Source organism: Pristiophorus japonicus, chromosome 16 (assembly GCF_044704955.1).
Source record: "Pristiophorus japonicus isolate sPriJap1 chromosome 16, sPriJap1.hap1, whole genome shotgun sequence".
Classification (NCBI taxonomy): Eukaryota; Metazoa; Chordata; class Chondrichthyes; family Pristiophoridae; genus Pristiophorus; species Pristiophorus japonicus.
In genome coordinates this window covers 82,637,422-82,781,600 of record NC_091992.1, presented here as the reverse complement: position 1 = coordinate 82,781,600, position 144,179 = coordinate 82,637,422, and the positions used below count along the sequence as shown (strand labels likewise).

Genomic DNA, 144,179 nt, shown 5'->3' with positions numbered 1-144,179 from the left:
TGCAACTAATAGATAATAGTTTGGCCTTTTACCTTATTTGCTGAAAACTTAATTTTTGTTCCTTGCATAATGCTGAAGTTTTCAAATCTACATGAAGAAAAATATATTTGCAAACCAATAAATAATATTTTTAAATCTCCATTATTGGGACTGAGAAGCAAAAATTAAAACAGTTTATTCAAAAATCTTTTACATCTGTGTTAACCACTGTCTGGTCCCCTTTTCTAAGCTGGAGCCACCTTTGGCAAGTTCAAACGCCTGGAAACAGCTACAGAAGCTGAACCAGGACCTACAAGCTGAGCTGGAGGTTCAACGGCAGAGACAAGAGGTGGCCAATGCACAAGCCCAGAGCCTAAAAAAGAACAACCAGGATGCCAAGGAGCTCTTGAGGCAACAAGAGACAAAAATGCAAAACCTCCAGGCCAGACTGGACATTTCTTTATCAGAGGTAGCCATTAATGAACAGTCATTATCCAAAACCCAAAATGATTTGCGCCTTGAGCGTCAAAAGTATAAAGAGCAAGCGGATGAGTACGAGAGAAAGCTAAGTATGTTTAGCACCAAGTTGCGAGAGAGTGAAGAGAAGCTTAGAGAAGTAGAGGGACTACTTCTGGAAAAGACACAAGCTTTCAGGGATCTAGAAAGACAAGTGGCTCTTCAGGACGACTATCAGCGAGAAGTGAAGCGGCTGCAAGAGCATCTGGAAGAAGCAAGCAATAGGCTGCGTAACAGTGAAAAAGGGGTTATTCAGAGTGAAGAACGTTTTCAGAAACAATACGAGAGCCTGAAAGAAAAATATGAGAAGGAAAAGGAGCTCCTGTCGCACAGTGTACGAGAAGCTGAAGAGAAGGTTAGAGAATATGAAGATCGCCTGCAGACTCTTGAAGCTCAGTTGGAGAGAGTTCAAAAAGAAAAGCTGGCCACTTCTTTCAAAAGCAGTGAGATGGTGAGACAAATGGAAGAGCATGTTGGGATTAGTGAGGGGACAGTGAAGAGACTGACCCATGACATAGATATCTTGTCAGCTGAGAATGAACAACTGAATCAACGTTATCAGGAAATTGTTAATCAGTTGACAGAAGCTGATAGAGAAGTTGAAGGGCTGAACTTAGAATTGGTAAAGGAGCGAGAAGGATATCAAGATCTGAATGAAGATTTTGAAAAGGCTATTCAAGAGGTAAATACACTGAAAAATGAAGTGGAAGAAACCAATTTTAAGATGGTGTCAGTAAAGGAATCCTATGAGAGAGAATTTGAAAAGAAAAATAAGGACTTCAATGAGGCTTTAATCAAGCTGGAAGCTTTGGGCACCAGCTTGGAGGAGACGGAGAAGAAACTTCAGCTTAAGGAGGCTACACTTAAAGGCCTTGGTTGGCAGGTACCAACAGACATTGATTTGCTTATAGAGAAAAAAGAACAACTTAAGATCAAATTAGAAGATGCAGAAGCAAGATTAACTGAACAGGACATAAAGCTGCAAACAACTGAAAACAATTATAAGGAACTTCTTTCCCAAAACAGCAAACTCAAATCAGATCTGGAAGCTTCAGGAAAAAATAACGAACATATAGCAAGAAGAAGCCTCCCAAGTCTTTCAGCAGGTCATTCCGCAACCAGTTGGCCTGAACCAGAGTGGGGCAAAAGCTCAGTGAGTTTCGGTGCACAGCTTTCTGAAGAGTTGATGGCAAGGCTTCAGCATTTGGATGGCCAACTAACAGCACTGACTGGCTCAGTAGTACAAACGTGCGCAGAAAGTTGGTTTTCAGGACTGCCATCCTCTGTGAATACAGAAAGTTCATTTGACACAACAGTAACAGATAGTTACATTACAAACCTGAAAAAGTACCTGGCAATAGTGTACACACTTGAAACTAAACTATTGATAGAACAAAACGTTAAAGGGGAAACTGTTTGTCCTTTAGGTACATCTATAAGTCTGCAATGTGATGCCCAACATCACGGAGGACTATTAGAGACTGGAGTTTATCCAAAAGAGAAGGAAAAAGAAAACCAGTCACTAACCTGTTCCCTCTCGGAGCAGCTTGCTAGTTCAAATATCAAGCATAAGATACTGGTGCAGGCTACCAACTCTGAATTCCAAATATTGCAAACTAAACTACTTCAGTTGCATCATGTTTTAGAAGGTTTACAGCAGAAAGCTGGTCAACTTGCTCAAGGATGGGATGTGGAACAGCATGGACAATTGTCTGAATTAGTACATGCGCTAGGAAGTTCAGTACAATATTTGCAACATTTGGAAGAAGATCTAGCCAGAAAAAATCGAATATTTTTTGGTGGTGAATCTTTAGTGAAAGACTCTTTAACAGAGGAGGAAAAGCTAAAACATTTAGTTGACAAATTGTCACTTGAAGCAGCAGCACTTAACAATATTGCCAATGCTTTGCAAAATTCAGACTCCAGTGTAAAAAATACTTTAGATGAAATTAGAGAACACAGTGAAAGCATTACCATGCCTTTGGTATCCATGGAAGATGTCAGTACTCAAATAGGACATTCTGTTCTTAACAAATTATTAATAGAAGGAGAGTTTTGGGCAAATTTGCCTAAAATTCATGAAAGCAAGACTGCAGATGTCGAAGAGCAATTAAATGAGCCCATAAACAGTTACCTGAATATGATGGCAAACAGTACTTTAATAAAAGGTGAAATTATGTTCTGGGCCCATAATATTTTGGCAGTTTCAGAAGTAAAACTGCAGCAGTTGACAGCAAAGTACATGAAAATACATCACAGAAACCAGAACTGTGAACAGATGCTCAGGAATGTTATAGCTGCTTATGGGACTTGCCGGTTTGATGGGCTGATCGAGGAAATTCGTAGTGAACTGAATAATGCCGAAGATGGCGAATCGCTGCTCTTGTGTCCTAAATCCCTTACACTATCATCAGCTTCTGCTTCTGACCAAGACTTTGACCTTCGTGTAAGGACAGAGTTAGCACAACAAATTAGGAGAAACGCTTGCTTGTTGAAGAAAATGTCACACTCCATTCAGTCGTGTGCAGACGATGATCTGGGCATTTTGGCCAGAAGGCTTGTTCACAGCATGGATTGCATTCCTGCATTAAGCAGACATAGTGATGCAAAAGACATCTGGCCTTTCCTGCTTCAGGATGCAATGGTGCAAGCTGAATTATCATATGTAATCACCAAGATTCAGTTGAAGCATGATCTCGCACAAAGTGGGGATATGCAGCTGCGACTGGAAGCTCTGGAGATGGAGCACGCAAGCTCCATTACTTTGTTGCAGAGCAAGCATGCAGCTGAGCTGAAGAAACAAAAGCAAGAACAGGATTTAGAGTTAAAGAAATTAATAGGAGAGATTACAGAGTTTAAAAAATTGGATATTTCAGGAGCAAGTTTTGGAGCACGAACAACTCATATCCAAATTGAGGGAGAACCAATTGACTCATTGGACAAGGCGATTGAACTGCAGGACATGGCAGCAAGGCATAAGAAAGAGCTACGGGAAGTACGAGAAGCATATGAAGCAGAGGTGGAGAAATTAAAAAGGGACATAGCAAGGGCAGGAGAGACATTGAGACTGAAAACAGAAGAAAATGTGAAGGAAATAGATTCATTGACTGTCTGCATGGAAAATTTGAAGGAAAAACATGTTGAGGAGCTGAAGAGACAAGGGGAAGAATTTAAAATGGAGAAGAGAGAGCTAGAACAAAGGTGTGCTAGGATAAAAGAAGAGCTCACACGAGAAATAGAAAGTTTAAAAGACTATCGAGATCCTAAAGAATTGGACCTTGTAAGCGATCTACAGAGATCCACTGACCCATACAGAAAAGCAGCAAGTGAGCCACATTCAGTGGCCCTGCTCAGAAATCGCATACAAGAGCTGGAGTCCCAGATAGAGGCCACGAAAAATAAGATTGAAGCCAGTCCAACAGCTCTGCGGGAGAAATATGAAAAGGACCTGGAGAATCTCAAGGTGTCCGTGTGTTTAATAATACTGACTAATAACTGCATGTTGGCTTGTAGCATTACACCTTGCTGCCAGCAAATTAGCTTATGGTTGTGTTCTGTTTTGTGTCTTGACCTGCATGGAGGATAGAATTGCATGATGTACTGGTTGGACTGGGCAAAGTCATGGAGTAAACTTTCCAAATTCTGGGGGAATGGTGGAAGGAAACAGATACTACAGATGTAATATTTGCTGAAAATTAAGAAACTAGTTGCATTACAAAGCTATTATATAGCTATCCCAGTTTTGAGCTGGCTTCAAACCCGAGTGCAAATGAATTGTACCTGAAATTTGCCCAGTTCTTCTCTGTTGTGTCTGTCTTTTGAGTTTACTGTGTGCTCGTAAGCAATCCTTTCGAATGCAACAGAACCCATTTATCTGTTAGTCATCTGGATTATGTTTTGTTGAGTTACCAGACAATTGAATGTATGCTACAGTAGTTGAAGGAAGGTGGGGTAAGGTCCAAATAAATTCAATTTAGCATTTTTTTAAAAACCTGTGTATCGCCTGAGATCAAAAGATTAGTTTTGCTAGCAATGAACAATTATAGCTTCTGGTACACTGTTCCTATCTACTCTTTGGCGTTAATAGATCTTATTTATTACACACAAACTCCTTTGATCAGGCCAATCTAAATTTTGACCTTTATTAAAGAGGTTTGTCAAAATGTAAAACCTTTGCAAAGACACATGACCCCTAATTACCCCGTTAAAGGAAAGTTTTCAAACAAAATCTTTTATTAAAAAAATTGCATCCTTATTTTAAAATGATAAATTTCCTGTGTTCACATTTTGTTGATACAAATTGAATTTGAATCGTATGATTCAAATGAATTCAAATCATTTAGTTACATTTTGTTAAATATTTTAGATTTCTAATTGCTGTCAGAACAGTGGGTTCAATTGCATTTGATAGTATCCCTTCGTTCCAGTCTAGCAATGCTTATTAATGTAAATTGGTGGCCACACTACCCTTTGCTGTTAGTCTTGATGCTATGCTACTAATATATGAATCTCCCTTTTTCTTTCTTTCTCTTTCAGCTGGCTACATATCTCTATCGCACCTTTGAGGCACTAATAAACTAACAACTTATTTTGCTTGTCAAGAAATGCTCTTAAAAACTCTTAAGTTTATCATATTTTCTATTTATAGACAGGTCTCATTTCACTCTGTTCAAAAGTTTTTAAGTTGTCCCAAGGGACAAAGTTGCTTGGGTGACTATGACAATAGTCTCAATCATTGCCCTTTTGTGTCTGGAGGCTTGAATTCAAATCCAACCAGGATGTATAAATGAGCATTTTTCTCTCCATGGTAGTGTTACAGGTCACAAATGTCACACAGGCCAAAAATATCCCCGATTCAACTCCTCTTGTGTGCTGAGTAAGGTGGTGCATTGTTATGAACACTGCAGTTAGCTTGGTTTGGGAGAGGGGAAATTCCATGCTGTGTGGATGATCGAATCGGCTGCTGTGATGAAGACTGGCTGCTTGAGGGCGACCAGCACTTGTGAACCTGCGCACTATCGGAATGCCAACGCCTTTGGGGTTGTGGCGGGGGAGGGGGGGGGGGGGAGAGACAGGGGCTAGTGAATACATTTCAGAGAATGCAAAAATAGTAATTATTGCACTTCCTACCCTCATGGAGCACAAAAGGAATCCATTTTGAGATTGCTGTTCATTAGCTACTGATTCACCCAAAGCAAGCCAAAATAAACATGTAAACCCTCATAAAAGGGAGATGTCTAAAGTAAGTATAAATAATGTCTGCCTACATAAAAACAGACAAAAACACAAGTGCTGGAAATCCAAAGTTAAAAACAGAAAATGCTGGAATTGTACAACAGGTCAAGAAAGATAGATAACTGTGTCTGGTGTGATCCTTTATCGGAACTTGGGATAGAGCTTGAGCCCTGATGAAGGGTAAAAAGTTTTGGGTGACCTATCTTTCTGTTTAGATGTTGATCAATGTGATCAGCATTTCCAGCATTTCCTGTTTTTATTTCAGATTTCTTGTATTTTTGATCATTTTTGTCCATAAGATGCTCTGCCTGGTTTTACATCGTGCATTCTCAGTTCAGGTTTGGGTTCATTCACTGATGTAGGTAGTTCCAGGATGGCAATTATGTGGATTCATGTGGCACCTGACGTTGGATTCACTATTATTGCATTTCTGTTAAATTTATGGCACACACTAGAAACTTGGTATGAAAATTGAGACCAGTGCAAGAAGATATTGTCCAAACCCACATCTGTTTCTTAAAGGGGAAGGAAAGTCTGGGGAAAGTAGTTTTGATTAAAGTACTCCTATTGTGTCTATTGGGGGTACTGGTTGACTTTCTTATTTCAAAATGTCAAATTTTGCACCCTGTTAGGCTATTGCATCATGTCTCAGACATGGAAACATCTCGTAGTGACTCCACTGATTGCTGTAAGGTTGTGATTTTGGACTAGCTGAAGAGCTGATCTGGAATACCCTCTGTTGGCTGGGTACACAGCAAAATATCCACACAACAGCAACTTTCCTGAGGTCAGTCAAAATCCCAGACTGTTCCAGAGTCGCAGCCTCCATTATGATGAATGGGTCTGCTTCTGGATGCAGCAGCTCCTCCACATCACACACTGCACCTTATTGGCCAAGCAATGAGGAGATGTGACATGATAAATCTCTGTGGGGTAAAATCAATGCTGATTTCTAAACAGTGAATCATTACTTAAAAAAAAATCAATCTAAAATGAAGAAGTACTTTGAATTGAAAAAAATGCATTTTACCCTTTCAAAGAATTTGCATCCCCTTTAATAAAGTTGTGCTGACACAACGGGCTCTGATGAATATTTGTAGTTCTTGGATGCGCTGCCTCAACAGTGGCATGTCTCACAGGAAGAGATTATTGGCTCGAAATTCGTTTTTTGATGAAAGGCGGTATTCAGGCTTCAATTTGCGCAGTGGTAAAAATCGGCGTTGCACGAGGATTCGTGGCGCAAACCGCAAATTTTCGGCAACTTTACTCCGAGGCCGATACCGCTGCGAAAAGGCCTTGGGAGCAGGGAAAACATCCCAAAAAAATTGCAAAAAATGTTTTAAATCACAACATTCACAAGACACTTAACTAGTGAACCGTTGAAAAAGAATTTAAAAAAATAAAAACTTTAACTTACCTTTTTTGCAGGTCTTCATACCGACCACTGTTCCAAGGGCTGCAACGCAGGTTTTTCCCTGGCGGTTTTTTTCACGCAGAATACGGGTGCGAGCTGAGCCAATTTTTTGGCGAAAGCGCTATTTCAAGTCTTGCACAGCGGCGGTCCTCTCCCCAGCGGTACTTAAAAACCGCCGCCGCAAGACTTCTCTGAATTTCCCTCCGCACCGTTTTTCGCCAAAAACAGCGAAATATCGCCCAAAAAACGGATGCAAGGTTGGCGAATTTTTAGCCAATGTGCCTTTTAACATGCAACGATGCTGCCCTGACGGTGGAATTCAGAATAGGAAATTCTACAGCAGTTTGTCCATTGTTCTAGAGTAGAGTGTAATGTGACAGTTCATAAAGAAGAAATGGAGAATAAAACCCAAACTTTGTGAGGGGAAAGGAATGATCCAGTGGTGCACCAAGTGCACTACACTATAACAAAGTAAGACATATGTTTGTGCAGCCACACATTGAGTTTCAATTACATAGTCTATTCGACTCAACACGCAAGGTGCAAAAATCTGTTCTAACATTACCTGGGAAACAAGGGGGAAGAATCAACAAATTGACAATCATGTTAGCATTGCTGCAGAATGAATTTGCAGCAATTGAATATATCCTACTGACTTTTTACAGGAAACAGAGTTGCCCACATTCTGTTAGGGAATTGTGTTGGGCACGGTGACCTAGAGGAGAAAAAGAAAACTTAAAGGGATGATTTTTACTTGGCGTGTAGTCTGTTCAATAATTCGCAGCCGTTTCCTGTCATCTTTAGTTATCCTACTGCAGCTCTGTTGTCCGTTTCAGTAAATGCAATCCTTGCAACTGCTGATGTTGCCGAAGTAGAAATAAATTACCAGTACAGAATGAAAATACTATCATTCTTATTAATATAGAAAACCATCTAATGGAGTATAAGTTAACTGGGAAGATTTTAACAGCAGTTAAATGAAGAATATTTTTAAAAGAAGATATTCTGAGCACCAGCATGCAGCATATTAGCAGAGGAGAGACAGATATTTGACCCACCTTACACCACTGACTTCCTGGTCATCTCCATGTTACTGTGAGGAAACTCCTGCCCATTACCTCATGGGAAATGTCATGACTAAGCTCCTCTGGAATATACCACTATGGCTGACTCAAAGCATTATTGGGAACCAATATCTACCTGTCCTCTCGTTCATAGGAGCCCCAGTCACTTTTAAACTGAAAAAGCTAGTGGTTTACACTGATCTCCCTTTTTAAGTATCTTTAGATATCGTTATATATTTTATTGTTTGTAGAGTAAGGAGAGAGTGTTGTCAAATCCTAAATTTTATTTGCACACACACTTTTACTGCATTTGATGCACAATAATGTGATTTCATTTATTCTGAACTGTGCACAAAGAATGGGAAAAATAACAAGCTGGCTGCTCTTGAACACTTCCTAGTGGCCAACAAGTTCAGACAGAAGTTGTTGCTAACCCTACCCTTTTAGCTGGTGTGGTGCAGGGAAACTTAATTTAAAAATGGTGGGGGGGGGGGGGGGGAGAGGGGGTTTTAGGAGAAGTGCCTTTATGGCCCAATAGATAAAGGCACCATTTGATATAGCACAAAAGACAGGTTCAATTCCAAGTCAGCAGTGCTGGTTGGTCTGGACCAGGAGCCAACAATTGGAGTGCTCCAATTGATATATTACTGGGCTTTGAAAGAGATAATAAGCTAGTGTTCCTGCTCCAAATAGCTGTCAACTGACCCCTGCTTAAATGTCTATGTATAGACCTTGGGTGAGGGCATAGTCTAGCTTTTCTGTAATGCCCTCCACAGTTGAATAGCATGCCAACATTCTTCATCGGCACTTACATTAGGAATACCAAGGTACCGGAGAGTGGCCAGCCCTTGTGGAATCTCACCCCAGTTATGGTCTGTCCTTTTAGACAAGGGGGAAGAAAATTAGTTAAAAAACAAGCAATGTTGAGATAAAAGCTTTAAAATACAGGGTAGAGGCAAAAAGCAAACAACAAAGTCATACTGTGTACACTCAGAACCTGTCACCAATGGAACATGCAGTTCTGACACAAACTGAACCTCACACATTGTAAGTGTACTGCATCTGCACAATAAATACTACTAGATCATTGCTGTTGTGTTCATACAATAGACCTAGAATGAGTTGTCTCCCAATTATATTTACTGAAGTAAAACTCTCTCCAATAAACATTGAGTAAGCCAGTGATCAGGTGCTCAGCACACAGCCTTTTTGTTCTCCTTTATAGTGCCTGTCAATGGCAGTTTTGTTTAGAGAGCTCATTTCAAATTGGGAACTGGATTAAAATTATTAACTTCAAGTCATTGGTGTCTGACAGAGAAAGCAGATGTTTGGCTCATCTCCTTCATGGCTGGATTTGAACCTAGGTCCCAGCAATGAAAGGGCAGATTTTGAATATACAGTGGGGGAAATATTACACTTGGTGCAATGTGTAACAGCTTCATAAATGCTTTCTTTTTAAGTGTAATTGTAATGTTATTACACATAACTACTCGAGCAGTTCTTTCCCCCTGGTATTATCTAGTCCTCTTTGCTAATATGTACTTTTTAAAAATAACTACCATTTACTTTTTCTAGTTGCAATAATCGGGCAAAATGAATAATTAAAAGTAAATACGAAACCGCACAGTATAAATTTGATTAAAGAAACTTTGAAGAAAACCCTATGAATTTTGGCCAGGGAAACATCAACGTAATAAATCACAACTACCAACGCTTTTTTTTGAAAGAAATTGCTCATGATTATTTTTCCTCCCCTTAATGTTTTAGGCTACGTGTGAGCGTGGGTTTTCGACTATGGAAGAATCACATCAAAAGGTAATCGAAGAACTACACCGACAGCATCAACGAGAGCTGGAGAACCTACAGGAAGATAAAGAGAGGCTGCTAGCTGAAGAGACAGCTGCCACCATCTCTGGTATGTGAGGAATAGACGAGAACAGTAGACAAGGCTGATATCTTAACTGATAAAATTGGGAGGATGTCTGTTATATCCACCTACTAAAAAATCAAAATCCTACTTCAGACACATTCACATGGCCATGTCTGTTCTGTCATTGCTGTGTGCAGTATTCTCTCCACGGATAGGCACAGAATGTTTTCTGCCAATTAAAGTCCCATTAACGTAGAACGGGCACATTTATGTTGGTGCGATTTGCCTGCTATAAGTGGATGGTGAAACTGCATCTTTGCTACTGGTTATTACAGCAACAAATCTCTGGTAACTGGAGGGAGGCACTGAGTGCAGAGTATATTTTGAGAAGCTGGGAGGCTACAGAAGGAAATTGTTACCTGCACAAAGGTTAAGCAGTGCATCCTGTAGCACCTCTTTCACAAATAGTCTGGTGACAGCTCTCCTCCTCCGAGAAGTGTCTGGGCTACGGCAAAGCTTAATCCGCTAAAGGGCTCAAATGGTGTCATATGCAGTAGCATATCATCCGAAACCTTTTATGGGATGATTATTTTGAGACTCGTGGCTCAGGTATGTTATTTGGTGTACTATGTAATATAAAAACTCTGATCAACCCAAAATAGCTGGTGTGTTATAAGTGCCATCTTTGTAATTGACTTCAGTGGAAAAGGTTAACACCATTTGCCCGATATAAGCAGCTGCCTATGATAAGCGTGGATGGTGTAAGTGGTGGAGGAAGTGACAGCCTAGGTTATGTGTTCAAGTCTTGGAAGTGGGGATTGAGCCCACAACCTTCTGACTTCGAGGCAAGTGCTACCACCCAAGCCAAATTGACTGACATATTACATTAAAACTACCTTCACAGGGAGGAGCTCACAGACAATAATATGGCTAGATTGATGATAGAAGAACTAGTCGGAACACTTTTTGAAGGCAATATGGTGATTTCATATGTACATTTAACATACCCTATGGTTTAAAAACTGATCATTGTGCCCTCATTTTGTGTGCCAAATTATGAAATTAATTGGCTGATTTACCAATGCATGGATTTTCCAAATGCTCATTGAAAATCTGATTTATATTTTCAATGCATACAAGCTCATATTCCAACTACTTGCATATCCCTCTAGGTGGTTATAAAGCCTGGAACTTGTAAACTCATTCAGAGGCAGTATAATAAATTGTGTCCAGCCGTGTGGCAATGAGTGGGACAGTTGTAGTTGTGATGGATTTGATAGTATAATTGTCTATACATCTGTGCGTCACAGGTTTCTACATTTGCTCTTTCTAATTATCAAAAATATAAATGATGCATGACTGCAGTAAAAGGCTTTTTAATAAAGCTAGTGATTCAGAGATTGTGGTTAAATGCAGTTAAACATGATTTTTACAGTTCAGTTGCCCTGTGGCACAGGCTTACCTGTGCTGACAACTCTGGCCATGCTGCGCTAAATTTTTTAGACTGGGGTCCCTTTCTATAATTTGAATAGGCTACAAAGAAGGCTTTCCCAGAGAGTTTGGCATGTAACACTTCTGGCTAAGGAGTGCAAAATCTGGTTGCAGCACACCATTCATCATAAGGGAAGATATGATAGTGACGTTATTCACAATGGTACAGCGGAGACATGTGGGAAACACTACTATTTTTTTAGCTGAAAGGTTGGATGTCCTGCTGCAGTCAATGCACCAAAGGGCGATGGCCCCTATTTGGAACTGAAAGTCATCCTCCAATAAAAGTACAGGTATCAACTGCACGGAGCGAGGTCGCTAACTGAGCTGATGCAGTCGTCCAGGTCTCTTGTACCTGACTCCAAATTAAGAAGTTGTTTGTTAGCCTCAGATAAAGGCAATGTAACTCTTCGTTTTCTCACATTTCTTGAGGCCCAGCAACCATGGCACAAATCTAAGCTGGGAGTCTACCACTCGCCCTCTGAAGCATTGTATGCAACCATTGTGCCTTTGAACAGACTTTTCATTGTATCGAAGCGACACAGCGCACTTTACTTGCAGATGGAGGTCGTAGTCAGACTGAGGTGCTTCATGGAGTTAGAACCATGGATGCAAAGATAATCCTCTTCTGCAAACAGCCATACACCCAGTGATCCTTCTCCTTCAAATAATGTACCATGTACTGCCATTCTAACCCTCTAAAATAATTGGCATCCTCACCACTTTGTATAATGCTATTAAAATAGTAGAGGCAGTAACTAAGAATAAATAAGGAAAATATTGTCAAGAAAATGTGCAATAATGGTTGACTACCCAATAAAAGCAACCCAATATATGAAGCAAAATTTGACACATAGCCAAACACAAATAGTTAGGGCCCAAGTTTGCTCGCAGGAGGAGGTGCGGCGACTTTTTAGGACAAAAACCGCGCGTAAAAGTTACCTAGGTATTCTCCCCACTCTGCTGTGTGTCCCGGGTCCTGGCGCGGTGCGCCTTGTGGAGTGGGGGTCGGAGCTACAGGCCTGCGCCGAAAACAGTGCCGGCAGCCGCGCACATGTGCAGTGGAGCGGTCGTGCATGTGCAGTAGCTACTCCCATGATTGTAATGATGATGCCTACAGAACGTGTCCCGCCCCTATCCCAGGCCAAATGGCCTGCTGCACAGGCCGGCCGCTAAGGCTGCAAGAAACAGGTTGGTGCGGGGCGATTGAGTTTTGATCGTGGGGGGGTAACTTTTATGTATAGGAAGAGAAGGAGAAATCACATTAATTTCAAGTGATGAATGAGGAAATTTGAAGTTGCAAGCTTGTGTTTTCTTTGCACCTAAAATTTTAGTAATTAAATCATGTCAATATATGCTTGTATTTTAAAATAGATATTTTAATATTAAGGTAGTTAAAGCAGCTGTATAATAACACTTAAATAATTTGAACAACCTGTCGATTTTTTTCCCCCGCTTTTCTCCTTCCCCCTTTCCCCCACCCCCATCCCAAAGTGGAAAACCTTCAACCGCAGGCCGGTAAGGCAGCCGAATCCGACCCCATTAGACTCCCAGAAACGGGGATTTTGACTCTCCCGGCCTCAACCTTCGGCCCTGGTCGGCTCTGTCTCTCCAGCGACTTCTGGTTAATGATTTATCCAGCCTAGCACTTAGATTCACCAGTGAGACCAAGTCTCGACTTTTGGTTAATGATTTGACCCGCTCCAACCTCCCCCGGGGCTGAACTCAGGAGCGCCAGTCGATTTCTCAACTCCTGTCGGGGCTTAATCGGGTCACACGGTCCCTCATGCGATGAGGGCGTAAGCTCCTGCCTCTGTCAGGTTTCAGGCTGCCGTTTTTAAAGTCTGACCAAAAACCCGAAAAATGGGCAAAAAGGGAAAAAATTCCCGCCCGAAAAGGGTTGAAAGTGGTTGGGACGGCAGCCCTGGTCGGGCTCTGCAGACCTTAGTTTCTGCTGTTCTTTCGTAAGGAAAGAAGAGGGAAAAATGTTTAAACTTATCGCTAACAAATCTCTCAGTTGGTGTTTTAGGTGCCGGGTTCCTTCTATTTTTTACTTGATAATTAATTGCTTATTACTTTTTGTGCTTTGTTTAATGCTTTGTAAGTCTTGGTGCTTTCCTTGTATTTTTTGTTATTGAATGCTTATTTTTGTGCTTTGTTTAGTGCTTAGTGTTTCAAATGTACTTTAATGTTGTTGTGAAGGTGTTTAGTGTTTTGGAAAATCCTCTAACTTTCCTCCCTCTCTTCCCCCCCCCCCCCCCCCCCCCAAATCTCTGGCTACCTGCGCCTGATTTCTTAAGTCTCCGCAAGGTTTTTTTGAGGGTACAACAGTGGACACATACACTGGCCTAAGTTAGTTTGGAGTAACTTTTCGCTGGCTAAACTTGCTTAAAAGGCCAAAACAGGCATAAGTGGCTGGTAACGCTCCCCTTTGGGGGGGGGGAAAAACTGAACTAACTCACTTAAACTGGAGCAAACTAAATGGGGAGAATTGCGATTTTTAAGATACTCCAAAAAAATTAGTTGCTCCAAAAAAATAGGAGCAACTACTGGGGAAATTTGGGGCAATAATAACAACTGTGCAACATTAACCTAACTACATAAAATAGCACTATTTGAATATCCTAAATAGCTTTTATCATTTTTTTTCACCAACATTCATCATTGTCCAGTGGATAATCAAAGGGGAAAAGCAATACCCTAATTTAAGAGTGTCCAAGCTTTTTGACTTCAAGGACCACTTGGATGCGAGTCATGGTGCCTCATTGCTCACTTATGAAGTTTAAATAAATCTTTTCATTAATTTGCATATATCTCTAGTTATTGGTACCAGCAGATTGATGTTCACATATAGGATTTATCTACCAAAGTAGGCAACCGCTCTTTCCAAATCTCCAGGCCCCGCAAAACTCAATCAGGACAAGCCAGCAAGTAGAAAATATACAGACAAAGAAAACAGAATTGCCAGGGCTTCGTGAACCAGATAGATGTGGGTTGCAGGTGCTTTGTGGAGTTGACATTACAAGATAGGAAGACTTTTTTTTAATTAACAGACTACAACTATGGGCCCCAAGTTTCCTCAGGAGTTGCTCCGTTTTTTTTGGAGTAACTTAAAAATCACAATTCTCCCCATTTAAGTTGCTCCAGTGTAAGTGAGTTAGTTAGGTTTTTTTTTGTTCCGTTTTTTTCTTCAAAAGGGGGCATTACCAGCCACTTACGCCTGTTTTGGCCATTTAAGCAAGTTTAACCAGCTAAAACTTACTCCAAACTAAGTTAGGCCAGAGTAAGTAAGTGGCCACTTTTGTACATTCTGAAAAACCCTGCGGTGAATTAAGAGATCAGTGCAGGTAGCCTGCAAATGACAGTGTTATGATAGAAATGCTAGTTTTTTTTTAAATCCCAAGCATTGAGACTGGACTGGGTGTAGGTGCTATCAGCCTGATTAAACTGAGTATATTTTCAGTAAAGATAGCTAGATATTAAAGTACTGGAAAATCTTTGCAGATTCTTTTCTTCCCCCTGCCCACCCCACCCCCCCTCCCCCGCCCCGGATCAAAACTCTTTCTTCACCCCCGCTCCCCCATCAAAACTCTTCCCCTTCAACCCCCCCACCACCACCAACCTGTCTCTTGTAGCCCTCAGCATGGGAAGGTAGCGGCCGGCCTGTGCGGCAGGCCACTCGGTCCAGGATAGGGACAGCGCGCGTCGACCCCTCCCACACAGCCTGTATCTCAGATTCTGGGGGCTAGGAGCTACTGCGTATGCGCACACACTCCAGCGCGCATGTGCAGAGGCCCCGGCACTGTTTTCAGCGCCGGGTCCTGGCTCCACCCCCGAATCGAGTTGCCACGCTACGCCACCATGGAGGAGAGGCTGGGGAGTGGCCAAACTCGGCCCAAAAATTTTTGCCGTCCTTGGAGTTCTACAAAAGCGGCGCACCTCCGGTGAGCGCGCCAGAAATCTGTACAGGCCAAATTTGGGCCCTATAATAGCATCAGCTAACACATTTTTCTAAAAAATGTATATTTTATGCAGCTTATAGCACAGTGATTAGAAGTGCTGATGTGTGCACAAAATAGCAACTTTTTTTTCCTCAAATGGAAACTAGTATTTTAGTGTGGACAAAAGCAAAGTGCCGCTGATCAAATGATTTGTCGACAGAACATTCTAAACATATGTTGTGGAATCTAGCGTTTGTTCTACAAGGGCTGTATGATTACATTTAGAACTTTGGGAGACTGAATGACCTGTGGTTTTTGTTGAGAAGCCTGTGTGTAGTGAGAATTGAGGCAAAACAAAAATCTGTAGAAACTACATTATTCATGTACAATTCCAAAAAAAAAGCGATGTAAAAGTAATATGTGGGGCATTGTTGGTACAAAGTCAGTCGTTAAAAGGGCCATTTCATGGATCCCAGTGGAAGCTTTATCGTAGTGGATGGATGAATCTAGTTCTCGATGAGAAGAATTTTGCTGGTACCCTTGAAATTGTAATGATGAGGTGTAGCTGCAGATGTGGAACTCCGACTTTGTTTTGGAAACGCAGTGCTGAGTTTAGTTCCAATAAAGTTCAACCATTTGGCTTATATTCTGCAACCACATTTCCCTGGTGATCTTTCAGCACAGTAATCTCAATGGGGATGATTTCCTCTCGTCTTCATGTGCACTGACGTAAACGTGGGAAGATTCCTCGTAAAATCATAAATGCATCACATTTGTTTATCCCACTGGTTTTCTGTCTTCTGTGCTTCAGAAATAGGTTTGTAAATAAATGTTAACACTACCCTTTAAATTGCATTTTACAAAATTAAAATTAACAGCCAAATTTTTTTATTGAATAATCTCTGAGAAGTGCTGGTTTTGTTCCCAAGTGAAACTATTCTACATCAGTGTTTAATTTAACCAAAAATATGCTTTTTCACATTGAGGGATCTGTGGGGTCAGATTGAAATCAATCCCATTAAATATGCACGCACTTTACACTAAATGCTCTGTTTTTGGAAATCTTTGCCGCCCTCTGTTTTTACAGCTGGCACGATGATTTGTCCTGTGGAGTGTAGGTATTCAGAAAAAAAGAAAGCCCTCTTCATTCATTGAATGTATTTGTCATCACTCTGCATTTTGTTAACTACTGTGCTAAAACCTTAAAACAGTCTGCTCCTCTTGAAGTTTAAAACAAGTGAGTCCATCCTGTCTGGCCTTCACATGAGACCTGCTATTAGTAAACACTGGGGACACGGGAGAAAAACTAACAAAAGTCCTCTAGATATGGGAAATGGCTAGGAGCACAGATGTTTCTCAAAACTGAATATATTTATATTTTTTCCATTGGGTGTGGAATGTATAGATGATTTTACATTGATTTAGTTTTGTTAACATCAGTACGTACTGCTTCTGCCAACTTCTGTGACACAAAAGGCACCCATAATCCTAGTTTTCAAGGGCATTGTGCATGGATGCCAGAAGCACAGAAAATAAGTGCTCTTTTCTCTGCAACGGGCATTCAACACACTGGTAAACACTAAAAAGATGCTCGGGGATTGCTGGTCTCTTGGAAACCAGACGGCAATGTAATAGTGCGTGGTCACTCACCCCACTTTCAGAATTCTTTTCCAGGACCTGAAAACTGGAATGTCTTCCCTCTCCCTAGTCTTCCCTTCTCCTATAGTCTACAGACTTTCCAAATCCAAGTCTTACCTTGCCTATTTATTACCTTGTCTTTTCTACCTTTTTCAATCTTGTATGTGTCCTATGCTGTGGCACTGGTTCATCACCTACATTACTCAAGATTTTGTTTTAAAGCTGCAGTTGGTGTATGAATTTATATCTTCTAAGCAGAAGGATGGTTATGGAGATCATCAGTGTTAATCAGGCATTTGAAAAATTCAGTGGCTTGGTTTAAGAAACCTTGAATCTTCATTTCTTCAACTCCTACCTACAAATAAGGCGCTCATTCCACTGTGTGAGCAGAGGGATCCCTGTGAGGACACTCTGGGAATACTGGGCTTCATGATGTAGGTTGCTGCCACCTGGTGGGAAAGGCAGTAAAAAGAAAGTTAGGATTATTTGCTGTTTTTTGTACTTTTGATATTTTCTCTCGTATTTTTCTGCTTGTAGTTTTGAAATCCGGTGTTTCTGATTTTTTTTTTAAATAAAAAGCTATTGAAGCGATGAAGAACGCACACCGTGTAGAACTTGACCGTGAACTGGAAAGGATACGGAAATCGCAAAACAGCAACGTAAATGCAGATCTCGATGAAATATGCAAACAGCACGAGTAAGTACATGATAAATAGTTTTGGCTGTGTCAGCCCTAGCTCAGATCTTGCCTGTGCTTTGACTGACTCATTTCCCTGTAGGTTAACCGTCTATTCATTTTCCTTCCAAAAGTACAGTATCGCAGTTAACTTCTGCGAGTAACGCATTAATCTTTTGCCCATTTTTTAAAAACGTGCGTTAATCGCCGGAGTTATATGGAGAAATAACACACTATTTCAAAAATGCCAAGGAGCTCAGATATTTATTACCTGGCTGTTAGTAGCACCCAGTCCAGCAGTGTTCGTGTCCAGCTCCTCCACTGTGAAATGGAAGGCAGTGTAACTAAGTGTACAAGAGCTTACTCCGAGACACATGTTAGAACGAAAGAGGGTTTCCTTTCACCCAGTCTCCCTTTCACCTAGTCCCCTCTAACTGCACAGGCTGCAGTTTACAGAATCTTTGATCCAGTTGCATCGATGTATTACAGTTTGTGATAACACTTGTATCAGTGTATTATTTGACTTTATTGGCTGTTGCTTTGACCAGTGAGGAGAAGGACCTGCCAATATGGAAGGCTTTATTTAGGGTCAGTCAGGAAACCCAGTCTATTAAGTATTCAGGTGCTGCAAACAGGTTTGCTGATTCGGGCGCTTCTAGCTGTGGGGCAGCTGATGAGTATATGCTTTAGCAGTAGCCCTATCTGTTGAGGAGAAGCGTTGTAGTATCAGTGATTTACCTGGTTATATTGGTGATACAAAGTTGTCAATCTGTAGAATCTGACTTTTGAGAGGCTGGTAGCTGTTTTTTTAACCAATGAATACCCTCATGTAAAAAAAAATATTTGATTCTCACCTTCAAAATAGACATTGGAGCAAGGTGCTTAAAGAATAAAGGTAAATGAAAGCTATTTAACTTCAAAAATTGATGGGGAAAGTAGTTAGCTGTAAAGAGAGAGAGAATAGGAGGGAAAAGGGGGCAACGGGTTGTACGCAGGTAAAGTGATCTTTTCTCTTATAAAATTACTTAGTTTTATGTTATAGCAATAAATTTATTTCTTATGTAAAAATGGATTTTTCTTTAAGTGATTTGTTTGTGTCACAGCAAGTGAGCTGAAAACAGACAAAACTGGGCTCCTTCTTGGATGATAGCATCAGGACTAAAACAAACTTGTATTGGAAGCTATAATTGGATCAATGTGATTAAATCAAGGTTAACTGATTAAAATTTTCAATTACAAGATTAATTGCGATTGATATTTTGTTCATCGTTGACGGCGCTAATCCTAATACATTCTTTTTGCCATGGTTTGCACACATACTTTTTTGGTTGTTTCAAGAAATCTCTTTTCTTAAAGGTATTCTTGTCCTTCGGTGGTGAAACTAACACACTGCACCACAAGGTGATTTGACATTGGCTAGGACTCTGCAAACCTCTTCTTGGAGTTATACACCTCATTCATATTGTCATAGGAAGGCACTGGTTTTCACCTACACTGTCATAGGGAGGCACCAGGTGCAGGCCAGGTGATTCCCCACAGGGAGGGAGGGAAAGATAGGCGCCCTAGGTTAGTCTGGCATATCTCCAAGCAGGCAATTTCAGAAAGTCATCACCAGAGGCCTAGGAACAGGTTATCCACCCTTTTGGCTGGTGAGAATGCACTTTTTAATATTGAATTTTTTAAAAACTTTACAACAATATGCATTTATGTAGCGCTTTTAATATCCCAAGACACTTTACAAAAGCACAATCATGCAAACTCACTCATTTCTCTAACAGGGTGACCATGATCCTTCCAGGCTTCTGGCCTGCCTTTTTAAAATCTCATTTTTTTGGTCTAACTTTTCTCTCTCTCCACTCTTTGATGTACCTACTTTATTCCTAGTCAAAATGTAGTTAATCTTATCCATCTCATTTTTAAATATCTCCCACTGCTTTTTCCACTGTTTGGTCTGCCATTTTTTCCACCCAATGAATCTGGGCTAGGTTCCGTTTCATCCCTCTGAAATTGGCTCATTTCCAGACCAGCCTTTATATTGGATTCCTATTTTTCTTTTTTTAATCTGAACCAAATTTAGATTATGATGACTATTACCCAATGTTCTCCTACGTTCAGGACACTAGTCACTCTTCCTTCATTCCTGGAGCCAAATCTGCCACTGCACCCTTGTTGGACATGCAACATAATGTTTTATGGAAACATTCCTGGTTTTGTTTTTGTTTTACTGCATTTTATTTAGGGTAATTAAAAACCCTCTGCTTTACAACTCTGCTGCTACTGTAATCCTTTCTGAGTTGCCTACAAGTCCTTGTGCTTGTCTTCTATCTCACTATTCCTTAGTGTATAATGAACACCAGATATGGCAACAGATCCCAGACAGTCTCTGTCTGACTACTATCAATAAGTTGTCTTTAATTAGTAAGGCCATCTCCTTTTTTTCCCTTTTCTCTCTTGCAAATTTTATACCAGTAATATTTAGTTCAGTCTTGCCTCAGCTGAAGTCAAGTTTCAGTCGAGGCTGCATCATCATTTCCTACCACTCTAATTAGTGCGTCTAGCTCTGTGACTTAATTTCTAATATGTTTTATTAATTACATATTTAAATAAACACCAACTCTGACACGTTGATATTTCGCTTTACCCTTCCAGTTTTTATATTCTTTATTTCACTAACCCTGTTAAGCCCTCTCCTATTTGCCTTGGGCATAGCTCACCCTGAACTTACTTTTTTAGACTGTATTCCCCCTTCACTATAATAATTCTTAACCTCAACCTCTCCCCTATCTTCCAAAAGATGAGCCCCTCCCCTACCCACTGCTCTATTTGCCCCATCTGCAAAAAGAGCTTTATCCTCCACCTGATCTTAACCAGAGCCGCTGGTTTGGACCATCTTGGGGGTTGATCCGATGCAGCCAGAACTTGAAAGAAAGAACTATGCTGAGTACAGGGCTGTCTTTCGCTTTGGTACACTTTGGCCTATTCACATCGGTCCATAAAACTGATTCAGGATGCATGCCAACTGCCTCTAAGCTACATCACTGGAGCGGACTTGAAATGTGAATAATGGGGGAACTATATATATTTCAAACCAAATAACAGAGAGCTTTGCAAATATTTAACACCCAAGCTCCTACCCTATTCTTCCCTCCTTTGATCAATCATTCTGATTTAGATTTTTTTCCCCCTCCCCACAACCAAGTAGCTGTCAAATAAATAAATTACATTAGAATTTTAGCTGAAAGCACCATTTAAAATTGAGTTCTGCAATAAATATTATTGTCTTACGTGTAATGGGCTAGTGAATCACAGAAATGATGGTGCAGAAAGAACTTATCCCATTGTGCCTGCGCCCATGCTAGTTTCTCGATTGAAGTTATCTACTCTATTCCCATTTCCTTGCTCTTTCCCTGTAACCTTTAATATTTTTCTTCAATTATTTATCTAAATTTCTCCTGCATGTTGTGCTTGACTTGGCAGCTATTTACAAATGTATGAAAAAGGAGGTGGGAGCAGACCATCAAGGTGCCCCCCAATCAATACATGGTGCGACAATGTACACGTTTGACCCACCCCATGTTCTGCAACCTGGGAAATTCCTCTTCAACTCCCTAAGGCAATCAAGCTAAGCTCCAGGTGTCTGTCATCCCTATAAAACCTCACAATTACTAGTGGCAAGTGGTCCTCTATAACTGAAATGTCCTCCACAGGGGGACCTGCCAAGTTGTCTTTTAAAGGACAGCAGTGGATCCATACCCACTAATGTTCAAGTACTCTGTTCGAGGTCAATGGCTCCCTGTCCAAAGAAATAATTCCTGCCATATAACCTCACTCTCTTCATGCTCTACCATCCTTCTCCATCTCAAGTAAAATCTCTAACCCAAGTTCAGTCCCTTCATCAATTTAAAAAAAAAAATCTCTGACATTTCCTCTCTAAGTTTTTGTTTCTCAAAAGTATATATTTCCAAATCATGAACCCTCTCCTCATAATTAAGTGCCCTGAGGCTAAGTATCATTCTGGTTGACCTCCCTTGGACTTTCTCCAGAGTCTCTTATGACCTTCAGCATGTGTGGGTGCCACAATGACGTGACAAAGTGCAGATGTACCAAAGCCTTATGCAATCTAAATATAATACTCTCTGTCTTATACTCGATGGTCCTGTCTCTACAACTTCGAAGCTTATTTGCTTTCCATACAGCCAGTTCACACAGTTTCGGTATGCACAGTGAGGGGTGGGGCTGGAGGAGATTACAGAGATAGGGAGGGGCGAGGCCATGGAGGAATTTGAAAACAAGGATGAGAATTTTGAAATAGAGTCATTGCTTAACCGGGAGCCAATGTAGGTCAGTGAGCACGGGGGTGATGGGTGAGTGGGACTTGGTGCAAGTTAGGACACGGGCAGCCGAGTTTTGGATGACCTCAAATTTACGCAGGGTAACTTAAGAACATAAGAAATAGGAGCAGGAGTAGGCCACTTGACTCTTCGAGCCTGCTCTGCCATTAAATAAGATAAAAGCCGCGACCGTGAAGAGGTCAGGCACAGGCAGCGGAAGGAGCGTGCGGCAAATCAGTCCCACCTCCCCTTCCCCTGACTAATATCTGTCCCGCCTGTGACAGGGTCTGTGGCTCTCACATTGGACTGTTCAGCCACCAAAGGACTCACTTTAGGAGTGGAAGCAAGTCTTCCTCGATTCCAAGGGACTGCCTATGATGATGATGATGATGATGGCTGATCTGATCATGGACTCAGCTCCATTTCCCTGCCCACTCCTCATAACCCTGTATTCCCTTAGCGCTCAAAAATCTGTCTATCTCAGCCTTAAATATATTTAAAGACCCAGCCTCCACAGCTCTCTGGGACAGAACATTCCCTAGATTTACAACCCTCAGAGAAGAAATTCCTCCTCATCTCAGTTTTCAATGGGTGGCCCCTTATTCTGAGACTATGACCCCTAGTTTTAGTTTCGTCTGAGTGGAAATATTCTCTCTGCATCCACTTTGTTGAGACTCCTCATTATCTTGTATGTTTCGATAAGATCACCTCTCATTCTTCTGAACTCCAGTGAGTATGGACCCAACCTACTCAACCTATCTTCATAAGACAACTCTCTTATCTCTGGAATCATCCTAGTGAACCTTCTCTGAACAGCCTCCAATGCAAGTATATCCTTCCTTAAATATTGAGACCAAAACTGTACGCAGTACTCCAGGTGTAGCCTCACCAATACCCTATACAGTTGTAGCAGGACTTCTCTGCTTTTATACTCCATCCCCCTTGCAATAAAAGCCAACATTCTATTTGCCTTCCTGATTACTTGCTGTACCTGCATACTAACTTTTTGTGTTTCATTCACAAGGAGCCCCAGGTCCCTCTGTACTGCAGCACTTTGCAATTGTTCTCCATTTAAATTAAATTTGCTTTTCAATTTTTTCTGCCAAAGTGGATAACCTCACATTTTCCCACATTATACTCCATCTGCCAAATCTTTGCCCACTCACTGAGCCTGTCTATATCCCTTTGCAGACTTTTTGTGTCCTCACAATTTGCTTTCCCACCCATCTTTGTATCATCAGCAAACTTGGCTACATTACACTCGGTCCCTTCATCAGTGTAATATAGATTATAAATAGTTGAGGCCCCAGCACCGATCCCTGCGGCACCCCACTAGTTACTGTTGGCCAACCGGAAAATGACCCATTTATCCCGACTCTCTGTTTTCTGTTAGCCAATCCTCTATCCATGCTATAATATATTACCTCCAACCCCGTGAACTTTTATCTTGTGCAGTAACCTTTTATCTGGCACCTTAACGAATGCTTTCTGGAAATCCAAATACACCACATCCACTGGTTCCCCTTTATCCACCCTGCTCGTTACATTCTCAAAGAACGCCAGAAAATTGGTCAAACATGATTTCCCTTTCATGCTGACTCTGCTTGATTGAATTATGCTTTTCCAAATGTCCTACTTCTGCTTCCTTAATAATGGACTCCAGCATTTTCCCAACGACAGATGTTAGGCTAACTGGTCTATAGTTTCTTGCTTTCTGTCTGCCTCCTTTTTTAAATAGGGGCATTACATTTGCGGTTTGCCAATCTGCTTGGACCTCCCCAGAATCCAGGGAATTTTGGTAGATTACAACCAATGCATCCACTATTTCTGCAGCCACTTTTTAAGACCCTAGGATGTAAGCCATCAGGTCCAGGGGACTTATCCACCTTTAGTCCTATTATTTTACCAAGTAGTACTTCTTTAGTGATTGTATTAAGTTCCTCCTTCCCTATAGCTCCTTGATTATCCACTCTTGGAATGTGGGATGTCAGACAGGAGTGCGTTGGAATAGTCAAGTCTAGAGGTAACAAAGACATGGATGAGGGCTTCAGCAGCGGATGAGTTGAGACAAGGGCAGAAACGGGCGATGTTACGGAGATGGAAATAGGTGGTCTTAGTTATGCTGTGAATATGTGGTCGAAAGCTCTTTTCAGGGTCAAATATGCCACCAAGGTTGCGAACAGTGTGGTTCAGCCTCTGACAGAGGTTGGGGCGAGGGATGGGGCCAGTGGCTAGGGAACAGAGTTTGTGACGGGGACCGAAGACAATGGCTTCGATCTTCCCAATATTTAATTTCTACTCATCCAGAACTGGATGTCGGACAAGCAGTCTGACAATTTAGAGACCGTGGAGGGGTCGAGGAAAGTGGTAGTGAGGTAGAGCTGGGTGTCATCAGCGTATATGTGGAAACTGAAACTGTGTTTCCAGATGATGTCACCAAGGGGCGACATGTAGATGAGAAATAGGAGGGGGCTAAGGATAGATCCTTCAAGGACACCAGAGGTAACGATACAGGAGCGGAAAAAGAAGCCATTGCAGGTGTTTCTCTGGCTATGATTAGATAGATAAGAATGGAACCAGATGAGTGCAGTCCCACCCCGCTGGACGACGGTGGAGAGGTGGAGGATGGAGTGGTCAACTGTCTCAAAGGCTGCAGATAAGTCAAGAAGAACGAGGAGGGATAGTTTGCCTTTATCACAGTCACAAAGGATGTCATTCCTCATCCTAATGACCTTTTATGTGTTAAGGAAAATCATTTTCGTGTCTTCCCCCATTGTTACCAATTCAGTGACCGCTGGAAATAATCTTTCACTGAGCTGTTGCAGCCAATCCAAAATGAAGTTTGGGTATTGTCATTGTGACGAGCTACTCCACAGTGCCTTACACCATAGCTTCACATTTAAAATAAGGGGTCATTGGAGCATTGTGAAGAGAAATCTGCTGTCTGCATTGAAATTTAATATCAGGCCAGTATACACAGAAAGCCTGAAAATAATCTCCACACAGAAAAACAAGAGCATCGCGAGGCAATTGAGTTACTATTGCGAATGTTCATGTACTATACATAAGCCACATGTTCCAGAACTAGATATCCATATACTTCCCCGTCCAGCGACCCCCACCACCACCTTTCCGACTACCCCAGCTAACTTTTCTGAGGCTACTAAATAATTTTTCATTGGGATAAGAAGGAAAGACCTCCCGCCTGACCTGAATTGTAGTAATATATTATAAATGTGCTTCATAACGCATGCTGAAACAATGTTACTGAATAACAGTTTAAAGATGGAACGTGTATAATTTAGCAGCATTCAAGAAATTAAACTACTTCAATGTTGTTTGACAGTGAGGAGCTGGCATCATTGCATCGAGAAATCGAAGTCCTGTCAGAGCAGTACTCCCAAAAGTGTCTAGAAAATGCACACTTGGCTCAAGCTTTGGAAGCAGAGCGGCAGGCATTAAGACAATGCCAACGTGAAAACCAAGAACTAAATGCGCATAACCAGGTATGAAATGTCTTCGCCACCATATAATACTGTGAATGTACAAAAAAAAATACCACTGTTTGTTTTTGTTTTGGAATGTAACTGGATTCAGTGTTAAAATCCCACACAAAGTTGCATTGCCAGCTTAGTGGTACTGCCATATAGTATATACAACACTTGCAATTTTCAAATGAAGATGGTGTGCAGGGAATAACTAACCTTAGCTGATCTCTGTTGGGGCAGAACAACTGGTTGGAAAGGGGACAATAAGCCAGCATTCCTACTCTTGCTGGAAAATGCATACTTGTGAATATTGAAAACTGCATCAGACTTGGATGGAAATACCCTGTTCAGATTTACACACAAGGAATAGTCAATTGGGCAAAGCACTCCAGTGTTGTTGATGCTCATGGAATAGTCTGCCTCCAAGAACTAGTGCCTTCAGGAAATTGTTGCAGGGTGGGGTGGTGGCGGAGACTAGTTCTTTCCAGAGTACTGCCAGTAGCTTGTCAATGCTTGGTCCCTTGACTTTCCTTTGCAAGGTTAGCTCTGTTAAATCATGGTCAGCTAAGCAACACTTGAAGTGAGATTCTAAGGTACCTGTTTCTTCACTTACTCTCAAGAATTATAATCGAGCTGTTTCATGCTCCATTGATCTATTGGTGGCTGAATCTATAAATGTTCTCTGATATGCAATACTACATAACATGTTTTTTGGTTCAGTCTTTTCTCTCTCTCTCTTTTTGTTGTAGGATCATATGTTCCTTTTTTGAGTGATAAAATCTTCAAGTGTTGATTCTTTATCCTCCTGTGTTTTACTGGGTTTATTGTTTCCAAAAGGAGCTGAATAATCGTTTGGCTGCAGAAATAACACGGCTGAGAACAATGATGACAAGTGACAACGGAGGGGATGCCACTGGCCTATCACAAGGCAAAGAAGTATATGAACTAGAGGTAAGCCATACATGTGCAGAACAAAACTCTGAACGAAGGTATCAAGGGCATTAAATTATGCTGCTCCCAGGTTTGTTGTGGATTAGGAATTTGATTATACAAGACTGCAGCACTGACTAGCTACCGCTAAGGAGAATCTGATCCCTGTGCTTGCCAGATTAGTTTTGTTGTTTAGAATTACTTGGTGTTATTTTTCTTGAGAGTAGACAGGGTCATGTGAAGGTGCAGTGAATCATAACTGGGAGTGCAGGAAAAGAAGGGAAAATGTCAAGATTTGGAAGAGGAGAAAGGATCATGTAAACAGTGAAATGTTAGTGTCGGTGAGTTGGGGAAACTGTTGCAGGTTGCCAGGCTGTTTAAATTTTTAATAAAAATCCTTCAAAAAATGTGAATGCAGAAAGGGAAAATCAGAACCAGGGTCGAAAAATTGCATTGGTTAAATATGCACTGCAAAAAGCACTCCATCTATATAATGCAGAACAACAAAAAAGCAGTCTGGAGAAACCCAATTTTGAAAACAGTCAAAAATAAGTCTCTAATATAGAATTGCATTCAGATTGTACAATGATAGATGCACTTTCCACAATAAATTAAAGGAGAGACCTTTTGTCTTGCTTCCCCACTGTAGTCTAGAATGAAACAGCAGCTTTTTAAATCTGAACACAAACTTGGAACCATGTCTTCCCGATAGGCAAAACATTCATCGCAGTTTGGTTTATGGGTTACATTGAAATATTCCGATGTTTAATGCAATTATTTATATCCTGTCTAGGTGTTGCTGCGGGTCAAAGAATCGGAAATACAATACTTAAAACAAGAAATTAATTCCCTGAAAGATGAACTACAGACTGCTCAGCGCGTAAGTAGTCTCCTCACTGTGCTAAATCCCTGTTGGTAGCTTTAACTATTTTTTGTTCCAATTGAGAGCTAGTTTTAGCTTATTTTGCCTTAATTTTCCTCCTCTCCTGAAGGTACCAACTCCGGTTGGGGTACCAGCAGCCCTCCACTGTATCTTCATGTGAGAGCCTAGATGGTGAATGCTAGCAGACTATGCAGCTGTGGGGAGCATTGCAGCCTTTACCTGATAACCGCACACTAGCACTTCCAGCAGGGCTCCGTGGATAGCAGTCAGGGATAGGAACCCTGGTTGATTGCCACCCTCAGTCAAGGAGCTCCAACACCAATTGTAGCGCCAGCCTGGTTGAGATTGGCTAACTCAGCACACATTGGGAATAGAATATGCGACCTTCTGGTCTGCATGGCTCATTACCAAACCAGGCAATACAGACATGGGAGCAATGATGGACAGGTAAAGACCCTATGGTTCATCAAGCCTACCCCTCACAAATTACGATATGTTGTGTATATACTCTCCACCCCACCCAAAACTATGTTATCTCCAGGGAGGCGAAAAACCAGATTTTAAAACCCCTGGCAAATTTGGGAGTGGGAAATTCCTCTCCGACCCATCTAGGCGATCAAAACTAGTCCAGGAGATCACTCTGGCCCTGAATTCTCTGCAGTACCTACCTGCTGTGAGAGGTGATCTCCGCTCCAGCCGTAAGCAGGTCCAGCTCTCAGTGTATGAATGTTGAGCATTTGTCCTGCCCACATGCATAAAACTGCACTTATCCAAGTTATACACCATTTGTCAGTCATGAGCCCAATCAAATACCTTTATCGAATAAGCCGTTATGAAAGCTACTGCCATTCTTCACAAAGCATTCTGTGCAGTTACTTTAGAACTATTCGTTGATATTAGTCTTTTGAAGGAGCAGTACAGGTTAATTTTTTTTATAGCATAGATTTTTTACAAGGCTTGATGTGTTGTATGTTTTTATTCAACTGATTTGTCCAGTTGCTATTTTGAGAATTCCCTTTGGAACCCAAGGTTTGTCTTTTCCAAGTATGGGGGAGGGGCTTTGTGGTACAGAGATGATAGCTTGAATGATGTAAAGACCACTGTGCTCGTTTTCCCATGCTGTATTCAGTAATAAGAGCATTACAAGTGCATCACTATCGATCATAGATGAAGTGGGAAGAGCATTGCACCTTCCAGTCTAATTAAGTTTGGACAGAATTTTAACTGTTTTTGGCGCTCATTTACATGCAATACGCACAACAACACAAACAATAAAACTAAGGAATTCCAGCCAATGAGTAAGAGTTTGCAGGGCAGACATGAGCTTTGAGACAGTTTGAGAGTTTTACATCAATATGGACAGGCCCTCCAGGGAGCTCCACCATTCTGCGAATTTCTCCCATCTAAAAATAGGAACAATAATGATTGCAGGCCATTGAATTGTGGGTTTGGTGCCAGAATCAAGAGTGGCAGAGCTTTGGCATTGGTTAAAGTCAGCTTCTTGGTTAACGTGGAAATCTTGCAGTTTTGCTCCTGTTCCCACAAGAATTCCATATTCACTTAAGCTGATTGTAAGTGCCAAATGCACTTGCGCTGCTGCCCCGTCCACTCTTGACTCTGCCATTCATTCCCCCTCATGTCCCTGCAATTTGGGTACCTGGACCTCTTCCACTACTGGCTGGCTGCCCCAGATCTCTGTTCCTTATTTTGCTGCCGCTCTTTGTTCTAGCTTGTGTTCTGTTACTTTTGTCCTTTCTCCTCCATATCCTGTACTGTAACTTTAATTGTCACTCTATACTTGCTCCAATTTTTAATCTAAAAATAGTTGCTGTTACAGTTAGTATTGTAGCACATTTAGTAGTGTACAACGGGAACTGAATAGATCTGTCAGAGTATAAATTCACTTGCTGCAGAATGTAGTTGGACTTGCAACAGAAATTGGCCTGAAGGTCCTGCAGAAGTCTTATTGTTTAGTGCCATCTAGTGTTACTACACAAAACAGCATCCGTGCATATTAATGTGAACAGCATAAATAGAATTACTTTTATACTTAGAAATCCCAGCAATTACCAGTTTTTGTTGTTTGTGATAATTCAAGAATATAATTGGTTCCATCATTGTAACTAACATCAGATGCTTTGTATCTGTTTCAAGATACTATCAAATCCTAGGATTTGAGATCCATTTTAAAAATACTTTTTTTCTTAATCAGTGATGAAATTAGTGTTGATTCTACAGTGTAATATTTCTCCAGAAATGTAATTTCATTTATTTTTCAAAACCATAGGACCAGCTAAATTAAATTCTCAATAAAATAATATTTAACTGTTGCTGTGTGATGGGGTTGGAGGTGAGGATGGAAAGTGCAGGGTTTTAGGTCCGAGGTTGTGGTTACTGTTTAAGGAGTATGGGATTTTCCTCACGAGAATGATGCTGGGGGGTAGTAGGAGGATTTGACCATCAAGTGAGGTGGTGGATGTCCAGGCCAGTGGTGCACTTGAGAGTGCAGAGGTGGAAGCTGTGGAGGTGGGAGATCATTAGTATCTTGAAAGAGACAACTGTGTCAAAGACAGAACTAAGTGACGAGCAGTCTGGGAAACAGAGCTGCCATCACTGGGTTGAGATAACAGTATTCTGCTCATTCAGGATGTAATCTCTTTGTAAATTATTGTGAATTCTGCAACATGCATTTGTTTCTTCAGGATAAAAAATACGCTGCAGACAAGTATAAGGACATCTACACAGAGCTTAGTATAGTCAAGGCTAAATCGGAGCGTGACGTAAACAGACTAAAAGAGCAGCTCCAGCTGGCGCAGGAAGCATTTGGAGATCAACCCATGGATGAAACGGAGCACAGCAGATACGGTACAGCCAACACAGGAGTTGGAAATCATAGCCCATATAATTTTACTAATTTAAATAGACTATACTTTGTTTTAGTGAAGAACCATCTCTTTATTTACTCCTTTATGCAATGGGTGATCTTGGGATCAACTTTCAAGACGGGTGGTTGAGACTAAAACACTGGACTCATTTAAGAGATAGCTGGTTGCTGTAGTGGGAAGACAGAAGGTTTGCTATTTTAGAAGAATGAAGCCATATGGGCTGAAGAGTCTTTATCTGGACCTACCTTGTGATACTGGAGTATGTATTGAGCATGATTTTATTTTAATTGAACCTTCTAGGAGCCCAACTGATTCCACATCTTGAATTGTGCATGATGCCTTTTTGTTTCAAAAAAGTGCAAGCCAGGAATGCTCCACATTTGGTCCCAATTTGTACTGACTGAACGGATTTACTGGAGTGAGGCTGGATGCTCTGTAACTGATCTCGGCGCTCAGAGAGCTAGGGGAAGGGGAAACGTTTCCATGCTTCCTGTTCTCGATTGCTATCCAGTGACCTCTGCTGGCGAGGGCAGGATGTACCTGTGAATCACATAGCCTGTTGCCACTCACAGTCGAGGCTTGAACGTGATGAACGGCTGGGCTTTTGGAGGGCTCCTGTGCCCATGAAACCATAATTCCAACATGCATCACTGCCTTCAGGAAAAGAGGGGTAAAAAGGAGAAAATGCATCTGGAAAGGGGAATTTGGTTACAAGTTTGTTGATAATTACTGCACGTTAGAAAATATTCATTTACTTTTTGAAATTATATACTTAGGAATACTCTAAAAATGCTCCATATTAAAAATATTCCCTCTACAAAAGCTCCTCCATAGAGTTACACTGTTCAGACAGAAGACTTGGTGTCCCTTAAATCTCTATAATGTAGAGGTGTTTCACCTGTGCTAAGGACCATGGAGAAAGTGTTGCCATCATTGTGACTGGTACAGTGAAATTGGTTATAAGCATGTTTTGTCGAGGTGGGGACAATTTGATGTCCTTGAACTTAAGTCCTTGAAATTAAATCTTGGAGCCAACGTGAAGCCAATTTAAAAAAAAAATACATTTTTTCTCAGATATAATGAAATCAAAAAGCAATCCAGATATCCTGAAGATGGCAGCTGCAGCAAAACGAGCAGATCGGACATTGAGATCAAAGGTAAGCTCTAGTTTCTTCGACATTTCCAGTATCCATTCTCTCTACTGCGGTTTAGCCTGAAGCAATACTACTAAGCTCAAGTGCGTCGGTATATTTGCTAATATTATCATTGGTATTCTGTCAAGCATCCTTTCATTTTTCCACATAACAAACCAGTTCTGCAGTTGGTAGTGTAGCAGTTGCTACAATCTAGTATGGACCACTGAGGGTTACACTAAGGCACTCAGTCTCCATTATACAGGTAAGCTCTACAAGAAGAGGAGGAGATCTCTACACATTAATAAATAAACCCATTATGCTTCTTACGGAATTTAATTTCAAATTACTAGAACAGGCCTAGAAAACCAAACTCCCCTTTGTCTATCACCCAATCTAAAAAAAATGTTTTTTATTTAATCCAAGATAGAAATAAACCTGCTGGACATGTAAAATGGAAGGAAACTAGGTATTCTGTGTAGTTCCTGAAAACTTTGATGTGCTCTGTTAAATGAGTTTTATACCGCAGGTGTGGACATGGGGGAGATTGTAACTATTTCACCATTAGGATTGTTTTCAAATCACGTATAAGTACCACCTATAGCAATGAGATATTCAAATATCTGTATATGGCATGCAAACATCTGACCAGTGCAGATGGGAAATGGATACCTCAAATGCAGCCTGCACATATTGTGATCTATGTAGTTCCCAAATTCAGCACGGAACCAAAAACTCCTGTCCTCCTGACACCCCTTTGGCTTAGTATATGAAAGCGGCAGAAAGGCATTGAAATTAGCATCACTGTTCCTGGTGTAGGAATGGTGGGGGAAAAAAAAACAACAAGGATTCCCGATCATGTGGCCTCTGCCAGAAAGTGTGCGCACATAGTAAAATAGCCTGCTGACACTCTGAGTATCAACTCTCGCATTGAAATGGCCACTTGGGTGAGGTACCAAAGAGCTGCATCTATGAAACCACACTCCAACCTCTTTTGGGAGAAGAGGGAAGAAAACTGGGTGGGGTAGAAATAGAGTGCTTCAACCTTTCTGATGGTACGTGAAGACTTCTAGTTCATGCAAATGCACACACACACATCCTACCTGTGGTATAAAACGAATGCATGACTTGACTTGGTGCATAGTTTAAAAACAAATGTACATGAAGCAGCCCTGCATTACTGATTTATCCTGTGGGTTTATGCGTTATGTGTCTTCACATTTTTGGGTACCTTATTGTATGATAAGCCACCAAGTCAGGTTGTGTATCATTTATTTATTTTATTTGTAAACATATGCTTATCATCCTAAACTGTTCCCATGCAAAGCTGATCTTTGAGGTGAGTGTTGAGTTTATATAACAACACTTAAAATAATTTGCCGTTCCAGGCTAATCACAACTGTGACCAAGTACAGTTTTTGGCTAGTACATCCTTAGTGTTAGTTTTATATTATTTGTAGTAATAGTCCAAATGTAGAGAAACTTACTATGATAAAAACCAGCTGAGGGAAACATTTTCTTCTCACTGAAGTCTTTTATTACAACCAATGCCCTATTTGGGAGGGAGGTTTCACAGTCTAAAAATAAAAGTCCCTTTTTTTCCCCACTGTTCTCCTTCCCCCTCTCCTCCTCTACTGAAGGTGTGATTCCCTGGTGACTGCCTTCTGGGGGCTGGTTGCCCTTTGATACTACCACAGCTTTAAAAGTGAAGTGCCATTTTCAAAAAGGTGCCCTATCTAAAATAGCCCCAGTAATAGGCATGATTCCCCAAGTAGGGAATCATTGATCTGGTTCAACAGTCGGCTGCATCACCACAAAAGTGAAGGGAAGTGCATCAGGAATCACCCAAGAGCTAAACCAATGCATCAACTGTAGCCAGTCATAGAGCTGCTTTGGGAAAATGAGGGGAGCAGATTGTCTGTCTTTTGTGTGGGGTTGCACACTAGGCTGGGGGATTTTTTTTTTTTTTAAAAGAGAAAATAACAATAGGAAGTTTTTAAAAAATGAAATTTTTGTAGTGATAGTACACCTTCCAAAGACCCATCAAAGCTAAGTTGGAAATGACATGTTTACCCATTCTGAGGTCAGTACCAAGATTGTATCAATCCCAGCTTAGATGTACACTGTACCATCAGTGATGTGGAGCAGTCTGTGGCTCTGCTAGCCACACTCTTGAAGGTCGAGTGTGAGATCACTGGAAAAGAGTGCGAGCAAAGGAAAAGTTTTTAGATTTTTTTTTAAAGTACAAAAACATATAATTTGAACCATTTTGTTGATGAAGGAAGAAAGTAAAGTCACTCAGATAAGCTTGCATGGAAGGAACCATCATAGACTACTCTGTATCTCAGTACTTTTCGTCGAGCACCCCTTGAAGAGACCCTTTTTAGCGCTGGGAAGAATCCAGCCAGAAATCTTAGTCTATGGTTCATGGGTTAACAGTGATGCATTGCTTTCTAACCTTCCTTATTCTATTTTGCTCCCCTTCGTCGTCCTTTAGTCTGTGAGTAAAGAGCTGGCATGGGACAGCTAGAGCTGCTTGATGATTGACATCTTCCCTTTAGGTAAACCACCATTGGTTATTGTCACTGAGTGAAGGCATGTCACTGTGGGAGTTGGGATGTTTTTAATGTGTGGACATGCAATGGGATCTGTCTAGGTTTGTTTCCTGGACTCTGCTTTGGCCTGTGTGGAATTAAATCTCTCATTGCTGTGTCTCCAAGCACATTTTTACAGAGTAAGGTGAACCCAAGATTCTAAATTTATGTAAAACTTGTTTGATTTCTGCACAACAGCTTTATCATAGTGTCACAGTGGTGTACCAACATCTGTCCCAATAATTGGCATGATTCAAAATATAGATCACTGTAGCTCATGCACTGGGTCGAATACTGGAGAATAATTGTGGGAATCTAAGTAGAAATTTCTTAAATTCTGTGCTTGATTGCAAGCTATTTCAAACAGTAGAGGGAAGTATGGAACTCTCTCCCACAAAAAGCAGTAGATGCTAGCTCAATTACTTATACATCTGATATTGATAGATTTTTGCTAGTCAAAGGTATTAAGAGATATGGGGCTAAGCAGGGTGGATGGAGTTGAGATATAAATCAGCCATGATCTCATTGAATGGCTGAATGGCCTCCTCCTGTTCCTATATTCCAATGTTCCCAAGATAGGTCACAATAGCCAAAGTCATGTGTTGACCCAGCAACAGCATCAGAGGTTTAGTATATTCGCCTGGCCTCTGTTTCTTTTATGTTTCCTGTCTATGTTGCTTATTTCCACTGATTTGGCAAATCAGTGCCACAATTATTGTAAACTATGGGTGTATGAATATTGAAAATTTAGTGTTTGGTTTGTGCATGCTTATTCAAAATTGTGCTGCAGAATTAAGCGTCTTGCACTGTGTTCTTGGCTGATACAGAATGTTCCACTTTGCTGAGCATCAGCTCGTTTATCAATAGAAGATTTCCATTCATGTTGTCTTAACATTTATTGGCTTGAACTGCAAAACTGCAGCTTAAGTAATGGTTAGACTACTGACCAGCCATTCCACACATCAGTAACTTAGACTTCTCGGGACTGGGCTAAATGTGGAAGGGTTGTCGGCTGTGTTTCCTGTGAACAAAGTAACCTCCCCTCCAGCGAGTTAACAAGGACTCTGTCTTCTCGTTGTTATAATTATCCGTAAGTAGCTAGGTCTACTTTTGAAATAATTTGGTTCTACCTTAAAATTAGTGAGGAAGTGAACCTTATAAGCTAAAGTATGCTTGTGGCATCATGATGTCATCAGGATGATAAAGCCATGTACCTGAGACAGCTACAGAGAGCCTGGTTAACACGATTGAGGATTAATGTCTTGTAATAATTGACTGCACCAAGCCATATATATCTTCTGAAATTCAAGCAGATGTTTGTCATACTTGTACTTTGTTGGTAGATGTTAACAGTATTTGTGACATCTGTGTTTTAACAACCCTCCCAATCAAATCAGCCAGAAGATTGGGTAATACAATGGGTTCAAATGTCATTTTGAACATTTGAGACCTGAATTTAGCTTAGATGGAATCTCATCCTCTCCTGCAAGTTGAGCAGTCTCAATCTGAGTGCAAGCCCGTTGGTCATAAATGGGCGATCTCACTCTGAAAGTAGCCACAAAGATTGCTGCTGTGGGAAGTTGAAATGGCGTTCTGATGCAGTGGGAGAAGGTTCAAGGTTCAGAATTGAGGCACATTGGGTCATTATTGAAGAAACTTTATCTTGCATCAAAGCTGCTGTTTATCTTTGTGACATTAGTGTTCTGTTATCATTGTGAACAAAAAGTCCATAATAACCTCTCTTACCCAAGGACACATCACTTTCATAAACATTTTCTTTGATTAACACTGAACTTTCTCCCCGGGTACCATATTACAGATCTGGTAGGACAGTTAGCTTGTGTCCAACCCTGTGGTGTGAAAGTGAATCATGCTAGCTTGGGTAATGTATCCTGCAGAGTAGCTGATAAACTGAACCTTGAGTTTGTATGCGAAATGGGGCATTATCAACCAAAACCATGTTGCTTATTTTGTTGCATTGTGTGGTGCCTATTTTAATTGCAGCTTTTATTGTGTTTGTCCTTGCTGTGCCTGAAAATGTGCATGTATGGTATTCTAACTGACTCTCCACTGAATGCTCAGTCTATTGTTTAATCCACAAAATAATCCTGTTGTATTGTCTGTAGAAGGTGAGTTATATGCACTAATAAACTAGATGAACATGTTGTTTTTCTAGTGTTTCATCAGACATTTACAGTATGTAGACATCTGTCACTTGTGAAATTCAACCATTGTTTTGTGTTACCGATTGTTAGTCATCTTGTTAGCCTATGTGATTTCATAATTCAGGTGAACTAAAACCTCACAATCTGACATTTTATTAAAATTACCAAACCATGAACCTAATATGTTTGCAGCAAGATGTATTAGAGAGTAAACCAACACCATGTTGTTTTGATACTATTGATGCAAATACTTCACATCTTTGAATTGGTCAAAACAGATGTCAGGACTACAATTAGAAACAATGGAGCTGAGAGAGCTAAGGCATTGGTTGATAAAGTTGCATACGTAATTAGAAACAGAGCATTGGCGTGAACAGTTGCAAAGAATTTGTACTTTGTTGGCATTTTATAGCAAATTATAGATTAAACTTTAAACATGTGATTTTTGTCTACCTTGAATCCTGCTGAGTAGTGTCATAGAATGAAAGCATTGATTATCCCAGTTTTATGACTTGGTCTGAGTGCTGCATTGATGGTTGTTTTTCCTGCCTTCCTTTCACAGAGCCTCAAAGAAGGACTGACTGTTCAACAGAGGTTCCACCTATTTGAAAATAAGGAGACGAAAGAATTTTAAGAACTCCTTTGCATGTATGAGACAAGCATCCTGCCCCTGCAGAGAATCGCAGCTCAAAGATGACCTCTGATGTGAGCTTTGGGGTTGCTGCAGCTGTGATATACAGGCTGTATTTAATAAAACACACACACACACACACACAACCCACACACACCTATTTTCCCTTATAGATTATTATTGGAAAGTTATAGCATTTACTTTCCATGCACTGCAGATGCTGCGACTAGACTTATGCGATCTCTTACTGTAAATACTACATAGGGATTAGCTTTTTTGTTTTGTTTCGATGTTTGGGGATTTTGTTGTCCCTCACAAAGTCTGTAAAGCTGATTTATATACACTGCTGTATAAGCTACTGTGTAAACAAATGGGAAATCCTTTTTAGAAAAAAAACGTATGAAAGACACTACTTGTATATAACCACAAGAGAGGGATGCTTGTGTATTTTCATTTTTGTTTATTGGACTGAAAGTTGAAGCTTGATCTGGATGTTGAATACGTGGGAGGAGAAGGTACAAGTTAGAGGCAGTGTCCCATTTTCCTGGTCTGCAAAATGCCCTCTCTTAACCCCATCCCCCCCCCCCCCCCCACACACACACAAAACAAATCTTATTAAAATTGTCACAACCTTCCATAATAATTCTGTTTTGCATTTTTTTTTTGTAAGCCCATTAACTAGGGCTGTAACTAAACTTCGGAACTTTTAAAACTTTTTTTAGACGAGAAAGGTTGGCAGTGGTTTTGAAGCTTTATTCATTTTGATACTGTTATTCGTGCCATTTCTACAGCTGCTAGTGAGGAACCTATATCTGTACTAAAGTGACTCTGTGGACTGTGAAGTTTTAACGGTGCTGCCAGAATATGGCAAAAGTATAAACAAGCAAACAACTTGTACTGTTAAAATCTTTCATTGTCACTAATCTATATTCAGATTTTGAACCAAAAGCCTAACTAATCTAGCTTTTGGTCAACACTTGCTATTTCCTTGTTCTTCTGCCACTGTTGGTCATTCCTGTGCAAATCAAGCACGCCAAGATCTATATTGCATTCTGTGTATTAATCACGTGACTTTGTAAAGTTAAAGTGAAGTATTGACATTGAAAAACAACGGAGGGACCACCAGAACCCAGTGGGCAGGTGAAAACAAGAGTGTAACCTCTCAATTTGTGCTTAGTTACAATTTAATGTTGTAGGAAACAATGGAGCTCTTCAAGTTCACCTTTTAACAACATCTGATGCTTCAAAGAAGAATCCACTGCAGATGTATTGCAAGTAACTGTAGCTGATTTACATGGTACTAATGGTATGTTGTTTGAGTAAATGTGCTTACACTACCTTGAAAACGACAAGCCGGAGTGATGTGAAGGAGCGTGTTTGTGTCGTTTTGATTGATAGTTTCATATTCCAGTCTTGCTGGCCCACCAAAGGGATACTGTTTCTCATAAAATAAAATAAAAATAATAAACTGTAGGATCTGAAGACGTTGGTACGTTTTTTTCCTGTATGTGCAGAAAGAGTGCCATCTTGCTGTATGTATGAGAGCGCGAGGGGGATATTGGGTAGCTTTGTAGCTTCTGCCAGTGGCAGGCCCCTGTATTTATTTAAATGTGCTGAATTTGCTCCCTTTCACTCCCCTTCCCAGTCATAGAAACTGCTGTCTGTGATTGTAAATACACAGTAAATACCACACCACCTAACTTTGCATATGTTAGCAATAAAATATTTTTGCACCACGTCTGAATGTTGTTTGTGAGCATTCATCTGCATTGAAAGAAAAAGTCTGGAATACTGAATTCACTGCACTTCGAAATACAGAATTTCTACCCCCTCAAAAGTTGGAAGGATTGAACATTGTTCAATTGGGGAGATTTGGTGTCATGTTGGGACTGTGCACTGTTCTTTCACCTTTTGGATGCAAGTTTGAATCTAAAATGGGGGGTACATTTATCAGTGCTACTCCTACTTCACTGGAGGGTGTGGGAGAAGTAATGGTACTTGCTGCCCACATATCCCTCAGATAGCATGTACCTTTGGCATTAATTTGCTTTCTGTCAGCTCTGGAATGTTGTTGCAACAGGAATTAGAGAGAATGTGTTCAAGAAACGTTAATAGGGATAGATCTAGCGATCAAACTCTCTAGAGGGGGAGCCTTTTTCTCTGGGAACACAGTTGGATAATCAGCACCAGTGTTGTCTCCTTTTTCTGACCCATGCTACTGTTGAGCTTGCATCTATACTGAGAGCGCAGAATCACCAAATTTGCCCTAATGGAGTTACTTTTATGATATCCCTGTCAGTAGGCCCTTCTCGAGTATGTCGCTGCTAGCGATTGTAGCCCTTGGCACAAGATAGTTATGGATGAGGAAGGCCATCAGTCCTATCCTTCTGCCTCCATCCAGAGCACCCTTATGCTGTTCTCATTGCTGCATCCAGCTCCACCACTCTGCTCGGAGGTTCATGCCAAATGTTGATCACTCCCTACGTGAAGAAGAACTTCCTGATGTCCACCCTAAACATGACCTTTTACCAGTTTGAACCTATGCCCCCTTGTCCTGCTCTCATAGTTTAATTTAAAATTGTTTTCTGGATTAACCTTTTCCGTACCATTTGCTATCATAAACCTCTTTAAGATCACCTCTCGGATGCCTTCCTTCTGGATAAAAAATCCAAGAGTCTCCTTATAATTCTCTCACTTTGACAATCAGGTTCACCCTTTTGACTCTTCTCTACTTTACTTTTTGTGCTTAAGTGTCTTACAGTGGTACGGTTTCATCACGACCTCCTCAACTTGTATTCTACTGTCTTGGTTATGTTTGTTCTGTTGGTTTGGATTACTGTTCTGCATTGGCTTGACGTGTTGAGTCTACTAAGGCTCGGGGTCTCTTTCATTGTCATCCTGAGCTATTTCAACACCATTTATGAATTAGACATGTTGCCTATTTTTCCTTCCTATGTGCAGTACGTTACACTTGTCTGCATTAAATATCATATCATTTTTGACCCATCCACATTTTGTTTGGCTCCTTCAGTAGTTTTTTGGGTTTCCTCCTTCGATTCCACTGCCCTTCCTAGTTTGGTGTCATCTGCAAATTTGGCCAATCGCATTGAGTTTCAGAATCCAAGTCTTTTATGTAAATTAGAAACAGCGCTTACAACACTGACTCATGGCCTTCCCCCTCCTATCTATAAAACCTCCAGTATGTCAGTTGCGGCTCAGTGGGTAGCACACTCACCTGAGTCAGAAGGTTGTGGGTTCAAGTCCCACTCCAGGAACTTGAGCAGAAAAATCTAGGCTGACAGTCCAGTGCAATACTGAGGGAGCGCTGCACTATCAGAGGTGCCGTCTTTCAGAGGAGATGTTAAAACCGAGGCCCTGTCTGCTCTCTCAGATGGACGTAAAAGGTCCCATGGCATTATTTTGAAGAAGAGCAGGGGAGTTATCCCCGGTGTCCTGGCCAATATTTATCCTCAGTCAGCATAACAAAAACAGATTATCTGATCATTATCACATTGCTGTTTGTGGGAGCTTGCTGTGCGCACATTGGCTGCCGCATTTCCCACATTACAACAGTGACTACATTCCAAAAGTACTTCATTGGCTGTAGCAAAGCAAAAGCGCTTTGAGATGCCCGGTGGTTGCGAAAGGCGCTATATAAATTCAAGTCTTTCCAGCACTACAACTCTCACGTTCTCCATCTACTGACCACAATCCTGACTGCCCTGAGCTGTCTAAACCACATACTCTCGAATTCCTTCCTTACATCCTTCTGGCTCTCCAGCTCTCCTTTCTTTTTTAAGATCCACTTCTTTGACTAAGCTTATTGGTCACCCCTCCTAATATTGCTTGGTTTGCCATCCATTTTGTTCCAGCGATAAGGTCATCCTTAGCTTGGTATTCTTTAGGTTCCATGTTATTTTTTTAGTATGTTCACATTCCGTCACATTATCTGGTGACAGATCAACAATAAATTTAAATAATCATTGCCAAATCCTGTTACTTTAGGTTTATGGTTAGCTCCAACCCATATCCCGCTGAGCTATATAAATTAACAATTTTCAGCCACAAAAATGAATCATGCAACGTGTGCCCAAGGACTAGCCACATGCAACATAACTGGGCTTAATGCATTTGCCAAACAATGTCAGACCGTTTCCAGGTTTGTTCTGTTCACTAACGTATCAACCTGGCACAGTAGGCCAGGCTCCACCCAACCTTTGCTTCCATCACATCTTCTCACTTGGGTAACACCACCGGTGCCACTACTGCATGTTTATACAGGAGTCTAACATTAAAGACCTCATGATATGAATCTAAGCTTCCAAACACAAAACCACCAATTGCAGAATTGCCCAGCAATCCAAGGTTCAAGCCCCCTTCCAGGACTTAAGCACATAATCTTGACTGATACTCTAGTGTAGTACTAAAGAGTGCTGCATTGTTGGAGGTGCCATTCTTCAGACGAGATGTCAAATCATGCCCTATTCCGATGGATGTTAAAGATCCCATGGCAGGAAGGAGAGCAGGTGGTTCTCTTGGTGTTTTAGTTAATATCCCTCCCAAAGCTAAAACCATTAAATACAGATTGATAATTTCCTCGTGCTGTTTATGGAATCTGCAGACAAAATAGTTGCTGCATTTGCCTACATAACTGCACTGCAAATTAATCCATTGATTGAAGTGCTTTGAGAGGCTTATAACGTGATTACATTTATATAAATGCAGAAAAAAAATTGAGACGACCACGCAAAAGAGTTCAAGTCTTTTGCATCAACAGAATTATCAGTCGCTGCACTAGATACACTTGTCCTTACATAGTATGGCTTGCTTCAAACTGCTCTTCCTGGACTAGTCTTGTATGGCATTTTTTGTCAGAAATAATAGTTTTAATGTGCTGCTAAGTCCTGGCAGTTGTCTCGCTTTCCCTCACTAGAGGGTGAGGCAGCAGAAGAGAAGGTTATGGATGTGAGTGTGAGTATGGTGAGTAAGTTCAAATCCCACCACAGTAACTGGGGAATTTAAATTCAGTTAATTTAATGAATCTGGAATAAAAAGCTAGTATCTGTAATGGTGACCATGAAAATACCGGATTGTTGTTTTTAAAAAAAAAAAAATGGTTCACAAATGTCTTTTAGGGAAGGAAACCTGTGGTCTGACCTATGTGACTCCAGATGCACAGAAATGTGGTTGACTCTTAACTACCTTCTGAAATGGCCTAGTAGCAAGCCACCACATTCTGGAGGGCAATTAGGGATGGTCAGTGAATGCTGGCCTTGCCAGCGACGTCCATATTTTTTTTTAAATGTGGGGCTTTCACAGCATTAGTGAACGTCTCTTAGTTTAAAATGATAGGGGCGGGCTATGAGGGCTGTGACAATCAGGGCTGCATATAGTGGCATTTTGCTTTTTCTTGTTTTCCTGTGACAGGAAGCCAAGAATAATACTTGCAAATCAAGTGTGAAGAGAAATACAGCGAAAGAAAGGGAGAAGAGAACAATGTCACCGGTCGGTTTGTTTCTTGCAGTACCCGAAACAAAGCATGAGGCTGAACTGAATTTGCCTGTGGTTAATGACTCTGGTTTTAGTTATGTATGCAACCCTAGGCAGCCTGTATCACACCGCCACCAGAAGGCATACCTGTTGGAGTCCCAAGGGATCCTGGCATCCCTTGGGAGCACTGTATATAAGCAGGCTTCCCATACTCTGGAGTTTGAATAAAAGAGCTAAGGTCACACTTACTCATTGTCTACAGTACTCAGTTACATTACTTTATTATGAGCGTAACAGTTTTTGTCTGCATTTAGAGTTGAGGAGGAGTTTGAACTGTGATCTTAGACTCAGGCCCAGCCCCCATACTTGAACTGCCCAGCTTAACTAGGGATGCACAGGACAAGAGATTACATCCCCAAGGTGCCCACCAACATGAAATGCTGTGTCTGTGGAGCTGTGACTTGATGACATGAAGCAACTGGTGGGAGTGGCAGGTGAAAATGTAGTAAAGTATCTGAGTAGACCAGCCCCCAGCCTCCTGTTTGCTGAAAATGAGGTGGTGATATATGAGGTGCTTGCAAGAGTTGACCTCTGTGCCAAGGATAAGGAGATACAACCAAGATTCAGGCCATTGTTGACTGTTACTATCTCTACCTGTGCCAATGCTCTGCTGTATGATGGTTTCAGGTGTCCTTGTAGCAGGTAACGCCATTCAGCATCTGCTTCTCTGTTGACCCAGCTTCTCATAGCCATTGGTTGATGGATTTGCCAGGGCCTGCAGAAATGGTTGGTGGCATTAGGCAACATTGGCTGTTGATTGCTCTGGCATGCTTTTAATGCAGTATCATGCAAACTGCTTATTTTAATTGGGATATGCCCCAAAAATATCTAACTTAACAGCTAGTCAGGCATTCCAATACTGTAATGAGCAACAACTTGCATTTATATAACACCGTTGCCATAGTAAAAATACCTAAGATGCTTCACAGGAGCATTATCAGACAAAATCTGACACCAAGCCACATAAGGAGATATTAAGACGGATGAATGAAAGGTTGGTCAAAGTAGGTTTTAAGGGCCATTTTTGAGGAGGAGAGAGTTGGGGAGGTAGTCCAGAGCTTCAGGCCTAGACAGCTGAAGGCAAGGCCGCCAATGGAGGGCTGAAGGAAATCAGGAATGCTCAAGAGGCCAGATTTGGAGGAATGCAGAATTCTCAGTGTGTTGTAAGGCTGGAGGACGTTACAGAGCTAAGGAGAGGTGAGTCCAGGGGGACTTGAAATTTGAGGCATTGCTGGTCAGGGAGCCAATATAGGTCAGCAAGCACAGGGGTGATGGGATTTGGTGTGAGTCAGAGGAGAGATGGCAGAGTTTGGATGAGCTGAAGTATAGAGAGCTTGGAAGATGGGAGGCCAGCCCGGAGAGCATTTGAATAGTCGCACCAGGAGGTAACAAAAGCTTCGATGAGGGTTTCAGTAACACATGGGCTGAGACAGGGGCGTGCTTGCAATTTATTTTTTTGACAAGAGGAGCCTCCAGCAATACTATCTGCCAATTACAGGTGCAGAAGTGCAGGTGCTGGCAGGTGGACACAGAACACCTCTTAGGCATTGAACTTGCCTGGAATCCCTCTGCAGATCCTCCTCTTCTGTACATCACAGCTCTGAGGATTCCCCTTAGCAAACCCATAGGTGCCAGGAAAGGGAACTGAGGCAAATAATAAATTAACAATTACTGGCACAAAGACTCATAAAAGCCCAGAAGGAAATAAAGGGAAAAAAACAACGAATTGGCCTGGGGCAGTAAATCTGAACCACTCTGAGCTACTTAAAGGCCCTCCTGCCTGAAAGATCCATTCCAAGATTCCCTTTCTGCTGGATTTACTGGGCATGCTCAGGACTTGGCATCCAGTATGTCTGTCAGCTGCAAAATGGAGAGGTGCCCTTTTTGAATATGCTAATGAAACATAAGAATTAGGAGCAGGAGTAGGCCATTTGACCCCTCGAGCCTGCACTGCCATTCAATAAGATCATGGCTGATCTGATACACCACCAAAATACTGTGGAATCTGGAATAAAAACAGAAAATGCTGGAAATCTCCGGGTCAGGCAGCATCTGTGGAGAGGAAGCAGAGTTAACGTTTCGGGTCGATGACCCTTCGTCAGAACTGGAGAGTGTTCGGAAAGAGCAGATTCTTAACGAGCACTGAAAGGGGGAGGGGAAGAAAGAACAAAAGAGAAGGTCTGTGATAGGTTGGAAGGCAGGAGAGATTAGAGAGACAAAAGGGATGATGGCCCAAATTCAAATGATAATGCCAGGAGTTAGAAAAACATTAGTCAAGATCGGGTGTGAATGGTGGGATAATGACCAGCTGCCATTATAGACAAGGGAAAAAAAAAGAAAGAAACAGGCTCTGTGAGGAGGGTGGTGGTGGGGGCGGTTGGAGGGAGCCTAAGATTGGCAGCCGTTACGCTCTGAAATTGTTGAACTCGATGTTGAGTTCAGAAGGCTGTAAACTGCCTAAACGAAAGATGACCTGCTGTTCCTCTAGCTTACATTGAGCTTCCTTGGAACAGTGTAGGAGACCGTGGAGCGGAGAATTAAAGTGACAGGCGACCGGAAGCTCAGGGTCACACTTGCGGACTGAACGGAGGTGCTCTGCAAAGCGGTCACCCAATCGACACTTGGTCTCAATGTAGAGGAGACCATATCGCGAACAGTGAATACAGTAAACTAAATTGAAAGAAGTACAAGTAAATCGCTGTTTCACCAGGAAGGAACACTTGGGGCCCTGGATAGTGGGAAAGGAGGAGGTAAAAGGGCAGGTGTTGCATCTCCTGCGCTTGCACAGGAAGGTGCCAGGGGAAGGGGAGGGGGTGCTGGGGTGACTGCGGACTGGACTAGGGTGTCGCAGAGGGACTTGGGCTCAGCTCCACTACCCATAACTCTTCACTCTTATCGCTCAAAAATCTGTCTATCTCCACCTTAAATATATTCAACGATCCAGTCTCCACAGCTCTCTGGGGCAGAGAATTCCACAGCTTTACAACTCTCTGAGAAGAAATTCGTCATCTCAGTTTTAAATGGTCGACCCCTTATTCTGAAACTATGCCCCCAAGTTCTAGATTCTCCCATGAGAGAAAACATCCTCTCTGCATCTACCCTGTCGAGCCCCCTCAGTATCTTCTTTGTCTCAATAAGATCACCGCTCATTTTTCTGAACTCCAATGAGTATAGGCCTAACCTACTCAACCTTTCTTCATAAGTCAACCCCATCATCTCAGGTCCCAAGTGCTGGGAACGAGTGATTATACTATGATGGAATGTCACATTGAGTTTGAGTGTGACATAGCTAAGTCTGAAACTTGAGTACTACAACAACAACTTGTATTTATTTAGCGCCTTTAATGTAGTAAAGTGTCCCAAGACGCTTCACAGGAGCACAGTATAAAATAAAAAATTGACACTGAGCCACATAAGAAATTAGTTCAAATGACCAAAAGCTTGGTCAAAGAGGTAGGTTTTAAGGAGCGTCTTAAAGGAGGAAAAAGAGGTGGAGAGGTTTAGGGAAGGAGTTCCAGAGCTTAGGGCCCAGGCAACTGATGGCACGGCCACAGATGGTTGAGCGATTATAATCAGGGATGCTGAAGAGGGAAGAATTTGAGGAGTGCAGACATCTCGGTCGGTGGGGGGGTGGGTGGGCGCTGAAGGAGATTACAGAGATTGGGAGGGGCAAGGTCATGGAGGGATTTCAAAACCAGGATGAAAATTTTGAAATCGAGGCATTACTTAACTGGGAGCCAATGTAGATCAGCGAACACAGAGGTGATGGGTGAACGGGACTTGGACACGGCAGCTGAGTTTTGGATGACCTCAAGTTTACATAGGGTAGAATGTGGGAGGCCAGCCAAGAGTGCGTTGGAATAGTCAAGTCTAGAGGTAACAAAGGCATGGAGGAGGGTTTCAGCAGTGGATGAGCTGAGGCGGGGCGGAGACGGGCAATGTTACAGAGGTAGAAGTAGGTGGTCTTAGTTATGCCACGGATATGTGGTCGGAAGCTCATTCCAGGGTCAAATATGACATCAAGGTTGCCAACAGTCTGGTTCAGCCTCAAACAGATGCTAGGGAGAGGGATGGAGTTGATAGCTAGGGAACGAAGTTTGTGGCGGGACTCAAAGACAATGGCTCCGGTCTTCCCAATATGTAATTGGGAATAAATTTAAATAAAGCCAATTACATAGGTATGAGGGGCAAGTTGGCTAAGGTAGATTGGAAAATTAGATTAAAAGATATGACGGTAGATAAGCAATGGCGAACATTTAAATAAATATTTCATAATTCTTTCATTGAGAAATTAAAAACTCCATGGGAAAAGTGATCCATCTGTGGCTAACTAAAGATGTTAAGGATAGTATTAGATTCAAAGAAGAGGCTTATAATGTTGCCAAGAAGAGTAGTAAGCCTGAGATTGGGAGTTTTTAAAACCAGCAAAGGATGACCAAAAAATTGATGAAGAGGCAGAAAATAGAATGAGAGTAAACTAGCAAGAATATGAAAACAGATTGTAAGAGATTCTACGAGTATGTAAAAAGGAAGAGAGTAGCAAAAGTAAGCATTGCTCCCTTAGAGGCTGAGATAGGTGAAATTATAAAGGTGAGTAAGGAAATGGCAGAGACATTAAATAAATAATGTGTATCTGTCTTCACAGGAGAAGACACAGAAATAGTGGGGAACCAATGGTCTAATGAGAATGAGAAACGTAAAGTAATTAATATTGGCAAAGAAGAAGTACTAGAGAAATTAATGGAACCAAAAGGAGACAAATCCCGTGGACCTGATGGGCCCTACATCCTAGGGTTCTAAAAGAAGTGTCTGCAGAGATAGTGAATCATTGATTCTGGAAGGTCCATGTGGATTAGAATGTAACAAATGTAATACCGCTATTCAAGAAAGGAAGGAGAGACAAAACAGGGAACTAAAAAACAGTTAGCCTGACATCCGTAGTAGGGAAGATGCTGGAATCCATTGTAAGTAAGTAGTAACAGGGCACATAGAAAAATTATAAAAAATATGATTAGGCAGAGTCAACATGCTTTTATGAAAGAGAAATTGTGTTTGACAAAGCTATTCAGATATAATTAGCAGGGTAGATAAAGGGGAACCAGTGGATGAATATATTTGGATTTTCAAAAGGCATTCGATAAAAGACCACACGAAAGGTTGTTACACAAAATAAGGGCTCATGGTGTTGGGGGTATATATTACTGTAGACAGAGGATTGGTTAAAGGACAGAAAACAGAGAGTAGAAATAAACGGGTCATTTTCAGGTTGCAGGCTGTTACTAGTGGAATGCCATAAGAATTGGTGCTGGGGCCTCAGCTATTTACAATCCATACTTAGATGAAGGGGCTGAGTGTGATGTATCCAAGTATAATGACGGTACAAAGCTGGGTGGGAAGTAAGCTGTGAGGAGGACACAGTCTGCAAAGGGATATAGACAGGTTAAGTGAGTGGACAAGAAGGTGGCAGATGGAGTATAATGTGGGGAAATGTGAAGTTATTCACTTTGGTAGGAAGAATAGAAAAACAGATTATTTTTTACGTTGTGAGGAACTATTTGTGTTCAGAGGGATTTGGTTGTCCTTGTGCACAAAACACAAAGTTAACATGCAGTTACAGCAAGCAATTAGGAAGGCCTTTATTGCAAGGGGATCGGTGTAAAAGAGTAAGGGAATCTTGCTGCAATTGTACAGGGCTTTGGTGAGATCGCACCTGGAGTACTGTGCACCGTTTTGGTCTCTGTACCTAAGGAAGGATATACTTGCCTGAGAGTGGGTGCAACAGATTCACTAGATTGATTCCTGGGATGAGAGGGCTGTCCTATGAGGAGAAATTAAGTAAAATGGGCCTATACTCTTTGGAGTTTAGAAGAATGAGAGGTGATCTCATTGAAACAAATAAGATTCTGAGAGGGCTTGACAGGGTAACTGCTGAGAGGATAAACATAGAAACATAGAAAATATGTGCAGGAGTAGGCCATTCGGCCCTTCGAGCCTGCACCACCATTCAATAAGATCATGGCTGATCATTCACCTCAGTACCCCTTTCCTGCTTTCTCTCCATACCCCTTGATCCCTTTAACCGTAAGGACCATATCTAACTCCCTCTTGAATATATCCAACAAACTGGCATCAACAACTCTGCGGTAGGGAATTCCACAGGTTAACAACTCTCTGAGCAAAGAAGTTTCTCCTCATCTTAGTCCTAAATGGCTTACGCCTTATCCTTAAACTGTGTCCCCTGGTTCTGGACTTCCCCAACATCGGGAACATTCTTCCTGCATCTAACCTGTCCAGTCCCATCAGAATTTTATATGTTTCTATGAGATTCCCTCTCATCCTTCTAAACTCCAGTGAATACAGGCCCAGTCGATCCAGTCTCTCCTCATATGTCAGTCCTGCCATCCGGGAATCAGTCTGGTGAACCTTCGCTGCACTCCGTCAATAGCAAGAACGTTCTTCCTCAGATTAGAAGGCCAAAACTGAACACAGTATTCCAGGTGAGGCCTCACCAAGGCCCTGTACAACTGCAGTAAGACCTCCCTGCTCCTATACTCAAATCCCCTAGCTATGAAGGCCAACATACCATTTGCCTTCTTCACCGCCTGCTGTACCTGCATGCCAACTTCAATGACTGATGTACCATGACACCCAGGTTTCGTTGCACCTCCCCTTTTCCTAATCTGCTGCCATTCAGATAATAATCTGCCTTCGTGTTTTTACCCCCAAAGTGGATAACCTCACATTTATCCACATTATACTGCATCTGCCATGCATTTGCCCACTCACCTAACCTGTCCAAGTCACCCTGCAGGCTCTTAGCGTCCTCCTCATAGTTCACACTGCCACCCAGCTTAGTGTCATCTGCAAACCTGGAGATATTACACTCAATTCCTTCATCTAAATCATTAATGTATATTGTAAATAGCTGGGGTCCCAGCACTGAACCCTACGGCACCCCACTAGTCACTGCCTGCCATTCTAAAAAGGACCAGTTTATCTCGACTCTCTGCTTCCTGTCTGCCAACCAGTTCTCTATCCACGTCAGTACATTACCCCCAATACCATGTGCTTTAATTTTGCATACCAATCTCTTGTGTGGGACCTTGTCAAAAGCCTTTTGAAAGTCCAAATACACCACATCCACTGGTTCTCCCTTGTCCACTCTACTAGTTACATCCTCAAAAAATTCCAGAAGATTTGTCAAGCATGATTTCCCTTTCATAAATCCAAGCTGACTTGGACTGATCCTGTCACTGCTTTCCAAATGCGCTGCTATTTCATCTTTAATAATTGATTCCAACATTTTCTCCACTACTGATGTCAGGCTAACCGGTCTATAATTACCCGTTTTCTCTCCCTCCTTTTTAAAAAAAATGGTGTTACATTAACTACCCTCCAGTCCATAGGAACTGATCTAGAGTCGATAGACTGTTGGGAAATGATCACCAATGCATCCACTATTTCTAGGGCCACTTCCTTAAGTACTTTGGAATGCAGACTATCAGGCCCCGGGGATTTATCGCCCTTCAATCCCATCAATTTCCCTCACACAATTTCCCGACTAATAAGGATTTCCTTCAGTTCCTCCTTCTCACTAGACTCTCGGTCCCCTAGTATTTCTGGAAGGTTATTTGTGTCTTCCTTCATGAAGACAGAACCAAAGTATTTGTTCAGCTGGTCTGACATTTCTTTGTTCCCCATTATAAATTCACCTGATTCTGACTGCAAGGGACCTTCGTTTGACTTCACTAATCTTTTCCTCTTCACATATCTATAGAAGCTTTTGCATTCAGTTTTTATGTTCCCGACAAGCTTCCTCTCATACTCTCTTTTCCCCCTCCTAATTAAACCCTTTATCCTCCTCTGCTGAATTCTAAATTTCTCCCAGTCCTCAGATTTGCTGCTTTTTCTGGCCAATGTATATGCCTCTTCCTTGGATTTAGCACTATCCTTAATTTCCCTTGTTAGCCATGGTTGAGCCACCTTCCCCATTTTATTTTTACTCCAGACAGGGATGTGCAATTGTTGAAGTTCATCCATGTGATCTTTAAATGTTTGCCATTGCCTATCCAACATCAACCCTTTTTAAGTATCATTTGGTAGTCTATTCTAGCCAAATCACGTCTCATACCATCGAAGTTACCTTTTTTTAAGTTCAGGACCCTAGTCTCTGAATTAACTGTGTCACTCTCCATCTTAATAGAGAATGCTACCATATTATGGTCACTCTTCCCCAAGGGGCCTCGCACAACAAGATTGCTAATTAGTCCTTTCTCATTACACATCACCCAGTCTAGGATGACCAGCCCTCTAGTCGGTTCCTCGACATATTGGTCTAGAAAACCATCCCTAATACACTCCAGGAAATCCTCCTCCACCGTATTGCTACCAGTTTGGTTAGCTCAATCTATATGTAGATTAAAGTCGCCCATGATAACTGCTGTACCTTTATTGCATGCATCCCTAATTTCTTGTTTGATGCTGTCCCCAACCTCAATACTACTGTTTGGTGGTCTGTACACAACTCCTACTAGCATTTTCTGCCCTTTGGTATTCTGCAACTCCACCCATACTGATTCCACATCCTCCAAGCTAATGTCCTTCCTTACTATTGTGTTAATTTCCTCTTTAACCAGCAACACTGCCCCACCTCCTTTTCCTTTCTGTCTATCCTTCCTGAATGTTGAATACCCCTGGATGTTGAGTTCCCAGCCTTGGTCACCCTGGAGCCATGTCTCCGTGATGCCAATTATATCATATTCGTTAATTGCTGTCTGCGCAGTTAATTTGTCCACCTTATTACGAATACTCCTCGCATTGAGGCACAGAGCCTTCAGGCTTGTCTTTTTAACACACTTTGCCCCTTTAGAATTTGGCTGTAATGTGGCCCTTTTTGATTTTTGCCTTCGGTTTCTCTGCCCTCCACTTTTACTTTTCTTCTTTCTATCTTTTGCTTCTGCCCCCATTCTACTTCCCTGCATAGGTTCCCATCCCTCTGCCATATTAGTTTAACCCCTTCCCAACAGCACTAGCAAACACTCCCCCTAGGACATTGGTTCCGGTCCTGCCCAGGTGCACACCGTCTAGTTTGTACTAGTCCCACCTCCCCCAGAACCTGTTCCAATGTCCCAGGAATTTGAATCCCTTCCTTCTGCACCACTCCTCAGGATGTTTCAACCTGGCTGGAAAGTCTAGCACTGGAAGGCATAGTCTCAAGATAAGGAGTTGGCTATTTAGGACTGAGATGAGGAGCAATTTCTTCACTGAGAGGGTTGTGAATCGTTGGAATTTTCTACCCCAGAGGGCTGTGGTGGCTCAGTTGTTGAGTATATTCAAGACTGAGATTGATAGGTTTTTAGACTGTAAGAGAATCGAGGCATGTGGGGATCGGGCAGGGAAGTGGAGTTGAGGTAGAAGATCAGCGGAGCAGGCTCAAGGGGCCGTATGGCCTACTCCTGCTCCTAGTTCTTACGTTCTTAAAATGGAGCTTCCAATACATCAATTTCTCTCCCGCAAACACAAATTGGGAGAGTGAGCCTGAGTATCTTATAACAAAAAGTCAGTACCAGCTAGTTTTGGAAAAGCTAGATTGAAAGTGAGTGTGCCTAGGGCATCAGTAAGGTTGCGTCCTTATTATTTTCATAATACGAGCATCATATGAAGTTGATCGCTGTGAAAACTTGAATTCAATTTTTTCATGTATTCACATGAAACAAACCAGTTTGTTAGTTTTAGTTGTGTCTCATTTTGACAGAGTGCATTTAGTCTGCCTTCTGTAGAGAACACACACAGAAAAAGAAAGCCTTGCATTTATATAGCGCCTTTCATGACCACCAGATGTCCCAAAGTGCTTCACAGCCAATGAAGTACTTTTAGAATTGTAGTCACTGTTGCAATGTAGGAAACGAGGTAGCCAATTTGTGCACAGCGAGTTCCCAAAAACAGCAATATGATAATAGCCATATAATCAGTTTTTTTGTGATATTGATTGAGGGATAAATATTGACCAGGACACTGGGGAGAACTTATGTGCTCTTCTTTGCAATAGTGCCATAGGATCTTTTTACATCCACCTGAGAGAGCAGACATCTCATCCGAAAGATGGTACCTCCGAAAGTGCAACACTCCTGCAGTATTGCACTGGAGTGTCAGCCTAGTTTTTTGTGCTCAAGTCTCTAGAGTGTGACTATTCCAGACCATGTTATCTTTTCCCTAGGTATTGGGCAGTAAAAGGTGCATTCCAGATCATAGGAAATAGAAGACCCACTTAAAGGAGTGGCTGGTGATCATAGAATCATAAAAATTTACAGCACGGAAGGAGACCATTCGGCCCATCGTGTCGATGCCAGCCGACAAAGAGCTACCCAGCCTAATCCCACTTTCCAGCTTTGGATCCGTAGCTCTGTAGGTTACGGCACTTCAAGTGCATATACAAGTACTTTTTAAATGTGGCAAGGGTTTCTGCCTCTACCACCTTTTCAGGCAGTGAGTTCCAGACTCCCACCACCCTCTGCGTGAAAAATGTTATCCTCAAATCCCCTCTAATCCTTCTACCAATTATTTTAAATCATAACCTAGATACAGGTGAGAAAGGCTATTTGGCCCATTTTAGTTCATGCATTCAGACAATCCCTATTGTGGCATCTAGTTGTTTATAAGAACATAAGAAATAGGAGCAGGAGTCGACCATCTGGCCTCTCGAGCCTGCTCCACCATTCAATAAGATCATGGCTGAGCTGATCCTAGCCTCAACTCCACTTCCCTGCCCTCTCCCCATAACCCTTGACTCCCTTGTCCTTCAAAAATCTTTCTATCTCCACCTTTAAATCTATTCAATGACCCATCCTCTCTGGGGTAGAGAATTCCAAAGATTCACGACCCTCTGAGCGAAGAAGTCCTGTATCTAAGACAATAGCACAAAACCTGAACCTGTCAACAGTACGGATGTTGAGCAGGCATTTGATACGATTACACACACAAATGTGTTCGCTAAAATTGAAGTGCATGGAATTAAAAACAATCCAGTTGCATAGGAGTTGAAAAATAATGAAGGCCGTATGAATATTGGGTATCTGTTGACAGCCAAGTAATAAAAAGGGTGAAGAGATCAGTAGATCATAGAGGTTTTATTTTAAAGTATGGGAACTTTAACTATCCAGATGTAGCCTGTGATGACACCAATGATACTGGTCAAAATGAGGAGAGGCTCATTTTTTTCCAACTCAGTTCATTCCTAGTCTAACGATGAAAGGTGTTGTACGAGACCTGGTATTGCTTAACTAACCAGGACATGTTGAGCAACCTGAAAATAGGATAACATTCCGAGACCCATGATCATGCCATAATTTGTTTAACAGGCATAAAAATAAAGGAAGACAGAATTAAAAATGGGGATTACGACTGGAAAAGAGAACATTTTATAAGAATGATTGGGGACCTAGTCCAGATTGACGGAAAGATTTGCAGGTAAAACGGCAGACTAGCAGTCGGAAATATTCAAACATGAGATGGGCAGAGTATAGACTGAAAAGATTCTGACCAGGACAAAGGGAATTAAGGAAAAGGCTAGATTTCTGATAAATAAGGAGATTAGGTCAAAATTATTGAAATTTCGACAACCGAGATCGACAGATTTTTATTAGGTAAGGGATATGGATTCAAAGGCTGTGAAGTGGAGTTCAGATACAGATCAGTCATTATCTAATTGAACAGGCTCGAGGGGCTGCATGGCCAACTCCCCTTGCAGGAGTACAAGAGGAAGACATGGATATATAAATATTGATAAGGAAATAATATTAGGGAGATTAAGGGAACTTAAGGTCAATAAATCATCGGGCCCAGACTATTGCTGCTTCTCCCACTTTCTGGCCAGTTCCCCTCATTCAGGCTCCAACTTGCTCGCTTTCATTTTGAAGCTTTTTGCTCATCTTTTGTCTTTTTTATGCTTTTCCACAGTCTAAGATATTCTTTGTGGATGTATTTATTTGTAACATCAAAAGCTCTGATTGGGTCCCCTTGATCACATACCTGATTGCTGATTGGTCCCCTTGGAGGATAAGACACACCCAGCAGTTTCTCTGGAATGTGTAATTAGAACCGTAATCAGTGACTTTGTAAAGTAAAATTTGAGCCATTCTGACTGCTGACTCCAGACAGAACGGAGCTCACTTGGAACAGACGGCTCACTTTCACAGGTTAAGACCTTCTCCCACCCCCAAATAGGTTCCTGCCCCTATCCCCCAAGTGCCTGACCTTCGGATTCAAGCCCGTGCCAAGCTTCCCCACTCCCCACCCCCTCCCCACCCATCCCCATCTGGCCCAAATTCCTGACCTCCTCCCCTCGCCCCCCCCCCCAGGTTCCTGACCTTCTCCCCATGCCGACGTTCCCCCGCCCCCACGGATTCCTGACTTTGCCCCCTCCCAATAGATGGAGCATTATGTGTGGATTACAGATTGTTAACAGGTTTATTGAGTATGAAGTGAAATCAACCAGATGTAGGGGCAGGAGAGGGAGAACGTGGTGTGGGTGTAAAGGGGTGGGGTTGGACGAACGTGATCCATCCTACCATCTGGCTCACGTTCTCACTCTCAATTCCTCCTTTAGTCCTCGAACACGTACTTACTCCATTCCCACTGTTCTCTCTGTGCTCTTTGCCACTCCCCTCACTCTCCTCCTCTCCCTGAGTGCCCTCTCTCTCTATGCCTCCCCTCACTCTCCCACCCCTTCTCTCTGCCTCCCCTCACTCTCCCACCCCTCTGTCTCTCCCACCCCCTCTCTCTCCCACCCCCCCCTCCACTCCCTTCCATTCCGCTCTCTATCCCACCCCCCCTCTCTGCTCTATCCAACCCCATCTCTCACCCCCTTCTTTCACCCCCTCTCCCTCTCATCCCCTCCCTCTCTCACCCCCTTCTCTCTCACCCCGTCTATCTCACCACGCTCTCTCTCACCCCTGTCTATCTCACAACCCCTCCTCTCTCTCTTCGCCCCTCTCTAACCCCCCTCTCTCTCCCCCTCTAACCCCCATCTCTCTCACCCCCCCATCTCTCACTCCTCCTCTCTCTCACCCCCCTCTCTCACCTCCCTCTCATCCCCCTATCTCTCACTCCTCCTTGCTCTCACCCCCCCCCCCATCTCTCACCACCCTCTCTCTCTCACCGCCCTGACCCCCCCCCCCCTCTCACCCAGCTCTCTCTCTCGCCTCCCTTTCTAAATGTTCAGTAATGCTATCCCTCATTATGGCATCTACAGTTTACCTGTTGCTATTGTGAGGCTAAGGTCTCTGTGGATACCTGGTCTATCCCATTCCTCCTTTTTTTGTAGAAAAGGGAATTCCCTGTGTGATGCCAGAGTGGAATGTCTCCACAGGTATAGGAATTAAATCAGGTGTCTGCTTGTTTTTGACCAATTGTTAACATTGAAGGATTTAACCAGGTGGCATACCAGATCTGACCCGATTTTGCTGGATTGGTGCTCTGCTTTTTTTCCAATATGGTCATTTACTTTTGAACATATTGCCTTCACTTGTTTTCAGGCCTCGGGGGGTGGTTAATGTTACCAGTAGCGGGGCAAAGCTCGTGTTCCACAGCAAGTGAGCACCAATTAAAGAATCTGGTCATGCTCCAGAGGGCTGTTGACAGCAGAAAAAGCAAGCGAACTAGCGAGAGAAGCTGAGGCTGAACTGTTCAGAGAGACGGTCAGGTGGGAGTGAATTGCCCAACTGCTTGTGTAACGATGAAATTAATTGCTGTTTCCTGCATTTAGGATGCCGCAATAATAGATCAAAGGAACCTGTTACAGTGCTAGTATTGGAGGACTATCAATGGAGATTAGCATTGTGGGAAGTAAAACAGTATATTTTATTGATGGGATCAATTTTATTTTTAAAAAACACAAGAAATAGACCAGGATGACAAAAGGCCATTTTACCCATTGAGCTCAACCCTCTAGTACTCCCAACTGCCCCAGCCTACTGTTCAAATGCATTTTGAATGCCCTAATGTCTTTTACTTTACCATCTTCCTTGGGAGATTATACCAAATGTTTCATCACCCATTGCTTTTTCTATTTTAAATGTACGTACACTGGTCCTGCTGCTTGATTTACCTTGAAGTGATGTCAGGGTACACCTCATCTATAACATTTAATCCGCGATATGTCTAAATCAACTCCAACCTCAATCTTCTTTCTTGACATGAAGGTCTGTAAAATATCCTCACAGCTCGTCTCCTTTATCCTTGGGATTATTTTCACTTTTCCCTGCTTACTTTCCAATGCTTGAATGCCTCTTTTCAAGCCCGATGTTCAAACTTGTAGGTAGTGCTCCAGATTAATTCTAACCAATCCATCCTAAAGGCTCGGCATAAGAACATAAGAAATAGGAGCAAGAGTAGGCCATTAGCCCCTCGAGGCTGCTCCACCATTCAATAAGTTCATGGAGGATCTGATCTTGGCCTCAACTCCACTTCCCTCCCTGATCGCCACAACCCTTGACTCCCTTATCATTCAGAAATCTATCTATCTCCACTTTAAATATATTCAATGACCCAGCCTCCACAGCTCTCTGGGGTAGAGAATTCCAAAGATTCACGACCCTCTGAGAGGAGAAATTCTTCCTCATTTCCATTTCGAATGGGACATTCTTAACTGTTCTGGTTATAAGTCCCAACATTCTATTCTTTTGTAAATTGTGCCTTTCAACACTGAAAGTAGTAACAGTGAACTCTTCACTGTCAAAGTCTCCCTATTTTAATTTTATTAATTTCATTGTGTATATATTGTTCATTTATTTGTCTGGTGTAAAATAATTCACAATTATCAATGTTAAATTTAATTTGCTATTTGCTCAATTGCAGAACTGATCCAAATGGTTTTGAAAAATCATTAAAGCAAAGAAACGACTTGCATTTGACATCCTCAGATGTCCCAAAGCACTTCAGAACCAATTAACTTTATTGCTTTGTAAGCAAACTGCTTTAAGTACATCCTTTGTCGGTTACTCCACCTCCGTTAGTGTTGTCACAATATAACAAGCTTGGAATTGGTTTCTGCACCCAGGGCATTTATTACAGGGACCCAAGCACGGATTCCTTCGATATTCCACTCAGTGCCTCCAGTCCCCAATTACACACTCGACCTCTCTCGTGCCATCTCTGTTTCCTATTTTATAAATCCAATCACTTATCCAGTTCCATGTTCTATCCTGGTTTCCCATAGATTTTAAAACTATTAGGAATCTTTCATGTGCATTTCCTTCTGTGTTCTGTCACAATACATCAGAGGTTTAAAAACCAGCTGAACTCACAGAAAAGAGAATGTCCAAATCTTATTTTGATACAACCGGGGGGGGGCGGCGGGGAGGAGGGCTTATCAATTCAAATACAAAAATCTTAATGGGACAGATTTGAAGATGCATTTCTTTTGGACTTTAGGGGGCCAAAACTCGGCAGCCTGAAAAGGCCTCTGACTGTCGGAAAGCGGGAGCCACGCAGCGGTGTTGAATGGCCGCCGACTTCCGGCGAACTGGCCGCCGCTCACTAAATTCTCCTCACGGGTTTTTACGTCAGTGACCGTATCCGCCCCGCTCCCCCCACGTCCGCCCCAATGCTGCCGAACCCTCGTAAGTGTGTCATCAGAGGGCATACCGCCAATGCACTGTCCCGGAAGCGAAATTCAGCGGGAAAAATCTTCCAGCCGCCACACAGTGCCCCCGACAGCTTTTTCTGTCGGTGCACGATCTTTGAAATGGCAGTGCGGCCGCCATTAAAGGGGAGGGAGTACTGCCGTGGCCACCATCTTATTTCTTTATGTCGGCCGACTGCCGGTTGGCCCGACAATTATGCCGCCAGGTTTAGCTGGGTTGTCAATAGGCAGTCTGACACCTGTTATGTTTTTGGTATGACCTCACAAACACACAGGTTTTAAGATGGCTGATAACTTCAGGGACCCAGTCACGTGACTTATTCCCTCTTTATTGTTGTAAACAGCAATGGCTACAATGCCACAGTAGTCCACTGGGTGGAGCTATATATATTACACTTCTCTCTCCTTAATGAAGAAGTAATTATAATAAACAATCATCGTACATAACTTGCATGGTTATACATAACAAAAGATATGGACTTATTTTACAAATCAAGCTTAACCACTTGTTTTCTGTTTTGAAGAGGATACCTTCACTCTTGAACAGAACTTTCCAAACATGGTGTTGAACTTAGCCTCATTCTAGGCTGATCCTGAGGAAAGTTTTCCTCCAAGGTATGCCCTTGATTTACATTTGAACTCTGTACAACTTCAGATTGTTTGTCTGCCTGACTCGGACTCAGACAAATTCTGACTTTCTCTTGGACTTGTTTCCAGTACATTTGAAGTAGGCTGTGCTACTGGTCCTTTACTTGTATCAAAACTATCTGATGAGTCAGAAATAATCGAATCATCTAACCTTCAAATAATCCAATCTTCAACTCCTTCCACAACTGTAGGTAAAATATGATCAATGTAAACAAACCTAACCTGTCCATGATCAAACATCTTGACCAAATATGTGCGAAGACCACATATCTTCACCACACTTCCTGGTAACCACTTTAACCATTTATGGTGATGGTTCTTCACTCTCACCTTCTGATTTAATTTCACACCTCTCTTTTACTCTACCTCGATCATGATTCTCTTTCTGTCTTGATTGTTTCTATTCTATGGACTGTGCCAAGTTTGGTTTTAACAACGAGAATCTGGTTCGTGGCTGTCGTTTGAGAAACAACTCTGCTGGTGTTCTACCAGTAGTTATATGAGGAGTATTTTGATACATAATTAGAAAATTAGCCAATTTGTGGTCCAGTGACAACTGTCATTCCTTTGGATTTGGATTCAACATCTGTTTGATGAGGGCACATTTTACAATTTGTACTGTGCGCTCTACTGCACCATTTGAAGCAAGAAGGTACGGTGGAACATTGGTATGTTTCACACCATTTTTGCTCGTGAACTGTGCAAATTCTTCTGAACAAAATTGTGGTCCATTATCAGAAACAATTTCTTCTGGGAGGCTAAATGAAGAAAATAATCGGGGACTTTGATGATACTATTTGCAGTGAAAAACATTTCTAGTCGCTCCACATATGCTCCGAAACTTACGCGGTCGCATTGAAACTTCCCCAAGCGCCCTATTATTCCCATAGGCATGGCCATCTAGACTCTGGCAGTTCAGCCAAGTGTGCTTTTAATTTATCTTGGATTTGTAGCTGTTAATCAAAACAGAGAAGCTCTCAAAGTCTCCCTGTCGGTTGGCTGAATCATCCAGCAACAAAAATTTCAGCTCGGTTATCCGATTATCCCATCCGCATCGCCAATGTTATGTTTTGGTACGACCTCACAAACACACAGGTTTTAAGATGGCTGATAACTTCAGGGACCCAGTCCCTCTTTATTGTTGTAAACAGCAATGGCTACAATGCAACTGTAGTCCACTGGGTGGCGCTATATATATCACAGCACCCCCTCTTGGGTGCCAGGTCACTGGCCGGGCTGAAATCCTCTCTGGTGGCCCAGTGGCCCTAACTTAAAAACATGCAAAGCTCGCAGTGGCCCTCCCCTTTAAGTGAAGGGAAGAGATGTGATGACGCGCCAGCATGGTGACATCATCAGCGTAACACTAATGACTGACTACGGCGGACACTCCGCCCACTCCCATTATAACAGTATTTCCGTTCCCGCCCCCATTATGACCGACTTCCGCCACGCTCGAAAAAAAACGCCAAAGAGCTGAATTTCGCAAGGTGGGCCACCGCATCCACCATGGCTCATCAAAAATGGTAGGTGGGACCCGTTTCTGGCGGGGCTGAATTTCTACCCCTAGCTGTTTTTATTTACAATTTGCTTGGTCCCAGTTTTTGCAAAGTATTTTTTTGTTTGTCAAATTGAGAAATCAATATGAAGCTTTTGAAGAGCTAATCCAGAGAACCTCCGTGATGGTGAGAACAGGAAAAAAATCCCCACATCAGAATATTATGTAGTTATAGCACCAGTGACTAATTCTTATTTACTTACTCAAGTTAAGCTTAATATCAACAGTATGTCATTGCTACTTATATTTCTACTATTTAGTAAATTTGTTTGGCAGTTGAGGTCTAAGTCAGTCTAGTGTAGTGTTACTCTGCTGCCGAGTGAACTTAAAGAAGATCACATGAGGGCATGTGATAAAACCAGAAAACTGAAATAATGTGGTGTGTGATCTCTGGAAACACAACAAATTTATCTGTTTATCCTGAGACGTGAAAGTGCTTTTTTGTGACAGAGGGAATGAGGGATCTGAATTCCCCCCACCCCCCCAAAAAACATTACTGGGGCTAAAATTTTCTTCAGAATTTTGCTAATTGTTGGGTGTTACTGGGGCAGAAAATGCAGCTAGTGGGAGTGGGGAGGCCAAATCCCCACCCCAAACAACTACTTGAAACCGGGCTGGCTCATGGAGGTGCAACACCAGGCTATTTCCTCAATAAACTGGCTGACGACAAAAATCTAGCCACTGGAATAAAAAAACGTTTTTAAAAACCCACTAAATCAAGGAAGCTCCACTATTTGTAAAGTTCTCACAGAAATCAAAGTTGGTCTCCTTATTTAAGGCGGGATATATTTGCATTGGAGGCAGTTCAGAGAAGGCTCACGAGATTGATTCCTGAGATGAAGGGGTTGTCTTATTGAAGAAAGGTTGAGCAGGTTGGACCTGTACTCATTGGAGTTTAGAAGAATGAGAGGTGATTGTATTGAAACGTATAAAATTCTGAGGGGGCTTGACAGGATAGGTGCAGAGAGGATGTTTCCCCTCGTGGGGGAATCTAGAACTAGGGAGCAGTTTCAGAACAAGGGGTCATCCATTTAAAATGGAAATGAGGAGGAATTTCTTCCCTCAGAGGGTCGTGAATCTTTGGAATTCTCTACCCCAAAGAATTGTGGAGGCTGGGTCATTGAATATATTCAAGGTGGAGATAGACAGATTTTTGAATGATAAGGGAGTCAAGGGTATGGTGAGCAGGCAGGGAAGTGGAGTTGAGGCCAAGATCAGATCAGCCATGATCTGATTGAATGGAGCAGGCTCGAGAGGCCAAGTGGCCTACTCCTACTCCTATTTCTTATATTCTTATGGTCAAACAGAATCTTGTCCTACACTGGATATTTTTAATATCGGGGGTCCTGCAGCCTTCTCCTTGCAGTGGCTTCCATTATTTTACACATTAATATTTAGATTAATGGGCATGTTCTTGCCTGTGACGGATTTGTCCCTCTTTTTAAATATAGATAGAAATTTGTTTACTTCCAATCCTGCGGAATCTCTTCCACATCCATTGACTCTGGCTGTAGTCAACACCCCACAATGTTCCTCTCTAATCCCCCTCAGTGCCCCGCTATACCAGTAATCTGGCCAGTTTATTTACTGTTAATCTATCAGCTACCTCCTGCACACCAATTTCAAAGCCTCTTGAGATACTGATTATTTAATGTCCAAAAATTATAGAATCATTAATTCTACTATTCTTCCTTCTTCAATTACTTTGCCTTTAAAAAAAAAATCTTCAGAGTTCTAACTTTCTACCTAACCACTCTCTTGCTGTAATAAACTCAGCATGGTTTTATGTGGTTAACGTGCCTCACTACGTTCCTCTCTTCCCTTCCATGCTGTTTTTTTAGTTCATTTAACATATTTCTTCTACAAACCTCAAAATTCTACTGCTCCTTTTTAGCTGTAGGCTCTGCCTAAATTGTTTTTTTCCTATTTCCTTTTTAATTGGTCGATTCAGCCATTCATTAAATTGATACAATAATCACATACTTAACTAAAATGATAATTATGTTACGTTAAGAGCAATGAGCTACAAATAAGCTTTAAAATAATGGATTTAACCGCCATTTTCAGCCTCTGGTAATGTTAGGCTTGAACTATCTATCAGAGCAGATGGTGGCTTCTCTTTCCAACTCTCTGGTGGCCCGGAGGGGTGGTGGGGATCTGCGAATATGAAGCCAATGCCTTCTGCTCTAGGCACAGCAGACTGGGGCCACCAATAGCGTTTCTTATCCATATCTGGACGGGCCACAAGGCAACTTATTTTGTAGGTTTCCACATCCTGCCAATGTCATTCCTTCCGATTCAGTAGGGAAAACCATTTCACAGTTGTATCAAGGACCAAGAGGCACAAAAAATACGTAGTTATAGAATGAACAGGATATATTAGAAAATGGTTACAATAAACAAAGTATAAGAAACAAGGGGAAAGAAACCAAAGGACAAAATGTTAATTTGATTGATTCACTTTCTGATTAGTTGATGGAACTCCAGTGCCGCAGTTAGAGCTGCACCATTAACTTTACCATTGACCAAAACCCGATGGCTGCCTCCGCTTCCCCCCACCCCCACTACTGATATTGAGGTGCCGGCCCACACATTCCACCAGTACCTCAACCAAATAGGCATTATTCATGTGTGACCATAGACAGTGCCTGAGAGAGGACGTCACCCAATCCTATCCTCAGCAGATGTCCATAAACAATTTTCCAGCAAGCGTCATTGGAATGGAAAATTGGTGGATTATCCCTTCCCTGACCCAGGGGCTTCTTTTTAGGCAGTGAGTGCTTTATTAGCGCTCAAAATATTTTCCATACAGTTAATTATTTTGAAGTATCGTTACAAGATGAGTGACTAGTTAAGCTGTTTTTGGTGGCATTACTCGAGATAGTAATTTTAGCCAAGACTGCAGCTGCTCTTCGAATCGTTTCATGGGATCTTTGATGTTCCTCTAAACCGCCAAAATAGGCAAATGGGGCATCGGTTTAATGTCTCATCTGAAGTTCATAATTCTGAAATGGGCTTAACTTTTAAATATTGGTACATACAACACAGAAGAAAGTTTTATTTATGAGAAACATCCTTGTTGATACAGTACATGCGCCAGCTCATCAATAAAACAATGCTGTGTGGACAATAGCAAGCACTAAAGCACAGGAAGTGGAGGTTATTGCACTTGTGTAACAAAAAAATTAAGCGTATCAGTTTGTGAGATGCAAGTGTGTACTGTAACCAAAATCCTTTCATTCACAAAACAAAGTGATCATAAGCAGCTCCACAACATGATCCCTCGGCAGGGGGAAACAGAAGATAATACGCCACATGGTGACCCTCAGATCTGAGCGCATGATTTGGCACAACTGCCAAATACTGCTCCACGAAGGAAAGATTCACTGGCTGTATAAAACCACATACGCACACAGTACAGGCGCACTACACACAATGTAAATCCACCCAAGAACTGATTATTTCCAAAACTTGTTCATCTTTATTTATGGAAAGAAATGTACAGAAATGACATGAGATACCACTCGAATTTAAGGCTGAATTTAAAAATAAAATACAACAAGCACATAAAACTCTTGCAGCCTAATTTAAAAGAAAGGTTATTTGTATATATATATATATAAAATCTCAGTTCAGTGGGAAACCAGTGGCCGGTACAAAGAAACACAAATAATGAAAAAGCAGTAAATCGCAGCCCACAAGCAGAGCACTTTTCACCGAGCTTCTGTACAACTGGTTGCACCAACCGTGGGGTAACACATCCGTACAATTTGAAGTGAACACTGGTATTGGGAGAGCAACCCCCAGCGTGAAGTTCTTGGGTGTTCATTTGTGCCTCAGCCTGCTGAGCTCAGACTGAAGATGTGCAGCTCCTTTTGCCCTGTCTGGTCACGGTGCAACGATATCCAGTTTCATCACATAAAGGCTCATGGCTGATACTACAGGAGTGCTTGCAGAATCAGTAGAGTTCATTGCTATTTGTGGTTTTACCCAACTCCATCAATACAGTAACGTGTCCATACTTAGCTGGGAATAGGCTTCAATAAAGCATCCAACAACCTTGCAAAGAACCCGCCCCCAACCGATAAACATGGCAGAGTAATTGCAATATAGGCAGCATAAGAGTAATCTGAAGCAAGCATCTGTATTGTTACAGTAATGGGCCAACACGTCTCGAAATTTTAAAACTGGTAACGAATGGAGGGAGGGGACAGAAAGGACATGGACAGTTTTAGATTCAGCCTCACTTTGGGGGAATGTGACAGATAAGGAGGTACAAATTGCCCCACGCTTGAAACGGGGCGCTCCCACCTCCTTTCGATGTTTTTTACCGTAAGCTGCGGTACAGGTCGACTCTTGGGAAATTGCACTTTTTTTTTTGTTTTCATCCGGAAGTCGATCATAATAGGGGCGGTGACTACACCAGAGGGGCAAAAACTCAGCGGTGACAGCAACCGAGGGGCGGTATACTTTCACCACCGCGATGACGCCATCACGGCGCCGCGTCACCACGGATCTCCACTTAAAGGGAGAGTCTCTGCGCCTTTTAAACTTCGGTCCACAGGGCCACCAGGGAGGGTTTCGGCCGGGCCAGCAGCCTGGCACCCAAGAGCGGTTGCCAGGCTGCCTCCGACCGAACCTGGGGGGCATAATTGTGGGCCGACCTGGCAGTCAGCCGACAAAAAAAACCATGGTGGCCATGGCAGTGTATCCTCCCATTTAAGGGAAGCCGCACAGCCGTTGCAGAAGGCCTTAGCCTCAATGGACCACCGGGGAAAAGGTTGTTTCCACACCGCGCGGCGGGCTGAAGGTTTTTGATGGAGATTGTCGCCATCGGGGGGCTAGATCAACGATGTGCACAGTGATGATGTGCTTAACACGGATCGACAGCAGAGGAGTGATGTGGGGGGTGGGGAAATTGGTCTAGCAGCAGCCAGTACCCCAAAAGTCGGCGGCCACTCCACTCTGCACCGATTTGTGGTGGTAACGGGCCTTAAGGAAAGGAGCAATTTTGGCCCAAGCACTTTCTGCGTTATCTTCTAGTCGGAGAGCGAAATGGGAAAAACAGTGAATAAACAATCTGCTGCCGTAGCGATTTGGTTGTACCCTGTAGGTTGGCTGCTAGCTACAACCCCACCGCGGTGACGATGGATAAAGACAGAGGAGAAACATTTAAAGATTCTGTCAGAATGAAAAAGGTTCAAAACTGAAATCTGCAACTGGCCTCTAAAGAACTGTTCTAAAACACATTTGTTTTTGCATCGTGTACAGGATTGTTTCAAGCCTATTTAAAAAGTGCTGCTGGTCAGTTTTGGAGTTAGGTTTGCTAGAAAATAAAGACTGCAGGAAGTGGCTCAAACTACAGCTGCCTCGATAGCCATTAAAATAAAACATTTGTCCAAGATCTATTCTTGCAGGGCTATCCCAGTCTTTTATCGCTGAAATTAAGAAATGTGGTCTGTTATTTGCATAGCTAACATTTGCCAGAATGCAGTGTGCAAGGAGTGAATGCTACATTTCCTGGTTGGGCCGGTCTCATTTCTGCCCCAATTCAATACTCTACTTCCACACTTGACTTACACAGGTTATTGTGAAGTAGGAGAGGCCCTTATTCTCTAAGGTACGCATTGTTCTGTTACTAATCATGCAGCCCCAAATATGAGAATTATAAAAATGGGACAGCCAGTGGCGTGGTAAGGTTTATCCGGTGAGAAACTGAGCCAGACTACAATTGGTGCTGTGCCAGTTGATCTCAGCAGGGGAGAGCAATCAGCTCCCCTCGAGTTGGGGAAAGAGGAAAAATGGACAGGTTTCTTACTCCTGATCACTGTCCAGACACCCCTGCTGAAAAGTGTGGTGGTGGGATGAGATGAGAAGAGGATCAGGCTCAAGTGAGAATTAGAATGGTCCCTGCAACATGTCATCCACTGCAGATCATTCAAAGCATAAACTTACCGCCTGCTAATAATTATGCCACACCAGGGCCAAGAAGGTGGAAGCTTTAAGCAAACGAACATGCAACACTATCTGTTGCATAATTTGACACGAGTTTTAAATGGTTTTGCCATTCAGATCCTCGGACAAGATGCTGCATTTTACCTTGCAGGTAACCAATTTGAAAATAGGGAAGAATCAAAGCAACGGTGTGGCAGGGATTTAACAGCGCACTGGAGCACAGAAAATTCCAAATTCTTCCACCTTAATATTCCTCACAGAAATATTAGTGAGTCGCCTCACAGTGGGTGGGAAAGAAGAGAAAATTATAAAAATACCAGGCAAAAATGGTACCACTGTAAAAATATTTACACTGGGGGTGTGTCATGAAACAGGAGGATAAAGAGTGACAGCTGGAATTCGTAACATGGTGCAGCACCATGTTGGGTGGTGCCAAGTAAAGGGCAGGCATCTCCCACCCCCCCCGCTGCCAATTCATACAGCAGCATTGGCAGAGGATCCGGAGCAGAACAGAGACCAGAGCAAGGGAGAACAGCAATGTATGCCTTTATAAAAATACAAAATAAAAATGTAAGAACTAAATTGGATTGTCCTTTTTAATTTTTGTCCTTTACATTTATTGGTTGCTTAGGAACAACTAAATGACATCAGCTAGCTTCTGATGTTCAACCTTCTCAATACTTAACCATCAAAGATATAATTCTAACAAAGCTACAGACAGTAAGATAACCATAATCATCTTTTCAGTTGACCAATGAAACTTACAAACCACGGTCTTTCACAATAATCCAACCTGTCGCAATAATCTAATGTGCTGGAAGTACATTTAACCAAAGAAAATGGCAGACTCCTTGTACATGCAGACACATCAATGATTATACTGCTGCTGTGTACTTCCAAGCTTTTGCAGAAAAGCTGTTAAAAGTTTACCATTAGGTATGTGTTCTCCTCTCAGTTTTCTCATTACACACTATTGAGCATAAATGCTTTTGCCTAGCTGTCCAATTAGGCCTTGATATATTTCACCTTTCCCTCCCAGCAAAATTCTCACCTACTGTACATAGTGGCCTGGCCCATAATTTGCCAAGCTCATTGTGTGACTGGCAACAAACATTGGTGAAAACTGGGAATCAAACCCATAAGCAGGGAATCGAGTGTTGTAATCACTGCCCTACCAAAGCTGCCCTTTTATTTCTCCCCATCTCTTACATTGCATCTTCCTTTTGTTCCCGAAGTGACCAATGTTGTACGACTTGCCCTCTGGTACCACACTCAGCAGACATTCGTTATGTGAGCGCTTTGGCACTGAACGCCTGCAGGCTAATGGACAACTGAGTATGACACGGTCAGCAGTCCATGTGCACATTTCCAACTGGGCAGTAATCAGGAGTGAGAACCATGATTGATTCATTCCCCCTCCTTAGCCTGGGGCCACAGAGTGTCTGACCAATGCCTCAGCTCAGATCAACCAACTCAGCATAAAACGGGGAACCAACCAGGGACTTTCCCGTTCTGACGGAAGGTCATCGACCTGAAACGTTAACTCTGTTTCTCTTTCCACAGATGCTGCCTGACCTGCTGAGTGTTTCCAGCATATTTATTTTGTTGCAGACAGATTGAGGAGGAGAAAAAAAATAGAAATGTATTTTAGGTAAACTAAAACTCTGCAGCAGACAGAAATAATCAAACAGTTCAACAATACCTGCCCTTGTTCCATCAGGTTCTATTTTTGGGGACAGTATGAACATTGAGAGTTGAGCAATGTACACAGCAGGGGTAGCTCTTCCAAACTTACCTCAACTCTGCTTTCCACAACCCTGCGTTCTACGAAAAGCAAGCAGAACTGTGGCTTATCAAGTAACACGTGAATTTAATGGGATGTTTTAGAAGAGGAAGCTGAAATTTGACAGTGACCTTTCGGGCAACAATGTAAAGATTAGCGGACTGCTCACTTGCTTTCAAAACAAAAACACCATCGGATAAGATAGGAAAATGTAGGCACCCTACATGACCATCATTACTTGGCAAGATATGGGGAGTGTCCTTTAACCCAAAGCACCTGTCACTGCATTTGTGACGATTTTATGGCTGCCTAGTTTAACCAGCACACCAAGGGTTTCTAAACTATCGATCGTCGGTGACCTGGCTGGTTTCATGGATCTGAATTGTGGATTTTTGAGAAGGAAGGCAGCAGTAATAACTGCTGCAAGATGACTCTCACTATTGAGCCACATTTGTGCAGTATAAGTCACTGAATGATGCATAAGGAGAGTACATGGAACTTAAGGGAGTTAAAAAAATTCTTAGTACAGTTAATTTTAAAAATAAATATATTTATATATATATATATATATGATAAAAGTGGTATTTGCACTGTAGTATCCCTCTTGGCTGGCCTATACCTTTTTTATAAAAAAAAACAAACAAGGCTACATAACAACTCTCCTCTAACCTAGAGCCATTAAATGTAACAAAACCTGGCTCACACTGTTCCTACAGGGTCCAGCTAAACTAGGCATTCACAGCAAGTGAGCAAAACTGGAAGTTTGCTGTCATAAGTCGAGCCACAGCGATGGCTTTAAATTGTACTTTTTACTGTTTTGAGACTGTTATGTCCATCCTTAGCCAGAGTCAGGCCCACGGAACCATTTACAGCGCAATGGGATAAAGTGGCGGTTTAAACCAGCGACAACCTTGTTTTTTTTTTAAAAAAAGAACGCAGAACAATTATATGTTTTAAAAGAACCGTAGCTTCGTGAATGATTATCAAAGCCAATCGATTCAAAAAGTATTGAAACAATCTGGATATGAAAAATAGAACCATAGAACATATCTCACCCTTTACAAAAGGAGAGAATAGCGAGGCTGTCATTTACAGCAGGTTCTCAAAAATACTGCAAACCAAGTAAGTGCAGGAGTGATGCGGCAATTCTGTCTGCTTTAATATTTGAGCCTATAACACTATTAACTTATGTGGCAAATGCCAAGCTGAAACCCATGAATAGCCCATTTTATGGCAGCCATCTGTAAGTACAGAGCGAGAGGATCACAGTAAGCAAATCAATTCTGACCCCTTTTCATTCGACCGGTGCAAAATAGGATCTTCTGTGTTTCCACTCAGCATTTAAGGTGAGGCTGCAGTTTGCTTGTGTCCTGGCTGCACTGGGTCCAGCAACATTCCCCTGATGTGCGCACCCAACTGAAAACTGGCTGTTTCAGCAGGAGGACAGTGCTACTATACTATGAGGATAATCACAGCTTTCAAAGGGCCTAAAGAAATTCAGGGGCTGCAGGTTAGAGTTAAGTGCAGTCCACTACAGCATCACCATGCATGTTTGAGAATGACATTACAATGCACAAAATGTGCACAGATCTAATGACTAGAAGCAGGTCCACTGGTGTTTTTAAATCCTGCCAATGCACATGGAAGAACCATCTAGATAATTATGGCATCATACCGGGTGTCTAGATCGTGTTCAGTTCTTGTGCCTGCTCTGAATGCACAACCCAATCATCGCTAGGAATACGAGGTCTGCCTTTGCCATATGTACACAAACCTGTCACAGCTCATTCTGAAAAATGTAGTGGATGTATTGAACTCTGGTGTAAAGTTTACAGACAATGCAGAGAAACGCCCCTCCCACCACCCCAGAACAGCCTTGTTAACATTCGGGGGAAATAATCTTCTTAATAATGATGCATCGCCTTGGAAGTACCATGAACATTATTGCAGCTGTTGGTTAAGTAGAATGAGTTAAAGGGCAGGGGAGACCACACTGCTTTCTTTCAGTATCTTCAGTCTGCTTTATTGTGAAGGCAACAAGTAGCAGCTGAAGTGAAGCCTGAATCTCTCACAAAACAGCATGTCCATCTCCAGGCAATCTGTGAAGAGGAATCCAAGTGTATGTTAATACAAAATGTTACAAGGGCAAATAGTGACAACTGTAGCAAGTTTCTTTTAACTTTATACCTACATTACAACAATTACACTTCAAAAGTACTTCATTGGCTGTAAAGCGCTTTGGGACGTCCTGAGGTTATGAAAGGCGCTATATAAATGTGAGTCTTTCTTTCTTACCTCTCGTCCACCCCTTTCCTTCTAAGCCACATAAATTGAAATCCTTTTACAGACCCCATCGCCACCAGGGCCATACCCAGAAACGAAGGGTCACCTGCGACAGCAAAGGGGACCGGGACCAGCCAGGATCCCAAACCAAACAATGCCCAGACCAGCGAGTCAGCAGTTCCCTGTGCACTGCTAGACGACAGTTCCTCGGGGAGCAGCAACAACCCAGGGCGCAAAGAAAGGACAGGGAGGTCATAGGCATCTGTGAACCGGCCCGACGCTAGGAATCACGGCAACAGCCCCAAGAGCAGGCAACTTGAGCCAACTGGGTTCCCACTGCCAGCACTGGGCACTGCGCCGCCATCAGACTGTAGGGACACCATCCAGCAGTTCTGGAACTAGTTTGTCCTTACGCATCGGTCACCGCATTGATAAGGTATCTCACCAGTTTAACGTACTTGTCTCACAACGGAACCAGAAATGTAAATGTATTGCAACCTTGTTTTTCTGAACTTGAATGTATATGAATGCAATGAGCCTCTGGCATAATCTATATGTGGGGGGGGGGGGGGGGAATGGCGTGGTCAGGGATGCATACAAACAGCAACCACCAGCACTCTACTGCACCAACCACTCACCCAAGATCGAAACAACCTGCCAAGGGTCAATCAGATAGAGCTAAGCCCAGAGCACAGTCAATGCAGAGGCGATTTGCACGAAAGGCTTAGGGGAGAGTGATATCATGTATCCTACATGGCTAGTGTTGGTACTATCACAAGATGTGCCACCACAGGGCACAGCAGTGGGAGACTTGTAGGTTACCTGTACATGTGTGCCTGGCCTAGTATAAAAGGCACGCCAGCAGGTGTGATTCTTACTCTGGAGTTAACAAATAAAGGACTACGGTCACTACAGTTCAAGCACAAAACATTGCCTCGTGGAGTTAATATTAGACCATCCAAGGACACAACAATAACCAGGGTGGTGCAGTGTTTGTACATGCACATTGCTATTTATTTAAAATGAGAGATGCCACTGAACTAGAAATGGACTGAAACAATTTGTAACACAGAAAAGGGAGTCAAGGGTTATGGGGAGCAGGCAGTGAAGAGGAGTTGAGGCCAAGATCAGATCAGCCATGATCTTATTGAATGGCGGAGCAGGCTCAAGGGGCCAAGTGGCCTACTCCTATTTCTTATCTTCTTAAAACTTTAATGCAGTTGGCAATTCAGTGGCACAGGGACTGGATCAGTTTCCCCCCCCCCGCTCAACTGCACTGTCTCACAGCACGCCCTTTTCTATAAGCTATGAATTATATAAAATATAACCACTATTTACTGACAGCGTTTTGGATCATGAGCCACAAACCATCTGCTATCTATAAGCAAGATGGGGTTGTGGGTATCTACAGGTTTTGAGAAATGAGAACATGACAGCATTTTTATTTATGGGATAGTAACATACTGTGTATATGAATATGACTAATCCACCAAACTGGTAAGGTTTTCTATCACACCCAACATGTTTATTTAATTGCAGCATGCACACAAGATTCGATGCCGAATTAATGCTGTTTAGTGCAGCTTGACAATAGAATTAATATTCATTAGTTATCCAAGTCAAACATATATCTCAACGGCTCAGCTAAATAATGTCACGGGGATTGATGGCTTTACCCCTCACTCACTTTCTTTCTCTGTGTTGTGCACAATCCTGAACCTGTAGAATAGGGAGGTGATCAGCTCCCAGGCCATTGTCAAAAGCTGCTGTTATAGTAGCAACTTTTTAATTTGGATTCCCAAAGAATGGCTTCTTTCAGTCTTTAAGTTCCCAATCCTGGCTCCCTTAGCCTAGCAGCAGACAAACAACCATCTTTTAGAATCCGAATTACAACAGCACCAATGCAAAAACAGCTTTGTTTCATCTATAAGCTCGGACACCGAGGGGGGACAAGAATTGCTCAAAGTCCCTCTTACTTGCTCGCTGACCTACACTGGCTCCCAGTCTTGTAACGATAAGGTTTTACTATGTTAAAGGTGCTATATAACTACAAGTATGGGAACGGTAGCATAGTGATTATGTCACTGGACTAGTAATCCAGAGGCCTAGACTAATGATCCAGAGACATGAGTTCAAATCCCACCACGGCAGCTGGGGAATTCAGTTAATTAAGTAAAATCTGGAATAAAAAGCGAGTATCAGTAATGGTGACCATGGGCTAGAATTTCCATTGAGATCGCTGCCGTCCGATTCTTAGCGGTATTCCGGCGGTTGCGTCTTTTGAACCGACGGAATACCGCTGCTGCGCTCTCCCGCGATTTTCGATGGTCGATTCCCGGCGGCGGCGGTGTGTAGCGGTAGCGGACTGGAGTCGGTGATCTGTTTTCTCCCGTGATTTCGGGGTCAAAGGTGACCCTGCGCATGCGCAGAGAAGACAGAGTGTCTGACATTTTGAGAGTGCAGAGGTGGGGATCAATTGAGAGAGAGGGGAGTTATTTAAGATCTGTATATAAAAGGATTTGGAAGATTATTAATTGATAATATAACTTTTAATAATAGTACATCCTAAAAAATATTTAAATATAAAAATCAGTATAAATAAGTTGGAAGTGGAGGGGGGAGGTAGATGGCAGTAGGAGGGCCGTTCATTTCTCCGAAGAAGCCCAGGAATTGTTGGTCCACGAAGTGAAGGCCCGCTGGGATCAATTAACACAGGGGGTGGGCGAGGAAAACCGGCACCAAATGTGTATCAGAGGTTATGGCGAGAGATTGCTGAGGCGGTGTTGTCCGTCACGCCCGTGATGCGGGGCCGAACCAGTGCCGCAAACGGTGGAATGACATCGTTGGGTCTGCGAGAGCAAGTAATAACTTTTATCATGCACTGACTAATTACTTTTAGGTAGTGCCACATTTTATTATGTTGTAAAGCTTGATGACATTTTTATTTCCCATCAGTGATCTCATTGTGTTAGTCCTCTGCATTTTCATGGGTTCGTTCTCTGTATTTTCATGTGTTCGTCATGCAACACTTGCGTGCTAACAGAACTTAAACGGTGCACTCGTTGACGAAAAGGACTGGGGACGGCTAATTGGGGATGTCTACCTATATATGTATATGTGTATGTGTGTGGGTCCGGTATTAATAGCTGTGAAATTAGTTTACACATATTTTTGTCACCTTTGCAGAAAAAAATTAGCCGGCAATAGGGCGGAGCTCCGCAAAACGGGCGGAGGTCCGCCAAAATTCTTGAATTAACAGATCAAGAAGAACGCGCTGCAGACCTGACTGGAGCATATGATCGCACCGCCTCATGTGTTGGTGCCGAACCAGTTCTCATGGAGGGTAAGTCTGCATAATCCCTGGGCTGTACTGCGGTCATGTAATTCAATGTTATGTCAATATAATGTAGAATATAATGTAATACTGGGAGCACGAAATGTTGTTAGTTCTGACATGAATTTTTGGTTGATCACACACTACCACTTGGAAAGCAACAAACTGGGACTCGAGCTTTGTTATGTCATGTAGTTTCTGTCTACTTTGCTTATGATAGTCTCATGTAATGATTCTCGATAATATGTTTGTTCTCCACATCAGCCTGCGCAAAATGAATTGCTCTCATGTTACCTCTGACCCCCCCTCCCCTCCCGTCACCAACCATTAATGTTATGTTTTTACAGTTGCACAGGAGGAGCCGCCTGCCCCTCCCAGAGAGGAGTCATTGGAGGAAATGAGGATGGAAGAGACGGTGCTGGAACAGATGGTTGAGGAGCAGGAGGAGAACACTCCTCAAAACTTTGTCACGGTAGTGGTGCAGGAGGAGGGAGGGGTGGCGGGACTTGAAGGGTCCTTTTTACCTGCGGCCACCAGATCCTCGTTGGAATCCAACTTTCTTGGATTCCGGTCCGAGGAAACGGGACCAAGCGGCATGCAACGGCGCACACCGACCCCGATGATGAACCCGCGGCGGCTGATCCAGCAAGGTGGGAATGCTGCGAGACAGGCAGATGCAAACCTGGACATGGTGGGACTGTCTAGGATGAGCATCGACTTAAGTCAAGAGCTCCTCCAGGCCATTGCTGGGCTGTCTGCAAACATCGCCGCTTTAGCAGCCCGTCAACTGGAGGACATGGCGGAGCTGATTGCAGTGGTGAGGGAGAATACCCAGACCGCCAATCCAAATGCTATGCGGCAATTAACGGTCGTGGGATATGGGACACCATCAATGGTGACAGCACCTGATCGTTGGGAAGAACTAGTTTCTTTCGACTTTGAAAATGGGTCCTCAGCACCCCCAGCTTCTCCAGATCCCCCACACATAGCACATCCCCCACCCCCCTCAGCAGTCACGCTCGAAGTGCTCTGTTGCACGACATACTGGTCCCGACGTGGCCAGGGCCAAGTTCAGGGGGAGATTGGGGAGGAAAGGTGTTGGGAAAGGTGGCCACATGTAGAAACGTGGAACCCTCCACGTTTGAGTGTTGTTTTTACTGTTGTTAATGTTTTATTTTGTAAAATTTTCATTCCGAAGAATTATTTTATTTTATTACATTGTTAAAGTTTAATAGAAATTACAACTTTTATTAAAAAAATGCATTCAACTAAACCATTCTTGGACTGTGTCTCACTCACGTCTGGGAAATAATGAGTAACAATCATTGTAAGGGTCAGCAATATTGGCATTGAAACTACAGGCCCCATTTGTTTTAAAGCAATTATCCACAATATATTCAAAACTACTCCAGAAATTATTCAAAATGAATGAAAATCACTAAAAAAAATACATTGCCTGCAAACTAATTGAATCTCTTAACTGTAGTGACCCATAGTTGTCTTATAATTTAAATTTTCCTGATATATAGATATAATCTAAACATAGGCATTTCCTAGGGGAAAATATGTCCCATATGACAAATTTTAGCTAACACAACTTTAAATGGGTGATTGTCGGTGTCCCTGGTAATTGTACTCTTGGGTTTTACTGTTTGCCACATCTTAAGTTTTTAATGCATTTATTAGAAACCAACCCACGACCAGTGGGGTGAAAAATTCCAAAATACAACAGAAAATGTGGGAAAAACGCAAGAGTCAGTGAAAATTTGCAAAGATAGTTTATTGTGCTTTGGATGTGTGCTTGTCACTGGAACTGAAAAATAAGTTTAAACATTTTTCTTTTTTTCCATAAGGTCTAGTATTTTCTGGCAACTATCTGCAGATTGACATTTGTCAAGGCTTCAACTCGTGTCCAGTAACTCCTCTCCACCCACCAATGCTCAAATAGCCTGTCAACACTGACTATCGAGGCTTAGACATGAGAATGTCCTCTTGGCTGAGGCAGTAGACGGTTCACTGTACCCCCGGGGCCATACTCCAGCAAGATCCAACATTTTCAGAACAGAAAAAGTGGGGGGGGGGGGGGGGGAAAGAGGGGGGGGGTGCAGTTGCATGGTAGTAACTTATCTTTATTCAGGAAATATTTTGAAGCAATAGAATTTTACTGAACGAGACACTCGTGGGAAAAGTTCTAAAGATACTATCTGAAAATTGTGAAACTGATGGAAAGGTATTGACGTTGCAATTGTTTCGGAGCCCTTGTTTTATGTGGAGCGTTGCCATAAATTAGACAGTTTCGCCAATTGTTTTCATGCACTATTCGAAAAACACCTCCCAAATTGGACCTTTCTTGTTATCTGTGGAGGAGGGGATCTTGGATCATTTGCTTATTTGTTGAATGTTATATTTTCTGAGGCCTCGTGATTGCTGGGCCGACTGATTATAGTTTGTTTCTGATCAAATGCCCCTGTTTCTTCTTGTCCTCGTTCAAATACATTGGGAGTGAAAGATAAACTAAAAATGCAGCCTTTTCCCCCCCCCACAGAGAAAAAAAACCAAAATGGAGGCATAACGCTGGGACAAAGCAAGGCAAGTACCTAAAAAGTGGGCGGTGCCAATCCTGAGTGATAGCGGCGGCAAAAACAACATGTTTAGGAAAATTAGCGCTGCAGAGGAATTTTCAACGATTTTTGGGCGAGAAACGTGGGCTGGCGATGTTAATCGTAGGGCGAAATTAACACCGCCGATAATCGGAAGTAAAACCGGCGTCAAACAGGCAGTTAATTCGCCTTTTTGGTAAAAACAGGCGGTAACTGGGCGGTAATCCGGCGATCCCAGTGGAAATTCTAGCCCCATGAAATTACCGGATTGTCGTAAAAATCCATCTGGTTCACTAATGTCCTTTAGGGAAGGAAATCTGCCGTCCTTACCCGATCTGGCCTATACGTGACTCCAGACCCACAGCAATGTGGTTGACATTTAACTGCCCTCTGAAATGACCTAGAAAGGCACTCAGTTGTCAAGAAGACAGCTCACCACCACCATTTGAAGGACAATTAGGGATGGGCAATAAATGCTAGCCCACATCCCATGAACAAATTTTTAAAAGTTGTTGTTGTACTCTCTGTGCAACACAAATATGGATGTGAACTCAAACCCTCGTCCCATCTTTCGACACCTGGGGTTTTTAAGCGGATCTATTTCCTCCTGAAATGAAGGAGCTCGGTGCAGTGAGCACCTCCAAAACCGTATAGCTCCAATCTGTTAACTGGGATGGCGGAGCAGAAAGTAAAGTACCAGGAGTTCCATTTATCATATCTTCGCTGCTGACCAAAGCCACCACTGCCTAAAACTCTATTCATTAAGTGACCTTCTGACTTTCAGATTTCATTTTTCCTGAGTTAAAGTAAAAAACAACAAAAATTGGGTGAAATCAGCAGTGAGCAAATCACTTTGTGCAGGTAAAAAAATTAAACCGAATGTTTGCACTCAGAATTAGGCTTATTTCTGCAACAAATAAAAACTTGCATTTATATAGTGCCATTCACAACCGCAAGACCTCCCAAAGTGCTTTACAGCCAACTTTTGAAATGTAGTCATGTTGTAATGTAGGAAACCCGGCAGCCAATTTGCGCACAGCATGCTCCCACAAACAGCAATGGAATAAATGACCAGATAATCTGTTGTAGTGATGTTGGTTGAGGGATAAATATTGGTCTGGATACTGAGGATAACCCCCCCAGCTCTTTTTCAAATAGCTCCATGGGATCTTTCCTGTTCACCTGAGAGGGTAGACAGGGCCTTGGTTTAACGTCTCATCCGACAGTGCAGCACTCCGTCAGTACTGCACTGAAGTGTCAGTCACGATTGTGTGCTTAAGTCTTTGGAGTAGAACTTGAACCCATGACTTTCTGACTCGGAGATGAGTGTGCTTCCACTGAGCCACAGCTGATGCACAAATTTGGAAGAAATAAATAAAAGACATTAAGTAAATAATAAAATCTACCAGCTATCTTCCTAAAAGACAGTGTCAAAGCACACTGGCTGCATCATTAGCACCTCCTCTCCCATGGAACTCCGCCCACCTTCCTGTATGTGACCCAGGTGACTGAAGAGGCCTTCTATTTCGATGAGGTACTCCCTGTGCTACACACAGGAAGAGGTGCATGCACCTCTCCAGAACTACTGCAGGCTGATGTCTCCAGGTTTTGCCCTAGATTTAGGATTCATCTTTAGGGGGTTCATTATCATGTTAATTGCAGAAATCAGTAGGTTTATTGGCAAGAGTCTGAGAAAATAACAGCTTCATTAACTTCCAACACCGTGCCACACAAATAGATTGGCTGCGTGAAACGTAACAGACAAGCATGGGTTACAAGCCACAAATGCTGCATTTCCAGGTCGGCATTGCTGCTACATTAAAAGAAACATCATGTTGTGCAAAATTAATTATTTAGATAGACTGAATCTACTTACAGTTCAGCAGACTTGAGCCTCAGTTTCACTGTCACCTGCTGTCCCCTTTTACTGAAACTTTCAGAGCTTTGTCCTAGTAAGTGAGCAAACAAAATAGTAAGAGGAGATATGACAGCAGGCAAGGCAAACACAGCTCATATAACCTTCTCCCAAAAGAATACTCTCTTCAGACTCGGATATTGATCTCAGTTTAATTACAGAAGCCATCGTTTCCCGATAGGCAGAATCGGGATGTTCCCAGAATAAACTCATTTCACAGCAATAAGTTAGAAGGCAATAGCTTCACCAATTTTCAAAACAAATTACTTTTGTTTGAGAGTTTTGTGATATTACTGGGGAATGGAATATTCTGGGCATACAGTATACCATGGTCAGACGCAGAATAAAATGCCCTCTACTCTGCCCCAAGTATAGTCCTCAGTCCCCTCAGAAAAGCATAATTTACTTTTCATCCGTCAGTGTGTGAATCATCTCTAACTGGAAAATATATATATATATATATAATATATATTATAACATATATGGTTCAAGATGTAAGAGTAGAGAAGTCCAGCTACAACTATACAAGGTATTGTTGAGGCCACACCTGGAGTACTGTGTACAGTTTTGGTCTCCGTATTTAAGGAAGGATATACTTGCATTGGAGGCTGTTCAGAGAAGATTCACTAGATTGATTCCCGAGATGAAGGGGTTGACTTATGAAGAAAGGCTGAGCAGGTTGGGCCTATACTCATTGGAGTTTAGAAGAATGAGAGGTGATCTTATTGAGACATACACGATACTGAGGGGGCTCTACAAGGTAGATGCAGAGAGGATGTTTCCACTCGTAGGAAATCTAGAACTAGGGGATATAGTTTCAGAATAAGGGGTTGCCCATTTAAAACTGAGATGAGGAAGAATTTCTTCTCTGAGGGTGGGAAATCTGTAGAATTCTCTGCCCCAGAGAGCTGTGGAGCCTGGGCCATTGAATATATTAAAGGCAGAGGTAGACAGATTTTTGAGCGATAAGGGAGTGAAGGGTTATGGGGAGCGGGCAGGGAAGTGGAACTGAGCCCAAGATCAGATCAGCCATGATCATATTGAATGGCGGAGCAGGCTCGAGGGGCCAAATGGTCAACTCCTGCTCCTATTTCTTATGTTCTTATGCAAGATATAATGACAATGGCAGGTAGCTATGGAATGATGAGTTTGTTGGAGACCAGTGCAATTTATTTTTTTTAATTGATTCATTCTCGAGATATGGGCATCACTGGCAAGGCATTTATTGCCCATCCTAGTTGCCAGAGACGGTGGTGGTGAGCCGCCTTCTTGAACTGTTGCAGTCCGTGTGGTGAAAGTACTCCCAGAGCTGTTAGGGAGGATTTTGACCCAGCAACGATGAATCATAATTTATCACATGTGCCGTCTGTTGCTTCTGAGTGAGATTGTCAATTAGTCCTAAAGTAGAGATGGTTGTGTGCTGTGGGCTCATCCGCACCAGGAACGAGAGACTGCCCAAAGGCATTCCATATCGGACCCTTGCAATCAGTAAGCACAGGAGACTTTCATCCCATCAGTTTATGCTGGATTCGATCACAGGGCCCAGAGTTATAGGCCACTGCACCAACCAGTCCCCTGAATAGTCCATTAATAGAAATTATAATGCATTGTCAACTGTACATTTCCTGAGTTTTCATTACTCTTGGCTATCTGAAATCCTTACACATGTGATGGCATAGTGTTCTTTTATGAGGCACCAGTAATCCAACAGAACAATGGTCCTTTGGAGTAATTTCGACACAGTATATCTTATAAACTGCAATATTGGAGGAGTAGAGGATTCTCACTGATCACACCTTCTTGCGACGTTAACGGTTATATTTCTGTAATATTTAGTTTCAGTAAGTCACAGAGCAAAAAACTGACAAATGATCAAAATATCTTCAGAGCTGCAAGTACAGATTGTGAAGACTGAGGAGCTGCACAATAGGAAAATAATGACACCACCCACACCTCAATGCCACTCATGCTCTCAATCTCTCTCCAGCAGCAACGAATCATTATCTTGGAGCCGTCCTGGCCCGCAATTCCATTTCATCCTTCATCTCATCTGGCGCTTCAACAAAAAACTTTTTCCCTTCCTTTCAGGTGGAAAGGATCGTAACCTTCAACAACTCTTGGACACCAATGCCCCTCTGGAACCTTCTTCCCCTTCACTCCCCTCTCATCCCATCCCTTCTTCCAATCTCACCCCCTGCTGTGTTTTCACGATCCCCTCTCTGACCCCAAATGATCAGTCCTCATCCTCTTATGCCCCCACCTCAATTTCAAGCTTGGCACGATGCTTTTGTCTCCGTGCCCACTTCTTCGGCCAGGACTCTCCCCTCCTCCCCTTCCCCCCTCCCCCTCCCACTCCCCCTGACCTCCACCTCCCCCCCACCCCCTGACCTCCACCCCACCCCCTGACCTCCCCCTCCCCCCCACCGCTACCTTGGTCCACTCCTCAATCATCCCAGCACCTCCTCTCTTCCCACTGTCCAGGGCCCCAAACACCTGTACTTCTTTCAATTTAGTATACTGTAGTCACTGCTCACGATGTGGTCGCCTCTACATTGGGGAGACCAAATGCAGATTGAGTGACCGCTTTGCAGAACATCTCTGTTTAGTCCATAAGCATGACCCCGAACTTCCAGTCGCCTGCCCGTTTAATTCTCCGTTACACTCCCACTCTGATCTCCGTCCACGGTCTCCTACACTGTTACATAGAAACAGAGAAAATAGGTGCAGGAGTAGGCCGTTCGGCCCTTCGAGCCTGCACCACCATTCAATAAGATCATAGCTGATCATTCCCTTAGTACCCCTTTCCTGCTTTCTCTCCATACCCCTTGATCCCCTTAGCCGTAAGGGCCATATCTAACTCCCTCTTGAATATATCCAATGAACTGATATCAATAACTCTCTGCGGCAGGGAATTCCACAGGTTAACAACTCTGAGTGAAGAAGTTTCTCCTCATCTCAGTCCTAAATGGCTTACCCCTTATCCTAAGACTGTGTCCCCTGGTTCTGGACTTCCCCAACATCGGGAACATTCTACCCGCATCCAACCTGTCCCGTCCCGTCAGAATCTTATATGTTTCTATGAGATCCCCTCTCATCCTTCTAAACTCCAATGTATAAAGGCCCAGTTGATCCAGTCTCTCCTCATATGTCAGTCCTGCCATCCCAGAAATCAGTCTGGTGAACCTTCGCTACACTCCCTCAATAGCAAGAACGTCCTTCCTCAGATTAGGAGACCAAAACTGAACACAATATTCCAGGTGAGGCCTCACCAAGGCCCTGTACAACTGCAGTAAGACCTCCCTGCTCCTATACGCAAATCCCCTAACTATGAAGGCCAACATACCATTTGCCTTCTTCACCGCCTGCTGTACCTGTAAGCCAACTTTCAAAGTTGGCATACAGGTACAGCAAAGATGAACCATGACACCCAGGTCTCGTTGCACCTCCCCTTTTCCTAATCTGCCGCCATTCAGATAATAGTCTGTCTTCGCGTTTTTGCCCCCAAAGTGGATAACCTCACATTTATCCACATTATACTGCATCTGCCATGCATTTGCCCACTCACCTAACCTGTCCAAGTCACCCTGCAGTCTCCTAGCGTTCCCCTCACAGCTCACACCGCCACCCAGTTTAGTGTCATCTGCAAACTTGGAGATATTACACTCAATTCCTTCATCCAAATCACTGATGTATATTGTAAAGAGCTGGGGTCCCAGCACTGAGCCCTGCAGCACTCCACTAGTTACTGCCTGCCATTCTGAAAAGGACCCGTTTATCCCGACTCTGCTTCCTGTCTGCCAACCAGTTCTCTATCCACGCCAGTACATTACCCCCAATACCATGTGCTTTGATTTTGCACACCAATCTCTTGTGTGGGACCTTGTCAAGCCTTTTGAAAGTCGAAATACACCACATCCACTGGTTCTCCCTTGTCCACTCTACTAGTTATATCAAAAAATTCCAGAAGATTTGTCAAGCATGATTTTCCCTTCATAAATCCATGCTGACTTGGACCGATTCTGTCAATGCTTTCCAAATGCACTGCTATTTCATCCTTAATAATTGATTCCAACATTTTCCCCACTACTGATGTCAGGCTAATCGGTCTATAATTACCCGTTTTCTCTCTCCCTCCCTTTAAAAAAAAAAGTGGTGTTACATTAGCTACCCTCCAGTCCATAAGAACTGATCCAGAGTTGATAGACTGTTGGAAAATGATCACCAATGCACCATTATTTCTAGGGTCACTCCCTTAAGTACTCTGGGATGCAGATCATCAGGCCCTAGGGATTTATCGGTATTCAATCCCATCATTTTCCTGCCTAATAAGGATATCCTTCAGTTCCTCCTTCGCACTAGACCCTCGGTCCTCTAGTACTTCCAGAAGGTTATTTGTGTCTTTCTTTGTGAAGACAGAACCAAAGTATTTGTTCAACTGGTCTGCCATTTCTTTGTTCCCCATTATAAATTCACTTGAATCTGACTGCAAGGGGTCTACGTTTGTCTTCACTAATCCTTTACTCTTCACGTATCTATTGAAACTTTTGCAGTCAGTTTTTATGTTCCCGGCAAGCTTCCTCTCATACTCTATTTCCCCCTCTTAATTAAACCCTTTGCCCTCCTCTGCTGAATTCTAAATTTTTTCCTGTCCTCAGGTTTGTTGTTTTTTCTGGCCAATTTATATGCCTCTTCCTTGGATTTAACACTATCCCTAATTTCCCTTGTTAGCCACGGTTAAGCCACCTTCCCCGTTTTATTTTTTACTCCAGACAGGGATGTACAGTTGTTGAAGTTCATCCATGTGATCTTTAAATTTTGCCATTGCCTATCCACCATCAACCCTTTAAGTATCATTTGCCAGTCTATTCTAGCCAATTCACGCCTCAAACCATTGAAGTTACCTTTCCTTAAGTTCAGGACCCTAGTTTCTGAATTAACTGTGTCACCCAATGAAGCTCACCGTAAGCTCGAGGATCAGCGTCTCATCCTTTCGTTTACCACTTTACAGCCTTCTGGATTCAACATCGAGTTCAACAATTTCAGATCGTAACCCCTGCACCTAGTTTTTTTCTCTTTCCCATGGCAAGATGATTCTGCCATTTCCATCCTATTTGGAATCATCTTTTGTTTCTTAACTTGTCCCATTACCATCTCCTTTTGCCTTGCACCATCATCCCTTTTGTTTCTTAATCTCTTCTGCCTTCCATCCTGTCACAGACCTTCCCTTTTGTTCTTTCCTCCTCTCCTGCATCCTGCTATTTGAGGAGACCTGAAAACTACAGGACATGGGATGGGATCCTTTCATTGTCACTTCCAACTTGCTAGACCACTCCCATTAAAAAGCAGTAAGGAAGGATCACAAAAACTCTCTCTAACGTAGAGTTCTGTTCAGAGAAGTACTGAACACTGTAAAGCACAAGATTGTGTTTTTGGAGGGAGATGTCCAGAGGTGCTGAAACTAAATTTTCTAAATGAATTTTTTCTTAAAATCATTGGACCTACAAAGTGAATTGAAATGATACAGTACTTATCTACTACTAGAAAAACCTTTGTCTACACAAATCACTAGAAGCCTCTCATAACAAGAACATAGTATTGCAGAAATGCGTAAGATTATGAGGGGGCTTGACAAGGTGGATGCAGAGAGGATGTTTCCACTGATAGGGGAGACTAGAACTAGAGGGCATGATCTTAGAAGAACTGAGAAGAGGAGAAATTTCTTCTGAGGGTTGTAAATCTGTGGAATTCGCTGCCTCAGAGAGCTGTGGAAGCTGGGTCATTGAATAAATTTAAGACAGAAATAGATAGTTTCTTAAATGATAGGGGGATAAGGGGTTTTGGGGAGCGGGCAGGGAAGTGGAGCCGAGTCCATGATTGGATCAGTCATGATCGTATTAAATGGCGGAGCAGGCTCGAGGGGCTGTATGACCTACTCCTGCTCCTATTTCTTATGTTCTTATTACAGGACTTAAAGAACCTTTTGAAAGAAAGGCCAATTTTCCGTGAATGTTTTGACACCATGTCCGTGGACTATCCAATCCATTAAAAAAAAAATCGCAAATTATGAAATTATGACTGCAATTTTTTTAAACAATTATAAAACAAAATTATAAACATGGTGTTTTTAAAGGCAAACACTAACCCCTCTCACTGCTCCACAAATTGCTGCGTGTGTCTGGGACATTAGCTGCAGGGAGTATTTGTATAAAAATCAGTACAATAACTTATTGTGCAATATCACAACAAATGTCTCATGGTGATAGAAAGAAGATGCAGATAAATAACACCCTTCATGCCCTCAGGACATCCCAAAGCACTTTACTTTTGAAGTGCAGCCCCTGTTGTTCGATAGGCAACAGCCACACAGCAAGCTCCCGTAAACAACAAATAAATGAATCACTGGACAATCTGATTTTGGTGTTGTTACTTGAGGGAGGAATGTTGGCCATGATAATGGGAGAACTCGTTGCTCTGGTCGATCGTTTATGTCCACCCATGAATGGCAGGTCAAGGCATGCACCTTCAACAGTGAGAGACGGCACCCTCAACAGTGTCGCATTCCTGCACTGAAGTGTCAGCCTATCATTTGGGATAATAGCATGGAGAGGATTGGCTAACTAACAGAAAACAGAGTCAGGATAAATGGGTCATTTTCCGGTTGGCAAACAGTAACTATTGGGGTGCCACAGGGATGCGCGCTGGGGCATCAACTATTTACAATCTATATTAATGACTTGGATGAAGGGACCGAGTGTAATGTAGCCAAGTCTGCTGATGATACAAAGATGGGGAAAGGTGGGAAAGCAAGTTGTGTGGAGGACGCAAATAATCTGCAACGGGATATCGATAGGCTAAGTGAGTGGGCAAACATTTGGCAGATTAGAGTATAATGTGAGGTTATCCACTTTGGCAGGAAAAATAAAAAAGCAAATTATTATTTAAATGGAGAGAGATTACAAAATTCTGCTGTACAGAAGGATCTGGGAGTCCTTGTGCATGAAATGCAGAAAGTTGGTATGCAGGTACAGCAGGTAATTTGGAAGGAAATGGAATGTTGGCCTTTATTGCAAGAGCATGGAGTACAAAAGCAGGGAAGTCCTGCTACAACTGTACAGGGTATTGGTAGAGTACTGCGTACAGTTTTGGTCTCCTTAGTTAAGGAAGGATATACTTGTATTGGAGGCAGTTCAGAGAAGGTTCACTAGATTGATTCTGATTCCTGAGATGAAGGGGTTGACTTATGAAGAAAGGTTGAGCAGGTTGGGCCTGTACTCATTGGAGTTTAGAAGAATGAGAGGTGATCTTAGTGAAACATAAAATACTGAGGGGGCTCGAAAAGGTAGATGCAGAGAGGATGTTTCCACTCGTGGGGGAATCTAGAACTAGGGGGCATAGTTTAAGAATAAGGGGTCACCCGTTTAGAACTGAGATGAGGAGGATGGGTCATTGAATAAATTTAAGTTGGAGATAGACAGATTTTTGAACGATAAGGAAGTGAAGGGTTATGGGGAGCAGGCAGGGAAGTGGAGCTGAGTCCAAGATCAGATCAGCTATGATCTTATTGAATGGTAGAGCAGGCTTGAGGGGCCAAATAGCCTACTCCTGCTCCTATTTCTTATATTCTTAAAATTGTGACAGGTCAACAGGTCTTCATGGAGGCAAATCAGTTACTTTTCCCAGAAATGGGAGAATTCATTGTCACATTAACCTTAAAATTGTGGCAACTCGATCCCACTATGGAAGCATTTCTGCATCCACTGCCCATGCAATAGTTTGAATTGGTTTGTGAAGTGATTTTTCCAGTTTTAAAAATTGTAACCAGTACATTTTGTGCCAAGTTTCCCCTTTAACAAAGATTAAATGTAATTTGTTGGGGGAAACATTAGGGTAACAACTTTTATTTATATAGCGCCTTTAACGTAGTGAAACGTCCCAAGGCACTTCACAGGAGTATTATGCAATAAAAATTTGACACCAAGCCGCATAAGTAGAAATTAGCGCAGGTTGGTCAAAGAGGTATGTTTTAAGGTGCGTCTTGAAGAAGGAAAGAGAAGTAGAGAGGCGGAGAGATTTAGGTAGGGAATTCCAAAACTTGGGGCTTAGGCAACAGAAGGCACAGCCAAAAATGGTTGAGCAATTACAAATCAGGGATGCTCAGGAGGGCAGAATTAGAGGAACACAGATATCTCGGGGGGGGGAAAGAGGCGGGGTTGTTGGGCTGGAGGAGATTACAGAGATAGGGAGGGGCGAGGCCATGGAGGGATCTGAATTGAAAATAAGGATGAGAATTTTGACATCGAGGCGTTGCTTAACTGGAAGCCAATGTTGGTGGTCGAGCGGGACTTGGTGTGAGTTAGGACACAGGCAGCCGAGTTTTGGATCATCTCCAGTTTACGTAGGGTAGAATGTGGGAGGCCAGCCAGGAGTGCATTGGAATAGTCAAGTCTAGAGGTAACAAAGGCATGGATGAGGGCTTCAGCAGCGGATGAGCTGAGGCAAGGTTGGAGACGGGCGATGTTACAGAGGTGAAAATAGGCAGTCTTAGTTATGTTGCAGATATGTGGTCGAAAGCTCCTTTGAGGGTCAAATATGACACCAAGTTTGCGAACAGTCTGGTTCAGCCTCAGATAGGAGTTGGGGAGAGGGATGGAGTCAGTGGCTAGTGAACAGGGATGTGGCAGAGGCAAAAAACAATGGCTGCAGCCTTCCCAATATTCAATTGAAGAAAATTTCTGCTCATCCAGAACTGGATGTCGGACAAACAGCCTGATAATTTAGAGACCGTGGAGGGGTCGAGAGAAGTGGTACTGAGGTAGAGCTGGGTGTCATCAGCGTACATGTGGAAATTGACTGTGTGTTCGATGTCGCCAAGGGGCAACATGTAGATGAGAAGTAGGAGGAGGCCAAAGATAGATCTTTGGAGGTCACCCGAGGTAACGATGCGGGGGTGAGAAGAGGAGCTGTTGCAGGTGTTTCTCTGGCTACGATTAGATAGATAAGAATGGAACCAGGCGAGTGCAATCCCACTCCGCTGAATGACAGTGGAGAGGTGTTGGAGAAGGATAGAGTGGTCAACCATGTCAAAGGCTGCAGATGGGTCAAGAAGGACAAGGAGGGATTGTTTGCCTTTGTCACAGTCACAAAGGATAACCATTGAAACAAAGTTAAAAATTTAAGGGAGTGGCAGAAAATTGTTTGCGTGCTAAACAAAAGTAGCAAGTACAGATTTCTCTCCTCTCCCTACAAAACAAAATTCAACAAGGCCAGGGAAGTATACCCCAGCACATGCGCAGACATGATTTGCAGCCAGATTGTATATGATGTTTAAAACTATGTTTGTTTCCCAGCAACAATTCAGCAAGTCGCTGACTGGATAAAGATATCCGCAGACATGGAATTCCAATTAAAACTGAGGTCACACTGCTGCTGATTTTAAAACTTATCTAAATAATCACCACCAATTGCATGCCATCAGTTAGACGGACTTTCCGACGACTAGATGTTCAATGTTTCTGTGTCACATAAAAATTAGCAAACAATAATGCTGGGAGGTGTTACTATCGTAGGTAGAAAATAACAATGGATCACAGAGAAACCATCTCAGTAAGTGGTTCAAAGGTCATCGTAAACCAACAAGAGCAATTTATCATCTGAATCAGGAGATGAGATCTTCACTAAGCATTTCTAACCATTTAATTGTTTTTAATATTTATATAGCCGTGTTACTTATTAAAAATATAATTAAACCTGGCATACAGTATATTGGGCATAACTTTTACATATATTTTCCATGAGCGGGAACCCGTGAATGTGACAGCAAATCAGAACGATAAGGATATCTGACAGTGATTGTTACCGCACACAATCTGTCTACATACTGGTTGACAAAAAAAATTAACAAATGTGTGAAAAGCATTAAGATTTGATCTCTGAAAATTGATCAAATGAATGCACAACTTGTACATGGTAAAAGATTTCGGAAATATAAAGATGTACTATTGCTGTACCTTGTGTTTTGTACATTTCATTGAGAAATTATCTTCATTTAGGAAACATTCTGGAATAAAGAGCAAATGCAGGTCAACCAGGATTCCTCACTTTTAATTACACATTCAGACAGCAGAAATCAATTTAAACCCAATTAACAAAGACTCAAAACATAGACTGCGAGACCCCTAGCAGTGGATAACAATCACCGCTCCACCATTGGATGTGCAAGCACTGTTAACTCAGACTCTGGTAATGCAAACACAACATCCAACCGCATACTTATTTTTGAATAGTAATTTGCCAGCTTCATTCCCATATTCTTTAATCAATACCCAAGAATTGGGACTAATTGGACAGCTCTTTCAAAGAGCCGGCACTGGCACGACGGGCCAAGAGGCCTCCTTCTGTGCTGTAAGATTCTATAACCTGGAACCAATAGCAAGTGACAATGGTTATAATAATGAGCATTGTGTCATAATTCCATTTAAAGAGGAACGACAACCCAGGAACAAGCACACTTGCCCACATAAATGTCCTATCACTGTTGGCTTTGGTGCTGCCATTTAATTTGGTGACACCATAGTTATGGTGATGTTTATTACGGGAAGGCAACTCAAGTTTTCCTCCCTAAACTGCTGGCAATCATCTGTCTGTGCTGCTGGTTATAACGGATGATTTTTAGTGCATTAATGTGATGATGTGCTCGGCTGCTATACTTTCCTTCCCCTTTTAAGAGGGAAAAAAAGCAATGACACCACAGTTTTTCGTAACATGAGAAGTCTTCAGTACATAAAGGTCAATAGCAGGATAATGGATCCATCAGCCAATGCATCAAACACTATCGGCTGACAGATCCCATTAACCATTCACCAGCCTACTGGGACAATGCAGAGCCTTTCAGTACAGGACCAAGCTCTCTCGCTGTGCTTTAATTGCTTTTTCCTGTGTGTCACTGAAGAAAATTCCACCGCCCGCCTCCTTTGCCCTTTCTATTCTTCTCCTAACCCATACACTCCCCAAAAAATGATTAATTCATCTAGGGAATTGAATATACATCTTATCAGCATTGTCAGAGATTTCAGCACAGTGCAATGGGAATATGAAATTATCATACGAGGTTCACCATAGCCAGCCATACAACTGCAAGTCTTGTTTGTCTAAATTGGGGCGGTGTCTGGAGAGAACATTTTTGAGCTGTCGAACACTAGGATGAAGTACTGACTTGTCTTTGCTGATGGGGCAATGGTGAGAACAAAGAGGTGATGAATTAACAGTATCACACAAGAACATATCGCACACCATGAAAGTACATTGGCGTAAGTACAATTCTGCCTGAAGCATATTAGTACCCATATACTAAACAAGGCAGCAACGACCCAGTACTTCAAACTAGTGTTAAGCAGCTCGATGGGCTTCAGCAAATACTGACTCCGCTTTGCACTACTTCCACAGTTACATCAAATTGAACCTGAACATTATTTAAAATGATGGAATAAATTATACACAGCCCATTCCTGTTAATTTGAATAATTCGATTTATGCTAAAGGCCATTCTAATACAATTGCTTCATTTGAATTTCTAGATAATTCAAATTTGTGGGGGTGCAAAATAAATGACTTTGAATTATCAGGGGAGTGTGGTCCCAGAATAAAATTGGGTAATTACTTTTACTGGCTCACATGGCACTAGTGTTCATCAATTTAAATCACCAGTGTCCTTTCCAATGCAGAAAGCATTACCACAGCGAGATCATTATTTGCAGGGAACAAAATGGTTGTATTCAGCTCTTCATATTTAATTATGTAACAATCAAAAAGCTACTTCATCGTAAAGCAAAGGTCTGTACACAACTCCACAAACATTTTACCTTCTTGATCATAACCAAAAATAACTGAAGAGATACTCACTACTATCTACAGCACAGGCATAGTGGTACTTAAGAGGGCAGCCTTTAATGTAGCAGCCTAGAGTGGCACCAGTTCTCTGACACATGGAACAGAGCTGTAGAAACAAGGTCAACGTCAGAAAGACTTTTGCAAAACAAAACGGCATTTCACAGAAATAAAAGTACAAGTTAGGTAAAATCTTACAGGACAGCACAACCAGATTTCACAATTCTTCCACTGTACTGATTCTCTGAAACCTCAAGGGAAGGCACAGCGGGGCTTGTTCCAATACACGAGTCACTTGCTGCCATACCTGATGCTGAGAGGCAAAAAAAAAACAGCTGTGCTGGGAGGACCTCTAAAGTCTCCCTGGATAGAATGTATTTTTAAAAATGTGACTTTCGCTGTTATTTCACCTGATTGAGGGACTTCAAACAATGCAAGTTACATGACCTGTTGAACCTCCCATCCGGGCTCCCTTATCTGGCACCACCCCTCTTCCGGACCATTCCCGGCCACCGGGTGGCGCATGCACAGAACTCCGGCTTGAACAAATTGAAGTCCTTCCTCGTTGCCGACTCCCGCAATCACTGGCCTGACCCCGCGATCCACCGCCTCACCCCCACCCCCCACAACCTCCCTGACGCACTCCCAGCCCCAATATCCCCCTGCCCAGTCCCTGTACTATCCAATTTAACGTGCCCCCCCCCCCCCGGCAAAATCCCTTATCTGGCACAGGCCAGGTCCCAAGGGTGCCGGATAAGAGAGGTTTAACCTGTACAACTCTTTTCAAACTACCCCCCCACCTCAACAAAAAGATACTTCATCCCGAGGCACTACTGAAAGGGGTGTATAAATCAGGATAGAAATTTGCAGGGAGTAAACAGCTGCACTGTTAACTCTTCTCATTTAAGGAGAAGATAGACAGATTTTGGAACAATAAGGGAGTGAAGGGTTATGGGGAGTGGGTAGAGAAGTGGAGCCCAAGTTCAGATCAACCATGATCTTATTGAATGACTGAACAGGCTTGAGGGGCCAATGGCCTACTCCTGCTCCTATTTTCTACAATCATCTGATTTTGTTTTGTGACACATTAGCAGCACATCACATTGCAGCAATCCAACAAAGCTGCCAAGACATCAATCATCGCATCAACCCAATGGGCATGTAATGTGTTCAGTGACATACTCACCAAAAGAAAACCTATGTCCCATGTTTAGAACGTAGAAATCAATTAATTAAATTGAATTCTTAAAAATCACATTAAAATTTGGTTTCCCTTCCATTTCCCTTTATTTATCGGTTTCTCAGACACAAGATAGTCTTCCAGTTCATGTGTTGGCAGTTTGGCTTGACAGGTCTAACAAGTTGAGACATCAGTTCTCTGCTAATTGTTAGAGCATCAAGGCAGCTGCACTACCACAAGCCGATCTAACTTGGTAAACGAGAGGAATATACATGAACCTGTTCAACATGTTTTATTAAAAGACTTGGGATCATTGGTGAAAAATAAAGGATATGGCTGCAGGTTTGCAAAAAATAAACATTCTAGCCAAGTTTCCATGCATTTAAAAAACATAATCCAATGTTACAAATACAGCTTTCTGTCAGCTTGCTAACTTGTTTGCCCCCAGAAATTGTTTTTTTGGTGTTTACAAATATTTTGCATTGTTTCTACAGTTTGGAGAATGCAGAACAGTAAGTATTGCGAAAGTTATCCCCGTTTCTGTGGGACAAAGTACTGATGGAAAATATCATTACAGTGAACATAAGCCACTGATTTTCTCAGTTTGGAGTCTGCTTCAGCTTAGTGAATGATGCCCTTAGAATAACAGCACAGAAGGCGACCATTTGTCCCCATGGATCAGTACCAACTCTTTGCTACATCAATCCAAACCAATTCCACCGCCCTGCTCCTTTCCCACCGCCCTGCTCCTTTCCCACCGCCCTTTAACTTCCTCTGCTTCAAATATTTGTCTACTTTAAAAAAAAAGATGCAATGGTCTCCGTCTCAACCACTCAGGATGAATGAAAACTTTACTCAAGCTAGAATATATTCTAATAAATCAGACTAGTATTTTGTGTTTATAGAGCAGAAGAAGAATGAGATCCAGTAACTGGTTGTAAAGAGGCATCTCATTGAACAGAACACAAGTTGTACTCTGCCCTTCCTTCAGGTGGATAGACTATTTACACCACTCACAGTAGCAGAATGCCTTTCTCTTGCCCCCTTTAAGAGTGTCAGGGGCACTAGACTTGCAAACCCTTTAGCACCAATTTTCTTCTGGCCATCAGGTCACTGAGAGGAGCACCTAGAACAGACCCCGGAATACAAGACCTTCGATCAAGGGAAGTATCCTACAGGCCAACTCCATATGCAGATGACCTATCATTTTCACAGAAGGCAGAAACGTCAACCCTCCGTGAGCAAGACTTTTGGGAGTAAGAAAAATAGCAGGATACAGGGTTAGGGGGCCAAACCGGAGGTTGTGGGTTTATGCGACTGGCGATATGAAGAGACGCAAACCTTCACCCCCTCCCCTGTTTAAATGGAGAGGAAGGAGCAGACATACAACATGGTAATGTCAGCCTCAATGCATTGCACATTGGAGTACAAGTTTCTCCTTTGGACTTCTAGGATCAAGACAAGTATGGAAAAGTTACCTCTCTTTCAATGGTACGACCCCATGTTCACACCCATGTTCAGCTATTGGTTCTCTTGTATCCTGTAGAATAGATTTATCATAAAAAACTAGAGGGGGTTGGTTTTACTAGAAGGTAGTTGGGAAAGAGAGCTAAAGATTGAGGGGTCAGCTAAAGGGTCAATGAAAGGGAGCAGATTGTTTGCCAAATTCTGGAACCCAGTCTGGCATTCAATTTGCACCATTTAACTTGGTAAATATTTCCTCCTACCGCAGGAGAAGGGTCCACAGCCAGATAGGGAATGGAAGACCAGCAGGAAGAGTAGTGCAAGGAAGGTAGTGCAGGGGTCCCCTGTGGTCATCCCCCTGCAAAACAGATACACCGCTTTGAGTACTGTTGGGGGGGGATGATTCATCAGGGGAAGGCAGCAGCAGCCAAGTTCATGGCACCGTGGCTGGCTCTGCTGCACAGGAGGGCAGGAAAAAGAGTGGGAGAGCGATAGTGATGGGGATTCAATGGTGAGGGGAATAGATAGGCGCTTCTGCGGCCGCAACCGAGACTCCAGGATGGTATGTTGCCTCCCTGGTGCAAGGGTCAAGGATGTCTCGGAGCGGGTGCAGGACATTCTGAAAAGGGAGGGAGAACAGCCAGTTGTCGTGGTGCACATTGGTACCAACGACATAGGTTAAAAAAAGGGATGACGTCCTACGAAACGAATTTAAGGAACTAGGAGCTAAATTAAAAAGTAGGACCTCAAAAGTAGTAATCTTGGGATTGCTACCAGTGCCACGTGCTAGTCAGAGTAGGAATCGCAGGATAGCGCAGATGAATACGTGGCTTGAGCAGTGGTGCAGCAGGGAGGGATTCAAATTCCTGGGGCATTGGAACCAGTTCTGGGGGAGGTGGGACCAGTACAAACCAGACGGTCTGCACCTGGGCAGGACCGGAACCAATGTCCTAGGGGAAGTGTTTGCTAGTGCTGTTGGGGAGGAGTTAAACTAATATGGCAGGGGGATGGGAACCAATGCAGGGAGACAGAGGGAGACAAAAAGGAGGCAAAAGCAAAAGACAGAAAGGAGATGAGGAAAAGTGGAGGGCAGAGAAACCCAAGGCAAAGAACAAAAAGGGCCACTGTACAGCAAAATTCTAAAAGGACAAAGGGTGTTAAAAAAAAACAAGCCTGAAAACTGTGTGTCTTAATGCAAGGAGTATCCGCAATAAGGTGGATGAATTAACTGTGCAAATAGATGTTAACAAATATGATGTGATTGGGATTACAGAGACGTGGCTCCAGGATGATCAGGGCTGGGAACTCAACATCCAGGGGTATTCAACATTCAGGGGTATTCAACATTCAGGAAAGATAGAATAAAAGGAAAAGGAGGTGGGGTAGCATTGCTGATTAAAGAGGAGATTAATGCAATAGTTAGGAAAGACATTAGCTTGGATGATGTGGAATCTATATGGGTAGAGCTGCAGAACACCAAAGGGCAAAAAACGTTAGTGGGAGTTATGTACAGACCTCCAAACAGTAGTAGTGATGTTGGGGAGGGCATCAAGCAGGAAATTAGGGGTGCATGCAATAAAGGTGCAGCAGTTATAATGGGTGACTTTAATATGCACATAGATTGGGCTAGCCAAACTGGAAGCAATACGGTAGAGGAGGATTTCCTGGAGTGCATAAGGGATGGTTTTCTAGACCAATATGTCGAGGAACCAACTAGGGGGGAGGCCATCTTAGACTGGGTGTTGTGTAATGAGAGAGGATTAATTAGCAATCTCATTGTGCGAGGCCCCTTGGGGAAGAGTGACCATAATATGGTGGAATTCTGCATTAGGATGGAGAATGAAACAGTTAATTCAGAGACCATGGTCCAGAACTTAAAGAAGGGTAACTTTGAAGGTATGAGGCGTGAATTGGCTAGGGTAGAGTGGCGAATGATACTTAAGGGGTTGACTGTGGATGGGCAATGGCAGACATTTAGAGACCGCATGGATGAACTACAACAATTGTACATTCCTGTCTGACGTAAAAATAAAAAGCGAAGGTGGCTCAACCGTGGCTATCCAGGCAAATCAGGGATAGTATTAAAGCCAAGGAAGTGGCATACAAATTGGCCAGAAATAGCAGCGAACCCGGGGACTGGGAGAAATTTAGAACTCAGCAGAGGAGGACAAAGGGTTTGATTAGGGCAGAGAAAATGGAGTACGAGAAGCTGCTTGCAGGGAACATTAAGGCGGATTGCAAAAGTTTCTATAGGTATATAAAGAGAAAAAGGTTAGTAAAGACAAACATAGGTCCCCTGCAGTCAGAATCAGGGGAAGTCATAACGGGGAACAAAGAAATGGCAGACCAATTGAACAAGTACTTTGGTTCGGTATTCACCAAGGAGGACACAAACAACCTTCCGGATATAAAAGGGGTCAGAGGGTCTAGTAAGGAGGAGGAACTGAGGGAAATCTTTATTAGTCGGGAAATTGTGTTGGGGAAATTGATGGGATTGAAGGCCGATAAATCCCCAGGGCCTGATGGACTGCATCCCAGAGTACTTAAGGAGGTGGCCTTGGAAATAGCGGATGCATTGACAGTCATTTTCCAACATTCCATTGACTCTGGATCAGTTCCTATCGAGTGGAGGGTAGCCAATGTAACCCCACTTTTTAAAAAAGAAGGGAGAGAGAAAATAGGGAATTATAGACCGGTCAGCCTGACCTCAGTAGTGGGTAAAATGATGGAATCAATTATTAAGGATGTCATAGCAGCGCATTTGGAAAATGGTGACACGATAGGTCCAAGTCAGCATGGATTTGTGAAAGGGAAATCATGCTTGACAAATCTTCTGGAATTTTTTGAGGATGTTTCCAGTAAAGTGGACAAAGGAGAACCAGTTGATGTGGTATATTTGGACATTCAGAAGGCTTTCGACAAGGTCCCACACAAGAGATTAATGTGCAAAGTTAAAGCACATGGGATTGGGGGTAGTGTGCTGACGTGGATTGAGAACTGGTTGTCAGACAGGAAGCAAAGAATAGGAGTAAATGGGTACTTTTCAGAATGGCAGGCAGTGACTAGTGGGGTACCGCAAGGTTCTGTGCTGGTGCCCCAGCTGTTTACATTGTACATTAATGATTTAGACGAGGGGATTAAATGTAGTCTCTCCAAATTTGCAGATGACACTAAGTTGGGTGGCAGTGTGAGCTGCGAGGAGGATGCTATGAGGCTGCAGAGTGACTTGGATAGGTTAGGTGAGTGGGCAAATGCATGGCAGATGAAGTATAATGTGGATAAATGTGAGGTTATCCACTTTGGTGGTAAAAACAGAGAGACAGACTATTATCTGAATGGTGACAGATTAGGAAAAGGGGAGGTGCAACGAGACCTGGGTGTCATGGTACATCAGTCATTGAAGGTTGGCATGCAGGTACAGCAGGTGGTTAAGAAAGCAAATGGCATGTTGGCCTTCATAGCGAGGGGATTTGAGTACAGGGGCAGGGAGGTGTTGCTACAGTTGTACAGGGCCTTGGTGAGGCCACACCTGGAGTATTGTGTACAGTTTTGGTCTCCTAACTTGAGGAAGGACATTCTTGCTATTGAGGGAGTGCAGCGAAGATTCACCAGACTGATTCCCGGGATGGTGGGACTGACCTATCAAGAAAGACTGGATCAACTGGGCTTGTATTCACTGGAGTTCAGAAGAATGAGAGGGGACCTCATAGAAACATTTAAAATTCTGACGGGTTTAGACAGGTTAGATGGAGGAAGAATGTTCCCAATGTTGGGGAAGTCCAGAACCGGGGGTCACAGTCTAAGGATAAGGGGTAAGCCATTTAGGACCCAGATGAGGAGAAACTTCTTCACCCAGAGAGTGGTGAACCTGTGGAATTCTCTACCACAGAAAGTAGTTGAGGCCAATTCACTAAATATATTCAAAAGGGAGTTAGATGAAGTCCTTACAACTCGGGGGATCAAAGGGTATGGCGAGAAAGCAGGAAGGGGGTACTGAAGTTTCATGTTCAGCCATTAACTCATTGAGTGGCGGTGCAGGCTAGAAGGGCTGAATGGCCTGCTCCTGCACCTATTTTCTATGTTTCTATTTAACACCCAATATGGTTTGGAGGGAGTAAAGTAATTGCCATTAGTCTGCTTGTATAATCTAATTACATTGATGTCCTACCATTATCTACCTTAGATTCAGAAAATGGAGTCAAATGGATCTGATTATCACTGAATCTTATATTTTGGGATAATCCATGAATGATTCAAAAAGATAAACACACTTATGGCTGGAAAACAAGCAGCAATGCTGGGATATAAAAACATTAGAGATTTGCACCCAATTCCATTTTGTGTACTGGTAAATGATACCCACACTGAGTGAGTACACAGTTAAATTGGGGGACTGCTTTGTAAGGAAGAATTCGATGAGCAGAAAGCTTCTTTCCTCCTTCCACAGGTGACTTTTCCACTTTGACTGCTGCCAACCTTTTCAAATACCTCCTCTATTTTTATCCTATCCAATTTCCTTACTCCCTTCTGTGATATTGGCAGCGTCCTCTTCTTTTGTGAAGGTGCTCATTTAGTACCTCAGCTATGCCCTCTGCCTCCACAAGACCATATCCTTTTTGGTCTCTAATCAGCCCCACCCCCTTTTGACTATGTTACCCGCCTATACACTGTTATCCCCTCTTAATTCCCTTTTCAGTCCTCGACACTTTCTGTATTCTGCTCGATTTTCTACCATATTGTGAACCTCATAAGCCTCCTTTTTCAGTTTCATTTTAATCTCAATGGGAGAACATGCGTCATGTTTGGTGGATTTTTAAAAATTTGTTCACGGGATATGGGCGTCACTAGCAAGCCAGCATTTATTGCCCATCCCTAATCACCCTTGCGAAGATGGCGGTAAGCCACTTTCTTGAACCGCTGCAGTCCATGTGGTGAAGATACTCCCACGGCACTGTTAGGGAGGGAGTGCCACGATTTTGACCACGCGACGATGAAGGAACGGTGATATAATTCCAAATCAGGATGGTGTGTGACTTGGAAGGAAACGTGGAGGTAGCGGTGTTCCCATGCGTCTGCTGCTCTAGGTAGTAGAGGTAGACTATCCAATATGAATTACTTCACTCTCAGCAGCAGCCCCAAGGGCATTTCAACTGAAAATTCTGCATCATTCTTGTACAAAAACACAACAGTTCAATCACATGGGACTGCAAATGTCACGTGGCCACTCGCAATGTGGGACAGGAGATAACTGGGCCCCCCTCGCATGGGACTGACCAAATATTGAGAAAAATTTGACTTGAAAAGTAAAATAAACCAAAGACTAGGTGGACGGAAATTGCAAACATTTCTGTACTGGGAAATGCAAGTGTGGAGGGGGGAGGATGGATAGGACAAATGTTACTTTTTTTTTAAAAAAAACACCAAATTGGCATCATCAAGGAATAAATGAGTGAATATTTGCAGCTGACTATCAGATTCAGTCTCAAGACACTGATGAATAGATCATATTGGAGGATACAACAAATATTTCCTACTGTTGTCAGGGATAAGCCAATGGTTTCAGACAAATGGGGGAAAGTTTGTGTATTTCCTTATCGCCAAGGGGTGAAATATATTGACTTCTCTTTCACACCTAATCCCCTAAAGATACAAGGGAGAAACCATAAAAATCTGCAGTCAAATTGAGCAAGGGACACATGTACAGGGAGATGAAACGAATGTTAGTGTCTACGGGCAGTGTGTGGTTTACAGCGTTTTGTTTCATGGGCTGCTTAGGCGCATGGAGTCTCAAAGTTTCAAACAATGTTCCTATTAATTCGCATTATCTCAAGTCAGAGATATTGACAATTGATATTCTGATTTAGGATTTCTCCAACAATGGTGCAACCTTTTTCAAACCTGGAAGCACATAAAATTCAAACAGCTAACCAGCAAGTAACAAAATTGAAGCACAAATAGAACGGAGTTGCTTGGGCTATGTGGGACAGATTGCCGGGGCACATGGCCTCGTAGTCTATTCATTGGAATGATCCTGGCAGCAGTATAATGCTACACTGGTTGACTGGAGTTCCTGTCAATCACACCATTTCAGTAGAGGACACTCTCATTAGGTTTGTTCTCAGAATGTTAGATAATAGTTAAGTTACCAACAGCAAGAGGGCCTAAGGAAGAAGGGCACATATATGGCTTTTAAAGCCACTCTTGTCTGAGGATTTATAGGATGCTCTTTATTTAGAGTGAGTAAAGGAGCAGTTTCTTCTTTCAAGTCTTCACTACCAACGCTGCCAGTTCAGAAGGCTTAATAGGAAGCATGCAAACAGGACAGTGGTAAAAGCAAAGGAGTGAGAAGATGGAAGAGAATAGAGAAAAGAAACAAGGCCCTCTACCTAAAATCGTTTACAAGCATTTGTTTTCGCAACATTGATATAAAAATTTACCAAGATCTGCAATTCCCACTTTAAGAATTAATAACCTCCTGTGGCATTGGTCACTGGGGCTCAAGGATCTGGAGCACAGGTGTGTTTAGCCTGGCCGGCTTCATTAAGTCCACTGCTCAAGTACTCCGTGTGAGGAACTGGTATAAAAAGGCAAACCCTAAATATTGTAGTTCCTTGTAAACTCAGATCAATTCGTGGGCAATTGTAGCCGCTTGTACATTTCAGGCTCCAGGTCAGTAGGTCCTACTGTGAAATGATTTGCTTGCTTATATATATATATATATATATATCTTTTAAAAAGATTGCTGTAATGAAAAAATGTTTTTTAATTTATTATAATTTAAATGGCCTATGTAAACTTCCCGTTTATAATTAACCCCCCGCCCCCCCCCCCCCCTTTGTTGGCTGTGCCGAAGTACGGTACTACCACTGGAGGATGGGTGTAATTACAGAATGAATAGCTTACATTGGCAGTTGCCATTTTAAACGTGGATAGCAGAATGGAAATACAAATATAAGAATGGCATGTAGAACTTCAAAATGGGATTCCAAAGTGGGGACTGAATAGGGTCTGTACGTCCTGCCCCAATTATCGCCCATGCACTAACCAATGTTCCCCCGAAGGCGCATGGCCACGCATCAATCGCGAGGTCCTGCGCAGGGCTGCTCAGCAGCTACTGCTGTTGGAAGGGATACCGGACAGCAAATTTAAAGGGCCCGTGCAGGAAAACAAATTGGAGGGACTAGTGCCTCCAACTCCACTGCAACTTAATAGTACACTCAGTCTTACCTGCCAGTGGAGACTGACTAGTCTTATATGGCACAAGCATGCATACATCTAGTACTCATAATTAGAGGAAGAATGTTGTGTTCATTGTTGTGTAAATTGTGAGACTTGGAGGGGAACGTGGAGGATACACAAATGGTTAACAGTGGAATACCCAACTCACAACCAGAGACGTCAAGACCGAAAAGAATAGGAAGGAAACCGAGGTAAATCACAAAGTAGTGATTAGGTGATCCCCAAGCTAGAGTTTTAAAAGCCTGCAGATTATAAGATGGGAGAAGTATGGAATACAACCTCTCCATCCAGGAAAATCCACAAACTATGAAAGGTTTCCCTTGCGACCTATCAAATGCACCCAGATCAACAACTTGCATTTATATAGCGCCTTTACGGAGCAAAACGTCCCAAAGCACTTCACAGGAGTGTTAACAAGACAAAAAAGATTTGACACCAAGTCACATTAGAAGTAATTATGGCAGTGACCAGCCGCTTGGTCAAAGAGGTAGGTTTTAAGAAGCTTCTTGAGGAGGAAAGAAGAGGTAGCGAGGCGGAGAGGTTTAGGCAGGGAGTTCCAGAGCTTCGGTCCCAAACAGCTGAAGGCACGGCCACCGATGGTTGAGCGATTATAATCAGGGATGCTCAAAAGGGCAGAATTTGAGGAGCACAGATACCTCGGGGGGTTGTGAGGCTGAAGTAGATTACAGAGCTAGGGAGGGGCGAGGCCGTGGAAGGATTTGTAAACAAGGATGAGAATTTTGAAATCAAGACATTGTTTAACCAGGAGCAATGTAGGTTAGTGAGTACAGGGGTGATGGGTGAACGGGACTTGGTGCGAGTTAGGACACGGGCGGTCGAGTTTTGGATGGCCTCAAGTTTACATAGGGTAGAATGTGGGAGGCCAGCCAGGAGTGCATTGGAGAAGTCAAGTCTAGAGGTAACAAAGACATGGATGAGGGTTTCAGCAGCAGATGAGCTGAGGCAAGGGGCGGAGACCCGCGATGTTACGGAGGTGGAAATCGGCGATTTTAGTTATGCAGCGGATAAGTGGCCGGAAGCTCATTTCAGGGTCAAATATGACACCTAGGTTGCGAACAATCTGGTTCAGCCTCAGACAGATGCTAAGGAGAGGGATAGAGTCAGTGGCCAGGGAATGCAGTTTGCGGCAGGGACCAAAGACAATGGCTCGGTCTTCCCAATATTTAATTGGAGAAAATTTCTGCTCATCCAGTGCTGGATGTCAGACAAGCATTCTGACAATTTACAGACCGTGGAGGGGTGGAGAGAAGTGGTGGTGAAGTAGAGCTGGGTGTCGTCAGAGTACATGTGGAAACTGACGCTGTGTTTTCGGATGATGTCGCCAAGAGGCAGCATTTAGATGAAAAATAAGAGGGGGCCAAGGATAGATCCTTGGGGACTCCAGAGGTAACGATGCGAGAGTGGGAAGAGAAGCCCTTGCAGGTTTATTTTCTGGCTATTAGAAAGTTAAGAATGGAACCAGACGAGTGCAGTCTGACACCCAGCTGGACAATGGTGGAGAGGAGTTGGAAGAGGATGGAGTGGTCAACCGTGTCAAAGGCTGCAGACAGGTTGAAAACGGTGAATGGCTAAACCAGTTGTCCTCCACATCCATCCAAGTCTGCGCCCCTTGGACTTGAGGGAGCGAAGATGAGGCCCATACCAGGGGGAATGGCCAGGATGAGAGATAGTAATGGTTTTAATAGGGACTAGGGCATCAAAAGTGGTGGTGAGGGTGTCCTGGAGAAGTAGGTGGCTGTAGAAATGTCATGGTGAATGGAATGGAGGGCCAAAGGCTGGACAGGTTGGAGTTGATAAGTGCAGTTGTAAGAGAGTTTGGAGAGTTTTTTTTCCAGGGGCGGACGCAGAAGGAAGTAGGGTCGGGTGGGGGGAGGGGGATGTGGGTGGAGAGCGGGATGTGGGTGGAGAGCGATACAAGGAAATGGTCAGGGATAGCCTTATCTGCAAGTGACACGGTAGGAATAGCGAGGTCAAGAGAGATGGCAAAGTCAAGGGGGTGGCTGTGAATATGGGTTGGGGAGTTCAAATGGAGGGAGAGATTAGAGATTATGGGAGGATAGGAGGGTAGTGAGCTCAGATGAGAGAGAGCATGATGAATTGAGATGGAGATTGAAATCACCGAGGATGAAAAGTCGCTCAGAGCAGAGGCCAAGGGAGAAAAGCAGTGAAGATATCACGGTGCTAAAATTTTTATCATACTTCGGTGAGCAGCAGAGAACAAGAATTTTAAATGTGAGGGGTGAAATAAGGCGAGATGTTCAAAGGAGCAGAAAATGCCGGAGGAGTAGGAGTACAGACCAAGGTATGATTTGGTGATGAGAGCCACACTGCCATCTCAGTGTGGTGGAAGGTACAGCCAGGCAGGGAGACATTGTTTAAAGGTAAGGCGTCATCGTCCCTCAGCTAAGTTTCCGTCTAGGCCATGATGTCGATGCAATCATCCACGATAAGTTCATGGATGACAAGGGCCATGTTCGCAAGCAATGAACATTCTGCAAGGGGATGCGGAGAGAATTGGTGATGGCTAAGCAGGTACATTGCAAGGTCGATGCAGAGTAAAAGTCTGCTGCATTCCCCACAAATGCACTGTAACACAAAATATTCAAACCAAAAACAAAGGGGGAGAAATTCGGGCTGATTGCGCCTCCCGTAACTAGTTGTAAACTACTTTTCACCGGGATGCAGCACTGTTACCGACTCCAGCAAAACTCCATGCGACTTTAGCAGCGGCAATCAGTAGCGCCCTGCTCTGCGGCAATGGCATCATCACCGTGCGCAGCGACCCATTGTCACCCCGGAGCAAAAATTCAGTCGCGTCACCTGAAGCCGCAACAGCTTCAGGGGGTCATGTCTATATCCCCTTGAAGCCTAGGCTGTAGGTTGCTCACAGGCGATAATTAAAGGGGAGGTTGGGAAAGTAAAGGAAAAATTGGCCGACTTACCAGTCGCGGCCTTCTTTGTCCTTGATTGCTGGGTCCATGCCACAACCTTGCAGTCATGGCACCCCACTCCGTGGTGATCCAGTGATGGCCCCGTTTCCCGCCCGCAGAGTCAGCAGCTTGGCCTTCCCCTTTAATGAAGATGGGGGGGGGCCCTGCACATGCGGCAGCATTACCCGTCCCACCGCAAAACGCTGCGCCCTTCGCGGTGTCTTTCTGCCCCACTCCCTCCCCACTGAGCAAGTGGAGCGCGATATTTTGTGCTCCACTTGCTCTCTGGAGCGGTAACCTGAATTTGGGTCGCGGGGCAGGACTTTCGCAGCTGGCACAGGAACTCGCGGCTGGTACCGCTCCGGTGCGCAATTTCGGGGCCTAGGACTTTAATTTAAAAAAACACACAGTAAACAATCCTAGATGTTATCCTATTTTGAGTCAAGGGGACATTAAAGTGGCATGTTAAACTAAATTTTCCTGTTAAATTACTTGGAATATTTGGTTGTCAAGAACAAGGCATACAGGAAACAGAGATAAGTGGTCTATTTTGCTTAGTTGAGTAAGAAACAGAGAATCTCTCTCACCCAGCCAGCTCTGTGCATCAAATGAAGTCACCGCATTTATATTTAAAACGAAGATTGAGTTTTTAAAAATTTGGTGAAGTCAGTGGAAAATACACACGACATAGAATGTGCTTTATGTACAACAGCAGAAGCTGCAATGTAAAAAAATTCAATTCAGATAAACATAGCAGGGGAGAAGAAAGAAGTGAGATCACAAAAGAATGATGAATGAATGCTAGAAAGCATTGGGAAGTGGCAGTCAGCAATGTGGCAGCAGGTCTGATATGAAGACTACTCATGTTTATGAATTATGTTTAGTCTGCAAACTTAAAGGGGCACCACCTTCAAGCAAAAGTGCTCGACAAACAGTTTTGTTTCCCAACCCACATGACATTGAATTAATCACTTCACAAAAACATCAGGTCAATTACACATGACACCACTGCAGTGGAATAAGCACACTTTGGTCAAAGAAATGCTCAGGACGGTGGCATTTCATCTTTTTGTAGGAATATTTAAATATGTCTCTGTAGGTGAAATATTCTAAGATTTGAGATCAAGAAATCATAATTGTGGCTCAATGTTCCAACGCACTATGCCACGGATTGATAACAGGCAGTTTTAAATCCACAATTCCTAAAACAATGAGCTTTGCCGCATTGTCATTGATAGGCATTGAACAAAGGCCAGAATTCTCCAGGGGAGGGAAGGCACCACACATAAAGGAGGGGGGGGGGGGGGAAATCACTCCAGACAGCTTTCACAAAACGCCTGGCAGCAACTAAAAACATCTTCGACAGAGGCCCACAGCAGGTCGAGTGCCCAGGCAGTCGACTGGGAGAACCATGCATACTAAAGTGAAGTGAGAAAAAAATATTAGTATCTTTGTGAAGATTTAAAGTAACAAGGAATAAATGTAGCTATTGTCTAAACTGGAATATTACTGTTGGGGTAAATCTATCTACAGGAGCAATACCCTCCCGGGTAGCTTAATTTGCTTTTAAATCAATTGCTCTCTAAATAATTCAACTGGCTTCAGACCCTGTACAGTTTCGATGCTAGTGCAGACAACATGGGAATAATGTAATCTCCTTGAAGTGCAGCCACGTTGGCGTCAATGTTCATTTTCAGGTTCATTTCGAAATTCAAAATGAAAACATAAATTTGCCAAAAAAGTAAATCAAAAGCTCCAGGCTATTTCAAGTCAGCCTTTTTCAGAGACTAAAATGTTTAATTACAACGTCCCTAAATATAAACATGTAATATGCTGGTTTTTTTTTTAAAAAGCAGCAATTCCAGGAGGCAGCTAGGTGACGCGAAGCAATTGAAGGCCTGCCACAACAAGCTCCCGGGCTACGACTGCAGTAGTTAATTCTGCTGATGGTTTGGAGCACTGCGTACAGCAATACTCTTTGCTGGGCTGTTGGGGCTGTTTGCTATAAACCACATCGTGTTTCTGATAAAGATGCAAGAGTTAAACACACTGTGGTTGGGCTCTTTTGTCTCTCTGAAGGTTTTACCCTCTGGGTCCTTCCTACGGAGAAGGAAACATTTTCTTGTCAGATCCATTTCGGGTTTACCTTTAATCCTGCATTAGGATCAAAAACAACTCTTTCAGGGACCAAAATGATTACGCAATTGCAACTGAAAAAGGTTGCTGGTCCTTAACGAAAACTGATAGAAAATATAATCCAAATCTTTAAAATGCTGGGAGGAATGAATAATGTAGATGTAGGTAGGCTATTTAACGTTGACATGGGTACAAAATTAACAAGCCTCAAGCAAGATTTAGGATCAGGAAGAATTATTTTCCCTATCCCAGAGTAACAGATATGTGGAATGGAACAGCAGCTAAAACAGTTTAGAGGATTAGCACCTTAGAGGAATCAAAAAAAAAGGTTGGTTGACTATCTGGTTAGGAGTGGGATTGAGAGTTAGAACAATGCGATCAAATGCTACATGGAGCATGATAGCTCCTGGGTTGCTGGAAAGGTAGGAAAGTGGCCAAGGATTAAATAACGTAGGATGGAAGTTGAGACTGATATTCTGAAGTACTGTTCAACTGCCTTTGGGCAGGGGAAACAAGAACCCAAAGAGCATTTTTACAGGACATTCAGCAGATTTGAGTATATTGCACGTGAGCTGTGCAACAGCCTCAGTATACTAAATGGCATGTGCTTCCTTGCATACCTCCACACTCCTGATTCACAAGCACTCAGTCATTCATCCTGACGGCTTACGTAGTTAGCACAGTAAACACTGAGCCATTCAGATTATGAAGGAGCCAGGCTCATTCCTTTGTCCGTGCTGCGTTATCTGATCTCAGATGGGATAGTGGTAGTAGGCACACCATAGTTCAGGTTTCAGGACCAAGATTTAGGGAGGACGAAAAGAAAAAAAAACTGGCTAGGGTTCCTGGTCATGGTTATCCAGTGTCGCCTTTGGGATGTGCAGATCTTGGGTAACAATAGGATCAAACTCAGATGTGAAGCCCTCCACATTTCAATAGCCTGCTGATGCTCATTGAAGTACCGAGGCTCACATAGGCAGAATGACCATGTGGACTAGTCACCCGACGGCTACCAGAATCCATAAGAGCCCTGCCTCAGCAAGAGTCACTGCCTTCAGGTCAGCAGAGGTCAGAGAGAGAAAACTGGTAGGAAAAGGAGGGGCTAAAATGTCTCTATCAGTCCACATGAGATTGCAGTGATAAAGCTTGGCTGTGTTCACTTTGATTTCACTCAACTGGTTTACTCTTCATCTTACGTTATAGCTACATGCTACATTAGAATTATTAGCCATATAGATTTTAAATAGAAATAAAACTTGAATTTATATTGTGCCTTTAATGTAAAAAGAACATTTCAAAGCACTTCACAGAGGCTCAAGGAAAAAACATCTATAAAATTGTATTTTAATCCATTTGGTTTTGCTTTCTATTTGAATTAATATGACAAACTGCTTCAGAGTTTGAGGAGAAGAGGCCATTTTGCCAAAACAAAATCACCAAAATTCAATGTAACCTGTTACCAAGATGGCTTCAATGATGGATGTGCTGTGACAGGGCAGCGAATACATCTTGAATTATGTGATGCATAAAAATTAATTACTGTACATTTAAATTGAGAAGAGCAAACATACATCACCATCAGAAACTAAAAGGCGGCTCTGCGGAGAAAGTGAAAAAGCTCAGCTCTGCAGCAAGGGGCTGGGGGGGGTTGCGGAAGAGCTGAGAAGCAAGCGATTGTAAAAACATGCAGAGAGAAATTGGAAAGAGCAAAAGGGGCAGCAGAGAAGAGGAGTGTGGAATGTGCAGAGACCAAATCAAGATGCAGAGGTGACCAACTGTAGAGGCTGTGACTCACCATACACTGGAGCGAATCTTTGGCTCAGTGGGCCCCCCTCGCATATGGGACGTGGGACCCCATAGAGCCCTCCCTGCATTTAGGACTAACCACTCTATGGACCGGTATAAAGATGGCTACCACCGTGACAGGAGCACTCACGTGCTGGGCTGTTAAGAATGTGAAGATATGAAAATAACCCCACACTGAAAAGGAAATATTAAGAGCATATACTGATATAACACGAGGGAATAAAACATCAGAGATATCCAAGGGCAGATCAGTGAAACAGCATTTTGGAAGGCAGGTTAGAGCTATATGCACAAAATACATTTTGCTACTGGTCTATTAGGGTGATCAGTCACAAGCCTGATGTACTGCCCTCATCATATGTGGGTCATAGACCTTAGAAATCAAACTCTTTGTTGCCCATATGAAATGCAAGTCCTCAGAATGATGAATAGGAAATTCTGCAATCCAAATGAAAGGATGGCAAGAGTCACAGGATTTCTTTTGTTAACTAATCAAAAATGCAAGTGTTAAAAAAATGTATCTAACTTAACCTCTGGACTGCTGAAAATGCACTTCAGTAATCCTATAATGGAGATAAATTTGATCTAGTGGCTGTGTTTAATTACAATGACACAGAAGTGAATACAGTCAAGCCTCATTACAACAACCTTGTGGGACTGCCAAAGTCTAATCACGTGTCCCGCGTATCGGGTTCTGAGCTCCTGTACTAACTATAATCAAATTCTTACTAGAACCAGGAGCAACTGTTATAACTAAATCTTAAAATAAGGTTTGTAACAATATGGTTACACTCTATTAAACTAAAAGCTGCATTGCAAAATTGTACAATGTGATGCAAGATAAGCTTCGTCCTAAAACGCAGCGCCTATATGCACCTCTTGGGCAATAATCTCACCTTAAATGAGCATTCAGTTTTGCGTATTTCAGCAGTACCAAACACTGTCCATTTTAGGCTTTCACAGAATAAATGTATTCATTTTAAGTTAATATTTAGTGCTAATATTAGTCACCTGCAGTAGATTGAAACAGGATGGCACAAATTTAGACAACGTCAGATCTGTCAAGGAGTAATGGGCAGGCATGTGGAAGTGAGAATCACCCAGCTTGTTCTTGCGTATTACCATGCAGCAAGTTATGGGGGAGATGGCTGGAATCAGCTGGGCATGGGACGGAATATGGGAGAAATTATAGGAAGAAACAAATGGAGGCGGACTGGGTAATGCAATGGGTCAGCATGGGTCTCGGCATTCAGAATCAGGAACAGCAAGAAATCGGAGTGTAAAACAAACGTACAAAGCCTGTCCCAAGACAATGCGCAGCCAGGGGTCAGGGTGTGAGGAACTGGGAACATGCAGCTGCACCTTGTTTAATTTGCTCTAGTAGAATGGGCAAAGAGATTTCAAAAAGGAAGTTTCCCCGCCCCAAACTGAAACCACGGTTTTCTTAAAATTCTCATTTAAGTACCGACACACTACGCTACCGTGTTGTTGAAAGTGGGTTAGCCAATTTTAGTGTACAAGTGAAACTTATATGTTATCCACAGGTTCGTCTTCTTTTCCTTTCCCAAGCTCCCTTACTGGAAATTGCAAACCAAGCTATGTAAGTTTACTGGACCTCTGCAGCACACCTCCTTCGATCTTATGACACAAGGTGATTAACGGTTCGGAGATCTGGGATCGCTCTACTTTTTAATCAAACCCAACTTTAAAAGAAAAAATACCCTTATTTCCACCTGCACTGTTGAAATTATTAAAGTGAAAATAAGAGATTGTTAACATGTAATTTTCCTCTCCTTGCTCATTTCTGAAAGTCTGAAATCCTAACAAATGACCATTTATTCACCCTCACTAAAGATCAAAAGCTCAGGATTTATAAGGTTTACATGTTCCGCAATGAAAATGTGATTAATGCCTGTACAATACACTACAATTCCTCGTCTTACTTACCGTCTCCTGTGCAACATTGATAGCCTCCAGCAAACCATATAGCTTTCCTCTTACAAGAAATACACCAGCACACCACGTCACACAGTCTTCATGCATCCAGTATTCATTAGTGTCCATTGGGACCAATGGGGGTTGGTACCACTCTTCTAAAGATGGCTCACTCCTCGGCTTCTTATTATCGGAATATTTCGTGGCCTCTTCAACACCGTCCAAACTTCTGCGCTTCTGGCCACGGGTTGTTGCCCCTTCCCTCGTTCTCAATTCCTGATTTTGTCCTGGAGTTTTATTTACTGCATTCCTAATGGAAGTACAATTAGGGCTGGAGACAACGGTGCTAGCTTGCTCGATCTTGGCCTCTTTTGACCGGGCAGTTTGGTTACTTGAAGGTGTATATCCTCCAGGATAGAAAGGTCCAAAAAGATCACCTTGCTCCATAGCATTTGCAGACTGGCCGCAAAGACAGCAGACTAGAAAGCTTTTGTGAGTGGCCTCATTAATTGTAGGGCCCAATGTCAAGCAAGATGATTTTGGAACGGCACCATGTGACTGCCGCTGGGAATGTTTCTTTCGCTTGAGATTGTTATTATCCTCTTCAGAATAGTTTACTACAGTACACATTGAATAACCCTTTGCCTCTACCCGAACGTATGGTGTAAAACTATCGTATCTATCTCGTCGGTCCTCGGCCTTAAGAGTCAATGCTCTTAGTTTTATCTCTGGCTCTTCGGGTGCAAAGAATGACGAGGCCTGTCCCCGCTGTGTCTGCCGCTTTTTACCCGCCGGTTTCCGTATTTTCTTCCTGGCCGTGCCCCCCCTCCTCGGCTGCGTGGCATTCTTAGTATTTGCTGCCTGCTTCCTTCTGTTCCCGTTTAGACATTTGAGGCCAGGGTCGCTGAACGTTTGCTTACTGCCCGAAGTATGCACCTCCCGGGAGATCTCGACCAACTGCTTTGAAGACGAAGAGGTGCCGCAGAAAGACTTGGCAGGGGAAACAGGAGTGCTCAGTTTTGTTGCATGTTCATGGCAAGAGCCTGAAATTGAGGTAGATTTATTTGTGTTCGGTTTCTCTGCAGCTATTGTGCCTGCTTCTTTCTGTTCTTGCATTTTACATTCCGAAGTCATTGTTTTTTGTGAGGAATCCCGGACATAAGGAGAGAGCCCAGTACTGCCCTTGGACTTCTGTTCTGCAACAGAGCTGGATGATTTGCGCCTTGGTGGTTGAAACCTGGTGGGAGTAGGAGTTGGTGTATCCTTGCTTCTTCTCAGTCTCTCACTGAGTCCGCTCGGAGTTCTTGACTTGGGCTGTGCTACCATATTTTGCACGATCTGCTCCAGCCTCATTCCCCTTTGCCTTGGCGGAAGAATCTTCCTTTCAAAATGCTTGGGCTTAGTGCTGCTGTCATTTTGGAGCGGTCTATCTTCAAACTTCTTCTGATTCGCGTGTTGATGACATGGCGTCCTCCGTTTCTTATTCTCCTGAGCTGGAGCTCGGTCCTGGTGCACATCAGTTTTTGCAACCGGACAGCTAACAATCTCCTCGTCAGAGATGCAGACTACCTCACTGTCTTCGTACTTGGCCACCAAGGTCTGCTTTCTCCGGTTAGGGATTTGTGGCCCTGCCTGGACAGACAAAACTTTGCATACATTGTCACTACTGGGGCTCTGGTCATCATTTCCATCACAGTTCTCACCAGGCTCTGCCTCCTCTCCATGATCAACGCTTTTGCCAGACTTGGCTAGAGAGAGACTCATAGAAATGCTGCAAGACATCGATGCAACATTATTTCTTTTCAGGTCTAACACATATCCTCGAACGTCACATTTCCCCTCCGTTTCAAGAACGTTTAGTTTATGCAATTCAAGAGAGCAAGGCTTTATCCTGGGATGGTTACTCTCTGTAGCTGATGGCTTCTGCAAGGAAGGAAACGTTTGATTGCTGAATGAAGCTGAACCTCTGCTGTTTTCACACACATCGTTAACTACCTGCACCGAGTCAGGGATCTCCTTCAAATTCGGTCTGGTTGCATCACGAGTAGAAATTTGTTTTCGGGCTTCCCTGCAGCTATTTTCATTACTCAGAGACTGTTCGGTTACTTGGATATTTGGTGTCAGATCTCCACTGCATGGAAAAACCATACTACAGGTATCTTCTGACTTGCAACTGACCTTCACTGAACTGTTATTTTGGGTGCCTTTAGCATCCCACCCTGAACAATGCATTTTCTCGTTCTTTAGGACAGATGTTAAAGCTACTTCTGGGTCATGTGACCACTCTTCAGTTTCTGTACCCTGCAGTGATAATATATCAGTTTTTTGCATATGCTGAAGGACTGCAATGTTACTTGGAGTGCGTCTCCCTTCTGAATCCTGCAGCAGGTCACATGCATTGGGGGCTACTTTGTAACTTGATGACATGTTGGTCCCGACACTTTCCGTGTATGCCCCCTGGTAACCATCTGGATTTATTAAACTTTGTGACGGTTGTATGGAATTTGTAGATGCTCTACTTCTATCACAAGCTGGTGAAACATTATGCTCCCCTTCTGTTAAGTCTTTTGGACATGTTTGTCCAAAAGTGTCCTCACTCAGGCTTTCCTCAGATTCAGCTGGTACTGCTGCCTCTAAAAAGTCAATGGTATTTTCTGTTTTTATTGTCATTGTGGCCTGGTCTTTGTAATTCCTGTTTAAGTCACACACAGACTGAAGCTTCCTCTCCGTATACTGGCTACTTAAGCTTTTAGTGAAGACACCAGTACCATTTTGTGTTTCACAGTGGTCCATCCTGCCCAGCAGGTTTTTGCTTTCACACTGTTCCTTGTTGTTTGGTCTGCTCTCTGGCGATGAAGACCCAGTCAGTTTTATTACAAGCACTTCAGAGTTTTGAACTACAGTTTCAGCAGGACTTACAATATCACTCCACTCACTTTCCTGATGCATTACTTCAGAAAACTGGCACACAGAGTCATGCATTTCCACATCAAATGAAGCACTAGATATTTCATATAAGGTTTCCTCTGCAGTGTCTAATGTCGGTTCGAGTGGCCTAACACATGATCCAGGTTCATGGACAGGAGAAGCAACTATTGGTAAATCTAAGTCCAGCACCTGCAATCTGTGCTGGCTCACAATGCTACAGTCAATTCCATTTTCAAGGCCTCTTCTAATAGAGTCCAAATCACCAGGCTGTGCCAACACGGAGTTCTCAAATGATGAGTCAACAAAATCAGCAGGTATGGATGAATCAAATGAGGCTGGCAACATCTGCTGTGACTGCATACAAACAGATGGAATAAAGAGCGATGGCAATGGTTGCTCATGCAAGGAATGCTGCAATATCCGTTGGGAAGAGAACAGGTGAGGCCGATTGACATAAGAGACAGTGACTGTGGTACTTGAGATGGCATCGTCCAGGTGCACCAGGTCAGTCTGAGGTACAGTCGGCCCAGTGTTGGTCTCCAGGTCACCAGCTGCGTTTTTAGTACACAAGCTGTACTGGGTATCCATGGTCCCACTATGCAATAGTTCTAAAGGGTCGTTTTCCTGTAGCTCTTCTCTTTCATTTCTTGTGCAATCAACGGAATAATCCACAGGGATGCTGAAATTAATTAAGTCATCCTTTCTGTTATGTAACCCATCCGCCTGGTCCTGTCCTGACTCCATTACAGGACTTTCTTTGCTTCACTCTGCTTCTTGAGAGAAAGAAAACAAGCAGTTTATAACTATTTAATAGTATCAATAAATATGCATCAACATTGTGCTTGCATATAAAGTTAGAAAATCTATTTCACAAAAATATGCAGTCTTACATAAAGAGATGTCCCTACAAAACAATTTGTAAAAGTACATTCATAACACATCATCGTGTCTCAGAAACACCTAAAAGCACTACACATACAATTAATTATTTTGAAATACAGTTATTAAGTAGGCAAATTCTGCAGCTATTTAGTGTGTAGCAGGATCCCATAAACAGTAATGAGACAAAAGACAAGTTAATCTATTTTTTTCATGGTGTTGCTGGAGAGGAATGTTGGCCAGGACACTGTTTTGAAAAGTGTTATGATATTGTTTAATATCCACCTGAATTTTCAAACAGGCAAACAGAGCCTCTAAAGTACAGGAGTAATTTTGACAATGCAACACTCCCTCAATACTGGCCTGGATTGTCAACCAACTGTATGTACTCGAGCAGGGCTTCAAATAAATATTTTGCTCAGAAGAAATTGAGCCAAGCTACCACTTTCCTTGAGGGTCAAGAACTTTTCTGTGGCCTTGCACCAAGTGTGGAATATGATTTTTTTTAAAGTGAGGGCGATCTAGATGGTCTGACTCCATTCATTGTATCTAAATACCATTATTAACCAGTCATACATTCCATTTATGTGCAATGCAACCGTTTACTATCTCCCATTTTCTTTTTGATTTTCTTCTATTACCTCTCCTCTCAAGACAGACCTTATACTGAGATAATTTCATAGGCAATTATTAAACCATCAGTATCATGCCATATTTTGAGTTTTTAAACACAAGAGTGAACCAATAACTTCTATCAAATACCAGCTTGCTGTCTGTTAGCCCCTTATTTCAAGCCTCATCATAAAACTGTCCTTGCAGAAACAATCATTTGCATGTTAGGAGTGTCCCATAACATACAACAAAATGCATCATTAAATGTCTGGAGCTAAGATTCAGTGGACTTGTAAAAATGCACCTCAAGATTTCAAAAGAAAAAAATCCACATTTTATAAAAATGTGTTTTTAAAAACGGTGACACATGGAAGTTGTAAATTGATTTTTAAGCAACACAAATATTCTGCAAGATTATTGCAAACATTCATCTACAGTTTACCAACTATTCATCTTTCAAAACATAAATTTATTTAGAAATATACATTAAAAACTACCTGCTTACTTTAATTTTGGAAAATACTCCAAATAGATACATGCTCTTACTGGAAATATAATCAGTAAAAATGAATAAAAGTCAATGAAAAATTCCCTGCCCCAACTGCAGATCCCCAATAACCTTTACACGAACAACACTTGATGGAAGCTAACATTATTCAGTGTTACACACCACATTATACTCCAGCAATACCGAAAGCATAACATAATACCAGACAAAGACAGAACGTCAAAAAATAGTCATCAGCACAGTTAAGACTCAAACTTTAACACCCGATTTTTGGTGTATATATATATATATATATATATAAAGATTACTAGTGTTTAAATAGCAGGACTGTGAAACAAAAACACACCGCTTAGCCGTTATCCTTTGTCTTTAGGAGGAGCTTCATAAGACACAAAGACCGTCGCTTCAGTTAGGGCTGCATGCAGAGTCTCATTCATTTCTACTAATTACCATAGCACACTGAAGAGCCGCAGCCTAAGTGGATGGAACAAGGCAGCACACGTGATCTCACAGCAGACAAGAAGTACATGTGCGACATAGAGCAGGAAATGAAATTGCATCTGGAGATAAGGGAGTTGGGCTGGGGTGAGGTAGAAGGGGATTTCTCACTTTTTGACCCAATTTATATTTTAACTTGGCTAGCAGAAAGTTTTATTAAATGCGCTATTGCAATAAATAGGATGGGGGGGAACCAAAATATAATTGTAAAACTTATAATGAAGCTGATTTCTTGGACAATCAAAATAAACCTATTCAATTCCTCTTGTAACTTATAACAGTCTTTAACTAATTTATTATTGAATTATTGTTGGTGAAATTATAACTGCTAATCTGCTTCATACCAAAGTACATAGTGACAATAGTGAATCAGCAATTTAGTTATAAACTCTGAGCCTGAATCCTTTGGTGTTGTCCCTTTATATATAAATCTCACAGTAATACATGTGGTGCTATAGTCCAGCTGATATGATGTGATTATTTTATTGTTTTATTACTGTAGCCGTGATGCAGTCAAAGCTATCTTAATTTTCTTTAAAAAAAGGTATTTCAGCTCTGAAATCAGATACACAAGTAAGAGTTCGAATCGAAACAAATCACATCGTACAAGCCTGCGGGATGGTCGACATAAATGCAAGATTATGACAAAATGCACAAGTCACCACTTCGCAGCCCAGCACACACAGCAATCCAGTTTGAAAGCAGGGGGCCGTGATCTAGAACAAAGAGTTTGTGATTTGAACAGAAGTAGTTAGAGAGCTACATTATATTTTCGCGTTTATATTATATCCGCAGAGATAACCACACGTTTTTAAAATCCTTGTATGCAAAGAACCAAAGTGCAAAAAAAAATCATCAAAACATTACCTCTCACCAAGGCTCATCAATGAAGGCTGGAGGAGGATCAGACTTTTACTTCCAAGGGTGGAAGAAATGTGAGCATTGCCCCGCGGCCTAGGTCGGGGTGGATCAGCGAGGGCACGGCTCTGCCTGGCCCCCTCTGAACGTCTGGCTGCGGTGGTTTAAAATCAACATCGCGCTACAATGGCCAGTCCACATGGAGAAAGGGGTTTGTTCCAAACAAAGGGAAGCGCCGCCCGTCACAAGCCAACCCTGGCTCCCGGCCGCCTGTAAAACTCCCGCTTCACACACTCGCCACAAACACAGCGTTTAATAAAAAATAAATCTCTCCCTCCCCTCCCTTAACACACACAACCACACCAAGGCGGAGCCACACACGCTCGCTGACTCACTCACTCCAGTCCCAGGCTGTGTAGGCCGCCGCTAGGCCTCGCGGTGTTTGGGAACAAAGGACGGGAAGTGCCGAGCGGGGAGGCAGGGCCCGGCTCGGCCGACGTTCCCTTCCCTTCACTATTGGGCAAAGGTTTTTTTTTGGGGGGGGGAGTCTTTTCCCCCCCCACCCACACACACTCTTTTACCTGAAGCCACCCTGCTTTAGCGCTGTGTAAGCCGGGCGGTGCGGCTGTCACTCAGGCCGGCGGTCTCCCCGGCAACGGCGAGGGCGGCTGTCAATCAGGCGGCGGTCGCCATGGCAGCGACAGGCTCGGCCTGCTGTTCCTGCTTTGCTGGTGTTGCTGCTGGTGGTGACAATGATTGGCGTGCAGTGAGAAATGCAGAGTTTCAAACTTCTAACACAATCAGCCGCTCCATTGCACACTATTTCTGACTGTGCTTCATATCCAACTGGGTCATTTTCCGGTTGGCAAACGGTAACTAGTGGGGTCCCGCAGGGATCGGTGCCGGGGCCTCAACTATTTACAGTCTATATTAGTGACTTGGATGAAGGGACCGAGTGTAATGTAGCCAAGTTTGCTGATGATACAGAGATGGGTGGGAAAGAAAATTGTGAGGAGGACACAAACAATCTGCATAGGGATATAGACAGGCTAAGTGAGTGGACAAAAATTTGGCAGATAGAAAAATAGAAAATAGGTGCAGGAGCAGGCCATTTGGCCCTTCGAGCCTGCACCACCATTCAATATGATCATGGCTGATCATGCAACTTCAGATGGACTATAATGTGGGAAAATGTGAGGTTATCCACGTTGGTAGGAGAAATAAAAAAGCAAATTATTATTTAAATGGGGAGCAATTTCAAAATGCAAGAGTACAGAGGGACCTGGGTGTTCTTGTATATGAAATACAAAAAGTTAGCATGCAGGTACAGCAAGACATCAGGAAGGCAAATGAAATGTTGGCCTTTATTGCAGTGGGAATGGAGTATAAAACTAAGGAAGTCCTGCTACAACCGTACAGGGTATTTGTGAGGCCACACCTAGAGTACTGTGTGCAGTTTTGGTCTCCTTATTTAAGGGGGGATATACTTGCATTGGAGGCAATTCAGAGAATGTTCACATTGATCCCTGAGATGAAGGGGTTGACTTATGAAGCAAGGTTGAGCAGGTTGCGCCTATATGCATTGGAGTTTAGAAGAGTGAGAGGTGATCTTATTGAAACATATAAGATACTGAGGGGGCTCAACAAGGTAGATGTAGAGAGGATGTTTCCACTCGTGGGGGAATCTAAAACTAGCGGGCAGAGTTTAAGAATAAGGAGCCACCCATTTAGAACTGAGACGAGGAGAAATTTCTTCTCTCAGAGGGTCGTAAATCTGTGGAATTCTCTGCCCGAGAGAGCTGTGGAGGCTGGGTCGTTGAATATATTTAAGGTGGAAATAGACAGATTTTTGAATGATAAGCAAGTGAAGGGTTATGGAGAGTGGGCAGGGAAGTGGAGCTGAGCCCAAGATTAGATCAGCCATGATCTTATTAAATGGCGGAGCAGGCTCGAGGGGAAAAATGGCCCACTCCTGCTCCTATTTCTTATGTTCTTACGTTCTTAAATGAAAAGCTTGTGAAAAAACCAGACCCACCTAATTTCAGTCAGACTCCATCCTCAAATGTTCCACCTGTTACATATTTTACAAATGAAAGGGAGATGGGTGCATCAAATAGGACAAAGTGGACATCCCAACACTGGTATGGAACAAGGTGGAACTGACAACCCTGCAAAAAAAAAGTTCAATATTACAGTTGGCATGCTCTGTTTAGTGTTACAGGTACAGCATCCGCAATCCAAAGTTCCAAAAACCAGAATGTTCCAAAAACCAGACACCGTGCAGCTCGCACAAGTCGACGTCCGGAATCCAGAAATCTGTTCCGAAAACCGGATATTTTTTTCACAATAATGATCTAAATGGTATAAAATGAAAGTGGTAAAATTTCAGAAATGGATATTTGGTATTCTGATCAGTATTCTGTAAATAATACCCCCCCCCCCCCCCACACGCACAGACACACACCAAAACAAAATTGCAAAAAACAAAAAATAAATGATCACAAAACATTCACGAGACACTTATTTATCTAATCGCTGTAAAAGAATTAAAAAATAAAAACTTTAACTTACCTTTTTTGCAGGTCTTCATACCTACTGCTGTTCCAAGGAATGCAAAGCAGGTTTTTCCTGGCCGTTTTTTTTCTTCCTAACTACGGGTGCGCTGTGAGCTAAATTTTTGGTGACATCATGGCGGTCCGCTCCCTAGCGGTACTTAAAAACCGCTGGCGCAAGATTTATCCGAATCAATAGTAATCCAAAACAAGGTTAAGCATAATAAAATGATTTTTTTTAAATCACCCCTGCAGCCGCTGTCCTTGCCCTTATCTGATTTTGAATCACCCACAGCCACTGTCCCTGTCTCCGAAATCCAGAAATAGCCGAAACTCGGCTCAGGAGTTTCCGGATTCGGGACTTCGGATTTCGTCTCCGAAATCCGAAAAAAACCAAAAACCGAATGGCCTCGGTCCCGAGGATTCCGGATTTCAAAAGTTGTACTTGTATAAAACATTTCTTCCAACAGCATGAGTTAGATTAATGATAAATCTTGATTAAAACATGATTTTAAACATATGAAGCTACGGGTATTTTTTTTTAAGGAGTGACCTGATCAAAATACAATTGTATTTTAAACTGAAATATGTGTCACACCGAATAAGGAAACTAGATTCAAGGACGAAGAAGCCTGCTGATTGCAGATACTCTATTACCTTCACAGTTCTTTATTGAGATAGGTGAAGGGCCAAGATCAGTGCTGCAGAACACTACCAAGGTCTGCTTTTGCTGTTTTTATGCAAACAGTGTATCATTTGAGGATTCAAAAATTACTATCTGACTTGGGATGCTTTCAGTTAAATTATAAAAAGACCCCCAAAAAATCAGTGACTTACTGCCTGACTGTGCCAAATTAATAATTATTAACAATGTTGTTAATCTAATGCTTATGTCTTGCAAGAAGTAACTGTTCCAATACAAATAAAATTATTTATCCATCATCAAATTATTTTTATGGGTCAACTTAATAAAGTATTCTGAATTTTCAAATAAGTTGTGAATTTTCAAGAACGTCAAATTAAAATTTGTCAAACAAAATCATTTCAACAAATTAAAAGTGAAATAAAGAGAAAAATTTACCTTCACAGATCCTGCGGGGAGAAAGGGGAAGTTGATCACTGGGATAAATATAAGAAAATACAGAAAGTTGTTAAAAGTGTGAGCAGAGGGGCAAACAGGGACCTAGAAAAAATATAGTGACAATAATCATTTTAAAAATCTTTCAGTACCACAACAGTAAAAGGGCAGTCAGACAAGAGATGAACACCTTAAAATATGTAAAACAGGCTTGAAAATGAAGATGAGTGCAAAATAGTAAATAGTTTGAATAATTACTTCCTCCAAGTATTTATATGAGCAACATAGCACTCCCAAATGGAGTTAACCTAAGCAAAATCAAGTTTTTAATATTAATGAGATAGAAGTCCCAGGCAGGTTAAAAAGGGCTCAAAACAAATAAATCTCCAAAAATATATGACATTTATTCCAGAGTGCTAAGGGAGACTAAGCTGGAGCGAGCAGAGAAGTGGAAGGGAAGCAGGGAAGCCACGATCTTATTAAATGGCGGAGCAGGCTCGAGGTGTCAAATGGCCTACTCCTGCTCTTATTTCTTGTGTTCTTGAAGCACTGACAATTATTATGAGGGAGTGAATGGACACTGGGGAAGTATCGGTAGACTGGAAACATGCCAAGGACAAAACTGAAAGAGACACAGAAGTCTCTTTTAGGAGGCTCAACACTCAACATATCCAGCTGATGCAGATCAGCAATTAACAAAGCCAACAGAATACTGAATTGTGTAGCCAAAACAATGGAATACAAGTCAGAAGAACTCATGTCCAAATTATACAGGCCACTGACTCCACAGCTACCTGGACTACACTTCCTCCCACCCCGCATCCGGTAAGGATTCCATTCCATTCTCCCAGTTTCTCCGTCTCCGTCGCATCTGCTCTGACGACGCCACCTTCCACAGTAATGCCTCTGATATGTCTTTCTTTTTCCTCAACCGAGGTTTCCCCTCCGCCGTGGTTAACATGGCCCTCGACCGTGTCCGTTCTATTTCTCGCACCTCTGCTCTCACCCCTTCCCCTCCCTCTCAGAACCATGACAGGGTTCCCCTTGTCCCCACTTTTCACCCACCAGCCTCCACGTTCAACGGATCATCCTCTGCCATTTCTGCCACATCCAGCATGATCCCACCACCAATCACATCTTCCCCTCCCCTCTCAGCATTCCGAAGGGACCGCTCCCTCCGCAACACCCTGGTTCATTCTGCAGTTACCCCCAGCACGGCACCTTCCCGTGCAAGTGCAGGAGATGCATCACCTGCCCTTTTACTTCCTCCCATCCCACTGTCCAGGTGAAATAGCGATTTACTTGTACATCTTTCAATTTAGTATATGATGTGGTCTCCTCTACATTGGAGAGATCAAGTGTAAATTGGGTGACCGCTTTGCGGAGCACCTCCGTTCAGTCCGTAAGCATGACCCCGAGCTTCTGGTTGCCTGTCACTTTAATTCCCCGCTCCACTGCCATTCCGCAATCTCCGTCCTTGGCCTCCTACATTGTATCAATGAAGCTCAACACAAGCTCGAGGAACAGCACCTCAGCATTCAGGCACTTTACGGCCTTCTGGACTCAACATCGAGTACAACAATTTCAGACTATAACCTCTGACCATATTTAGCTCCCCTTCGTACTTTTTTAAACTGCCCCCTCCCAATATTATGTAAAAAAAATGATCTTTATCTCCCATGGCAGCTGGTAGTTATTCCACCATTCACACCCTATCTAAACTAACCTTTTTCTAACTTCTGCCATTACCATCTCAAGTCGGCCCATCATCCCTTTTGTCTCTATAATCTCTCCTGTCTTCCAGCGTATCACATACCTTCCCTTTTGTTTTTTCCTCCCCTCCCCCTTTCAGTGCTCCTTAAGAATCTGTTCATTTCAAACATTCGCCAGTTCTGACGAAGGGTCATCGACCTGAAACGTTAACTCTGTTTTTCTCTTCACAGATGCTGCTTGACCCTCTGAGATTACCAGCATTTTCTGTTTTTATTTCAGGTTCCAGCATCCACAGTATTTTATTTTTGTACAGTGTTCTGGTCAGACTCGGGAGGTGCGAGGAGGAGCGGCCTATAAAAGGCCCAACGCATCGGAGAGGCTCGGGAGTTCGTGGAGACGTGCTTGTGCAGCTGCAGCAGGGAGAGAAGGCAAAATAGAAGCAGAAAGAAATCGAAAGGTGACGTCACAGCCAAGGGGGGTAAGTGATTGGCTGGTGATTGGTAAGTAGTTTTTGGTTTTCTTTTCTGTATCAGTAAGTAACCTTTAACATTGTTGTTGCCAATTTAAGTTAATCTAAGGGTTAAGTCATGGCAGGAGAGCTCGGACACGTGTTATGCTCCTCCTGTACTATGTGGGAAGTCCGGTGCCCCTGACGACTACATATGCGGGAAGTGTATCCGCCTCCAGCTCCTGACGGACTGCATTGCGGAACTGGAGCTGCGGGTGGATTCACTCTGGAGCATGCACGATGCTGAGAATGATGTGAATAGCATGTTAAGTGAGTTGGTCTTACTGCAGGTAAAGGGCCCACAGGCAGATAGTAAATTGGTGACCAGCAGGAAGAGCAGTGCAAGGAAGGTAGTGCAGGGGTCCCCTGCAGTCATCCCCCTGCAAAACAGATACACCGCTTTGGGTACTGTTGAGGGGGATGACTCATCAGGGGAGAGCAGCAGCAGCCAGGTTCATGGCACCGTGGATGGCTCTGCTGCACAGGAGGGCAGGAAAAAGAATGGGAGAGCAATAGTGATAGGGGATTCAATTGTAAGGTGAATAGATCGGCGTTTCTGCGGCCGCAACCGAGATTCCAGGATGGTATGTTGCCTCCCTGGTGCAAGGGTCAAGGATGTCTCGGAGGGTGAACAGCCAGTAGTTGTGGTACATATAGGTACCAACGATATAGGTAAAAAATGGGATGAAGTTCTACGAGATGAATTTAAGGAGCTAGGAGTTAAATTAAAAAGTAGGACCTCAAAGGTAGTAATCTCAGGATTGCTACTGATGCCACGTGCTAGTCAGAGTAGGAATCGCAGGATAGCTCAGATGATACGTGGCTTGAGCAGTGGTGCAGAAGGGAGGGATTCAAATTCCTGGGGCATTGGAACTGGTTCTGGGGGAGGTGGGACCAGTACAAACCGGATGGTCTGCACCTGGGCAGGACCGGAACCAATGTCGTAGGGGGAGTGTTTGCTAGTGCTGTTGGGGAGGAGTTAACTAATATGGCAGGGGGATGGGAAGCTATGCAGGGAGACAGAGGGAAATAAAATGGAGACAGAAGCAAAAGATAGAAAGGAGAATCGTAAAAGTGGAGGGCAGAGAAATCCAAGGCAAAAAACAAAAAGGGCCATATTACAGCAAAATTCTAAAGGGGCAAAGTGTGTTCGAAAGACAAGCCTGAAGGCTCTGTGCCTCAATGCGAGGAGTATTCGGAATAAGGTGGACAAATTAATTGCGCAGATAGCAGTTAACGGATACGATGTAGTTGGCATCACGGAGACATGGCTCCAGGGTGACCAAGGCTGGGAACTCAACATCCAGGGGTATTCACCATTTAGGAAGGATAGACAGAAAGGAAAAGGAGGCGGGGCGGCGTTGCTGGTTAAAGAGGAAATTAATGCAATAGAAAGGAGGGACATTAGCCTGGTTGATGTGGAATCGGTATGGGTGGAGCTGCGGAATTCCAAAGGGCAGAAAACGCTAGTAGGAGTTGTGTATAGACCACCAAATAGTAGTAGTGAGGTTGGGGACAGCATCAAACAAGAAATAAGGGATGTGTGCAATAAAGGTACAGCAGTTATCATGGGCGACTTTAATCTACATATTGATTGGGCGAACCAAACTGGTAGCAATGCGGTGGAAGAGGATTTCCTGGAGTGTATTAGGGATGGTTTTCTAGACCAATATGTCGAGGAACCAACTAGAGAGCTGGCTATACTCGACTGGGTGATGTGTAATGAGAAGGAACTAATTCGCAATCTTGTTGTGCGAGGCCCCTTGGGGAAGAGTGACCATAATATGGTAGAATTCTTTATTAAGGTGGAGAGTGACACAGGAAACTAGGGTCCTGAACGTAAGGAAAGGTAACTTCGACGGCATGAGGCGTGAGTTGGCTAGAATAGACTGGCAAAGGATACTTAAAGGGTTGACGGTGGATAAGCAATGGCAAACATTTAAAGATCACATGGATGAACTTCAGCAATTGTACATCCCTGTCTGGAGTAAAAATAAAACGGGGAAGGTGGCTCAACCATGGCTAACAGGGGAAATTAAGGATAGTGTTAAAGCCAAGGAAGAGGCATATAATTTGGCTAGAAAAAGCAACAAACCTGAGGACTGGAAGAAATTTAGAATTCAGCAGTGAAAGACTAAGGGCTTAATTAAGAGGGGGGAAAGTAGAGTACGAGAGGAAGCTTGCAGGGAACATAAAAACTGACTGCAAAAGCTTCTATAAATATGTGAAGAGAAAAAGATTAGTGAAGACAAACGTAGGTCCCTTGCAGTCAGATTCAGGTGAATTTATAATGGGGAATAAAGAAATGGCAGACCAATTGAACAAATGCTTTGGTTCTGTCTTCACAAAGGAAGACACAAATAACCTTCCGATTGTACTAGGGGACAGTAGGTCCAGTGAGAAGGAGGTACTGAAGGATATCCTTATTAGGCGGGAAATTGTGTTCGGGAAATTGATGGGATTGAAGGCCGATAAATCCCCGGGGCCTGATCGTCTGCATCCCAGAGTACTTAAGAAAGTAGTCCTAGAAATAGTGGATGCATTGGTGATCATTTTCCAACAGTCTATTGACTCTGGATCAGTTCCTATGGACTGGAAGGTAGCTAATGTGACACCACTTTTTAAAAAAGGAGGGAGAGAGAAAATGGGTAATTATAGACCGGTTAGCCTGACATCAGTAGTGGGGAAAATGTTGGAATCAATCATTAAGGATGAAATAGCAGCGCATTTGGAAAGCAGTGACAGGATCGGACCAAGTCAGCATGGATTTATGAAAGGGAAATCATGCTTGACGAATCTTCTGGAATTTTTTGAGGATGTAACTAGCAGAGTGGACAAGGGAGAACCAGTGGATGTGGTGTATTTGGACTTTCAAAAGGCTTTTGACAAGGTCCCGCACAAGAGATTGGTGTGCAAAATCAAAGCACATGGTATTGGGGGTAATGTACTGTCATGGATAGAGAACTGGTTGGCAGACAGGAAGCAGAGAGTCAGGATAAACGGATCCTTTTCAGAATGGCAGGCAGTGACTAGTGGAGTGCCGCAGGGCTCAGTGCTGGGACCCCAGCTCTGTACAATATACATTAACGATTTAGATGAAGGAATTGAGTGTAATATCTCCAAGTTTGCGAATGACACTAAACTGGGTGGCGGTGTGAGCTGTGAGGAGGATGCTAAGAGGCTGAAGGTTGACTTGAACAGGTTAGGTGATTGGGCAAATGCATGGCAGCTGCAGTATAATGTGGATAAATGTGAGGTTATCCATTTTGGGGGCAAAAATACGAAGGCAGAATATTATCTGGATGGCGGCAGATTAGGAAAAGGGGAGGTGCAACGCGATCTGGGTGTCATGGTTCATCAGTCACTGAAAGTGGGCATGCAGGTACAACAGGCGGTGATGAAGGCAAATGGTATGTTGGCCTTCATAGCTAGGGGATTTGAATATAGGAGCAAGGAGGTCTTACTGCAGTTGTACAGGGCCTTGGTGAGGCCTCACCTGGAATATTGTGTACAGTTTTGGTCTCCTAATCTGAGGAAGGACGTTCTTGCTATTGAGGGAGTGCAGCGAAGGTTCACCAAACTGATTCCAGGGATGGCTGGACTGTCATATGAGGAGAGACTGGATCAACTGGACCTTTATTCATTGGAGTTTAGAAGGATGAGAGGGGATCTCATAGAAATGTATAAGATTCTGATGGGACTGGACGGGTTAGATGCGGGAAGAATGTTCCCAATGTTGGACAAGTTCAGAACCAGGGGACATAGTCTTAGGATAAGGGGTAGGCCATTTAGGACTGAGATGAGGAGAAGCTTCTTCACTCAGAGAGTTGTTAACCTGTGGAATTCCCTGCCGCAGAGAGTTGTTGATGCCAGTTCATTGGATATATTCAAGAGGGAGTTAGATATGGCCCTTACGGCTAAAGGGATCAAGGGGTATGGAGAGAAAGCAGGAAAGGGGTAGTGAGGGAATGATCAGCCATGATCTTATTGAATGGCGGTGCAGGCTCGAAGGGCCGAATGGCCTACTCCTGCACCTATTTTCTATGTTTCTATGTTTCTATGACTGTACCTTGGGTATTCTGCCCAGTTCTGATCACTGAGACACAAGGGTGACACTCAAGCATCAGAAAAAGTGAATAGATGAATAAAGATGAGATGAATGCCCTTCCTCATCCATAATCATCACGTGATCTTGCCAACATTAAACACTGACAAGTACAGGTCCCCATTAGCAAACCTTAAACATTCACTCCCTCACCATCGTGACTGCGATGTGTACCATCTACAAGGTGCACTGTCAAGGCTTCTTCAACCTCCCAAAACCCATGACCTCTACCACCTAGAAGAATAAGGGCAGCAGGCACATGGGAACACCACCACCTCAAAGTTCCCCTCCAAGTCACACAACATTCTGACTTGGAAATATATCACCATTCCTTCATCGTCGTTGGGTCAAAATCCAGGAACTTCCTCCCTAACAGCACTGTGGGAGTACCTTCACCACACGGACTGCAGCGGTTCAAGAAGGCAGCTCACCACCAGCTTCTCAAGGGCAATTAGGGATGGGCAATAACTGCTGGCCTTGCCAACGACACCCACATCCAATGAACAAATTTTAAAAAATTAATCCATTGGTTGTCGATGGGATCCTGGGGGTCTATGAGAGAATCCTAGGAGATACATGAGATAATCAGATTCCAACCATTTGCATGCACAAGCTCAGTATCAGCAGAGATTATTCTATATTTCTTCAGTATTCTTTGCTATTAGTTCTGTCATTGTATACAAATAAAAAAATATTTTCTGTAATCATATCCCTGTTTCATTTTTGGAAGTAAACACTGTATGCCAGAATTTAGGACAGAGGGTCATCTTTGGGAATATGTCAATACCTGCAGTCCCATCCCCCCAAAGTAAAGTTTAAAACCACTGCATTAGAAAGATAATACACTACCACAATCTGCTTATATGGTCTCCTATCTTTGACTGAAATTTTCTCATATGAGTAATTATTCTAGCTGGTATGAAAGTTTTCATGCATCACCCTTGGCTTCCCAATAGGTCAGTGAGTTTATCAAGAATGTTTCCGAGTAATAGTGGGGGCGATTTTAACCCAACTCACTCAGCAGAATACTGGCGGGTGGACAGTTAAAATCCCCCTGGCTCTTGCCTGTCTGCAAGCCGCCATGATCGCAACATCTGCAATTTTTACCTGCTCTCCTGAGCAGGCAGCAAGGACAGGCGCCCAGAACCAACAGGATCCTTCTTTATATATGCATATTGCGGCCCGATGACATCATTGAGACTCGATTGTAATTTTAACTGAGTACGGAATCCATCTGGGGTTAAAATCCTTGTAGGTTTGATCCGTGTTCATAGAATCATAAAAAATTTACAGCACGGAAGGAGGTCATTTCAGCCCAGCGTGTCCACGCCGGCCGACAAAGAGCTATCCAGCCTAATCCCACTTTCCAGCTCTTGGTCCGAGGCCCTATAGGTCACAGCTCTTCAAGTGCCTATCCAAGTACTTTTTAAATGTGTTGAGGGTTTTTGCCTCTACCACCCTTTCAGGCAGTGAGTTCCAGACGCCCCCACCCTCTGGGTGGAGACATTTCCCCTCAAGTCCCCTCTAAACCTCCTACCAATTACTTTAAACCTATGCCTCCTGATTGTTGACCCACTCGGCTAAGGGAAATAGGTCCTTCCTATCCACTCTATCTAGGCCCCTCATAATTTTATACACATCAATAAGGTCTCCCCTCAGCCTCCTCTGTTCCAAAGAAAACAAACACAACCTATCCAATTTTTCCTCATAGCTAAAATTATCCAGTCCAGGCAACATCCTCACAAATCTCCTCTGTACCCTCTCTAGTGCAATCACATCGTTCCTGTAATGTGATGACCAGAACTGCACGCAGTACTCTAGCTGTGGCCTAACTGGCGTTTTATTTTTTTTTCAAAAATCTGCTTTATTCATATAAAATTTTCACAATACATTGGAAAATAGCTCAGTACTTTGCGGTCAGCAATTCCATACAATTCATTTGGATGCTGACAGCAGTTCCATACAATGCACTACCGTGCATTTCATTTCAATTGTGCAGTTTAGTACAATCCGTAAATCACGTTACATGTAGTACTGTGCAAATAAGGGTATTACATGGAGCAGCTGAAAACAGGTTTACATTACATTCCAGGATACATTTCAATACCAATCACGAATCTCATTACATGTAGCACTATGCAGATGAATGCAGTACACGGAACGGATGGGGATACATTTACATTTCTTTACAAGTTACTAAACAGTGCAGAGACTTTCATTATATATGGCACAACACAGGTGGTTTTCAGTATATGGTGCTCTATGTATACAAGCAGATTAACAATTACAGCTCGAGGGGGGTCTGATTCCATCCCCTGGGTTTACCATGGCGGAAGGGCCTTAAACTGTGGCTCTTCCCCATCGTGCCTTTGCGGTGGCTGCACCAATCTTTAGTGCGTTCCTCAGCACGTACTCCTGGACTGTGGATTCTGCCAGTCTGCAACATTCGGCCATGGACATCTCCTTGCTCTGATGTTTTATATACTTCAAGCATAACCTCCCTTGGCTAATAAAGGCAAGTATTCCGTATGCCTTCTTAACCACCTTATCTACCTGGCCTGCCTTCAGCGATCTGTGGACATGCACTCCAAGGTCCCTTTGTTCCTCTACACTTCTCAGTGTCCTACCATTTAATGTGTATTCCCTTGCCATGTTAGCCCTCCCCAAATGCAGTACCTCATACTTCTCCAGATTGAATTCCATTTGCCACTGTTCTGCCCACCTAACCAGTTCATTCATATCTTCCTGCAGTCTATAGCTTTCTTCTTCATTATCAACCACACAGCCGATTTTAGTATCATCTGCAAACTTCTTAAATATACCTCCTACATTCAAGTCTAAATCATCCATATATACCACAAAAAGCAAGGGACCTAGTACTGAGCCCTGTGGAACCCCACTGAAAACAGCCTGCCTCTGAGCCAATTTTTTAATCCAACTTGCCAGTTTGCCCTGGATCCCATGGGCTTTTACTTTTGTGACCAGTCTGCCATGTGGGACCTTATCAAAAGTCTTGCTAAAATCCATATACACTACATCAAACGCACTACCCTCATTGATCCTCCTTATTACCTCCTCAAAAAATACAATCAAGTTAGTCAGGCAGTGTTCTGTGCCGAGGTAGCTGATCTCAGCTATGGCGATGTTAGGAGTGCTACAATTGCTCCTGAGATAGGTAGGGGGAAATTCATCAGGGCTCCTGCTCCTTACTCCTATTTAGTAACCCTGCTGAAAATGCAACTGTGTGGATGTTGGTCAAGATTTGGATTGGTCTTGATTGTAATACTCCACACCCAAGGTCAAACAGCTTGCTGGCATTCATTGTGTTCAGACGGGAATAAGGTATCATTGGGGCAAGGTAACAGAGGGCATCTAGCAACTGTGGTACAGTACCGCAGTAAGAGTTAGTACCTGCAACAGAGAGGGTAAAATTGGTGGGAACTGATTAAAAGAACACATCTAGCAGCTCAAAACTGGGCATCCATGAGGCGTTGTGGGCCATCAGTAGCAGCAGAATTATATTCCAGCACAACTGGCATATCCCTTGCTCTACCATTACCATCAAGCCAGGGGACCAACCCGGGTTCAATGAGGAGGGCAGAAGAGCATGCCAGGAGCAGCACCAGGCGTACCTAAAAATGAGGTACCGACCTGGGGAGGCAACATGCTAGACAGCAGAAGCAGCATGCTATAGACAGAGCTAAGTGATCCCACAATCCATGGATCAGATCAAAGCTCTGCAGTCCTGCAACATCCAGTTGTGAATGATGGTGGATAATTAAACAACCAGTGGGAGGAGGAGGCTCCATGTATATCCCCATCCTCAATGATGGTGGAGCCCAGCACGCAAGTACAAAAGACAAGGCTAAAGCATTTGCAACCATCTTCAGCCAGAAGTGCCGAGAGGATGATCCATATCAGCCTCCTCCTGAGGTCCCTACCCTCACAGAAGCCAGTCTTCAACCAATTAGATTCACTCCACGTGATTTCAAGAAACGGCTGAGCGTACTGGATACAGCAAAGGCTATGGGCTCCAACAACATCCCGGCTGTCGTGCTGAAGACTTGTGTTCCAGAACTAGCCATGCCTCTAGCTAACCTGTTCCAGTACAGCTACAACAGTGGCATCTACCCGACAATGTGGAAAACTACCCAAGTATGTCCTGTCCACAAAAAGCAAGACAACTCCAATCTAGCCAATTACGGCCCCATCAGTCTACTTTCAATCATCAGCAAAGTGATGGAAGGTGTCGTCGACAGCACCATCAAGTGGCACTTACTCACCAACAGCCTTCTTAATGATGCTCAGTTTGGGTTCCACCAGGACCACTCAGCTGAAGACCTCATTATAGCTTTGGTCCAAACATGGATAAAAGAGCTGAATTCCAGAGGTGAGGTGAGAGTGACTGCCCATGCTATCAAGGCAACACTTGACCAAGTATGTCATCAAGGAGCTCTAGTAAAATTGAAATCAGGGGGTAAGCTCTCCACTGGCTGGAGTCATACCTAGCACAGAAGAAGTTGGTTGTGGTTGTTGGAGGTCAATTATCTCAGCCCGAGGACATCGCTGCAGGAATTCTTCAAGGCAATATCGTAGACCCAACCATCCTCAGCTGATTCATCAATGACCTTCCCTCTATCATAAGGTCAGAAATGGAGATGTTCGCTGATGATTGCAGTGTTCAGTGCCATTCGCAAATGTTTCTTGTTTCTCCAAGCTCTTAATATGCCATCCTACACCCTCTTTCTCCTCCTGACATTAAAATCAAAATTCGTTGCACAGTTTCCTACTCAAACTCCTTCTTTCCCAAGTCCTTAGAACAGTGGGAACTCCTTACTTCCCTTGGTCTTGTCTTCTTCCTACAATCAGAAGCCTTTTACAACCCACGCTTATCACGGCTGCCACCGAATCACTTTTTTCCGAGGCATCTTGTCTGCTCTGTTGCTCCTTCCAGCATTGGTAACTGATAGGCCTTGGCCCTTCATACTGGATTTCTTAATTAATATAGACATGTTTGAATTTCAGAATTGCAGTACACCTGTATGTGTAGCAATAGGCATAGAACATGACAATATTTCTCAGCTTCTAACTTTGAACTCTTTTAGATTTTAAGATTATCAAACTAGGAGTAGTATTGTGGTATGGAGAAGCATCCACCAAGAAATAAATAGAGATTACACAGGCACATTTTACATTGGGCCCAAACAGCCAAGGTAAACTTTCAGTACAGGTTGGGCTAGAAACACTGTAATGTATGTACATAAGGTCTGCCCACCACCAGGGGGCACTACCATCGGAGGTCCTAGGATCACAGGTACACTCGTGCTGTGCCCAGTATATAACCTGAACTTCACCTTTGTATCCTCACTTCTGGAAGCCATTAAAGACTGACCAGTTCATTGTATGGAGTTCATTGTATCTTTTCATACATCACAACTGGCGACGAGGCAAATACGAACCCATGCAAAAGTATGGCGAGCACAGCATGATCGAGTAATGTTGGAATTCTTGAGAGATTCAATGAGGGAGAGGATTGGGGAGATTTCACAGATCGTCTTGACCAGTATTTCGTGGCAAATGACCTAAACAAAGACAAGTATAGTTCTTCTCACCGTCTGTGACCCCACGATCTATGCACTCATCAAGAATCTGCTCTCACCTACTCTTCCTACAGAAAAGGATTACAAAGAACTGTGTGCTCTAGTTCCAGAACACCTTAAACTCACGGAAGGAATCCTCATATCCAGATATCGCTTCTATACGCACGTTCGTCCAGGACGTAGTGGTATTTGTTGCTGACCTGAGACGTCTTGCAGGGCCTTGAAAATTTGGGCCTGTGTTGGAAGACATGCTGCGTGACTTTTTTGTGATCGGGGTCAACCACGAGGCGATCTTAAGTAAGCTGCTGGCTGCGGAGACGCCGGACCTCAGCAAGGTCATCACCATCGCCCAGGCTTGCATGTCCACGCAGAAAAGCACGAAGCAGATATTGCGACAAAACAGAAACTCCACGGCAATTACTGTACACAAAATTGCATCACGGCCGGCAGAGCTGCACATGGCAGGACCTACTCGACTACATCTGTAAGACCGGAAGCTGCTCAAAGTTTGCTATTGAGGGCCTACTCGACTGCGTATGCGAGAACGGGAGCTGCTCAAAGTTCTCCATCGAGGGCCTACTTAACTGCAAATTTGAGAATGGGAGCTGCTCAAAGCCCGCTATCGGGCGCAAATCCGAGCTCAACGTGTTGGCATTGCGGGTGAGCTGCGACACACCACGTGGATGATGATCAATTCAGCGTGGACCTGGCGATGCCAATTTGAGAGCTCCGAGGAGGAAATGTATAGTGTACTTGCATTCCTAACAAAGAGCCAACCGATAATGATGGAGGTAAAATTAAACGGCGTGCCGGTATCCATGCAATTAGACACGGGTGCGAATCAATCGATAATGAGTCACAGGACTTTCGAAAAGCTGTGGGAGACCAAGCAGAGAGACCCAAGATGAGTCCAATAAATGCAAAGTTGCGTACCTACACCAAAGAGCTCATACCAGTGATCGGTAGTGCAGCAGTAAGAGAGTCATACGAGGGAGCGGTTCATGATCTACCATTATGGATTATCCTGGGCAACGGCCCATCGTTATTCGGCAGGAGTTGGCTCGAGAAAATAAAATGTAAATGGTACAATATCAAAGCTTTGTCATCAGCGGATGATGATTTGTGTGCTCAAGTGCTGAGCAAATTTCCCTCACTGTTTGAACCGGGAATTGGCAGCTTCAAGGGAGCCAAGGTGCAGATTCACCTAGGCCCAGACGCAAGGCCTATCCATCTCAAAGCCAGAGCGGTCCCGTACATGATGAGAGAAAAGGTCGAGCTCGAACTGGACAGGCTACAACGCGAGGTGTCATCTCACAGGTCGAATTTAGTGAATGGGCCAGCCCCATTGTTCTGGTGTTAAAGAGCGACAGCACGGTCAGGATTTGTGGAGACTACAAGGTCACGATCAACCGAGTTTCGAAACAAGATCAGTACCCACTACTGAAAGCTGATGACCTGTTTGCAATGCTAGCCGGGGAAAAATCATTCACCAAATTGGATCTAACGTCGGCCGACATGACACAGGAACTGGTTGAATCAACAAAGAAACTTACGTGCATCAACACGCACAAAGGACTCTTTATTTACAACAGGTGCCCTTTTGGCATTCGTTCGGCAGCAGCCATATTTCAGAGAAAAATGGAGAGCTTATTGAAATCCGTCCCCAGGACCGTGGTATTCTAAGACAACATCCTAGTCATAGGTCATGACACCGCCAAACACCTGCAAAATCTGGAAGAGGTTCTGCGTCGTCTGAACAAAACGGGACTCAAGCGGAAACATTCAAAGTGCGTTTTCATGGCACCAGAGGTCAAATTCCTTGGATGAAAGATTGCTGCAGATGGAATCAGGCCTACAGACGCGAAAACAGAGGCCATCAAAAATGCGCCCAGGCCCTAGAATATGATGGAGCTGCATTCGTTCCTGGGTCTTTTCAACTTCTTCGGTAGCTTCTTACCCAAATTGAGCACAGTATTAGAGCCTTTGCACAAGCTGCTCAGGAAAGGAGATGACTGGGTGTAGGGTGAACTTCAAGACAGAGCCCTTGAGAAGGCTAGAAATCTGTTGTGTTCCCACAAGTTGTTGGTACTGTATGACCCATGCAAGCGTCTAGTTTTGACCTATGATGCGTCATCCTATGGGGTCGGCTGCGTACTCCAGCAAGCCAACGAGTCAGGCAAACTACAACCAGTTGCATACGCGGCTCGAAGCCCGTCCAAGAAGGAAAGAGCCTACGCATGGGAGAGAAAGAGGCTTTAGCATGTGTTTAAGGGGTAAAACAAATGCACCATGCACCTGTTTGGGCTTCACTTCGAGCTGGAAACCGATCACAAGCTGCTTATATCGTTGCTCTCGGAACACAAAGGTATCAATACCAACAAGTCATCCTGCATCCAGAGCTGGGCAGTGACATTATCTGCCTATGATTATGTCATTCGCCATAGACCAGGCACCGACAACTGTGCAGATGCATTGAGCCGATTACCGTTGCTCACACCGGAGGTGGAAACGCCAATGCCCGCAGAGCTACTCATGGTCATGGATGCCTTTGAAAGTGATGGGCCGCCTGTCACTGCTAATAAGTTAAGACCTGGACCAACCAGGATCCGACCCTATTGGTTGTAAAACATTGTGTTCTTAATAGGGACTGGTCGACCATCCCCAAGGAAATGGGTGATGAAACCAAACCATACAGCCGTCGCAAAGATGAGCTTTCCATTCAGTCCAACTGTTTACTGTGGGGTAATGCCCATGAAAGGCAGGGCGAGATTTGTATGGGAGTTACATAGTACGCATCCCGGTTTTGTCATGATGAAGGCCATCGCCAGGTCTCATGTTTGGTGGCCTGGCATTGACTCGGACTTAGAGTCATGCGTGTATCAGTGCAGCACTTGCATGCAGTTGAGCAATGCCGCAAAGGAAGCTCCGCTCAGTCTGTGTTCATGGCCATCCAAACCTTGGTCTAGAATCCACATCGACTTTGTGGACCCCTTCCTCGGTAAATGTTTTTTGTGGTGGTGGATGCATACTCCAAATGGATAGAATGTGTGATCATGTCATCCAGCACTTCCACTGCCACCATTGAGAACCTGAGAGCCATGTTTGCCACACATGTCTGCCAGACATCATTGTCAGCGACAACGCACTGTGTTTCATGAGCCTAGAGTTTCAAGAGTTCATGAAACGCAATGGCGTAAAACATGTGAGGTCAGCCCCGTTCAAACCCGCGTCCAATGGTCAAGCGGAGCAGGCAGTTCAAACCATCAAGCAGAGTCTGAAACGCGTAACTCATGGTTCTTTGCAGACACGCTTGTCACGCATACTGCTCAGTTACAGGACAAGGCCACACATGCTCATCGGGGTCCCGCCTGCGGAACTATTGATGAAGAGAGGCCTCAAAACCAGGCTCTCTCTAGTCCATCCTGACCTTAATGATCATGTCGAAACCCGACGACAATGCCAGCAGTAGTATCACAGCGCCGCAGTGTCACACGACATATCTGTAAATGACCCAGTGTATGTACTTAACCATGGTCAAAGGCCCAAGTGGCTCCCAGGCAATGTTACGGATAAGGAGGGTAACCGGGTGTTTACGGTTAAGCTCAAGAATGGGCAGATGTGCAGGAAACACATTGATCAAATCAAGCTACGACACACTGACGAAGACACCGTGAGCTTAGACGACCAATCAACTCACATCCAACCATCAGAAGAACCCACTGTGGTCAATGCCCAGCCCCAAGTTGTGAGAGATTCGGAAAGCACTGGGATTGTACTGAGACGGTCAACCAGGGAGTGAAGGGCTCCGGACCGTCTGAACTTGTAAAATGGACTTGTGCCAAGAACTGGGGGGGGGAAGAATGATGTAATGTATGTACATAAGATCTGCCCACCACCAGGGGGCACTACCGTCGGAGGTCGTAGGGTCATAGGTACACTCGTGCTGAGCCCAGTATATAACCTGAACTTCACCTTTGTATCTTCACTTCTGGAAGCCATTAAAGACTGACCAGGTTACACCTGGTCACTGGCTCACAGTACAGAGTTCATTGTATCATTTCATACACCACAAACACAAGTCCCAGAGGTGAAGAAAAGTGTCTTGCCCGCTGCAACACCCACCCTTTAGCAATTAGGATTTCTAACTGAAAATTTGATGTCTGGCTGTTGCAGCCCCACCCTCCATTTTCTTTCCTCTTCCAAGACAGATGGTTCAAGCTGCCAGTGTCTATTTACTCAGTATATCTACAGTATCATCTATGTTTAGTACACAGCAAACACAGTCACAAATTGCAGTATCTATACTTACTTAATAGTCTGTATACTTATTCAGTGTACACTCTATAGTTATGCTGCACATTCTCTTCTGTATGTCTGTGATCTCTTCGAGATGTCTGTGCTCCACAAATTCTGCCCTCTTGAGCATCCTTGATTATAATTGCTCAACCATTGGTGCCCGTGCCTTCAGCTGCCTGGGCCCCAAGCTCTGAAACTCCCTCCCTAAACCTCTCTGCCTCTCTACCTCTCTTTCCTCCTTCAAGACGCTCCTTAAAACCTATCTCTTTGAACAAGCTTTTGGTCATCTGCTGAAATTTCTTCTTATGTGGCTTGATGTCAAATTTATTCGTTTGTCTTAAAATAATCCTGTGAAGCGCCTTGGGATATTTTACTACATTAAAGGCGCTATATAAATACAAGTTATTGGTGTTGTATTGTATGATTTTTGTCTGACCTACGTTGGCTCCCAGTCCACCAGCTCTTTCACAACCACAACTCTTTTCACCCCACCACTTCGGCTGCCTAGGTCCTATGCTTTGGAATTCCCACCCTAAATCTTTTACATAGAATTACATGGAATATATAAGCACAGAAACAGGCCAGTCAGCCCAACCAGGTGTTTATGGTCCACTCGAGCCTTTATAGGAACAAAGGAAGAGGAGTAAGCCATTCAGCCCCTCGAGGCTGTTCTACCATTTAATTAGATCATGGCTAATCTGCTTTCTGTCCGTCCATCTCTTTCTCCTCCTTTAAGACCCTCCTTAAAACTACCTCTTTGACCAAGCTTTTGGTCACCTGTCATAATATCTCCTTATTTGCTTCAGTGTCAATTTTTCTCTGATAGCACTCCTGTGAAGCGCTTTGGTACGTTTTCTAATGATAAAGGTGCTGTATAAAGGCAAATTGTTGTTGTAACCTGTCTTAACTAGTTAAACTTTATATACATTGTTATGTCTGTAATGTACTTATGAATGACTCCACGAGGCAATATGTTGTACTCAGACTGTAGTGACCTTGGTCCTTTATTCATAACTCCAGAGTGAGGCAGCTGCATGCCACCAGGGCAGGAAACCCCGGTCTCCACCAGTTGCACCCTCTAGTGGTGCCAGCATAGTATATACACAGTATTGATAGTACATCAGGTAAACAAGTCTCCATCTTATGCAACTATACAGTGACTACACAGAGAGTATATCTATAGTCTGCATATATAACATACATGAAAATGGTTTCATCTTTGAATTTCATTATTTATTGACACAATACATTCAAACCCAAGGAATGGTTTAATGAGGGAGGTGAAATGACATATGACTGTAGAAAAAAGGAACACTTATTTTTACATCTTCTAATATCTCTATTTCTTTCATGCTTGAAAACTAGAAAATAAAATTCACAACATTTAAACTGAAATAGCAGAAGATGCTCCCTTGTGTTAAAAAGCAACCTTCGTCTCATTTATCAGGTTAATCACCACAATCGTGACTATACAATTGCAATGGTTGTAAATAAAAACAGAAAATGCTGGAAATACTCAGCAAGTCAGGCAGCATCTGTGGAGAGTGAAACAGAGTTAACGTTTCAGGTCGGTGACCCTTCGTTACAAAGGGTCACCGACCTGAAACATGAATCTGTTTCTCTCTCCACAGATGCTTCCTGACTGCTGAGTATTTCCAGCATTTTCTGTTTTTATTTCAGATTCCAGCATCTGCAGTATTTCGCTTTTATGGCTTTAATATTTGAACCACCTCAGTAAATGCATCTGCTTGTTATAATTTAGAGATTTTTCTTCAATTAAACTGTTTTTTTCTCTCAACAATTTTTATAGCATTTTCCTATAAATGGATCTAGCCCCTACAATTTGATAGCTGTCCTTTTCAGCAATCTGCCCTTGCAGGGTTGCTTGACCCGCAGAATTACGTTACCTCATTTGCTGTAATTTACATACTGCATTAACTGAGGTCTCATGCTATGATATCACTCTCTTTAACTTGATGGGATATCAAATGCAGACTGGAGTTTTCCACAGGCTAAAGTGACCTGAGATATTTATTTCTAATTAAATGGAACACATGAAGCACAACCAAATACAGCAGTATTTATGAAAACAGGACAATGCTTTGACAATCTTTCCTTTGCTTCTTCGGTCTACTAAAGCTGTGATGCATTTTTTGGCTGCTTATATTGTCTCTGTCAATCCTTTCCACCCTTTATAATTGGTATTTCAATGTCTGTAATGCACATGTTCCATGTGAAGAAATGACTGTTTTATTATTTAAAATAAAATGATCTCTTTCACTCTAATGCTCTGCTTTATTTTAACAGTCTGCCCATTTGCTGTGTTGTATATTTGTTGTTGATGGTTCTGAGCATCTCTTTCTGTTCACACAATATTTAGAAAGGGCAGTGATCATCCCCACCCACTGCCACCTCCCTCTGATTATAGACTCATCTGGTGTCTGAAGGACTTTTTAATGCTTATAAATTGCGTAATGGTAAATGTACAGCTCTCTTGCAGTTGGAAATATAACCTGCTTGAATGACCACGTTTCTTCAGCAGTCAATGCATATTTTTCTTGGGCTTTATGAGCAACCATTGCGTGTTCGTCTTTTGCTTCTGCTAGGCACTGTAACCACCGAACCTCTGGAAGTGGTGCGGGCGAGGAGGACAAGGCTAATATTTAATCTCAGAAGACGATGTTACATAGCAATGACACGGAAACAGGCCGTTCCACCTAACCAGTCCATGTGTTGGCTACTTCAAATGATTTTCATCTAGATATTTAGTAATTTCATCGTTAATGCAATATTCCAAAATGTTGCCAACTACAAATGTTAAACTAACTGGTCTCTAAAGAAAGGTTATAGAAGCTTTGACTCTTCAAAAGCGGACCACCGGCGTGCAAGACTGGAAATACCGCTATCGCTTTAAATTTGTCTTTTGGCGCACCTGTATTCTGGGTGAAAAAAAAACCGCCTGAGAAAAACCTGCGTTGCAGCCCAAGGACAAGTATGAAGACCTGCAAAAAAGGTAAGTTAAAATTTTTATTTTTTAATGCTTTTTCAGCGATTCAATAGTTAAGTGTCTTGTGATTGTTTTGTGATTTTTTTATTTTTTGCAATTAATTTTTGTGTTTCCCCCCTCCTCCCAAGGCCTCTCTCACGGCAGTAATCGGCCTCCGACTAAAGTTTGTGAGGACTGCGGTTTCCGCCGCGAATCCTCGTGCAATGCCGATTTTTACTGCATTTTGTAACGAAACTTAGGCCTTTAAAAAATAGCGGTGTGATTAGTGGTATTTTTCGCGAAAAATGCAAAAAAAATACCGCGATCACCAAAAGATGAATTTCCAGCCCATAGAGTTCAAATCCCACCGTGGTAAGTTGTGACATTTACTTCATTAGATCTGATTATTTGCTGGCTGGGACTAGAAAATTATGACCAGCAAAAGCTGCCAGATTGTGGCAAAACCCCAAATGATTTATTAATGATCTGGCCTACATGTGACTCTTGTCCCACACCACTCTTACCGACCTCTGAAATGGTCTAGCAAGCCGAGTAGTTGTGCAAACAATCCCGACCACTGTGGGAGCTCCATCACCACAAGGACTGCAGTGGGTTAGGAAGGATTGGGCAATAATTGTGGCCTTGCTAGTGTCATTCAACAAAATAGATCGAAATAAGATAGAAAAGGTTAATCATGAGTTCTAGATCAAGTTATACCCCATTGCAAGCTGGTAAAGGTCAAGACAGGAGTGGTGTCAAGAATCACTTCTTCATACAAAGAGACTAATGCCTGAAAGGTTTGGTGGATGCAAAAACTCTGTAGTCATTCAAGAGGCAGTTTGATGCTGTGATTTCCTCCAGTTAAACATTGAATCAATTATTTTTGGCTCCTGCAAAAAGAAACTCTGTGCCCGAGCCACTGATTCCCCTCCATGGCCACTTTTTCAGTTTGAACCAAATTGTTCACACCCTCAGTGTACTATTTCACCTCAAGGTGAGCTTCCACACCATATCCCCCTTCATCACAATGACTGCCTACTTTCAGCTCCATAGCATTGCTGGGCTCAATTCTACCTTAGCCGATCTGCATCAGAAACTCTCCATGCCTTTGTCACCTCCAGACTTGACAGTTCCAATGCCCTCCTGGCCAGCCTCCCATCTTTAACCCTTCGTAAAGGTCAGGTCATCCATCATCATCATCATAGGCAGTCCCTCGGAAGCGAGGAAGTCTTGCTTCCACTCTTAACATGAGTTCTTAGGTGGCTGTACAGTCCAATATGAGAACCACAGTCTCTGTCACAGATGAGACAGATCGACGTTGAGGGAAAGGGAGGGTGGGACTGGTTTGCCGCATGCTCTTTCCATTGCCTGCGCTTGATTTCTGCATGCTCTCGACGACGAGACTCGAGGTGCTCAGCGCCCTCCCAGATGCACTTCTTCCACTTAGGGCGGCCTTTGGCCAGGGACTCCCAGGTGTCAGGTCATCTATAACACTGCTGTCCACATACTATCCCACATCAAACCCCGCTAATCCTGCACCCCTGTGCTCGCTGGCCTACATTAGCTTCTGATCCCTCAAATTTAAAATTCTGATCCTTGTACCTAAATCCCTTCATGGCCTCACCTCTACTTCTCTTTGTAAGCTCCTCCAGTTCTACAACGTCCCTCCCCCACCACCTGCACGAATTTTCTGGTTGATTCTCCTCTCCCTTCACCCCACTATTGGCAGCTGCTCCTTCAGCCATCAAGGCTCTGAAATGTCCTCTCTAAAACCCTCCATCTCCACCTCCCTCTGTCCCTTTAATACATAGAAACATAGGAACAGGATTGGGCCATTCAACCCCTTGAGTCTGTTCCGCCATTCAACTAGATCTCAGCTGATCTGTGTCTTAACCCCATTTTCCCATCTTTAATCCATATATATCCATATCCATGAGGTAATGCATTTGGGGAGGGCTAACAAGGCATTAAATGGTAGGACACTGAGAAGTGTAGAGGAACAAAAAGGGACCTTGGAGTGCATGGCCATAGATCCCTGAAAGTAGCAGGCCAGGTAGATAAGGTGGTTAAGAAGGCATATGAAACATAGAAACATAGAAAATAGGTGCAGGAGTAGGCCATTCGGCCCTTCTAGCCTGCACCGCCATTCAATGAGTTCATGGCTGAACTACTTACCTTTATTAGGAGGCATAGAATACAAGAGCAGGGAGGTTATACTTGAACGTATAAAACACTAGTTAGGCCACAGCTAGAGTACTGCATGCAGTTCTGTTCAGCACATTACAGGAACAATATGATTGCACTAGACAGGGTACAGAAGAGATTTACGAGGATATGGCCTGGACTGGAGAATTTTAGCCATGAGGAAAGATTGGATAGGCTAGGTTTGTTTTCTTTGGAACAGAGGAGGCTGAGGGGAGACTTTATTGAGGTGTACAAAATTATGAGGGGCCTAGATAGAGTGGATAAGAAGGACCTATTTCTTTTAGCAAAGGTGTCAACAACTAGGGGTCATAGATTTAAAGTAATTGATAGGAGGTTTAGAGGGGGTTTGAGGGAAAATTTCTTCACCCAGAGGATGGTGGGGGTCTGGAACTCACTGCCTGAAAGGGTGGTAGAGGCACATTTAAAAAGTACTTAGATGTGCACTTGAAGTGCCGCAACTTACAGGGCTACGGACCAAGAGCTGGAAAGTGGGATTAGGCTGGATAGCTCTTTGATGGCCGACGTGGACACGATGTGCCAAAATGGCCTCCTTCCTGCTGTAAATTTCTATGATTCTATGGGCTAGAAATTCGGAAAATAGCGCCATCGCTGTTTTTTGGGCGATAATCACAGCTTTTTATATTTTTTTTAGCACCAGCATACTGCTATCGCTGGATGCCACAAAATTCGGCAAATGGTGACCAGCGCTAACGGTAAAGCTGGCCTTACACGATTGCATTTGTACACCGGACCCAAAATCACCGATCTGAAAAAAACCGGATCTTTTGCGCATGCGCAATTTTTTTCCCCTACCTATTTCCCCCCCCCCCCCGCCCGCGATTCTGGTCAGCTATCAGGGCGCCCGCTGATGCGCATTCCACCCAGGTCTCAATATTCACAGACAAGAGAAGATGCAGGTTGATTATAGCAGGCAGAGGGCCAGGAAATTTAGTTCCGATGCCAATAAAGCACTGACCACAGCAATTGAAAGTAGATGTGGGGAGTTTAATAGGAGGGGTCAAATAACCCCCTCCACCACCCCCCCCCCGCACCCCCGCCCCCCCCACCCCAGCCATCGTAAGGAGATTTTGGACCTGTGTTGCTGTGGAGGTTTCCTCACTTGCTGATATTCGCAGGGACCACAAGCAGTGCAGGAAAAGGTGGAATGACCATTACAGGGTCGTGAGAGTAATATTTTTATTGATGCACTCGTTGATTACTTAAATTGTAAATCTGACACATGATGCTGTAGGTAGGCTTAGTGTTGCACCTTATTTGCCATGAATGATCGTTACACATATTTAAGAATGCTTTTTGACATCTTAAAAGATGTTTCTGCACATCGATGTCTTTCTCATGAACCATGTGCAACTACCAGGGCCATTAAACAGACGAATGTATAAAATGCACACTGGGATAAGTGCTTTGATGGCTATCTGTATGTGCCACAAGAACAGATGGGCACTTTGGTAACCATTCCTATTGTTATTTTTGCAGGAAAAGTTATCCCACATTCGCCGTGAGCAGCGACGCACAGGCGGCAGTCCGGCCCAAACACATCCATTAACAGAGCTGGAGGAGAGAGTGGCTGGTTTAATTGGTGCCTCCGGGAGGTCAACTCCCCATGCGGATGCTGAGCCCATGTTCTGAACTGACGGTAAGTTCTGCAAAATCCCCGGGCTGGGTTGGGGCAATGTGATGTAGTGTCTGTGGACTCAGGTCTGGGTAATGTGATGCAGTGTCTCACGACAACATATAAAGGAGTAGTGCTGGTCCTTCAAATAAGCCTGTGCTATGTGACCTTACTCAAGTGACCCTGCCCCCTCCCCTGCTGCTAACCGCTCGTCTGTTGTTTTCTATTTTGCAGATGAGGATTCTGAGGTGCCACATCCTCCTATGGAAGCCTCCACCTCAGCCCATCATGTGTGGGTCGAGGAGGTAGATGAGGGCCACGCTGAGGACTCTCCAAGGAAGGAACAAAATCATGAAGCTGTTGCGGGGGGGGTGATGGTGGGGGTGGAGGAGGCAATGCAGTCACCACCTCTTTTAGTTGCGGCCACAAGTTCCTCAGACGAAGCCACATTCACAGGCTTCGTCCAACAGGCAGCGGGTCCAGGCAGCAACACACCTCCAGGTTTGAACCCAGTATGCCGTCTCTTCAAAGGTTTAGTCGGCAAAGCCGGTCTGCTGAAAGACAGGCAGACGCACACCTGGATATGGTGGGACTGTCAAGGGTGAGCGTCAAACTCAATTGAGAGCTCCTCCAGGCCCTGGGTGGTATTTCTGGGAGAACACCGAGGCTGTCAATGCCCAGCGGCAATTCATGGTCTCGACTTTGGCACTGCAGTCCCCAGTGCCATACCACCCAGATCGACAGCACCTGTGAGTGGTGAGGCCGAGGTCAGTTCCTCGTTAGTATAGTGGTGAGTATCCCCGCCTGTCACGCGGGAGACCGGGGTTCAATTCCCCGACGGGGAGGCAGTTGTATCAAAATGTAGAATTTTGTCAGTTCCTCGTTAGTATAGTGGTGAGTATCCCTACCTGTCACGCGGGAGACCGGGGTTCAATTCCCCGATGGGGAGGTAGTTGTTTCAAAATGTTGAATTTTGGACCTGACCCATCCACCTCCATGGCACGAACCTGGTATTGCAGTACTTCCAGGAACGGTGCAGTGGCTCTAGGCCTTTTGGCTAAGAGCATTGGCGCAGAGTGATCCTTGGCGTGTGCAAGGTGACCTCTGGCGTTTGTGATTTGACAAAGAATTGGAACGATTGGCTACGAATTTCAAAAAAAAAAAAGAGCCTTGCCACTCAGAAGCCAGGCCTCCTGTACCCCGAGCTTCTCCAGGGGGTCCAATGGCATCTCCATTGTCTCTACCGCAAAACAGCAGTGCTCTACGAGCCTTGTTGCACACCATCTTGGTCCCAACGCGGGTAGGGATAGGGGCAAGAAGCGAGGGTGGGGCAGGGTTTAAGATCGGGGTTGGGGGGGGGAGGTGGCCGTAGTTAAAAGACGTTCGGTGCAGGGGTTGTTGTTGTTTTGTTGCTGTTCTGCTGTTGTTTTCCTGTTTTGTTTATTTTATAAAAGTTTTAAAAGTTTTACAAATTGTGTTCAAGTTAAAAATGTATTTATGCTTCAAAATTAAAGTTTACAAAGTTTTGAGAATATACAAATGTTTCATAAATTTACAAATGTTTTATAAATGATTTTGTTCACCTTAACCATTCTTGTGCAGTGTCTCATTTGCAGAAGAGGGGGAATAGTGAACATGGTGGGATAGAGTGGGCAGGCAATGCTGAAACGTGCCTTTTACTGTTCAAGCAAAGCTTTGAATTATGAACTGTTGACGTAAGACTTATGCAATGACGAAAGCTCCACGAGGCCTCCCCTGTGGTGGTGGTGGCATGGGTTAATTGCCAGGCTCCTCGTCCTCTTCCTCCTCCTCGTCATCCTCCTCCCCTCTCTCGAGGTGATCCTGCCATCCCCAGTGGCAAATCCTGTCCCCTCATGATGGCTAAGTTCTGTAGCATGCAGCACACCACAATGAACTCAGCGACCTGCTGAGGGGAGTATTGCAGGCTGCCTCCAGGGTGGTCCAGGCATCGGAAGCGTTGCTTGAGCAATTGTCTGTTTGATGATGTTGTTTGTGGCTATATGGCTGTCATTACAGCGAAATCTTGTGTCTGAGGGTTCCGGAGGGGGTCATGAGCCATGTGGCGAGGCCGTAACCTTTGTCCCCCAGCATCCAGCTCTGGCCTTGTGGCTGACGCTCAAGCTGCTCTCACGCAAAATGAAAGCACCATGGATGCTCCCTGGAAACTGTGCAATTACTGCCATGATGCACTGAGTATGGTCGCAAACGATCTGAACGTTCAGGGAGTGGAATCCCTTTCAGTTTCGGCAAACCTCTGGATCCTCTAAAGGTGCTTGCAGTCAATGGCAGCCTGAACCTTGGGAAAGCCAGCAATTCGTGTAAAACCGACAGCCCTCTCATTCTGTGCCTCCTTGGTTATTGGGAACTTCATAAAGTCTATCCTGTGTGTGTACAATGCAGTAGTCACCTGGCGAATGCAGCAATGTGTAGCGTGGTGCGAGATGGAGCATATGTCTCCTGCTGATGCCTTGAAAGGAG

The 144,179-nt window shown here is 43.2% G+C and overlaps 2 protein-coding genes and 1 non-coding gene across 10 annotated transcripts in view; 2 read left to right on the top strand and 1 right to left on the bottom strand.

Moving 5' to 3' along the window:
* LOC139226625 (putative leucine-rich repeat-containing protein DDB_G0290503) overlaps positions 1-38,337 on the top strand; it is a 465,741-nt gene extending 427,404 nt beyond the window's left edge. For 3 of the 4 annotated variants that reach the window (XM_070857512.1, XM_070857513.1, XM_070857510.1), the window contains 9 exons: positions 230-3,958; positions 9,976-10,123; positions 17,728-17,845; positions 25,502-25,661; positions 26,481-26,594; positions 27,367-27,453; positions 30,159-30,321; positions 31,416-31,498; positions 36,796-38,337. In XM_070857512.1, the coding sequence (XP_070713613.1) occupies positions 230-3,958; positions 9,976-10,123; positions 17,728-17,845; positions 25,502-25,661; positions 26,481-26,594; positions 27,367-27,453; positions 30,159-30,321; positions 31,416-31,498; positions 36,796-36,867 (4,674 nt within the window). In that variant the 3' untranslated portion in view covers positions 36,868-38,337. Of the gene's footprint in view, positions 1-229; positions 3,959-9,975; positions 10,124-17,727; positions 17,846-25,501; positions 25,662-26,480; positions 26,595-27,366; positions 27,454-30,158; positions 30,322-31,415; positions 31,499-33,971; positions 34,036-36,795 lie in introns of all 4 variants that reach the window. The other variant, XM_070857511.1, reaches the window with a different exon arrangement.
* Positions 38,338-69,803: 31,466 nt separating this feature from the next.
* LOC139226624 (serine-rich adhesin for platelets) lies at positions 69,804-115,646 on the bottom strand. 5 transcript variants are annotated; one of them, XM_070857507.1, is made up of 7 exons: positions 115,014-115,624; positions 113,995-114,122; positions 108,734-112,422; positions 90,026-90,119; positions 88,135-88,184; positions 78,089-78,161; positions 69,804-70,094 (listed from the first exon to the last, which is right to left on the bottom strand). In XM_070857507.1, the coding sequence occupies exons 3-6, from the start codon at positions 112,391-112,393 to the stop codon at positions 78,120-78,122; spliced, it is 3,846 nt and encodes a 1,281-aa protein (XP_070713608.1). In that variant the 5' UTR covers positions 112,394-112,422; positions 113,995-114,122; positions 115,014-115,624; the 3' UTR covers positions 69,804-70,094; positions 78,089-78,119. The 5 variants fall into 5 exon arrangements, with proteins under 5 accessions (XP_070713608.1, XP_070713609.1, XP_070713610.1 ...); XM_070857508.1 differs by lacking the exon at positions 113,995-114,122 and having other exon boundaries at positions 108,734-112,419; positions 115,586-115,646; XM_070857509.1 differs by lacking the exon at positions 113,995-114,122 and having other exon boundaries at positions 115,586-115,635.
* Positions 115,647-142,453: 26,807 nt separating this feature from the next.
* On the top strand, positions 142,454-142,525 carry trnad-guc (transfer RNA aspartic acid (anticodon GUC)). The gene has a single exon. It is a non-coding gene; the product is annotated as a tRNA-Asp (tRNA).
* Positions 142,526-144,179: the final 1,654 nt, after the last annotated feature.

Excerpts from the sequence above, each read along its gene's own strand:
- LOC139226624 (XM_070857508.1), bottom strand. The coding sequence starts at position 112,393 with ATGGAGTCAGGACAGGACCAGGCGGATGGGTTACATAACAGAAAGGAT. Across the intron at positions 90,120-108,733 it reads TCAATGTTGCACAGGAGACG|CTCTGTTCCATGTGTCAGAG; the intron begins GTAAGTAAGACG and ends TTGTTTCTACAG. Across the intron at positions 88,185-90,025 it reads TGCCTGTGCTGTAGATAGTA|AATGTTTCCTAAATGAAGAT; the intron begins GTGAGTATCTCT and ends TCTTTATTCCAG.